The sequence below is a fragment of the Alligator mississippiensis genome, chromosome 6 (genome assembly GCF_030867095.1).
Source record: "Alligator mississippiensis isolate rAllMis1 chromosome 6, rAllMis1, whole genome shotgun sequence".
Lineage (NCBI taxonomy): Eukaryota > Metazoa > Chordata > Crocodylia > Alligatoridae > Alligator > Alligator mississippiensis.
Window position 1 is genome coordinate 24,634,312 of NC_081829.1, and position 144,179 is coordinate 24,778,490.

Sequence of the window (144,179 nt, forward strand, 5' to 3'; positions counted from 1 at the left end):
ACAAAAGCCTTCAAAACACCTTTGAAACAAAACAAGGGCACTTGAAACATTTCAAAAGTTTACCGGCTGCCCAGCATCAGCACCAGTCCTAGCCGGCAGCAGCAGCCTCCTGTCATACGTTAGGCAGATCGGGGCCCACGCACACCCCTGGGGAGGGTCCCCACATGAGCTGATTTGCCCTAGGCCCTGGCACCCTCCTCGAGCCACCTCTGGTATGGGGCCTGGGGCATATCAGCTCGTGCGGGGACCCTCCCCGCGCTGGAGGGGCAGTGGGTCCCCCCCCACAAACTGATATGTCCTGGGACCCACACCCTCCTCGGGCCAGCTCTGGTATGGGGCCTGGGGCATATCAGCTCATGCAGGGACCCTCCCCCAACCTGGGATCGGGGCAGCGGGTCTCCATACGAGCTACGCCTCGGGCCCCATACAGGAGCCGGTCCAAGGAGGGTGCAGGGCCCAGGGCAAACCAATGAATGTGGGGACCCTCCCCTGCCCTGTTATTGGGGCTGTGGGTCCCTGAATGATCTGATTTGCCCCAGTCCCACCTGCCGCTAGCCCCAGCTGGCAGCACCAGCCTCCTGTCATCCGGCAGGCCGCCTGTGCTGGACCCAGCAGTATAAAAATCTGCCAGCAGCTCAAGGCTATTTGCCCTGAGGAGCTTCTGGGGTGGGCCCTGTACTTGACCAGGAAGGAGGCTTTGGCTAAGGTGCCCGAAGACTGCAGGGCCACTTTTCTCTCACTTGTCCGTGCACATTTTTGGGCAGAGCACCAGTGAGCAGCATCCACTGGCTCCTTGGATGCCTTTGAGGACCAGCGGGTGTGGCCCAGGGGGCTCTGCTTGGTGTCCCCCCCAGGCGCACTTATTTTCATGTTTTGACCCTTTGACCCACATGACACTCATTAGTTGTCCCAAGTATTTTGTTGTAGCCTTCAACCATTAGCCCCCATGCAGTAGGGGCTACTAGTTAACTGGGTGGGCCATAGGGCCCATAGTATTTGAATGTTACAAATATACAGGAGCTTCTGGGGGAGGAGCTTCTGGGAGGAACTTGGCCACACCCCTTCCTGTCCCAAGCTGCTGCTGCTGGTTCCTACTAGCTTGGTCTCAGGAGTTTCTGGGGAGAAGATGGCCAGGCCCCTTCCTGCCTCTGGCTGCTACTTCTGTTGTTGTTGCTAGCTGCTGCTGACCTACTCTCAGGAGCTTTTGGCGGGGAAGTTGGCCATGCCCCTTCCTGCCTTGGGCTGCTGCTGCTGGTCCTCTGCTTCATACTGCTGCCCCCTTCAGGGAGGAGCTCACTGCACTGCACCACATCCTAGCACCACACCCCAGTTTCTGCACTCCTGTTCCAGACTGCTGCCCAGCCCACCACCAAGCCATGGTGGGGGACAGCCTGGGGAGGGGGCCTGTGCTGCCTGTGGGCCCCTCCTCTACCATCACTGTTGGAGCCTAAGGGTGCCTTGCCTTCCCCAGCTGCTTTGGCAGGCCACCCCCTATCTTCACCTTCATTTTTACCTGAAGCATGCCCTGAGTGGCTGATCTGGACAGCTGCTACCACTGCTGCTGCTGCCACCTGTACTGCTGCTGCCCCCTCTCAAGAGAGAGGGAGATTCCCTGCTGTATCATCTTGCACCACCCAACATCGCACCTGCACTGGATTGCTCCCTAATTGACTGCTTGCGTCTGCATTCCCCCACAGCTGCCGCACCGTGTCTGATCCCGCTTTGTTTTCCTGACTGCTGCCGAGTGCCTGGCTGGAGGTCTGAGGGGCTCCTGGACTGGGCTTCAACAAACAAAGCCCCTCCACCAGTCCAGTCATCTTTTACACCTGCCTCAGCAGCCTCTCCTGTGTATTTTGCCCTTGTGTAGTAAGTCCTGTGGTCCACTCCCCCTGCCCTGGTGTTTGTTGTGTGGCTGAGTAAGCCAGCTCAAGTCTCCCCAGCCCTTGTATCTGTGTGTCCCCTCCCCCAGGCATAGCCCGCCCGGTTTCCTGTGACGCTGTAGCTCAGTGAACTTCAGCCCCTTTCTTCTCTCCCTTCTCCCACAGCCCAACCTGCTCCTATTAGATTCACTAGCCCTGCTGTATTTTTTGTTTTTCCTTATTGGTTTCCCTTTTTATGTAAAATCATGGCAGAGCAGGAGACTTATGTGGGGGGTAGATGCCCCCACAGAACTTCCTGCAGCCCCCACTCTGGAGGCAGACCCCAGCCAAGCCCCTGAGGGGACGCATGCCCCTACAGCCCCCACCCAGGAGGTAGAGTCCAACTGGCCCCCACCAGGGATAGAGATGCCTGCAACTCCCGCTGTCCCCCATCCTGAGAGGTTCCCAAGCATCAGTGACCAAGGGCAAGGGCAATGGGAAGGGCTCTTCAGCATTCTTTCCTGCCCATGGCAGGGGGTCAGGCTTGATGATCTGCTCAGGTCCCTTCTGACCCTACCAACTATGAAACTATGAAGCATCCTCCACAGTGGGGGGTGGGAAGAGCAAGGGCCCTGCTCTCAAGCCTAGACCACCAATGCCTGAGGGGACCAGGTGCTCCACACCAGCCAGCACACCCACTCCCTGTCCCTGGCCTTAGCTCTGGCCCCACCAACGCAGCTGGAGGCTGCAGGGCAACACACAGCCTTGGAGCCTGGACCCCACACGGCTGGTCCTTCCAGCTCGGGTGGCAGAGCCCCCTTTCCAGCACTTATCCACAGGCATGGGGTGAAGTGTTACCTACACAAGTGAGAGAACCTGCACTTTGAGACCTGGGTGCAGCCCCTGGCTCAGGTGGGAGGGCCCCCCCCAAGATTGTGGTGGACTCCCGCTTTCATGGCAAGGGTTTTTTCTTCTTGCCTTGGAGGCTGCCATACAAAAGTCAGTGGAGAGGGGGCTCATGGTAGAGGGCAACTACACCCCCCCTCAAGCCCCTAAAAGAGATAGGGCCCCAGGTGGTCCTGAGCTCTGTCCCACCCCATATCCCTAATTGGGCCCTGCTCTCCCAGCTCCAAACCCTGGGGAGGGTTATCTTCCTGGTGATGGCCCTCTTGCTGGGGTGCCAGGAACCTGGCCTCCGCCCCAGGCACTCATTCCATCGCTAGGCCATGATCCAGCTGGAGGCTGAGGGATGCCTCAGGATTCCTTTTCAGGGGGCCCTGGTGAGGGTGTCTATATGCTGGGGGACATGTGGTGCTTCTGGGGACGTGCCCTGGGGCACTTGCACCACAAGTGCCCCATGGGCCAGGCAGGATGGGCATCCACAGATCCCACTGGTGAGAGGGGTGCCCCTGCCACTGGTGCCCCTCCCTCCTTATGTCCCCCCCCCCAGCACCCCAACCACAACATCCAGCCCCCCCCCGTAAACTCAGGGGACCCCGTCCCTCAACTGAGTTTGGCAGTCTCAGGGAGGGGAGCAGCAGCCAAGGGGAGAGGGAGTTGAACCCCCCCAGCCACACCCCTGCTATGAAGGTCCCACTCCCACAACCCTCACCTCCAAATGTCCGGCAGCAAAACTCTCCCTCTCTGATGATCTGTGGGAGATAGTGAATCATGAAGAGGGAAGTCCCCTCTCCCAGAATCCCAAGGCAGATGACCGACGCCACCCTGGTGCCTGACAGACCTCCTCCCCTACCTCCCAGGAAAACCTCACCTCACTACCAGTCTGCCCTATGGTCCCCCACCAGAGGGGGTTGAGGTGGGGTCCCCCGACCGACAGGCCGGTCTTGCTGGGGACCCTGTGCAGAGCATGGCTCCAGCAGTGTCCCGGCACTCAAACAATCAAACAAACAAACAAAACCCTGCATTCACCAGCTGTAGCAGTGGCCATCAGGGCCGCTGGGGTCTCATGGCAGAGCCCCCTTGCATGGTGCGGGGCAGTGGGGATCGGCCCCAGCTGCCTGGCACCTGCGCTGCATCTGTTGCATTATACGGGTGCAGTGTGGCTCGGCAGGGCACTGCGCACTGTCTGGGAGCTCAGGGCCACTGGGATTGAGCGGGGCCAGGCTCCAGGTCACAGCTGGAGCTGCCCCAAGTTCCCAGACAGTGCATGGCACTGGTGTGATCCAACAGCAGCAATGCGAGTGCCAGGCGGCTGGGGCTGCTCCCCGTTGTCCCCTGCTGCCCCATGCCATGCAGAGGGGCTCTCCCATGAGGCCCACTGCTACAGCTGGTGAGTGTGGGGTTTTGGGGGGGTTTTGTTTTGGGTTTGGGGGGATGGGTTGAGTGCCAGGACCCTGGAGCTGCATGGAGCAGTGTTATGGGGGCTGGGGGAGCAAGTGGGAGATGGGGCAGGTGGGGCAGTGATGGGAGGGTTGGGGGAGTGAGCGGGGGCTGGAACCGGGTGGGGATTCCCCCATGATCCCCTCTGCCCCTCCAGTGCCCCCACCACCTACTTACCCCACATGGAGCCCAGGTCCAGGTCCCTGCAGCTAGCATGCTCCTTGTCTTGCATGGGCAGGCAGCGTGCTTCAGCACCAGGGCAAAGGCCAGCCATAGAGATGCTCTGGCTGGTTACCAGAGCGTCTCTGTGGACCCAAGTGTCCAGTTGCCTCAGGGCACAGTCTAGGATTGTGCCTTTCCCCACTGTTTTGCAGTGCTTTTTTTTTGACCCCTGGATACCCAGGGGTCTAATTTTGCCCCTGTGCTGCAAGTTTACAGTGTGAGGAAGTTTTTTTTGGTTCCCACACATGCCTCTTGCAGAGTCTCAAAGGGGTTTGAGACACTGCAGGAGGCATGTGCACATTCATGTGGACATGCCCAGAGAGTCTCAGGGTCTAATACTGAAGACAACCAATGAGGGGCAGCAATACAAAAGCATACATCTATAACAACAACAACTTGGAATAAACTTTATTTAATAATTTGTACAAGGAACACAGTAGTAATTTAATACTTCCATTTATTAATTGTCAAACCATAATCCACTGCAATAAGAAACAAAAATAAACACAAACAGAACTTGCGGTGTGTGTGTGTGTGTGTGTGTGTGTGTGTGTGTGTGTGTGTGTGTGTGTGTGTGTGTGTGTGTGTTTAACTAAAAATGGCAAGAATAGCAGCAACAACAACAACAAAGAAACCTTTAAATGAGTTGGTTATATACAGTCAGCATCATCATGTTATTTTGCTGGATAGATTCATTTGGTGTTATCCAATTCTAGCGACAGGTTTAAATATTGCTGCAGATAACATGAATGCAAATCAGAAGCAGAAAACCAAAAACTATAAATAAGGTAAGGACTAAAGATACCCCCCCCACACAAAAGTAATGGTGCTGTGTGTCATATTTGTAACCATTTTATAGCAGATACTTTGTGCTCAAACTCTTCAGGTGAACTCTTACATGGAACTCCTTCATTTAAATAAAAATGGAGAAAGAAAAAACAACTTCAACCTTTCATTAACTGCCTTTTTTTCTCTTTTCATTCAAAGTGTTTAAATTATTTTTTTCTATACAAGGTAAGTACATTGTCTGTACAAAGTTAAATATACATATTTACAGTCAAACTTCTGAAGCACTTCAAGTCTTTTCTTCCGCTGATTTTGGCGAAAGATAAAGTCCATTTGTTTTTCAACCCAGGAGCATGGCTATTTATCAAAACATATTGCAAGTCATGCTAACAGTTAGTTGCAGTTACTATTAATAAATCTGTATAAAAGCAACAGCATAAAAATAGGCATTTTATATTATTAAATACGACTTATGACAAAATAGCAATCTAAACCTTTGCTATTTGTACTATAGCTGTTGGAAGCAGAGTCTGATGCAACAGGTTCTGTTTATGCTTTTTTTTTTAACAAAATTTCTATCAAAAAAAGCATTCATTTTTGACTTACAGACAAGTATATGGGCAATCCATGTTTTTCAAAGTAGTAAAAATATACGCAGCTGGTAAAAGCTGTCTAAGTGCAGCTTACAAATTGGCTTGACTTTCGTGTTTCATTAGGAGGCAGCCAAAATGTCTTCATTTACTCAAGACTCACCATCAAAACCATAACCAAAAAAAGAAAAAAGGTACACACTAATATTTTGCTAGCATCTATCTGGATTTTTAAGGTAGAACACCAGGAAGAAATGAAGTCTTCATCGCAAAGGGTACACTTCAAAAGGTGTCATCAGGGCCAACAATTTAAAAAAAAAAAAATTATGGCCATGGTTGTTGCAAATAAGATTTGTACCTGAAATTTCAATTACTTGTGCAGACAACTGTAGAAAATACAACCCTATTGGGTTTTGTGCAGTGTTTTTTTCTTTTTCTGTTTTTGGCCTATTCCTCTGGATTAAACTACCAATTCAAAGCTCTCTGCATGATACAGTGCCCTGTAGACTAACCACAAAAAGCTGTTGTCTGACAGCTCTGCCCGCTGAAGTGCACATCAGGAGGAAAGAGTGTAGAATTAAAGTAGGAGGCAGAGGGAAATAACCTGTTGGATAGAGGTGCCCTTATTACAGGAGGAGGGTACCTTGATATTGGAGAAGATCCCCTTATCAAATTGTAAAAATGAAGCAGTTGAAGGGTGGTGAGTTACCTGCTCCATCCTGCTGCTGTCCTCAGTTCTGTCTTAGAGCTAAATACTCACTCAATAAAAAAGCCTATGAAAACTAAGATTATCATCAGAACTCTTGGAGGGGAAGGGGGAATATACAAAGGCAGCACTGTAAACTAGAAACATCGTCTCTTCTTCAGCAAATATGTCTTTTAAGCCCTGCCTCAGTAGAACCAGGGCTGCACATTCAACGCAATACTGTATGTACCACATAACCACATCCCACTTACACTTCTCATCTCCTGTCTATTACATTCAAAATTATCTGATTTCATAGGTTGTTGATATTTACATGTTGTCCGTAAACAAAACACCTAACAACCATTTACTGCAGTTTTTGGATTGCTTTACAAATACAGAAGTTTCACATAGTTGCCTGGGAAAGTGCCGAACTGTCTTGTCCTCCTGGATGTACCTGTTGGGAAAGAAAAAAGGAGTTGGGCATTAAATAAGATACATTAGGATGTCCCCCCCTTCTCCTAGCAATCCCTCCTCCATTCTTATGGATAATCAATTTCCTCTTCAGCTATCCTGCTGAAACTTAACTTGTTCAGACTCAGCTCTCTGAGGTTAATTGTGTATAACGTACAATGCAATGCTGAGGCTATATAAATGCCTCATAATAATTTGAGATGGGTGAAATGTTTTCTTTCAGACTTATCTTGGACTCAAAGGGCACTTACAAGCTTTTTTTCAAATTACTTCAGGATTTATTTTTTTTTTAACATTTTGTATTTTTTGTTGAAAACAGAAATTAGTATTCTGGAAATTTTGACTATCCAGAATGTTGGGTTTTCCTCCATTTTTCCCCTTTTTTGCTATCACACTCAAGGGGATGAGAGAACTCAGGGATCTTTTCCTCCTTTTCTCTCATTTTTCCCCTATTTTCTTTTCATTTGCCACTTTTTCAAACACATCAAAGCTTCCCTGATTTTGGAAAAGTTATCCAAAGGATAATTGGAATTCTGCTGCCTTTCTGAAACTGGGGAGGTTTGGATAAGTTCCAGAGCAGCAAAAGGAAAATGAACAACAGTCAGTGGGAAAATCCCAGCCCCCAGACATAATTTTTATATATTGCTCTGAGTGGGTGCATCTACACACGTGCTTTACTATGGAGTTGACTAATTAGTTCCACAGTAAAGCATCACTGTCTATACATACACCAGTACTAGGGGACAGTAAATTAATTAACTCCACTGTCAGGGACAGTACTATCTTATGGCAGAGTAATTAAGTATGACAAAACACGTATGTAGATGGTGACAGGGACTGGCTGGGGCAAAAGGGTGCTAAAGTGCAGGGGATGCCTGCTGCACAGCTCCTCATTTTAGCACTCCTGTGCCCCAACCAGCCCTTCCACCACCTGATGCCACCACCCGGAGCCCAGGGCTGACCCCCCTGAGCCTGCTGCTATACCAGGGCTGCTCCATCCCAGCTCAAAGTACTACTGCCCTGGGTGGGTACACATGTAGACACTGTGCCCCAGAGCAGTTAACTCCAGTGCAAACTGCCAGAATTGATTCCATTGCCTTAATTTCATATGTAGATGCACCAAGTAAGAACAGAAGGGGAAAAGGGGAAAGAAAAACTTTTATGGACATTATTCTCCATTTTGAACCCTGCAAAATGGAAACAAATTCTTTTTTTTTTTTTTTGCAAAGCCGATTTTCTGATATTCAGGCAACTCCCATGATGTTATTAATAGCCCTTACCCACAAACCAGCCATCGTCACACTTCTCCATGACATCCACAATATCTCCATCCCTTAGCTCTAGCTCATCATCATTCTGTGGCGTATAGCTGTAGACAGCTTGGTAGCTAACTCTAAAACAAGAAAGAGGAAGAGGTGCTGTAAATTATGTGCTGCTGTTCCCTGACATCCATGCAACATCCTGTCATTAAAATATGAATGGTATCATACAGGAGCACCAGATTTGTCCAGTACACATATCATTTAAAAAACAACAATATATACCTCTTCTGTTTTCCATTATGGTTCCAAAATCAACTGCAAACTACCTGTGTTGCTAAAGGAGGGTGAGATATGGTCATATGGATGCAGTCCATAGTAAAGTGTGTAGTGCATCTGCACTGTAGCAAGAACATCCTAGGGAAATAACCACAAATTGCCAATCCCAGAAAGGGAGGTAGTAAGTGAACTGTCCAACCCACACCCATGTGCCTGCCTCCATAGTCAGAGGTACCCTTACTTCTGTGCCGAATGGTTATTCAATTCCTTTGCCCAAGCATGTAGTTCAAAGGAAGTTCTAGATCACACTAACCATATTAGCTGCTTATAGATGTGGAACACCCCCCCCTCCCAAAACCCTTCAAAATGGCACTTTACTTTATACTCGGTGCATTCCCATGCCGAGCCCAACACCTGTCAGAAGAGGCAGCGTGTTAGTTCCACCCAGCTTTCCTAATGTCTATAGAGGTCGGACACTTTAGTGGGGCTTTTTTGGCACTTTTATCTAATAGTTGACTGAATTGGCTCTAGCTAAAAATGCCAAGCCCTGCTAAAGTGCCCAATTTTTACAGACACTGCAGCCTAAGATACTTAGTGTTGGGATCTCTGGAGAGGTAATCTGACTCAGATCCTGGGCATGTATTAATTTGTAGCAACACCCACTTACCAGCAACATTTTCCTTGGGAACATTTTTTAAACCATGTATTCAGATGCCACTCCCTATAACAGCACCAACCGCTTAGGAGCAACATAGTACTAATGTGTTACTAACAGCTACTGACTGTATATATGAGTATTTACGCTACACTAATGAATCTCCAGATACTCTACTGTACTCTGCTTCCCTAAAAGAGAACCTTCCTTTCTCCATGAAATGACAACAGGCCTGACTCTCTGCTGCTTTGCTATTGTGTTGCCATTTACACTTGTAGAAAATTGTACCCAATCCTGCCCAGTTTAAATGGCATCACAATGGGCAAGGCAGTGAAGAATTAGAGCCTGGGACTACAAATTCAATGACAGATCTTTCCCTTTCATCCACACACATAAAGCAAGAGTTCAAGCTTCAGAAAGTCATGATACAGCACTACCAAGCCAAGTCTTCCAAAAGCACAAATCAAGCCCTCAGAGAAGCCCCAGTCGCAATTCAGAGTCTGTTGTGCTTAGTCCTGCATAAATACAAGGCTCTGGTTTTCAGCCCTTTCACTACAACAGCAAAAGCTGGAAATATTATTTCCCTGAAAGCTGGTGCTCTCATATCCACAGATGACATGTGAAGAAAAACACCAAGGCAACCCTGATAAACCAGGTCCCTGATAGAGCTGACAGCCTGAGAAACTTACATGTCTTGTGGTGTTTGACTCCTGTCAGGGCTGGCTCCTTGCTGCTGTGCTTGAGGTTGCTGAGAAATGATTAGAGATGGTTTATTGTCATTAGAGGTGACCTTGTGGCGAGAGTCAAGAGGCTGAGAAATAGTACTGCAGTAATGAACAGACTTTTCTGCAATGTTTATGATCTCATTGCAAACTGCTTCCTGCGTGGTAGGCAGCATTGACATCCAAGAAACACCCACAGAACAGTCAACAAGGGGGGGAGGGAAAGGGAAAAAAGACAGGAAGAGATGGGACAATCCAGATGCAGCACATAAGTCCAGTAAAACAACAGAGTTGTAGATCCAGGTATATATCCAGGTAGTGGAGTGCAGAAGGGATCCAGGTTGTAAGCATGGAAAAACAGGCAAGATACAGAAGAATTTGGTATTTAGTTTGAAGATTTGTCAAAAAGCAGCAGCATCAGAGGTTGCAATTAGTTAGCAGTGGCACCATCACAGATTCTAGTCTACCAATCCAAGACTGCCAATTGGCACTCTCCAGTCATGCACTACGCATTTAACTCTAAGTCAACTACACCAACTCCTTGTTGGTTCTGGTAGCTGTTCTAAGTGCTAAATTCTAGTTCTCCATTACAAATATGTTGATTTATATATATCTATATATAATACACACACACACACATACACACACACACACATATATATATTATGACTAAAAAAGCAGCTGGCACTTTTAAACTGTACTGAGATGTTACTGTCTATGATCAGAGAGGCTATATGACTATGCATCTTATTTAAACAACAGCCTTACCACATAGCTCTTTTCAGACTCTGTGAGATCTGGTCCTGCTCTCAATGAATGATGAGAAGGCTGTGTGATCACCAAGCAAATTATAAGGAAGACATTTTAGCAGATGTTATATTGGTCAGAATTAAAAGAAAAAAAAACATGGTGCACAGACGACAGAGTAAAACAAAAAACACCCGCCACCGCTAGATTCACACGAGATTTTCCAACGGGGGATGCCAAGACTACAGCAATGCAATTGCAATGCAGCACAGAGTGCTGCAAAGGGAAAGGCAATGGCAAAACACAAGGAAAAGGGTTGGAGCAGCAGATACAGTGGGTGAGATGAAAGGTTAGAGACACAGCTAGAGTTGCGGAAGGTGAACGGTGTTGCATTGCATTCCTGTAGGGAAAAAAAGAACATGGACAGAAAGCACAAGTTTCAGACCATCAGACTCAAAGGCCAATGACCACAGTGAAAGGAAACATTGTCATTATTTCTTGAAAGGCCCCTGATGACATCTGGGACAAGACAAAAAAAAAGCCAGCTGACCTCCCACCAAGGATTAAACCAATTCCTTAGATGGTGCAATGCAAAGTAGTTCAGGTGAAGTTACTCCAGTTACACCAGGCAAGGATCTGATATGCTACACTAATTCTATGAACAAATCAACCTTTTGGTGGGACTTGTTCTTCAGAACAGAGGCAACCCTGAACTAAAACTGTAGTAGAGCTTCAGGGCCTTTCTGAAATCCTCCACAAGAACTAATTTGAACCCTCTTCCTCCCACCCATGTCCTAGTTGAGAGCCATCCCTCCCATATGCCCCAGGTCATTGTCAAGCTCATCCAGAGAACTCCCAGGCTCACTTGGAGGGTCTCAAAAGCACAACCAGTGGGCAGACAATTACCAACAAAAAGCAAATCCACAAATATATTTTGTGACCTGATACTGCACTGTGCGTGCCCCCTGGGAGTGATGTATGTATAGGAAGTGCCCTCTGAAGTTTATTACTATAATCTGCACTATAGATGGACAATGTGGGTTGGGCATAAGACACATTGCCCTGCTGTGAATATTCAGTAGAACCAACATCTTTTCTGGCGAGTCCAAAAAAGCCCATTTCGTGTTCTTCCACCTGGGGAGTTTTTGTCGTCACTAATTTCTGTACCCCTTCTACTCTGCCAGGCTTTGTAAGGACCAGGATGTACTACAATCTCAGATGAGACACAGGAAGCCAAGAACCTCAGACAGGTTCACAAGATTTCCTGCCCACATCTGTGCATTCAGGAGGCTCAGAGTTCAGAGAACACAGGGAGTTGAACTCCTCCGCAGTGCACTCTCACCGGTATATGATAGACATGTTTGGCCCTTGAAGCTTGTATGAACCTGAGCTCCAGTCCTTGGGAGGTTCATTCAGCATGTTGTTAGAGACAATGGGCATGTCTATGCCAGGCTGGGTAGTGCGGGGGAGTGTTGCTATGAAAACAAGCCCCGCCCACTCAGTGTTCCATGTACAAAAAGCATCAGGAAGTGGCTGGCTCGATGGATGAGACCCCTGCTTGTTTTTATGGAAGAGCTCCCTAGTACTGTTCAGGACGGCAAGGCACAACCCAAACATTTTTCAGTAACCCTGACCAGCAGTGGCCACCCAACCCCTAACAACAGCAGACACATTCCCTGGTCCAGGGGCTGTCAAATGGGGATATGCGTACTCCTGGGGGTACTTCAAAAGGTCCCAGGGGTATGCAGGGGCAGGCCAGAATGGAGTGCCACCACCCTGTGCCACCACCTCACAGGAGCAGGCCTGGGACAGGGCGAGAGCAGGGTTGCACAGATGCTGCACTGCTGCCACTCACCATGCCCCCATCTCTACATCCAGCTGCTCACCACCCCCACACCCTCCACGTCTGGCCACTTACCACTCCGCCCCAGGGGTACACTTATTAAAAAGGGGGCTGCTGGGGGTACACTTATTTAAAAAGGCTGACAGCCCCTGCCCTGGTCAATCCAGACCTCTGGAGTCTAGCCCTTACTTTCTCCATTTTTTTTCACTAAGATACTGTAACTGTACATTTCCATTGAGAGAAAATAAAAAGTAATTTGGATGGGTTTACCACAATGGGATTAGAGTTCAGGCATTTACTAAGGAGTCTGAAATCATTGTAGGACTTTTGGAAGTCCTTCCTGCATGGCCTTCAGTTCTGAAAGGCTAGTGGGATGATTACAAATTCAAAATTAATATTGTGCAAAGGAATTAGATACAGTACATCAAACTCAAAAAACTAGTGCTCTCTCAGGAGGGAGAAGATGGCTAATAGGGACAATGCCCAGGGACCAGTGATGCAGGATATTCTCCATCTCTTTCTGTTTGCCATGGTAAAAATAAATGCACAATGACACAGGTGTCAAATGGACAAATCTGCTCAGCAAGGGTTGGGAGTTTTACAGGGAATATTTTTGAAAAAGAGTAAGATTTTGTGGAACTAAACTATTTTTTAAATAAAACAAGAAAGCCATAGGGGAGAAACCAGCATGTCAAAAGAACATCATGTGCATCAGTACTGATCATACTTTGAGTGACTGTACAGGTAAGTCAAAAGGGAGATTGGGGCATCTGCTCAGATTGGGTGCAACATTAAATCTGTAAAACAGATTTCATGAAAAAAGTAATCCACCTCCACTTGGGTTTAATATAAACATAGCACTCTATTAGGAACAGTCCATGTAAAAGAAGCCATTCATGATGCTAAGTAGGGGTGTGCGAAACAGGCCGTATTTGATTCAGATTCGGATTCAGCCCAAATCGGGGGACAGTGATTCCATTTGTTGATTCAGATCACTGTCCCGATTCAATTCAGCCGAATCCAAATCTGAAGATTCAATGCCGATTTGGGGAATCAGCGATTTGGCCACAAACATAGCTTTAAATGTTTTTTCTACATACCTTGAAGTACCAGAGGCAGCGCGTGAATGCTGAGATGCTGGGGCGGATGGAGCATCCCACAGAAGCGCAACCCCCCCACGGCCCTCCAGCTCAGTGATCAGCCACAGCAGGACCCTGGGTGGCCCCCTCACCCAACCCAGAAGACACCAGTCGCCGAGCTGGAGGGGTGAGGGGAGGTCCCCTGTGCCCTCCCTGGCAGACCCGGAAGTGGACCAGAAGTGCTTCTGGTCCACTTCCGGGTCCGCTGCCGAGTGTGCTGGGGACCCTTCCACGTTCCCATGGGGTGCTCCATCCGCTGCACCATCTCAGCATTCACAAGCCACTTGGTACCTTGAGGTATGTAGAAAAAACATTTAAAGCTGCGTCTGTCTGAATCAGCAAATCTCTCCAAATCGATTTGAGGGTTCCAATTCTATTTGGAGAGATTAAAGCGTCTCCCGATTTGGATTCGGCCACCAAAATTGGGCCGAATCTCCACCGAATCAAATCAGCGACTGAAGCTTCGCACAGCCCTGATGCTAAGTGATCAATCCCCAGGTCAACAAAGCACCTAAGTAACCACTAACTTAACAGCATTTCATGCCATTGTGGACAGGGATAAATTTAAGTACATGCTTAAAGTTAAGGGTGGACCTCAGTGCTTTGCTGAATCACGACTTTGCTTAGCAACTTCCTCACATCTTCAAAGCACAATCCAAACATTGCCTAATTAATTTAATGGATGCTGCCTGCCTTTGTTCCCCACACTGTGTACAGTTGGAGGCCCAGATACAAGTAATTTTACAGCTCTGTCATCATGCCAGAGGGTGAGAGTGGGGGAGAGGAAGGTTTGCAATATTAGTCTGGGTATGCACTGAGTTAAATTTTTCTTGTTAGAAAAAAAGACTATGGGTGGGGTTTGCAATAACCTATCTCTGCTCCCCCTAAAGTTAGTTAACCTCAGAATTCTTAATTAACAAAAAATTTGCTTCCTAAACAAAAGATTTTTTTCCAGCTTCCTCCTCTTTCCTTACAGGTGGGAGTTAATGAACTGCACAAGCAAAGGACAGTGTTTTAGCAAAACAGACAGACAGATATCTGGTATCATTCCAAACAAAACAGCACATCAGCAATGATACAGCTAAATGCAAATGGACAGTCATGAATGTAGAGGTGATTCCTCTAAGTCAGCAATGAAGTGGAGGGGAAAAAAACCCAACAAACTGGACAAATACCACCCCTCCTGGAAAGCAGACTACACAACTCATCTCACAAAGGATGCTGAAAAGACTGCAAAGCAGTGAAGGACAAGGCCCACTCAAAGGCCTTTTAAAGTCAATGGAACGGCTTCCACAGGGTTTGGACCAGGCCCTACAACTTCATCTATGGTAGAACTTTTCCCTCTACCTTTACATGTGACCTTGGAACGGCAGCTGCTGGCAATGTCATTACAATGTTGTGTAGTCCTGCTCTGAGCAGGGATTACATCAATGGAGCTCAGCCTATGGCGTATGGGCCAAAACCAGTCTCTGAAGTGACTGAACACAGCCCACAGCACAAGGTGATCAGTGACAAGGAGCTTGGGCCAGAGTTCTCCCTTTCCTGTGGCCTTTCCTGCACTCTCTCCTCTAAGACAGGGACATACACTGCTTATTCCCTCCCTCCTTTCTCCCTTCTCTGCTCCCCTATGACAGGTGCTTTCTCCCCCCTCCTCCCCATCCCTCTCACATTGGCAGCCACCTCCCATCCTTCCTCCCTCCCTTACAAGAGGGAAGTGGTGGCCTGCAGTGAGGGTGCAACTGGGTCACAAGCATCCAGCTGGCACTCTAAAAGACTGATGCACTGAATTAGATCATGCACTGTCTAGGGGTCATGAGGAGACTTGCCTGCACTAATTTCCCCTGCTGCCATTGCCAGTGGTTATCAGGAAGAGAGGGAAATCTAGGGGAAACAAATCCTAGAGCAGATGTGTTAGTAGGTTACAAATAAAACCTAAGGGCATTGTTCTGAAGCCTGTCGGGGCTCAGCTCTCAATCAGTGTGCAGCTTGTTCTATGGCTCTGTCTTCGTTCTGCTGAAGTGAACAACTCCCTTGCACTAGATTCCATTCACACACAAAGGTGACTCCCCACTCCCAGAGTAGGACTTATTGGACTGATTTGAATTTACCTTAAGGAGAAACTGGCTCATCTCATGAGGCAGATTAGAGGTAAATACTGAAATCTGACTTGTTGAAGAGGAGGAAAGGTCCCAGATCACACGGAAAGTCAGTAGCAGAGCCAGGACTGGAAGCCACTCTCGAGTCCTACCCCAGGGCCTTTGCTGCTCATCCAAATCCATTAGCAGCTCCTGATGTTTTTTGTAAAACAGCTTCCGATTCCTGCCTACTCTTCCCCCTTATCTACACCGAGCGTTCACTTTGTTTCTCCCATAGTGCTGTATGTCAGATAGGCTCCATGTTGCAGCATGGTAGACTGGATCTTGTTGCTTTAATCACATTTCACACAGCCATTGCTGTGACCTCCTAGCAGGGTTAGTTCACATGGTGTGGAGAACTCCTGTAGCTTGGCTACAGGCAGAAATAAAAGAAAAACTCATAGGAGATACTATCTTAAAATGATCATTCTTGTCATCCATTACTCTATGGAGCCCCACTTGTCCAAGCAGAAGAAACAACAGGGAACTGCTACTTAACAAAAAAGTCCAGATTCTTTGTAATTACTTATTTTTCTATTTTTATTTACATTTACTTTATTAGGATATGAGGACTAGAAATATGAGTGACTCTGAATCTCAGTCTGAACCACTCCAGAGTGAAGAAGTCTGACATTTGGAGTGAAACTGAAGTCAGAACTCTGTCACTGGGGCCTGTTTTTAGAATGAGCCCAACTAAAACTCCAAATGGGAAAATACTGAGTATGAATGAGCAGGGTCAAAAATCAAGACAGAAGCCAGAATCTGAATTCTGTGGCTCAGCTTCACGTCTGAAAAGTGCATTTAGCAAAAAATGAAAACAAAAAAACTCCAAAAAACAAAAAAACAAAACAGGAGGCCAAATTTTCCAAAAGTATGCTATGTTGGTGCTCATAATTCTACTTATGCAAATACGGTCTCCAAAAGCCACTCAAGTAAGAGAATATCTGTTTGTGCATATAAATACAGTAACTGCACCCTAAATAAATTGTGTGCACAAGCTCACAGGACAGATTGAACCTGTGATAAAATACAATTGTCTGATGTTGATAAGGCATAATTTTAACTTGATCCTGAATACAATATCATAGCTGTCAGAGCACAGGGAATAAATACTTGGGCTAGGTTTTTAACTCTGTGAAAGGGCAGTGAAGTCATCATGATGCAAAACTAATTAAAATAGAACAAGATTCAGAACTTAGTCTGAAAATATATCCTAAGGGTCAGCATTTTATTTTTGTCCTTTTCAGCATTCACCCAAGACAAGTGTCCTCCAGGACTATGTGAATTAAGCATCAGGAAAAAACACAAACCTACAGGGATTTTCCTACAGTAAGTAGAGACAAATGAACCAGTGTGTCCCAGCACTCTGAGCCTATTTCTGAAGAGATGGAGGATGGAGTTGGGAAGCTGTGGCCTAATCTCTGAAGTACTCTCTCTGCCCTGCCTTCTGCTTGACTTCAGGCTAACACAGCTAACTACTTATCTCTAGTTAAGGAAAGTTTGTGAATGTTCCTGGGTCATGGAGAACACAAAACTAAGGGAAGGAAAGTGTTCACGCACAACTCCAAGATCACCCTAAAAGAGCAGCCGATTGTTTAAACAATTAAAATTACATTCATTTAAGCAATTAAAATACATTAAACAATTTAAAATGGCAACAGTATTCCAGATTCACCCTCTATCTGTGAATTCTTGATCTAATTTTGCTGGGTCAAAACCAATATCGTTTTCCAATAGGCAGCACTACAAATTCAGCCTAACCCCTGCAAGTTATTTCTCCTTCTTATACTGCCACTTAGTGGATCTTGGCTGAAAGTACTCAAGGTGTATAAATTAGGGCTGTGTGAAGCTTTGGTCCCCGATTCAATTCGGTGGAGATTTGGCCTGATTCAGTGGCCAAATCTTCGAATCCGAGTTGAATCAAAGGACCCTTTAATATCTCCGAATAAAATCAGAACCCTCTGAATCGATTCGGAAAAACTCAGCAATTTGGACATAGAGACAGCTTTACATGTTTTTTCTACGTACCACTAGGTAGCAGGGGCTCATGAGTGCTGCAATGGTGGGGCACGTGGAGTGTACCACAGGAGCATGGGGGGGGGGGGGTCCCAACACGCTCAGCAGCAGACCCAGAAGTGGACCAGAAGCACCACTGGGTCTGCTGGGTGCATGATGGGGCCCCCCCATGAACCCTCTCCCCCTGGCTCAGAAACTGGTGCCTCCTGGGTCTGGGGGGGCATCTGGGATCCCCCTGCAGCTGATCACTGAGCTTGGGGGGGGGTCACAGACCCCCCCCCAACACACTCCCCAGTGGACCCAAAAGTTCACCAGGGAGTGCGCTGGTGGGGCCCCCCACACTCCTGTGGTACACTCCATCTGCCTCAGCATTGCAGCATTCATGAGCCCTGCCTGGTACCTCAAGGAATGTAGAAAAAACATTTAAAGCTGTATCTATGTCCGAATTGCTGATTGTCTGAATTGGCACCGAGTCTTCAGATTTGGATGAGTCCGAATCAAATTGGGGACAGCAATCCAAATAAACTAATCAAGTCACTGTCCCCGATTTGGGCCAAATCTGAATCGCGTAGGGCCTGCTTCGCACACCCCTAGTATAAATAGCCTAGATGACTGACTTCACTCCGAGGCCAGTGTCAGCAGTGAGGTGCTGTCAGCTGTTACATCATACATCAATGCTTATTCTTTTTGTAATGCTCAAAGCTTCGTGGGAGAGGGTGTGCTCTAAATTCCAAAGAAACTGATGAAAAGCTGTGGATGCACATTAGCATCTATGCCAGAAAAAAATTCCCCCTCACTACACAATCTCCAAATTCCTTGTGTGTCACCCTACAGATTTGAGTCAGATTCTAAACTCTTCATCCAAACACGCACAAAGGCCATTCCCCAAATTTGAGGCTACCTCCACTCTGAATTATGATCCAATATTTGCAGCTTTCTAATAAGCTGAACCAAAACTCCAGATCCTAAAAAGCCCCAAACTTTGGGGCATCCAAGTCTGAGCTCTCAACTCTGAAGCTCTTAGTAATGAAAATGCTGATCTTGCTGGGGTCTGAACACGTGCAGCTCCCAGCAAAGTTAATGGAACCTTCAGGCATTCAGGATCATGTCCTCTTAGCATCTTACATATGTCCTCTGTACTTTGCATGCATATAGTGCTACATCTCCAACTGGCATCAACTGGTATAACTCCAGTTTTTTTAAACACAGCTATGCTGATTTACTCCTGTTGAGGATCTCCCCCCCATTCCCATCTGCCCTGTAAACCCTTGCCCTTCTCTGTTGCCCGGGACTTAAAATAAATAATACTCATGCTCTATGAAACCCAGGGGATGCACATCACCTGTGGAATCAACATATGGAGACAAAGATAAATAACAAACCAATGACAATAGCATGGAAACATCCAAAAGCAGGAGAAAAATTATCAGCAACAGTGATTACCTGTGGCTTATTGACCCTGCGTGCAAGTCTGGGAGGTGGTTGTGTTGGGACAGCAGAGGAAGAGAGGGCAGAGGAAGAGAGAGAAGCAGACGAAGAGAATGCGTTTGTGTCAGCAGTCTTTTAAAGGAAAGAAAAGTTGGTCAGCTACACACGAGATCTCCTTTCAGAACCATTGCTACCATCTCTTGTAACAGCATCCATTATATAGGGCTAAATAGGGTGCAGACACTGCAAACTTAATGAACTCCATGCAAGGACAGATGCATCTTCCTAGCTTAGCATTCTGTGTTCACTGCTCGAGTGCATCTTAAACATGCAGAATGTTAAGTCTACATACCAGTCACTGAAAATATGGACAGATAATAGTATAATTTTGTGATGCTTTGGGTACAATTTGGTTTAGTTTCATATCAGTCAATTTCATATTAATCATCATACAATTTTGTAGCATGACAGTCCCCCAACCCTGCCCTGATTCTAAAGCCACTTTGACCCCTGATCTGGGACCGAGTGAGAGGGAGTGAGCATATGCTGCTAACTTACTCTAGTTGGCTATCAGCTCCATGAAACCACTGACACAGCTGAGGGATGGCAAAGCAGAGCGCATTGCCTCTGTCAAAATGAGCAACTGGGGTAAAAGCCAGCTACACCATCTCATACCATCCGAGAGCTCCACTGAGGCTCTTATCTCAATGTAGAGGGCAGAGCGCTCTCCAGCCAGAAATACTATTTTAAAGAAATAACTGAATCACTCTTGGGAGTGAACAGAGCTTGGTGGGAGTCTGATTTGCACAGAGGTCATCTCACAGCAGTCTGGCACTAAAGCTGTTTGACAGTAGGTGAAACTGTTTACATAGTAAAAATAAGAACCAGGCCCACTGATTTTGCATTGGTTGTGCAAACTCAAATTAAAATCAGTTTAAGGTTTTCATAAACCTCAAGCTCCATTAGGTTCACTCATCCTTTATTTTTCACGGATGAGAGCAGCATCTGCTATTACAAATGCTAGGACCCTGAATCCCCATTCTTCAGGGCCTGATCACCAACTGGGGACAGGAAGGAACTGCCATATTCCATAGGATTTTACAGTGAGGTTAACTGCATGCAGATAGAAGCATGTCCATGGACACGTGCTGAAGAAGTCCTATGTCAGCTCCTTACTAGGCAAGGCTGGGTCATGTGGGCAGAGAAGTCCCATGCTTTTTATTGTGCTAAAATATATCTTCTTAGATCATCCTTAAACCTACTTCTAGGACTTTTCTACCCAATGTTTACTGGAGATACTACTCCTACCTGCCACTGTCAAGCTATGGGAGATGCTCTCAGGGTCCAGAAAGGAGCAATGATAGCTACTGGCTCTGACTAGCTGAACAGTAGGAATTTGAATGCACACACACAAAGGTAGGGTTTCAAAGTAGCACACACATGCAACACAAGTACCTTTTTTACCCTGCTTTTCATCTCTTTCATTTCACCACCTTTCCTCACACTTCTTTTCTCAGTGTTATTTCCCTGCACAATAGCCATTAGATCCTGACATGACTGGCTCTCCTCAAAGGAACCAGGGGGCCTCTTCTCAGGGCTCATGAACATATCTAACTTTGAGGGTTTCAGACACCCCTGAAGAGAGATTTTGTGAGGGGCACTGGAGCATCTGTCTGGCTCCTTCTGTTCCTCCCTTTCACTGCTGCTGAAGCCTTCTCTATTCTTTTGCAGCTTGGCTTGGTTGCCAATGACACCACTGAGCTCTGACAGGAAACTATTGGGGCTCCCAACAGTGGCACTAGGGGAGTTACAGTTATTCATGTTTGGAGAAGGGGAGCCAACAAATTTTTCTTCACTTTGCGGAGTGGCATGATTGAAGCTGCGAGCAGAAGACTGCGGTCTGGACGGGTAAGATGGCAATGGAGATATGATGGACCTGGGAGTTGAGGAGCCGGAGAGATTAGAATGGTGAAGACTGACTGAGGGGGAAGGGCTGGACAAGGCAGAAGGAGTGCGACAGCCAATGTGACTGAGGCAGGCTTCAGGCAGAGGAGGCAATGGAGGGGTTATGGCAGGAGTGCTGCTAGGAGACACTCCTACAGTCAGGGAAATCCACTCGGATGTGACTGCCTGCACCTCTGGAGACAAGGCGTGGCGTGGGAAAGGCAAAGGCGGAGGAGTTGGTGTGTGCAGCAGCTCAGAGCTGTGAAACTTGAAGGAAACAAAAGAAGAGAAGGAAGAAATAAGCAAAAATAAAAACAAACACAAGAAACATACAAAACGATCAACTGAAACTGAAATGGGGAGAGAGCAGAGAAAAGCAGTCTCATGACAGTGCACAGAGAGTAAGCTGTCAGCAGGGGCTCCATCCTGTGGGTGAAGCCCTCACTGGCACTTCTTTCTCAGCATTCGGCATCACAGAGAACAGGATCCGTGACTACAACAGCTAGGATGATGTTTACAACCCCCTTTCTTCAGGGCATAAGCTGATCACAAAGGGTCAGAAGGAAATGCCCATGTTCCAGGGGATTGTACTATACAGTTCCTGAGGGCTTTGGCTGGCATCACTAAGGCTGCTGGAGAAGAAAGGAACTGCTCAGAGGGAGCAAGTGTCGTGGGACTTGGCCTTCCGATTTTAAAGCTCTGTGTTTACAAAGGTGCCATGCTGAATTCTGCTCTTGGCTGCTTCTGCAGGACTCCCCTCATGTTCAGCAGCAGTCAGGGGCACATCACAGCCTGCGCCCCAGTTACACATGCAGATCTGCTGTGCTGTGCAGAAAACACAGACAGCTATGGAAGGAACAGTGGCTTTCACCCACAAAATTAAAAGGAGAAAAAAGGCAATTACAGGCCTACCAAACCAAGGGAAGAGTTTGCAGGAAGCTGGGGGAAACATGCTTCCTGGCACAAAGGGAGCAACAAACCTGAATACTGTAAAGCTTTGCTGAGCTTTGCTTTATTATAGAGAACCCCAGGCAAGCAAATGGGGCCTGCTCTTCCCTTAATGCCAGGAACAAAATGATGCCCCAATGAGAGCCAAAGGAACACAGGGAGAGGGATACCAACCAGTTCTGACATTTCCACTCCTACCCCTCCCATTCTGTGCCACATGCCCCATCTCCCTGCTCTTCTTCCAATTTCCTTCACAATCTAATCTCCTCATACAATCTTCCTCCCCCTTTTGCCCATAGGATCCAGACCTTGATCCTGGTAAATAACTGGTCATGTGCTAAATTTCTCAGTGCTAATAAATTAAGGACTGAGAGCCTTGGAGCCTCTGCTGCATTGCTGATTCCCAGAAAAAAAGGGGCAAAGCACATTCCCAAACTACCGCCTGCTCCCATTTTTGTCATTTTGATTTTCTTCTTTTTGGATGGAGTTTAGACATAGTTTAAAATGGCCAGTCTCAGGGACTTGAGTCCTCCATTTAACTGCTAAACACACACAGCATGGGCAGCAGGAGTGCCACTGTCCTGAATGCTGCCCTGGCCAGCTGCCTCAACCCTTGGCTGGCACTGCTACCTGCAAGAATAATGCAGAGCAGTGGTTCTCAACCACGGTGCCACAAGAACCTGCCAGAGGTGCTGCAATACTGGCACCACCCCTGTCACAGGGTGATGCTGCCTTGCACATCTCTGCTTTCAGGAGGTACATTGGACCTGCACTGAGAAGCATCTGCAGCAGAGGCTTGCCTGTTTGCACTAGATTAAGGCGGCAGCATGCTGCTTCTGCTGTGGCTCTTCCTAGTTCAGCTCCAACGTGTCTCATGACAATGAAGGTGTCCTGCCTGGTGGCTGTGGCCTGTTATACCTGGTGGCAGCGGCCTCTGTCTGCAGGGCCGCTGCTCATGTAGATTGAAACTGCCTTGCATGCCCCCTTTTTCTGAGAGACACCATGCAGGGTTTGACCAGGAAGGGCTGTGCAAGAAGTATGTGCTTCTGCCACAGCTGCTTCCCAATTTGGCTCTGCAGGAGGTGTGATGCAGTTCCATCTGGCCATGGTGGCAGTGGTGGGGACCGTATTGAGGCACCCCCATGGCCTTTCCCTCCTGCCTCCTGGTCCTCATATGTCCTTTTGCCCATCCCTTACTGGAGTTCAGATGGGGGTGCCCTGGGAAGCTAAAAGAACTTGGCTCCGTGGTTTCCAATTCACACCAGTGGCCTGGAACCATCCATGTCTGGGGAGTACTCTGCTGAACTGTTAAGCCGAGCCTGGCAGAGCTAGGGGAGCACTCCCCCCCAGCAACTTGAAAGAGTGGATTTAATTATAATTACCTAGTCAGTTAACAACACGTTAAATAATAATCAAATTATAACATTTTTGTGATCATATTCATAACATTTATCATTGCTCTTTAAATGGGGTGCCACTAAATTCTGAAATGTTTTAGAGGGGTGCCTGGAGACTAAAAAGGTTGAGAACCACTGGTGAAGAGTTTAATCCAAAGCTGACTACAGTCACTGGAAAGGCTTCCCCTGAAATTCCCTCTGCTCACAAAGAATGCCCATCACTGTGGCATTTTGTACACAGCAAACCCTCATCTACTGGAACTGGAATTTAGTTACCAACTCATCCTCCTCTGTGGCACTGAAATTTATGCAGATGGTCCCAGCTTTAAGTACCTTCCCACTGGGCCTGGATTCAAGCTAGTGATCAGAAGCAAAAAGTTGCTACTAATTCCACCAGCTAAACAGTTATGTTCTTTTCTGATTAGTGAAGTATAAACTCTTCATCTCCGCTCTCTCTAGGCAGGTATAACAGGACAGAAACATATTGCATGGAACTACTTCACAATACACTCTTGCTTTAGCTAGGGGCTAATACAGATATTCTTTCCCACACAGAAATGGGAACATCCTACTGTTCTGTAGGCTGCATCTAAGTCCACATACCTGAGGGGATGCTGACATACTCCGATTAGGGGAGTGGGACATCAGTGGGTCAGCATAATCAATGGCATTCTTCACCACTGGACGTTTGAGCACTTCCACATATGTGACAGGAAAGATGCCTTGGCGACCAGTGCCAGAAATTTTTCCTTCATACCAGTTCTCATCAACTCGTCGAATCAATGTGATCCTTTCTCCCTGCAGGGATGAATGGTTACTCAGTACTGATGTTAACCTATGCTATAATTCCAGAGGGGCTTTTTTGTTTTGTTTTTAAAGAAAATTGTTGTGTTCCAAGCCAAATCAGCCAAATCAAGTCCAAATTCATGAGTCAGTCGAGAACCATAAGTGGCCTTACAACCAGCAAACATCCTCTACCCCAACCAGGGGCTTCAGATATTTCCAATATTTGAATATTTGAGTTGGGAACTGCTGTAATTCCACAGTAAGAGAGGCCACTTCCTTTACTGCAGGTGAAGCAGAGCTGTCCACAGCCTATGGCCCTGCAACCCTTGTTATGGCTCTGTCTCTTCTAGCTATGATAAAGTGTTTGCATTTCAATGATAGCAGATCATACCTTCTGAAACTAGTTCAGGCCGTCTACAAACTCAGGGAGGTCCCAGTTATACACTTCTTATGTTTTCAAGGTTCTCTGCATCCATGAAACTAGAACCATTTCTTTTAAATGAAAGCCATGGTTCTAATCTCACTGTGGGACTCAAGGACCTTGGGAGCTACACACAGGTCTGCATGGCTTGCATCTTAAGCCAGGCCTCTCTATTATTCCATTTTCCCTTCTGTTATGCAGTCAAATGAATGAGACTGACTTTTGAAGGCAGAGTACAAACAGCAAACTCCAACTCTGATGCACAATGAAGAATAAAATAGGAGATACAGAATTTTAATATCTATAAACTCTGCAAGCATCCACCCCATTTAAGATGAAGTTCTGCTCTTCAAGGTACTTAAATGGATTTAAGTGACTATGGAAATGCAGTTAGAGTCCTTGTGTAATCACTTCAGCATCATGGGCTATTAGTTCACTCCTGTTGGCCAATTTGGCTCTGCTGTTCTCTGGGTGAAGGGCTGGCTTTAATTCTTTCCAGATGTCACAACAAAAGGAGATTAGCATTGCCCAGGGCACACCACCTTTACACCAATGAAGAGAAATGGGCTAGAGAGGCATCAGTAAAGACATTGATTGTCCTGGAGAACCAGGCCTCCCCATCACTGCATCCACTCTAGCTCATGAACCAACTTCTGAGTAAAGATGGCCTATTCACAAAATACTTATTATGCTGTAACATGATGGGCACTAAGTAAAAGCCCAGAAAACTAAATTCAGATTTTATTTATGGTATTTTTTGATAATCTAATGTGTATACATGTTAATTTTAACTAATCAGCTAATTTTAATGAGACACCTCCTTGACAATTATACACCTTCTTGCTGGTTTAGATGCATGTATACATCTGTCATCATAAAGCAGTTCCTACCTTTCTGAATGACATTTCTACTTGAGTATCTCCATTGAAGTTAAATTTAGCAACAGCATCTCCATATTCTAATACTTGTAATGGTGACATCTTTTTTGGCTGGGCTTTTTCAGCTGGTGGGAGTAACTGAATAAACAAACAGACAAAAGCAAAAGTAGCACTAATGAGCTTAAAAAGGTATCACTTTAAGGAGACATTTTGGAAAGACAGCTTTAAAGAGAAGGTATGTACCTCTATGTATGACCGTGGGAAGATGCCAACTCTGCCATGGTGTTCTCCTTCATACCAGTTCTGGTCAATCTGCTTGTATATGTAAACTATATCTCCTTTCTGCAGTGGAAGTTCCCTGTTAAGAATGCACTGGTTACAGCTGAATTATGTATCACATTAGCAAAGGAAGAACAATGCATTTTATTGGAGAAGAGAGGGGCTAAGTATGTTTATAACGCAGAGGTAAAGTGCTAACTCATATGCAGGGTGAGCATCTTACAGTTGCCATTCATCCTTTGGAGAGAGGTATAGTTGGTAACCATCCACTCCATACATTCTTCACAGAGAGAAAGCTATACAATGGTAGATGCTATTTGATAGTGCTCCCCATGAGGTATAAGGGCTTACTTGCTGTTTCACTGCACCACTGCAAAACTGCAGGGTGGGGGCTCTTAAAAAAACAAGCAGGTTCAAGGCTACCTTGAGCATGTTCCTCTTTACAAGTCACAGAAAGGAAAGGGAGCAAATTGAAGGAGTCCAAGCCACAGGTTGCTGCTCACCCTGCATACAAGGGGTGCAGCACTCACCCCCCTGACTTGGAACTGGGCCTTTTTCCCTATGCAGTTGTTCATTACAAAAGGAAATAACTAGCCCCAAGGTGTTAAAAGGAAGCTAATTTGCTATTGATGGAAATGACCATCTGCAAATTGGGACTGCACTGGATTTCATGATGTTCATGGCTGGTCAACTCTTAGAAATAAGGGAACAAAAGTGCAATTTGGACCTGCACCTTCCGAGCTAAAAGCATGAACCATTCCAGCATGAGCAAAAGGATTAATTTGCATTATTAGGAAGTGTAGCAGGCTCATCAACCTACTAAAGGGGCCAGTCACTGGAAGAGGCAAAGGCCCAAACTTTCCCAGTACAGATTCTACAAGCTCCTTTTCATTTTGATCTGTGTGGTCCTCTAAGAACTTCTCCCAGGACATCAAGAGGATCAACTTAAAGCTGGTCTGCAGTCCTCACTAGTCCTGGGGTGATTTTATGTATACTGTCAGAAGCCGTCAAACAGGGGTCATCCAGTTTCCCTCGGAGGTGTCTGAGAAAAGCAACAGGAACTCCTTCTCAGGGGGCCTGCTTTTCCTTCCTCTTTCAAGGCTTTCATCAGCAATGATCAGAAAGAAGATCTAAGCACACAGCCCAGCAATGAAAATAACTGCAGTCCCATGCGGAGGAAAAAGGTCTTATGGACAATTAATACATTGTTGTGTTTGAAAATGACCAAAGACTTTAGAAAGCCCTCAGAACCATCCTTTAGTGACAGTGGAGTCATCACAGGAAAAGAAACTTATAATGCCAAAGATCTCCCAGACATAAAAAGATGTGGGACATAGTAGCAGAGGTGAAAAAGCATTTTCTGCACACTAGGTAGCTGTGATGGTCAGGCCAGTAGCAGGTTGGAAGTGGTGGCAGCTGCCATTCTTACGCTCTCTCAAAATTAGCACTCAGGGCTGGTGCCCCAGTTGCTCACCCTTAGTTATGCTACTGTGTAGTAGAAGAATCCCACCACCATCTCTGCATACTCCACATGGGGATTAAGTTTCCAACTGAGTTCTTTCTGCCTCTTAAACTTCAAAAGTAATTTTAAAAAGGCATAGCACTGAGGATGCAGCTGGCAGTCCTGTTAACAGTGCACAAGGTGAAAAAGACAACTCTTCCTGAGTTGTATCAGACCCTGGTAGCAGCCAGCAAGAGTGCATACTTATTTCCTTCAGTGTCCCAAGTGAATTACCCTCAGATGTATGGGAACAGATGCTCAGAATAAGAAGATAGCATTTGCATGAAGGTACCTTGCTGACTATAAAGTAAAGATTCTCTATTGACTGATCAAGCTTTTCACTGACTGTGCGAGGTTTGCTTTGAACTCTTGCGTGGAAAGATATTCCAAACTATGAATCACACTACTAAATTTTTAAAAATATTGCACTATATTTAGAAAAAGCTGTGAAGGAAAGAAAGAAGCTATTATCTCCATGTATACTCACTTTAATGTCTGTGCTTTAAAGTCAAACTTGGCTCTAGCAGGTCTCATCTACAGATCAAAAACAACAAAATAAAGATGATAGTTACATCTTTCAACACCCTTCTGAAAGTTGTATGGGAATGCACCCCCAGCTGCAGCAAGGACTAACACCCACTGGGGGCTGAACTAGCAGTTCTAAATTCAGATATTCTGCTACATATATGCTTGGATCTCACCCCAATGTTCAGTTCTGATGTATGGCTCTGAAGAAACTTCTCCCTTGAAACTTAAATAAGTGCCACTCTCTTGTATAAATGTCACCAATGCCATGTACAGGAAGGCAGGGGGCAGTATAAGAACAGTAAACATTTAAACACGAGACATGGGCACAGACAGACGACATGTTTACAGCAGTGCAATTGGCCTGTAAACCATGTAAAATGAGTGAACATACAGCAGTGCAACCCTGCACCCAAGTAACTTACTCTACTACAGTGAAACCCAGAGAAAACCAAAGGTAACATTCCACAAGTGTAAGTTATACCAGTGCATGTCACCCATGTACAATGGCCACCTCCCATGTGCCACTACTCTGGAATAGCTACAGAATGTCCACTCTGGATCCTGCTGTAACTTATTTCACTCTGCACCACTAATGTAAGTTACCCTGGTATAAATGTGTCATGTGGCCATGCCCCATGTCAAAACTGGTGACTGCCTTGGTAACTGCTAAGAGCCTATGGATTTAGGTCCAAATTTCCCTCAGATCCACATGCAGCTAAAGGCAGGATTTCATGGCCAGAGAAAGGCAATGCAATTTTACTCATGTGGCACTTTTACATTTTTAATCCTCCCCCCACTAGGGCAAATCTTTGAACACTTAAGCTATGATCCAAGTACTATGGTTGCCACTGGATTGATTGGTGGGAAAGAGACAAAGGCAAGGAGGTATTAAAAAAATGAGTACATATCTGAAATATCTCAAGTAGTGATGAAGGCAGATCGGACATTTAAAAGCTTATGTATGAATAGCATCCAGAGTATGATTTAGCTGGTCATAAATTATTCTGATGATTTACAACTTGGGTAATAAAATAATAAAAAACCATAAGCAATTTTCAGTAGAAATAATAAGAGTAATATTTACACTCACCCGGCACCTTTTTTGCCAAATTATCCCAAAGCATATTACAAATAAAAGGGCTGATTTCAGATCTCAGTTACACCCATACCACAGAGGGCAAAAGTTAATTCTGCTTGCATAGAGGAATCATCTCTGCTATGCCTGCAGTGCAGCCATCTCTGGGGTGCAACATGGCAACTGCTGGACACCACACAGCAACAATACACTGCAGGCTCAAGGAAAGAAGTGGAATTTGGCTAGAAAACCTCACCTAACACCAAATTCTTGTGAAAAGTGCCATGGGATCCTCAAAAAGTGTCTCCTCCTTTGTCTCTTTTAGAAGAACCAAATCATATAGTGTTTAAAGAGACTTGCTGGGATTTCTTCCAACTCTTTCTAAAGGCATTAAGAGTCATTCAAAGACAAAATGACATACCGTAGCACTAAGTCTATAAGGCAGTCAGGATCAATGATATGGAATTTCTACACATAAGGCACAGACAGGAAAAGCCAATGTAGCAATATGTAGCAAAGGATGTAGAAATGCCTTTGATTCACTAAAAGTTGCTGATATATAAATGCATGCATCACAGATGTGCACCAGCAATTCTCAGCAGACATGCTTTAACATAGACAGCTTGGTATAGAGATACCAATTAATTCACCAGGCACAAGAGTCAAAGCAATTCTAAATGAAGCCAGAATGGAAGGGAAAAAAAATAATGCATTCTCTGGAGAGCTAATGTCGGCCTCAAGCGCAACACTGTGAGAGGCAAATATTGCTTTGGGTCAAGCAGCAGACTGAGGTAACTAAAACAGACCTCTGACCCAGATTTCCTCTTTGCTGTATCGTCTACATTTAGGAGGTCCCCAAATCGCTCATTAGTGATAAACTGATGGTGCGTTGGAATAACCCCCGTGTGCCTTCTAGCTGCAATATCAGCTTCTTCTTGCTCACGTTTAAGTCGTCTCTGGTCCTCTAAAAGTTTCTGCCATAAAATTGCATAAAATGGGCAGTAAATCATGTAGTTTAGGGCATTTGGAAACTCCTAGCAAAAATAACTGCAATAAAGAGCTTACACAGGTACCAGCATAAAGATATAGCTTTAGGTTGGAAACAGACATCACCTTTCGTTGCCTTTGTGTCAACGTAATAAATTTAATGGCAGCAGAAAGGCCAAGCAAACCAATGCCCATAACCCCCATCAAGCCACAAACAGTGGCTTGACAAAGGCGATATCAATTTGTGTCACTATTTAGTGAGAGATGTCTATTTACTTCATGGTGTGAGAGTGCAGGCAGCCCAGAGCATCTCTCTAAGCAGGGAAAGCTGGACAGGTGCTTCAAGGACCTGGGGGTCCAATCCTGCACACTCCAGGAATTCCTGTCCAGGACTGGCTCCCTCCAGCCCTGGGAGCACCTGCCCAGCTTTCTCTATTTAGAGAGATGCACCCATGGGATCCTTGGGGCATGCCTCGGTAAACAGAAAAGTTGGGGTTACCCAACCTACATGTCCCAGAGATCCTAGAGGTGCATCTTAGAAGGTAGAGGAAGCCAGGCAGGTGCTCCCAGGGCTTGAGGGGTCCAATCCTGCATGGGAATTCTAAAGGTGTGCAGGACCAGGCCCCCAAGGACAACACACTGCCCATTGTCCCACGTCATCAACAGGTACAACAATAGGCAACATGTGTTTTGCCCAGTGAAGCAGGACATACTCTAGCACACCTGATCTGCTTCATTTGGTGACATCTATTTCTAGCCTTAGAGATACCCAGAAGATCAAATCGACTAACAGCACAATAATTTCCCTTTGATTTAGCTGGTGTACAGAATACATTTCTATGATCATATACTTGGAGGCAGTTCATTGGTAGAGCTTGATGGAGTTGTTTAAAATTGAACAAGCCATTCCACATACCAAGGATAGGATCTCAAGTTCACAGAAGTCAATGGGTTTTCCCATTTTCTTCCATGGACTTCAGGTCACACCTCAAAAACTGGGGGGATTTTAATTTGCTGGCTTCTCAGACAATAGATCATTAATGACAGACAATAACCATTCAGAGAACTAGTAGTTTGCATCTTTCTTCAATAACGAAATCACCATGTAGCTCATCTTTGAAAAGACTGTTAGTTTAGCCATATATTAGCCAATGATTTTAAAAGGATCTGATAAATTTGGGGACCATCAGTTTAAGACATTACAAAGGGACATGGCTTGCAGAATAGCAAGATTCAGCACTTGCAGATAATCAGGCATCTTTAAAGTATCTCAAGATGAGTACTCCAAATAAGAACACCCCCCACCCCCACAATCACTAGTTGCTTCTGAAAACTTCAGTAAACATTGTCTTAACTGATTAATGCTCAGCTGAGACTGCTGAAATCATACCTAGTTTACTGATGGACCACTTTCCACTACTGCCAAGCGCACATTCTGAATTATGCCATCCACCTGATAACAGATCTCCAAGTGCTTTGCATACAGGAAAGATCCCTCAGCCCATCCTTGTGTGGCTGGCAAGTATTCTCTCCATTTTATGTAACTGGCAAACTCAGGCACAGAGAGATACTGTATGGCCTTGGGCATTTCTGTAAGTCAGTGACAGAAGCAGTAATGGAGCTCAGGAGTCCTAGCACCCAAATCTCTTGTTCTAGCCACTATATAAAACTTCCTTCATATGTGACCATGTGGACACACAGGCAACAGAAGGATAAATGCTGTACTCTCCTCATCTGTAGCTACTGGAAGCACTGCGAAGGGCTTTACCTCTTTGTCATCATGACGTCGGCGGAGAATTTCTTCTGGAGCTTCCATGTAATCAACTGGTACAAAATGTCTTGGTGATTCTGAATCTACTTCAAAACAACATAAGGTTGTTAAAATACAAATGGACTTCTCTGGCGTAACCAGAAAGGAAAAAATGTTCTCAGATAATTTGTTTCCATTATGGCAATTAGTAATTAGCATTGACCAAATGGTTAATCAAATGAGGATACATTTTTGGATTTTTTTTTTTCCTTTTTGGCTGAACAAAGATTGAAAACAAAGGAGAGTACAAAGGTGGGGAACAGAGTAAAAAACATACAAGGACTTCATGAAGAAAAGATTTGCTGCCATTGAAATATTATTTTGCACATTACTGTTGATAAAAATTGTAAACACACATGAATGCACACACACCAATACACGCGCACACACACAAACTTGAGAAACGGTTCCTTAAAAAAAAATTAAGTGGTTTTGTTGTATTTATATATGGGACTCCGAATATCTCACTGCAGGATCCTCACATCCTAAGAGTTGCCTGAGACACAAGTGGAGCCACATGGTGATCAGAAAGGCAGCGGAAATCATTTCTCAGAAGTGCAGCCCGTTAACGAGTCCTGAACAAAAACACTAAGCAAGACACGCAAAGGACATCAGACACACTAGAAGGATGAGCATTGGAGGATGCAGAGGTTGAAGGAACAAAAATACAGAGAAAATAAGTAAAGTAGGAAGACAGATGAAGGGACACTGGTAAAGTACACAAAAAGCCACCTCCGGGGTATGTCCCAAGTTCACTTTGCAGGTTGTTGTTTGTATCCAAGCTCTGACAGAAAGCAAATGGAACAATGTTCCCATTATTTATGAAGTCTGGTGTAACAGCTCGGACAATGGAGCTATGTCGGCTAAATTCCAGGCCGGGGAAATGGCTAAGCCTTTCCACAACATCAAAGGAAGACAGGCGCTTTGGAGCTAGAGGCCTGTTTTCAGAGCACAATCCATAGAGAGGGTGGTGGTTCTTGTCTGCTATGCTCCCTTGCAGCTGCATGGGGTCATTTTGGTTCTCGGGGCTGTACAGCGATGGGGTCCCTGGGCAATCTAAGGGTGGAGTCTTTCTGGGACTGTGTTGAAAGGACTTTTTCAATCTGAAGGGAAGTGGGCTCATCAGGTAGACATTTCTGGGTAGCATGTGCCTGTCGCCCTGGACACTGCCTCTGGAATCAGGGATCTTGAAGGCCTGCTGCTGCTCATGCCTTCGAATGGTGGTGAACCTGGTGTAAGAAGCTGGGCATGCTCCTTTGCATTTGTTTATTTTATATTTCTGCGGCCCACTGGTATTGTTGATGCTGCTGTTGCTGTCATTAGATAAATTGGACAGGAGATCCATCTCATCTGTGCAAGCTGAGAGTGTATCCATAGGGACAACGTCACTAAGATCAGATGGCATGTCCTCCACATTGCTACAGGAGCGAGAGGAGCTGTCAGCCAAGTTGGCAACATCTTTCTCTTTTTGGTTTGGCTTTGGTAACTCCAGGAGGGACTCTGCTGAATACGCAGCACCCAAGCAGCTCTTAGATTGGGGAGGAGTGGGGGATTTGCTTTGTCCACTGGAGAAGTCAAGAGAGGGCATTGACCGGGATTTCTGGATTAGCTGCTCGAAGGCAGTGATGCGGGATGCCACAGTGTGTTTAGGGATCTGCTCCGAATTCTGCCGACTAGGGCTGTGCTCCATCCTGTCCTTTGATTCATTCTCAAACTGGGAAGCTATGTCCCTCACGCTGCAGGATGAGGCAGTGCCCAGATTGATCCTGGACCGGTTGATTTGATGCATGTTTTTATACAGCATGGTAAACTCTGGGCCACTCTTCCTGGAACTGGGTAAGAGGTAGCCTTTCCTAGACTGGGTGCCATACTCTTGCAGGCTCATGGTGCTGCCAGATTTGGTGACATATTCTTGCTTCGATTTCATTAACAGGTTCTCTATGCTTTCCCCTACATCTACCATGAAAGCTTTTTTGATATCAAACAGGGCAAAGGAGCTACGAAGGTTCTCGCAGCTTTGAGCTTTCTCATGAGGTAGCAGGATGTTCTTGTCCTGCCCTAGAGCTGCTGGAGCTGCTAGTTTGGGTTTGAATTTGGAAGGGAGAATTTCTGTAATGCAGACTTTTGCAGCTGATAAGGGCTTCTTATGTTTACATGTGTGACCTAACATACCAGTATTACTAGTGTTAAAGGTTCGGCTATTAGTTGAAGAGGGTGCGATCATATGAGCATTCCCACCTTTACGATCCACTGGTAAGCATGCAGAATAAAATAAATAAAACCTGTTAGCTTAAATGCCAGAAAGCTCTCGAGAAAGGAGAGAAAACATGCTTGGATTTCACAAAACACTCTTTAAAAAACCGCTGTCGAAAATAAAGAGAAGCAGAGAGACAAAGCACAACAAGCTGAACTACTGAAGCAGGTGCAAAGGTACAGATCATGTCAGAAATGCTGCTAAGAGCCACATGCCTGATCCAGGACTACAGCACTTTAGGGTTGAATCCTACAAAGTGCTGAGCACCCTCAGCTTCCATGGATGTTGCCACCCCATGCACAAGGCAACTCAACTCCTGGCAGGATCAGTGCCTTAGCATAGAGGCAGAGGTACTAATGTTGCAAAAAGCATATTAATGCAAGCCTGGAATGAGACTAACCATGATCCCCACATAACACCTGCCAAGTACATTATTCTCATCTGGGACAGGCAAGTCAGAGATTGTCTGCATTAAAACAAGCAGGCTATATCCACTGGCCCCACCCGAGCACTATCCCACAGTGTCCTTCTCAGGGGCTCTCCTTACTGAGGACCAGCTGAGTGTGCTCTGCTTGGACAGTCTTGTTTGCCTAAAGTGCCTCTTATTGTACTCAAAAGCAGCTGGAAGATGAAGAGAGACAGACATCTGGGTGTGACGCACTATTTTGCAGGAGGACTAGTGTTTGGAAAGTGAAAGAACCAGCTCCCTCCCGCATATACACACTTCCCAAGCCATTTTTAGCTCAGGGTGAATCCCATTCTCCTCCCCCCGACCCACAGGCAGGCTTCTGGCCTTTCCCAGTGCTCTGCATGCTCCAAGATGGTGGGAGCCAGTGAGGGGAGGCTCAAAAGGTCCAGCGGTCTCTGCTGGGCTGGCATCTGTCTTGATACTACATGGACTTCAGGGTGGTTGCTGATTTCAGCAGTGTCCATCATATTGTGTGGCCCCTTTGAGCCAGGTAAGCCCTGGAGTGCATGGTGCAGAAATTAAGGAGCTGAAGTGAGACCAGCAGACACCACTAGGCCTGCTGAGACTCCATATAAGAAACAGCAGCAGAGGCTGGGAGACAGAGGTAGAGCATGGGAAGGCAGGGCAGGAGGGTCCACAACACAAGGACCAAAGGCAAGTGGGGGTGGGAGACTCCAAGGTGAGTGTTGAAAAGGGGGAGGTAAGAATATGGGAAAATGACCAGAGGAGTCAGGGTCCTGTTGAAAAAAGGGACCTGGGCATCAGAACAAGTGATCAAAGGAAAAGATGACAAGGCTAGGTTGGGAAGAGACAGAAAGAAGTGGGGACAGCAGAGGAGGAGACAAAGGAATGACAGATGAGATCTCCTTGGGTTTGGACAAGGGCCCAAACCCTCTTGGTGCTCCCTTCTTACCCTCACTATCACTCAGGTTCTGATTCATTATGTGGAATGGAAGACAAGGGATGAGGCTCTGCTGACCTACCTTTAGTGGAAGCAGAGCTAGATGGGCGCTTGAGACCGCTTAACCCCTGTAGCGGGATATCTCCACCTTCCAGCACGCTCTTATAAATCTGCCTTTCATTGTCCAAGCCAGCAGGGTCCCCCGGTGCTGATTCGAGATCTCGCCTTACTGCATAGTAGTTGGGAGAATAGGCTGAGCTAGAAAATGATTTTTTTAAAAGAGAGACAGAGAAAAGTGATGGGTCTTTTCCTGTTTGCTTCAACAGCACCATGAGACAGGAAGAGGAAATTCTACTTCTGTGCAAGGGGGCGGACTAGACGACCCCAGAGGACCTTTTTAATCCTATAACTCTAGGAAACCAGGCTTGTGAATCAAAACAGAGCTGTGCACACAAATCATATACCTCTGGCTGGCAAAACAGTAGATGCAAAATTTCTTTCTAGAGATCATAAATTTCCAGAAATAACATGCTAAATACACAGCATTGCTACAGTGCCATACATTCCAGTCTCTCAAGGATCTTTACCAGCTAAGCTTCTCAGTAAATGAGAGGTGGGTAAGTACTCTATTTCATAGAGGGGGAAACCAAGGCACAGAGAAGGCCACAAATTTGTCTTGGGCTACAGAAATTCAGTGGCTGTGTTAAAGAAAGACAGACACCTTACACGTACCTAGTTCTCTGCTCTAACAGGTAAATCTTTCTGTCTCCCATTTACAAAGCATTTCTTCCCATGAACAGCCTATAGAATATACTGCTTCAAATACATTCCTGAGTTTAAATTCTGCCCAGAGCATAATCTCAGTTTTTACATTCCACTCTGCCCAAATGCACAAAACTCCCTCTCTAGGGAGAACAAATTTCAGCAGTCCAAGCAGATCTAAGAACAAAATTTTGTCCCTGGCATTGGATATACATTTTAAAAATAGACCTGACTTCAGATTTTTAGGCTGTAAGGAACTAAAATGATTTACTACAATCCCCCAACAGCCAAAGTGAAAGCATCTTCCCAAAGGTGCAAATTAGTGAAATATTTTGCCTAGCATATGATCCATGCAGTCCTTTGTTCTCTTCCAGATACAAAAGGCCAGCACTATCATGGTATAAATGGCTTTTCCAGAAGCAAAAGACATGCCAAACAGTCAAGTAGACTGCTTCTCATAAGAGCTGATTTCATCCAATGCCAGTGCTTGTACAGCTTCAACCAGACTCTTTTTAATAAGATGCAATGTTAACATAACAAAGCTGTTCCTGGGGGCAAAGTACAACTTTGTAAGCTTAAAAAAAATATCAACTCATTCACTGATCCAAGCAAAGAGTTTGGAATCAGGTTTGGATCTCAATACCCAGTGGCAATTTCACCTCCCATGTCAATAATAACATACAGCACCTATGATCATCTGTGTGTGCTTGTCTGTGCCTGGTATATCAGGATAGATATGGTGCTTATTGGGTAATAGAAGGTTTTGGAACATGAGAGAACTGTTTCTGGGGCTGGAATTACAAAATGTCTAGTACCCCACTCAGTCCCTGGATGACACAGAAGATTGCAAGTGGATCGCACACATTCAGTCCCACAGGTGGCTCCCTGGGATAATAAAATTGCTGGCAAAATACAAAATTACAGGCAGCAACAATTCCTTGCTCTTTCAAGCCCAGGAAAAAATTCCACCGACTTCAGTGGGATTCATAGGAACTCTGTTCTGTACTCTCTAGTCTCACCAAGTTTTGCCCAGTGCCTTTCTTTGCCCACACAGGCCACCCCAGCTGTTACCAGGGATATGATAATTAGACCTCTGAGGCTCTCCACCCGGAAGGTGGAAGTATTTTAGCCCAGGGCTCAGATGAGTCTTTCTTAAGGAAAGTACCTGTGGGAGAGGAAGCATCTGGGAGAATCCTCTTATTGACTTCTCCCTATCTGTTCCCACCCTGTGAAACAGACTGCAGTGCCTGCAGCCAGTGCTATCCGCAAGAAGGCTCGAAGGCTCCACTCCAGCTCTGGCAGCCAGAAGCACCCCTACCTCAGCAGCCTGGTGGTTGTTTAGCTCTCCTGGAAAAGGCCTGTGAATGGGCTCAGGCTGCCCGTTCCCGGCCCCAGCATCTCCAGGCTTTCTCCCCTTCCCCAACATAAACCCTGAAATTGTGACATACGCCATGGAGACACTGCTGCCAAATGGGGCAACCCGATTCCCTTCTGTGGGGGAGATCAAAGTACGGAGATGCAGAACGATTTCACCTCACAAATTGAGAATCAGAAGATACGGCTTATTAAATGGAATACACTAAAAAATTTAGAATTAATAAATTTACTCCATGATAATTGTAATTATGAGATTGTAATTATCTCCTGGAGTTCTAGAGACATCAGAACCAAGCATTTTGGTTTCAGACCCTCTCCAGTATTTATGGTATTATCTATTTATTTAAGCCACTTCAACTCCTGTGGAAGTCAGTCAGTGGTAGGGTCCCCATGAGCTTTGGTGAGACCTATGTAGAGCTCAGACAGAAGGTAGAGACAGTGATTTCAGAAAATGGAAATGATCCAAGGAAGCAGCAGTCTGGCCTGTCCACTACAAACAAAAGGTTCACAAGGTTTGGCACTCTCTGAGGACAGTCAGGAATACAGGTTCTTCTCAGCCACTGGCGAGGAAAACCTATACATGTATATTTAGCACTGGTTTCCTTTAGCACAGGTTTCCTTTTTTCTTTATTACACTCTCCTTATTAGAATAGATGATGGAAATGACTGACTTGACAAGGCCAAGACACCTGCCCAATTACAGTAATAGAAATCCCTTTACAACAAGTGCATGTAAAACTGACTGCAGGAGAGCTCAAAAATTATATATCTTAAAAGGTTCAAGTAGGTGAACATACATAAAATTAATAGACAGCAGAGAGGATGACATGTCTTTCCCCACCACGCATTCATCTGAATACGATAAATGTGCCACAGTGGAATGTTAAACATCGGTTTCAATTAAAGAGAATAACAGGTTAGCAGTGAGTGCTAACATCACAGCCAGCATTAATCAGCAGTGCTCCGGATCCGGCCCTGGAATTATTCTCCATCCTTTAAAGTAAAGCTGGATTCATCTGCAATCCACTTTCTGAATATTCGTCTAAAATAGCAACATGCCATTTCAGTCTCCAAGCACTACTAAATTGTTTTTCCTCCCAGAGTTAAATGCATGACAGTGGTTTCTTCTGGTAACAGCATCATTTTCATTTGACAATGAAGATGAATAGACATTATGCACAGTTGTGAACATCTGACAGAAGTTTCTTACTCATTTTATGCGAGTGTTAGAAACAATCTTAGCACTTTGAGACTGTAGCTTTCTTTACACACAGCACAACCAATTATTTGTAAATTTCATCCATGGATAAATTAAGAGTTTTGTTTGCATTTTAAGCAGTAACTCTGTGGAACAAGGATCTTCACTGGATTAAAGAGCAATTATGTGACAATGTTAAACTTCATTCAAAGCTATTCTTCAACATTCTACATTCAATGAGTCTAACCAATGCACAAATATAAGGTGCTTGGTAAGTGTAGGCATGTGTCACCACTTCCAAAATCTTCAGAAAAACCCAAACTGTAAAAAAATGCAAAAAGTCATTCTGAAACTTACTAGGATGAATGGTCTGTGGAAGTTTCCAGAGGAGTGGTGCTTGCTGTACTCTGCAAAAGTCCAAACAAAGAAGTCACTGATACAGACTTGCATTCAAAGAGAAAGAAAAAGCCTTGCTTAAGTAATTTTCCATCTCTAGCTAAAACGTTGGCCTTTGGGAGATATTGAGATTTAAGTTTAAATACAAGCTAAAGCATCAATGTCTCCACAGAAGAGCGACAATTTTCTTGGGTTCCTTCAGGACAGTGACAGGTTTTAGCACAGCCAATGCGTTTTCACAGTGCCTATTCTTTTGTCTGCGAATGAGTCATTGTGAATAAAGCCAAAAGCAAGAAGAGATAACCAGCTGGGCCAGGACCAGGAGACACATGCTCATAATTATTTCTCCAAGCTTTCCTCCCCAACCATCCCCAGCCCCCCCTTTTCTTTAAAGGTATATCACATTTCTGTAGCACATACATTCCTCATAAATATTCCTCATAACGCTAACAAGAAAGGAAATGTTTCAATCCAGTTTCCATACTTAAAAGGAAGCAATGCCAGCTGCACAGGTTCAATAGCAAAAGCCAGTTCTCATCCGCTTGTTTAAATCCATCTAAAATTTTCTAGGCATGCTGTTTAGTAATCTGAAGAAGTTTGGAAGATACATTTTGATTTAGGATTTCTACCCCCCTGCACACAAATATAGATTCAGGGACAGTTTGAAATCCAGCTGCACAAAAGTAAACGGGGCCTTTGCAGTAGCAGCTTTTGTGAGTCCTGATCAAGTCATTGCAGATTTTCGTTTTCAGTAAATAATAATTTGAGCATTACCCAATGGGCATTTCTAGGCTATCACTGTTTGAGTCACGTAGATCATCAGAAGGGCAGCAGCTGGTATTCTGCCCAAGAAGGCTACAGCAAGTAGAGCTTAAGGAGAGTTGTATAAAAATCTTTCATAAAAATCCAGATCTTGGATGGGCACAGGGTCCCCAGCAGGCAGCAGAGAGTGGGGTATGTATGAAAAGAGAAAAGGCAATTTGGCTCAAAGGCACAAGATGATGATGTGACGTAAACCAAGAATTTTAAGCTGCTTGCTGCTGCCTATTCATGTGAAAAATAGCAAGGGGGGTTTTGCTGAGACACCAAACTCAAAACAAACCTTAAAAAGGAGTTTGGGGAGGGAGGGAGAAGGAAACCACTATATCTGAAATGGATTTCAAGCAGGATTCTCAGCTTCATGTTCTATCATTTCTGACAGCTACACAGCAAGCCATGCAGTCAAAACGGTCAGAACCATTATTTATCTCAATCTCATTTAAAAATCATCCAGCAGTGAATAGATTAGAGCAGAGAGTTTGGAAACAAGGATTGACAGCATGAAAAGAATAGGAAATACCTTCTGTGGCTTTTTATCTGGCGTTTTATAAAGCTTCTCCATTTTTTCTAAATCTGCCTCTAACTCAGTCTGGTAGAGGTAGAGGTCTTTTTCTAGATCAGTCTGGTTAAAGGAGAAGAAGAAGAAGAATGGGAAAATAATGCTTAGGGTTAGGGGAAACCAAAGGAATGTTAATTTTGGAAAAAAAAAAAAGAGCCTTTTTATTGAAAAAACAGACTGAGATGGTACAGACATTCACCAGTAATTAATCACTTATCAGTAATTAGAGACAATTGTTTTAAGCATTTCACATTTAAATTCAGAGATGCACAAGGCCTGATAGAATCTAATTTTACAAACCATAAATGCCACAAAAACACACCTGTTTTAAAAAAATAATCAATCATACTGTAATATCAATGCAATCTGCTGTTAGTGCAATCATTGCTGCAGGTCAAAAATCAAAGCCACCATTTAGATCTATGGCAGATTATGCTTTAAGGATTGTTTATTAAATAGATTTATTAGCCACTTAATAGTTAGGGTAATAAGATCAAGCCAAATTAGCAAAGGAAAAAAAATCATCACCCACAAGCACACAAAATCCACACAGTGCTACAGGAAAAGAAAAACTCCCCCACACCATACACCACAGTATAATGTATGTGAGACAATTACCTTTCTATCCTCTCTAGTAAGGATAGAGCAATCTCCAGGAGTATAATCCCATATCTTTTTTGGAGGCTGATGGAAAGCAGAGGAAGGAAATGAGGAAATGAAGATAAGGAAAGACATCACAGAGAATATGGAAACTGGATTAGAACAGAGGGGGATACATTAGGGGCCTGCATCAACACCAAAAAATAAAATTAAAAAGAGAGAGAGAGCGAGAGAAAGAGAGAGAGGAGAAGCATAAACTGGCTGTAGCACAAATTCCAAAAGACTATGGGAGGCCAAGGGCACATGCATGGTTTGAGAGGGTTTGGTTTTACATATTGGTTGGAAGCCATTTTTAGTTTTGCAAGGTGCTTTTTATGGGTTTTATGCTCCCCAGAGGGAGTGTGCGGGCAGTGGTTAAAGCAGCGGTTCCCAACCTTGGGTCATAACCCAAATGAGGGTTGCGAGGGCAATGCCAGTGGCGCCACACACATAGGATGAACCGCACCGCGTTCCAGGAGCTCCCTTGCCCCCACCCCCCAGCCACCGCCACCACCACCACACTCCACTCCCAGCAGCAGGTCACGGCAAAAAAAGGTTGGGAACCACTGGATTAAAGCATTCATAACATAAAAGAGAAAGAAAAAGGGAAGGGATTAACAGTAAAAAAAAAAGCATTTGCTTGCTCACTTTTCTTTCTAAAAAGGGAACAGCAGAACGAAGGCCTTTCATAAATAAAAAGAAGAGATGTTTTCTCCCTGCCCAACTCTACCCCCATTGCAGACTGTATATACATACCATGTTAACAAATGGCTGAATTTCCATGTTTGCATTGTAGGGCAATGAGAATGCAGAACTGTTATTTTCCATTCCACTCTTTGGAGTGGCAGGTGTGAGGTACAATGAAATCTGGGAATCAGTGATTTAAAATTCAACCTATGTAGGATGGCTCTTGATTTTAAAGGAATTTTTGGTCTTTGTTTAAGTTATACTTCTGGTGGAACGAGTAACATTGCAGAGCATTGTTCAGGGCTTATGTCCTAATGTCTCCTTCTATGCAGATAACACCATGCTAGGCAGTCCCACTAGCACACAGTTCATGCATGGGGCTGAAGACACAGCCAGGAATGGCTATTCTTTCCAAGTGGATTCTTTTCCACAGCCCCAAACCAAAAAAATATGATCTCCTGGTTCACAAATTAAGCAGTCCTAGGTGTTTATACTTTTCTATCTGAGGCATGTCACAGAGAGAATAAATAGAGAGCTTGCCAATGTCTGTTTTACTGGAGGTGGAACTGAACTGAAAATTTTGGATCTTGATTCAACTCTCTCCAAAATTCATTTTTTTCTATTTCTGCAGCCACTTTTTAGACTGCAGATACTTCAAATAACTATTACTTATCCCAAGAAATCTGTGGCTGCCATTCATCATTTGTTCAGAGTTATGGCAGATGGACCTACAGTAGAGTCAATAGAGGTCTTTTGGGTCGAACAAGTCTCTTCTTCCCCAAACTTTTTCTTTCCAGTGTTATAGCAAAAAACATAATCACAACTGCCCTGGAAAGATCAAAGTGAAGTTGCCAACACATGAGGTTTTAAGCACTAGGAGAGCACCAGGGAAATTGCCCATGATACCAGGCCACAAACAGACCTCACTAGGAAAAGTTACTACAAGCCACCTAATGTGTGGATACAAGAAGTAGGGATGGTCTTACACCTCTTCAGCCATTGTCCAGGCCCCCACTGAGTCTAGTACTGGATAGACATGCTACAGTCTAGTGCTGGTTAGACAGGCCAGTGTTATTTGATCCCCAGAGTGAAAGACAATGGAACTGAAATGACAAGTTCTATAGACAGGCCCTTTAGAGCCTGGTAGCTACAAACCATAATTAGGGAGCAAGAGAAAAGGAAAGTCTCACTGAGGGCATCCCTGTATGCAGAGCAAAAATACCAGTAGCACATTGTCTTGGGTGGATTCCTAGGGGTCTCCCGGGGCAGCAGTGATGGCGATCCAGCTGCTTGAAGCCTGGCTGGCAGCTGGAGTGTGGCTCTGGCTGGCCAGGCTCCCTTTCTGACGCATGCTGCTACTATATGCACGACACCACTTTTTTCAGCAGCGTTTTTTTTTCTGATACTAGGATCTCCCAGTGTCAAAAAAATCCACCATGCTGCAAATTAGCAGCACAGTAAACACGTGCATGTGTGCTGCATGAAGTTTGCAGTGCCTCAAAGCACACATGCACGCTTGTAGGGACTGTCCACTCTCCACTGAGCCTTAGCAAAAAAGGAACCCATGCCAAAGGGACTGAATCCCACCGAGACAACAGGGCCTTTGTTCATAGGGCACACATGCTTCCAAAGCACCACTGAGACTTCCATGGCACTGGCTAGGAGCAGATATGGAACACCAAATGAGAAAAGTGCTGCTTCACTCTTCCCAAGACAGCTGCTGTAACCTGTCTAATCCAAGTCATGTCAACAAGGGACCTTGCAGGGCTTGGCTTTCCATGGCTTTGTGCCTAGCAGTCACTCTGCCTATAGCATAACCCAACCAGAATTGTACCAATGGCAGCATTTCATGCCTACTTTATGAGTAAGGAAAAATGCCACAAGACAGTGGGAAATTAGGCCTAGAATTTCAGTGGAAAACAAGCTGAGTCAAACAGCATTTTGAAAAACCCAGCCCTAGCCAACTCAAGCTACATTGCCTTGATTGGACATGCGGCTGTTGATGGTCTGGTTCTCTACAGGCTTGGAAAAAAGTTCTACAACTGGGAGCTGCTCTTTAAGACCAGAACTCATTTTTCAGAGCTGTGATTCAATGAAGTATTGTCAAATGTTTAGCATTTTCCAACAAGTTAAAAAATTAGGAGATGTGGTGTTGATGCCTACACAGTCAGATGGGTCACCAATTGGCTGGAGGGATGTGGGCAGTGGGGTCCCCCAGGGCTTGGTCCTCAGGCCCACACTGTTCAAGATCTTCATCAGCAACTTGGATGAGGGGGTGAAAAGCACCTTGGTTCAAATTTGCGGATGACACTAAGATGTGGGGAGAAGTGGGCATGCTAGAAGGGAGGGACAGGCTGCAATTGGATCTGGACAGGTTACAGGGGTTGTGGATGAGAATAAGATGGGATTTAATACTAACAAGTGCAGGGTACTGCACCTAAGGAGAAAGAACCAGCAGCATACCTACAGGCTGGGGAACTCCCCTCTCATCAGCACAGAGGCAGAAAAGGATCTTGGACTCCAAGATGAACATGGGCCACCAATGTGGGGACGCAGTCAGGAAGGCTAATCGCACCTTGTCATGCATCCACAGATGCATCACGAGCAGGTCCAAGAAGGTGATCCTCCCCCTCTATGTGACACTGGTCAGACCACAGTTGGAGTACTGCATCCAGTTCTGGGCGCTGCACTTCAGGAGGGATGTGGACAACATTGAGAGGGTCCAGAGAAGGGCCACTCTCATGATCAGGGGGCAGCAGGGCAGGCCCTACGAGGACAGGCTATAAGACCTGAACCGGCTCAGCCTCCACAAGAGAAGGCTGAGAGGGGATCTGGTGGCTGTCTATAAACTGGCCAAGGGAGACCAGCAGGCAATGGGAAAGTCCCTGCTCCCCCGAGCACTATTGGAAGTAATAAGGAATAACAGCCACAAGTTGACAGAGAGTAGGTTCAGGCTAGACATCAGGAAGCACTACTTCACAGTTAGGGTGGCTACAATCTGGAACCAACTTCCTAGGGAAGTGGTGCTCTCTCCTACCCTGGGGGTCTTCAAAAGGAGGCTAGATGGACACCTTGCCGGGGTCGTTTGACCCCAGCATTTTTTCCTGCCATGGCAGGGGGTTGGACTTGATGATCTGCTCAGGTCCCTTCCGACCCTACCAATTATGAAACTATGAAGGGGAGACTGCCACATGTGGCTGTCACATATTTCTTCTTGGAACACTATTCTCCTCCAATCATCCTACCTCTGAGACTGAGCAGTGTGCACAGAGCAGAAATGCATGACTTGAACACTCAAATATGGAAGTCAGAGACAGATGCCAGGTCTTCTGACATCTATAAATTTTCTGTTTCCTTTTCTAGGTTAGCCACTGATTTAAGCCAGTTGTAATGAAGTTGATCACACTGATGACAAATCTTCAATCCACAGTAAAGACTATATTGTCTTACATGTCATGTGCCTGTCATTCCACTGTCTGGAAGTAAACAGAGAGAGATCCCTCCGATCCTAGTGGAAAGTGAGAGTGTGTGTTCTGAAGATTTAATTTCTGTCATTAATATCTTTTTAAAAATCAAAATGACATTACAGCAAGAAGGTAGCAGTTAGAACACATCTATGAGGTAAATTCTATCTTCCGATGCACTTGTGATACATCCCCAAAGTTAATGGGGACTGTGGGTGAATGCCTAAGAACAGAATAGGACACTGAACAAATACCTTTTAGGTGTGTGCATTTTTTAATAATAGCACATTTTCAAATTCACTCAATATTAACTTCATCCTGTTCCCACTGAGGTCAATGGGTGTTTGACCATTGGCTTCCATGGGAGCAGAGGTACACCAATACTGAACACTTTTGAAAATCCCATCCCTAAGGTGGAAGGCACAAGGGCATGATCTGCAAAGGTTTTGGCTGGGGAGAAGCACGAGGTGCACAAGAGGAACTATTAAAACATGCCCTCTACCAGAACAACAAAGTATACCAGAATACAAAGATCCTGAACTACATTAGAACAAGTTCACTGCTCTTCTCTGGTTCTTTGGGTAAATTGGATATCTTTTATTAGACCAACTGAGATATCAGATTTAGCCAAAGAACCTTGTCTGTCTATGTCCTTAGACCAACGTGGCTACAACCTATACCCCTGCAGTTCTCTAGCACTTTCTATCCTATGGTTTCAGCATGCATTGGTGACATTAATTAAGCCTCATGTGTATCTTTTAAGGTGTACATGAGTAATATTTAATTGGCAGAGAGGTCAGTTAACTTGGTCAAGGGCAGAGAGGGAGGGAGTATGTCCCAAGTCTTGCTCTTGCCTTAAGAACATGACCTCCCATGTCTTCAGTAATCCAGGTTCCTGTGACCCAGTGAATGAGGCTACATGAACAGGCATGGCTGGATGAATCCATCTATTGGAATTGCTGAAAGAGGTTTAGAAGATGTGAATTATTGATGCTTCTAGGGTACCTGGGAAGAGCTAAGGGCTTGATTCTGCTCTTAAGTTACACCAGAGAATCAGGAATAACTCCATTGAAGCCTGTGGAGTTGAACCAATGTAAAAACACATCAAGTGATATTAGAGCCATGCTGTAAGACTCTAGAGCAGTGGTCCCCAACCTTTTTATGGTCAAGATCACTTTTTGGCACCCCATGATCTACCATGCCCCTCCTTCCCCCACTTCCCAGACAAGCTACCCAGGTCTCTGATCCCACTCACCCAGCCCAGTCTGGGTGGCAGGGGGCATGGTTCAGCCCAGCCACGTGTATCCTGCTGCTCCCGATTGTGGAGCCTCTGACAGACTGAAATCGACTGTCAGAGGCTCCACGATTGACCAGTCAATCTCAGTGGTTGGTGTCCACTGCTCTAGAGGTCTTAAGAACAATGTGGGGCTAATCTTTTTTAAATAGTCTCCAACAAAATTACATCTGTCCTTGTTGGATAATTAGGCTTTGTTTTATCATTCTTAGAGCTGTGAAATCAAGGGATTCTTTCAAGACAGCTGTGCAACTTGACCTTTAATAAAAGCACATGATTTTCTTGATTCCACCATTTGTAGGGGATTGTTTCAAGGAACAGTTCTGGAACACTCAATGCAAACTTGGGACACTATGTTTGGGACGCTGCAGGTGACATGCAGAAGGGAAGGAGCAGGACATGGTGAAGATCAGTTTGTGGACTTTTCAGACAAAAAACCTAAGGAACAAGGGCTGACATAAGGGAATGGTTTAAGTTGTGTCATTGGGTAAGTAACAGCTATCCTGGACCCGGGAGAAGGAACAAGTGAATGGAAAAGGGGACTTAAATTACTGAGAATGATGGGTGTCGGTACATAAGTGCAGAGGCTGTTCTGATGTGCTGTAATTACAATGCATTGGAGCAGACTTCATTAATCAAGTTTGCTGGAATGGGGCAATTAGCACATTCCAGCAGCTTCCCGCGTCTCGCATATCAGCATCCCCACACTTCAACTTCAAAATGGCGGTGGGGGCATTTGAACTAAAGTTCATCAAACAAGCTTTAGTTCAAGCTCCCCTGCTGCCATTTTGAAGCGCAGGGACACTGATACACGAGATGCAGGAAGCTGCTGGAGTGCGGCAATTGCCACATTCCAGCAGACTCAATTAATTGAGTCTGCTCCACCATGCTGCAATTACAGCATGTCAAAGCAGCCTCCATGCTCATATACAGGCACCCATCATTCTCAATAATTGCCTCTTGGAGCTGCTCTAATTAAAGTGCCACCCCCATCCCCAGAGCACATGTAAAAGTGCCCAATGGCATTTACTTCTCCCATTAAAAAACAAAAATTAAATCAGAACTCCAACATGTGAAAGGAACATAGGCACCAACTTTTATTTTTGCCAGGGGAGGGGGGCCGAAGATGATGGACATGTGCGAAGTTTTACACATTTCAGATGACAGCCCTCTTCCCAAGGGGGCCAGGGCCCTCAGGTTCCCATGTACTTGGCACCTCTGGGAAGGAAGGTTGCCCTTCAGCATGTTCTCTTTTGAAACTGAAGTGCAAATGTTAAGTCTTAAGAATGTTGAAAGGGGTCACAGAGCAGCTAAGTGCTGATGCCCAGTTATGAATAGCCATTTTTCAAATGGGAAGGCTGTTGTTTAGTGCCTGGGACCTACAGTAGAGTTGCAACAGCATCATTACACATGTAGGTTGACTTCATCATTCATTGTAGCTATCAAACTTACCGGTTTCCCAAACTCCAATTCCGAAAAGAATTTATACCAAGGTTCATTCTTTAAATCTATCTCTTCTGGGCTTATATCCCGAGTCTAAAGGAGTTGGTGATAGGGGAATGAAAGAAAGAGAAGGATAACATTATGCAAAGAATACACAGGAAAGGGACTGGTAAAGATGCAGTGTCCATGCTTCCAATGTTATCATATAGATAGTTAACCTAATAATTTTTCACTTTCCTAATTCTTCTCATCTGAGGAGCCCTGAGAGCTTTACAAGCAGTAATTAAGTTTGACAGCTCTCTTATAAACACTCTTTACATTTTACAGGTGGGGAAAATGAGGCACAAAGAGCTGAAATGACCTTCCCCAGGTCACAGAACAAGTCAGTGAAAAGGCTGTAAACAGGCACACCTCAGGACTATTTGTTCCTACTGTTGGACTTTCCCTCCGATTCAAAACTAAGCTTTGTTTCATTATTATTAATTTTCATGTGAAAAAAAAGAAACTTAAAAAAAAAAAAAATGTTCTGAGCCCCAGATCATTGTTTAAAAAACCACTGGAGGACACTGCATCTTTAACAGCACATGGATATGTGAGAAACCCTCTTCTGTACACAGTAAACAGAGTGAGTAGTGGTATTCTATATCAAAGAGGACATGACCAAGGGACACATTTCTGAAAGATTGCTAAGGGAATGATTGCAGAGACAATACACTTTGCTTATTCACAAGCAAATGTTAGAGAATCAGACAAAACAAAAAAGAAAAAAGACCAGACAGGACAAGTAACAGCGCAACTGAGAAGAAAGGTCCCTTTCCATCCCCAGACTTATTTTAATGGAACAAGCTGCAGCTGCTTAGTGATGGTATTGGCTATGTGAGAAAATAAATCCATTGCTCTGGGTTATGAAGAGCCACTATACAAGACAGTTGGTTCAACTACCCCCGAGTTTAATGGATACAAGCACACTACTCACTTATATGCATCATGTGACTGCAGCAGAACACAGAAGGGTCCATGATGGGCCCAACTTAACCCTCTTTATGTTGCTATGATGGTGTGTACAAGAGCTATGCACAGAAGCCAGCATATGTGGCTCCATTCTGTTCCCTGCCATGGATCTTAAACTGAGCTGGGGGATTAAAGTGGGGTGGCAAGAGGGAGTGGAGGTGTTGAGCACTAACGTGGACTCTGGACTGCTTCAATGTGGGGGAGGGCTCCTACACATTATAGCAGCTGTGCTACTGTCCCACACCTCTCTTATACACAGCAAGTGAATAAATATCATCTCTACCCTTGCCCACCCTTAGTTTACAGGCAGAAAAAATGAGCCAGAGACCTGAAGTGACTTGCCAAAGACAACTACAGAACTGTGTGCTCAGATTGGATTTATAGTTCAGAAGCTCATTGCTCCCAAGTCCTGAGCTCTGCTAGGGATCCATTGCACAGAAGTAGGAGCCTGCCTGGTGCATTTAACTAATGTTTCTGGGTCCTAGCTGAGGAAAGGCACTTAAAAGGACCAAGGCCAAAAACAGGCATGCTGGGGCTCAGACTGTAACTAGGAAGTCCCAGTTCTATGCTCCAAACATGATAGCAAGACTCTCATGCCGACTTTAATGCCAACTCAGCCTTTGATCTTCTGATTTTTTCATGTTGCTATGTCTACGAGTGGTTATCTTTTTTCTACCATAGTAAAACCATTACAAAAAGGAGTTAATGCCTGCACGTGTCAAGTGAACCTATTGAAACCACAAGAATTGGAGAAAAAATTATTACCTGCAGCCAAAACAGAAACCCCATGTTCTTTGGTGTCTATACATTATGTATTAACTCCTAAAACATTTTTCATTTATCACATATGGAAGTTTTCAGTATACAGTGAAACTGGTCCAAACCCCACTGAAAACAATGAGATGTCTTTGTGCTGATGTCTATGGGCTTGAGATCAGGCCCCTGATAACCACTGCTTTGCATATGGAATTGTAATGCATTGACAGCTTGCAAATTCTCTTTAGATGAGTTGTTTGTTTTATGTTGCAGGGAACTTAGCAATCTCTATGCATCACTATGATACCAGTCAATGAAAGCCACAGACTGAAATCACATTTTGGTCTCATCATATTTCTAAACCTTGTCCCCTACTCCTCTCTGATCTTTGCTTTGAAATGAGAACTCCAAACATGTCAAGAACATCATCATCATGCACCTTCCCTTTTTTTATTTAACTCCCAGCTTCTTTATCGACTGTCCCTCTTCTGGCTTTCAAATTTGACTTAGAAATCTATTTAAGGATATGTTTCACTTGGAGCTCAACAAAAGTTCTGTGGATTACACTGGGATGCAAGCAGATGCTTAGGGGCTCTGATAAATCAGCTATAAATGATAGGGTCTGATCCTGGAAAGCTTACTGAGGCAAAGTTCCCACTGAAATCAACCGCAGTTTTGCTCCAGGAATAACCTAAAGTGGCACAACTGTCCCTTTACTTTCACCTGTGGAAGGGGCTAAGCCAGTGCTCACTGAAGCCAAGGAGAAGACTCCTGCTGATTTCAACAGGCCCTAAACCAGGTATAACTTTGCTGAAGTGAATGAAGCGACACTGACGTGGAAATAGAATCAGTCCCACAATCTTTCAAAAATATTGGTTTTTGCCAGAACTGAACAGAAATACCTACTACCACATCAGGCTTATTTTTAATAGCTTAAACTCAGGGTAGGCAACCTTTTCTGGCTACATCTTGGGTGGGAACCAGGCAGGTGGCCAGGAGCTAGAACCCAGCCACCACTGCTGTCAAATGCCACCAAACCCACATATCCACAGGTCAGATCCAGTGGTTCTGCTGACCAAATCCAGCCAGTGGGCCATAGGTTGCCAACCCCTAGTTTAAACACATATTTCTATTGGTTTAAATCCTTTCCAGACATTTTTAAGTAAAAGCAACTGTATGCTCTGCAAAACTCTTCAACCCTTCTCCAAGGATTAATGAAAACATGACCTTAGAATCTACTTTGAATATCACAACTAATTAGCACTTTAACCCAAGCCTTCCAAATCACAATTTTAAAGGATGAAAATTTTCACTTAAAACCAACTAAATAAATGTTTTCTAGCACTTGCATCATTTCACTTTCAATGCATAAAAGCTGAAGGTTAATTTAATTAAAACTGATGACATAGAAGCACACAAAACTGAACCCTTGCCAGCCTGGTGCACTGCATCGCTCTCTCAGACTCTCCTGAATAAATTAAGACTTTGCACTAGAAATAAGCACAGTTGACAAAGCAGCCATCAAACAGGTCATGGTGTCAAACAGATTAAAAACTGGGGATAGTGATCCATACTTCACACAGAAAACAATACATCCAGAAGAAAAGGGAGCCTCACAGCTCTCCAGCTCTGGTTTTGTATGACTGACAATGGTTAAGAGGTTACTCAAACATTTGCAAAACAAAATATACAGAAATACACCACATAGGTAATATAAGGCAAGGGTATTTATCAAAATGGAAACACACAAGCGTCTATAACATGTATTACAATTGCAGGACCAAGCTATGGAGTAGGATAAGATGAGCATTACCATCTTTTCGTTGTTCAAGACTGAGGACTTTCCTGGTTGATAGTCGTAAATGCTCTTGGGCTCTGCCCGGTACTTTCTAGTATCCACCTTCTTGTCAGGGGGCTCCCAATCATTCCTGGGGAAAGAAAGTCCAATTAGTTCTAAACTCTGTTGTTACCATGGAAACGATTTTTTTCTTTGGACATGATCCTTCCACAGCTAATCCTCATTTAATCAAGGAACTTTCTGAATATGTGCAGGATGTCTCTGCAAGGGGAACAGTTCAGACAGCTTTGGTGTTTTTTTAATGGTAGCCTGGGTTAGATTTATGTATGCCTGTCAGCTCCTAAAAAAAACCTGAAGGGATGGGAAGGGCTTTCAAATCTTTTCCATTCATTGTCAAACTTTCACTAGAGATGGGTGTGAACTATCCTGGAGAATTCCCAACACACCCAAACTGTGAAATGAATCTATTTTAGAACTGTTTAGCAGGCCCCGGCACCTTAACCTCAAACAAACTAACACAGTCTCCATGAACACTGGGAAAGCCAACATTTGTGGTGTGCACCCACCTTTCTGATGCTGTGAGGTTTGTCTCCACTAGAGAACTGAACTGACTGTACTGAGACTGGTGTAAATGGCTCAGAGCATCCACATGCGCCATCCTGAACTGGTTAAGATTTGCCCTGTGTCCACACTATTTGCTTAGACAATTTCTGATGCAATGTATTTTAGGTAATTATCCCACAATTCCGCCTTTTGTGTGCATTATGAGGGTAACATTCGGGCACCACATTCTGACAGATTTTGCAAGGTCACCAGTGCATTGTGGGAGAGTAAGGAGAAAATTATCCCATTTTAGCTTCTTTGAAGCTATGCTGAATATACTTCTGTTTAGATCAGATTAGCGGAGTATTAATTGGCATTAAACTTCTTGCCGATAGTTTGCCTGTTCTAGCCAGTTCAGACCATTTGCAAATTGGCTTGCTTGTGGGTGGGCGCGAGTTCTACAAACGTTCTATGGGCTTCAATCAGTTTGGTTTCAATAGCAGATCTGATTGTATAGCAGATATGATTGTTTTAGCATTTCCAACCCTAGGAAACATTCTCTCCAGCCAAGTCCTGCTTTTGTTACCTGCTAGTGTAAAGCATTAATTAGTCTAATCTTTTGATTTGCTGGAGGCTTCCCATTTAATTGCTGTATTGGAAAGCATATCTATCAAAGACAGAACTGTCTTCTGATCACATGCCTTAGGTCAGGGGTGAGCAAAATATGGCCCACAGGCCAGATTCAGCCTGGCAGGCCACTTTAGCCACCCTATGGGGCCCCTAAACAATTTTAAAAATACATATTAATCTGCCCCTGGCTGCCTGTCAAAGATGACAGGAGCCAGGGGCAGCAGGACCCAGGGGAGGCTGCTGGCAGGACCAAGTGGCTGCAGAGGCAAGGTCCAGTCGGCCTTGCTGCCACCCACTCCAGCCAGAAGCCCCATCCCAAGCAGAGTTCTGGCCATGGACCCTGGTGCTGTTCCTGCCTGCCTGTGGTGGAGGGAAATACAGAAAAGGGAGGGTGGGGGGGGAAGCAGGGGAGGACCGACCGCAGGCGATTGCCCCTGTCCTCAAGGTCAGGCTGAGCTGGCTGCTGCAGTCAGTCTGCAGCCAGGAACCAAGTGGTGGCAAAGCGGCCAGTGTGGGGTGAAGAGGAGTGGTGGCAGCCGCAGGCAGGGAAGCTGTGAAAGCAGCAGCAGGCTGGGGGGAAGGGGCAGTGAGTGGGTGTGCAGAGCTCAGTCACATCTGGGCAGGAGTGCAAGATCTGTGCCAGTGTACTGGGGCCAGGGCCGGCGGGGCCTAGAGTGAGGTGGCAGGAGTGCAGGGCCCAGGTTGATAGGGGCTCTGGAACCAGGCTGGCTCCCCCTCTCCCTACTGGTGCAGGCTAGCCTGGCTTCATAGAGCCCTGCTGGCCCACTCCTTGCACTCCTGCAGCCCCACTGTGGGCCCCACTGGTGCTGGCCCTGGCACACTGTGCAGGCCCCATGCTCCCACCCAGCTGTTGTTGTACTCCGCATACTCATTTGCTGCCATTCCCCCCCACCTGCTGCAGCCATTTGCCCACCACTGCCACCGTTCCTCTTCAGCCCCCTACACCTCCCGCCAGTTGCTCCAGCACCACATGGTTCCTGGCTGCAGAGCTGGGCTGCAGGACATAGTAGGAGCCAGCCTGGCCCCTGTGATTCTTGGCTGGCTTTCTGTGGTGCCCACCAGGCCGCTCCAGCTCCTGCTGCATCCTGCTGTCTAGGCCATACAGCTGAGACATGGCCTAGACAACCCTTCCCAGCCACCCTCCCCAACACACTCACAGCCCCCCACAAATCCGTTACCCACCCACACCATACACATCCACATGCTCCCTCACCCCACATACCCGCCATGCCTATCCACCGCCACACACCCTCCCCAACACCCCACATACTGCAAACATATACCTACCCCCCACACCTACCCACAATATACAAGCTTCGTTTTAAGCTAGTATACAATCACCTTTGCGTACAGTACACAAACACATGTAAATCAGGACAAAAATATTTTTTGAAGTCAAATTAATGAATAGATATTTGATTTTGAGACTATAATTTGGTATTTTTCTGGTTTCAAGATTGCAAACCCTTGCTGAAAGCAGTACTTCGGGGGGGGAGGGGGGGGGCAAGTGGAGGGATTTCTGGAGGCAAAAGTCAGGGGTTAGGCAGTGGGACTGCTGATCTCAAGATGGTGACCAGGGAGTGAGGCACCTGTCAAGGGGCAGGGCTATTCTTGCAGCCCTTGATGGCTTGCCAAAACTCGGTAAACGGCTCTCTGCCCAAAATAATTGCCCACCCCTGCCTTAGGTGCTTGCTATGTTGGCACTCTTGGAAAATATAATTGCTCATTTAGAGGAGAATGTGCAAGCCAGTAAAAGAAGATGGAAACAGAAGGTTTTAAGAACTGGTTGAATTAATTGTGGCAAAAAATATTTAATGTCTACTCTTCTTTCCCCTCACCCTCTGCTTTCTAGAAACATTAATTATTATTGCAATTAGCTTTAAAGGATAGAGTTTAAAAATCAGGAGAGAAAAATTAAGAACTAAGTGATCTTAGTTAAGAATGATACTGTATCTGATGCTAACTAGGACCTGCCACAATTTCCATTAAAGTCAACAGACAATTCCCAGTAACTTCACAACGAGTTGGTCTCCAAGCGATGAGATAGCAAGACCTATCTTCCAAAAACCATTCCTATGACCTAAAGTGGATTAAATTCCTCCTTCCCCATAAATATTTTATGTTATTGATGTTGTCATTAGTATTTATGTGTAGTATGGGAGATTCTTCAATACCTCAAACTGAAACTGGGGGCTCCTTGTGTTCAGGGCTGCACTAAACAAATAGGAAGCAGCCCTTGACCCAGAGAGAGCTTAAAAACTGGACAAGACAGACAAGGATAGGACAAGACATAAGGGTTGTTTCCAGACTTAAAAAAAAACGAAACAAAACAAACAAACAAAAACAATTCCCCCCTACCACACCCAAAAAAACCTCAAACAAATCTGCACTTTACAGGAAAAAGCAGCGTGTTACTTCAACCTGGCTCTGCATTATCTGTATAGATCAGGCGCTTCAGTGGGGCTTTCTGGTACTTTTATCTCAAGTTAATTCAATCATCTATTAGATACAAGTGCCAAAAAGGCTCCAGTAAAGCACCCAATCTATACAAACATCGGGCAAGGTTGGTCCAACTAAGGGACTGCCTCTTCTGTGTATACACTGGGCTTGGTGCAGGAGCACATGGAGTAAAGTAAAGCACCATTTTTGGTTTTTTTTGTTTTTTGTGTCTTTTTTTTTTTAACCTCTGCAAGCAGCCCTAAGATGTTAAGTGACTTGCCTGAGGTCACATAACAGGTGAATGGTACAGAAGAAAATGCAATGCAGGTCTGTTTTGCTCCCATCTAGTGTCCCAGGTATTAGACAGTATAGCCCTATCCTTTTCATTTTTATATGTCTCTGCACTTCTAAGGACTGGCTGGCTCTAGAAGTACATTTTTCAAGGAATATCCAGCTCTACTCTGCATGACCTGAAACCTTAAGAGAAACTCTGGATAATCATTAATATTACAGTATAGCAGCTAGGAACTGCAAATCAAGGATCAGGGTCCTGCTGTGCTAAGCACTATACAGACATGTACCCAAAAGAGTCCTTTGTCTCACAGAAGGTGCAACATGTATGATAACAAGGTATGACTGGTGGATCCAACAGAGACAGATAGGTTGGCAAGATGAAGGAACAAATTACAGTTTCAAAGCCTACTGGAGAAATTTAGATCAGTGGCAAGCAAAATACAGCCTGTGGGGTCAGATGCAGCCTGCCAGGCCATTCTATCCAGCCTGCAGGGCCCCTAAAAAATGTAGAAAGTTTTTATTTATTTGCTCCTGGCTCCCTGTCAAAACCCCTTGCTGAAAGGAGTATTTCTGAGGGCAAGGAAAGGGACTTCTGGTGACAAAGGTCAGGGGTTAGGGGGCAGGATGTCTGGTAACAAGATGGCAACCAGGGGACAAGGCATTTGTCAAGGGGCAGAGCTACCCATGTGGCCCTCAATGGCTTGCCAAAAATTGGTAAGCAGCCCTCCACCTAAAATAATTACCCACCCCTGAATTAGAGCAATTCCTGGGATAACCTGAATTCCAAACCACCCTGAACCCTGGGGAAGTTCAGCTCCAGATCTAGCACCAAACTTTATATCTCCATTCCCCGCTATATCAGACCCTTCCATGGTTCCTCCAGACCAACCTAAGGACTTTTCATTTGGATTACCTTTCGAGGCTGGATTTCAACGATGATGTGCGAGTTGGCAATGGCAGAGTAGCAGATCTCCTAATGACCTTCTCAGTGTCAATGCTGTCCATCGCACTTTTAGACCGAGGCACTGAGGGTTGGGTTCTTGCTGCAAAAAAGGTATATATAAAAATCTTAGTAACTTTGGTAGTGGGGCAACAACAAGAGCAGTTGATACTTGTGACCGTGCAGGCAGACTGAACCCAAAACATGAAATGTAAGTTACTTACTATCTTCAGAATATGAAAAATGAGGATAGGATGAATCAGAATCTTCATCTGGAAAACAAAATAATTTTCAAGTGAGCTGGAAGAGCTACCACTCTGTCTCTCTTAAATAGTAAGCCACATTAAAAATATTAATGTGAACATACTAGTCCTTGAGCAGTACAACAGAAATATTTCTTGCTACAATTACATGTAACCTGAAAAAGTGCATGCTCTAATGAGCTTATAATTCTAAATAAACAAGAGGTATTAAAAGGTGGAAGAAAGGTATTGTTACTATCCACATTTCAAAGAGGGATATACAGTCTGATTCAAAGCTCATGGAAGCCCTTCCATTATCTTCAACAGGCTTTGGAACAAGCCCAAAATGAATGGCCCTTGGTAGACAGGAAGTCAGTATCAGAACTGGGAACTGAACCTACATCCCCAAAGCTTAGTTCAGCACATTTACCCCCACCATCCTTTCCCTTTCATAATGACAATTTATGCTTAAGGTCCCGCAGTTGTTTTGGAGATATACACAAGCCTCACAGAGGTAGTGTAGGATACTGTACTGCAACAAACTCTGTTCATGGAACTCTGTGTTGAGGCTTGACAGTGTCCATGTGAAGAAGTAACTAAGAGGGTCTGCAAAGAAAGGTAACATGACAGCAACTAGAAATACAGCTTGGACAAGACAACTGGAAAAAAGATGCTTCAAAAAATGTCACATGGATATGATGGTGCCGATTGACTCCATGGGGTATTCTCTGTCTGCCCTCTTTGGGAAGAATATCCAGTAAGCTGCTAGATGCATTCACCCCTGATGGACCAAACCATTTGGGCTCCCAACAGAACTGACCTGAACCTCTTATTCCTGACTTGAGCCAAGCCTTTATAAAAGGCTCAGAGAAAACTCCACATTTCAGCTCATTTGTTGAATTCTTTCTGTGAGCAACATGCTTAAGGCATCAGTGGCAGGTTTCGTTTGAAACAGATGGTTAGTGACCGCAATGTAATTATAATACTCTCGAGTCTGCATAACGGTTATGATAAAACTTCAGACTAATTTCCATATTTCAAACCCAAATGACAGAAACCAGAAATGTAGGTCATACTTATTCCTAAATGAAATTCTTGAGAAAAGTGACTTTTATGCCCACATAAAAAGATGCACTTTTCTCTAGCTAGTATGATATTTGGCAACTCATAAAATTAGCTGTTCCTAAAAATGTAAGTGAACAAATAACTAAAAATATCCCATTAGCTAATTGCTTCTTGAGGATTCATTTAAGACTGATGGAATAATAAAAAAAATTCACAATTTATGTGAAGGAAAATGCTAAAATTCATTATAGATAACAATTCACATAATAAAAAATATACAAAAATGCATTTAGTTGTCTTTGCTTGTTTCTAGTAAACATGTTCTAATGGAATTGTTTCTTTCATGCTTGTCATTTCCAAGTGTTTTGCAAAGATTAGTAAGTACTGAAGCATACAGAGGTTGGGTGACTTGCTGAAGGTCATACAAGGATACCTCTATATCAGGGCTGTTCAGCTGGTAGCCCTGTGGCCCCTGGGCTTTGTCCTGGCCACTGCTGCCGTTATGTCTCTGGTAGCAGCAGCAGGAGTTTCATGGTTTTCCCTCTCTCCTCTGGCTTCTGCTGCGTGCCCCCAACCCAGGGTGCAGGGCAGGGCATGAGGAGGCTGCATAGCCAACCCACAGTGCTAGGGGAGCTGGCTGCCTGGAGCACCCATGTGGCATGATGAAGTGTGGAAACCTGAAACTAGGTAGTTGAAGGTGAGGTGGGCTGCTGTGCCTTGTGCAGCAGGAGGATGCTGTCCTGCCCATGCTTATAATGCCAGGGCAGGGAGACAATGGGAGCTCCCATGGATGCACATGGAATGTAGCCTGGGAAGCCCATGGTCCCTGTAGTACATGGCTTCTGTTGGTGCAGGCCATAGGGCACAGCTTCAAACCACTTATAGCTGGGCAGCCCTGGTCCACATCATAGCATAAAAAGCCATCAATAAGGCATTCCAGGGTCATCTCCAACTGCTACTTGTAAGCATATTAGAGGCAGAGGCCTCAAAAGCAACCACAATGGGACACCCAAGAATGTGTCTACCAGTTATTCCCAGGTTTTCAGCATGCATGTAGCCATGTGGGGAAAGACACAATCAGGAATGGCCAAGATGCCCCATTCCTGCAGAGCAGATGTGTCCATAAGATGTCCATAGAAAATCTGGAAACAGAATTCAGGTCTCTGTACCCCGGCTTCAGGGCCTAGTTACAAGAGGTGGGAATCCTTGGTTCACAGTTTCTGTATGCGACTCCTTTCAGATTTTTCCTTGTAGTTCTTATATAGCCTATGGAAGTTAAAATTCTTCTGGGATGGGTGGCCCAAAACTTTGGATCCAAACATCCTCACACTTTGCAGGTATACAAGATCTGAGTCCAGACCTGAATTTTGGAAATGGCTCCTATCTTTGCATTAGTCTAGATCAATTATTCTTAACCAGGGTGCCATAAGAACTTTTTAAAGGAGCCACAAGGTGCTCCACAATCTTAGCACTGTTAGGTGTGCAAACACCCTCACAAGATTCACATGACAAACCCAGAGATTTCAAACAGGAATCCATTGTTTCAAAAGCACTTTCAACTATGGTCTTTCTGAGTTCTTTGCCAGAAAAAAAAGTTCTATTATTTTTCCATAATCAAAAAATGAGTGAAAGCTCAGAAAAGCTGACTTTTTCCAAGGGGTGCCATGAGTCTAATATAGGTGCCTTGAGTTTAAAAAAGGTTGAAAACTACTGGTCTAAATCAAATCCTTCGCTTTAGATTGTTTGAAATCTGGATTTTAGTTCAGAAGTTTCACCCCAACTCCATACAAATCCTTCATGGCTGAATACATTATTTGCAAGGTTTTCTAAGCATGAAAGCAAAGCTCTGAAGCTATGTCCATATTGCCTCCCATGCTCTCTCAAGGGTCACAGCCTAGGAATATGCCATGCTTACCTGCTCCTGATTTATAGATTTTGGGAGTCAGAAGGGACTTCAGTAGATCATCGCTCTGGGCAGGCAAGAGTGCTGGGGCCAGATGACCCCAGCCAGGCATATGTCCAGGCTTCTCTTAAAGACCCCCAAGGTAGGGGAGAGCACCACCTCCTTTGGAAGCCCATTCCAGATTCTGGTAACCCTTACCATGAAGAAGTTCTTCTGATGTCTAGTCTAAATCTGCTCTTTGTCAGTTTTTGGCCGTTGTTTTTAGTTACTCCAAGGGGCACCCTGGTAAACAGAGCATCTCCTATCCCTTGCTGCTCCCTCCCGGTTGAATTCGTAGATGGCCACTAGATCACCTCTCAGCCTTCTCTTATACAGGCTGAAGAGATCCAGGTCCCTCAATCTCTCCTTGTAGGACCTTACCTGCTCAGTTCATGCCAAACCTCAGAAATTAGGCAGCACAGCCAGCTGAGAGCAGCCCTAGGCTTTGCTACAGACTGAGTCGGAAGGAGTGGACAGACTATTTTTTGGTGGCAGTCTGGAGTTGATTCAGAGGTAGCACGGACAAGCCCTGCATAGTCTAGACCTAACAAAATGAACCCAGTTCCTGTCACCATTTTGTATTCTCACGAAGAAAGAAGCTAATCTGATCATAGAAAGCCAAACCCAATTTGTATGGTATTAAGAAAATGACAAGTGTTTCACCCAATAATATTGCAACTAGCTAAAAAATGAGAGAACATATTAGATTAAATCAGTGCATCTGTAAGTGAAGAGGAGCCATTTATGGGACTACAACCTCCTAATTTATTATCATCAGTGTCTACTACAAACTACATCAGCTCTGCCAAGAGTAAAATGGGTCTACAAACTTCATTACAAAAAAAATAAAAATAAAACCATCTTTGTAAAAGCCCTTTGTCTACAAGTCAGTAAAGGTAGTGGTATGGGTCAATTAAAGGGAGTGGTACATGACCCGGGGGAGTGATCATCTTTGACAATGAAGGATCGCTGCTGCCACCACTTCCTGTTTGTGTGCATGTGCGTGTGCATGTGTATGCATGTCCACACATGTACATGCACACACCTGTAAACAGACATGTATGTATATACATATAGGCATATACACACATCTATAGGAGAATTTCTCACACTGGCTACTGCAACACTTTTGAAGCATGAGTGCAAAGGATTCTGGTTTGGGCTTGAATATCAAAGATATCCATTGAGCATTCACACACGAGAGGCTAAAATGATAGACAGAGGGATACTTTGGTTTGTTTAAGAATGTGTGCTGATAACAAACCAAATTCTTTCCGTGCCTAGAAACGCCATTGCACCGAATGCTAGCCCAGACCATAGTAACAAAACAAGACTTGTACATAAATTTAAAGAAAAAGACATTAAAAGCCAGATTCAAAGCCCTAGTGAAGTCAGTGGGTGTCCTTCCAACAAATTTCAAAAGTCTTTGGGGTCAGGCCCTTATCTTGTGTTAATATTAAAAATGTGAGTGAAGATTAAAGGTATTTGTTGATCCTAAGGGAAATAAAAATGCAGTTAAATTCCAACTTTCAAAATACATTTTTTTGTATTTTTACATACAAGTCAGCATTATAGGCAAGTTTTTACATGTAAGTCAGCATTATAGGCAAGTTAAGTAACCACTGCACACGCATGGCTAGGTACAGTTCACTAAGCACATGAACCAAGCAAATCCCAAGAAACCAAGTATTGTAGCATTAGTCAGAGGCTAGTAAGAAAGCTGGAAGAACACTGCAAAGCCAAAAAAGGCATCACACGATCAAGGCAATGCTTAGAGGGCAGCAAATTATTAGGAGGCAGCATAACACTCAGCGACTAGAAAAACTTGAGGGAGAAAATCAATGTACAAGGCAGAGGATATGCAGAAAAAAGGTATATTATCCTTTACCATTACCTTCAGATTTAGGGCTAGGAGTAGACGCAGGAAACTGGTATGTAGGAGAATAAGGATTGTCTTCTGCAGCAGAGAAAAGCAGTGGGTTTTGAGACTATCCACCATGAAGTGGAGGTACAATGCTGTTCTCGAATTTCCTATCACTGTAAGCTTTTATTGTCTACTTTAATGATATCAGAGCACAATGGCATCATACTTTCAACATATTAATAACGGGTTAGGAAGGATTAGGTCATTTTATATATCACATAATAAGGCACACTAGGTGCAAATGAATTTCTGCCAAAAGTAATAAATGGATCATGGTAATTTAGTATCTGGATCTAATTACTATTAAGGAGCTATAGTACAGTTAATTCAAACACAAAACAACAGATACTCTGGCTAAACTTGTGGTACCTTCGGGTTTTTGCTGGAATTCAGGAAGTTCAGGAAATTTGTAGGTAGGGCAATAAGGGTTTTCTTCAGGAGTGTCTAAGCAGAAGGAACACGTTTTGGAAAAAGAACAGAGAGGAAAGATTTAAAGGGTAAAAAGGGTAAGATCAGAATGCATGCAAGCTGCTGAAGATCCTTCTCATGTCTGTGTTAGACCATGACAAATCTGTGGGCATATCAATGGTTATCACGATGCTATGCACCCCAGCTACTTGGAAGGTGATGGAGTCAGTGGGAACTCCTTCTGCTGCTCTGTAAGCATGCACCTCTACCATTTGCAGTGGAAAATATGTTAGCAGTACAGAGGCTGACACACCGAGTAATTCTCAATCAACCGAGCAGAAGACAGTGGTTACATATGCACTAGTCAACTCATCATAGTAGCATCTGAATCAGCAAATGCAAATCACCGTATGTTATTTTGTAGGCATCATGTTTCATTTAGTAAGTACAGCTTGGAACGCATTTGAATGTCAAGCCTTCTGCAAGCCTGGATTGTTAATACATCTGAAGTAATTTCTCACAATAAAGACAGAATTGGAAAGTATCATGTTGTGGGGCACGCAAAAGTAATGGATTCATTGGTGATGCACTGTTAACCAGTCTACCAGTGCTCACCATAAATGTTGCTTTTGAAAGGTTTCAAGAATACTGAAAAAAAATCAACATTCTGATCCAGAAACCACTGAAGTCTAGGGAAATCTTGCCCTCGACTTCAGCCAGCCTCAGAGAAGGCTCCAAATTATTCTACACATAAATAGTTCTATTTTTACAAATACCTTTCTTTTGTCAATACAGTTTCAAAAACTAGGAGGACAGGGATCTGTTTCCTAGCATTATCTGATAGCAGTTAAATTAGCAACAGGAATCTCTGCGTGCTCAAGTGGTTCTCAGCCTTTCCAGAGTCACAGCACCCTCCACAACTTTTCTGAATGTGGCATCACCCCTGGCTGAGAACCACCGTTGTACTGAACTTACCTCAGTAGTTCTCAACTGGGTGCTGCTGCCACTGCAGCCAGGTAAACCCAGCCCGGGAAGGGCTATGGCATGTATGCGTTCTCCTGCCTCAGGCAGGAGAGCCAGCTCATACTGCCATGCTTTCCAGTCCAACCCTGCATGGTGTCTCCCAGAAACAAGGATATAGCAGGTGAAAATGTCCAGAGCACTTCTGTTTCCAGGAGGAGCATGGAGGAGGTAGGCCTGGGGGGTGGGGTGCAGATCAGGAAAAGCTACAGCATAAGCCAGTTCTTCTGCTACTTTAAAGTCATCAAAGAACCTAATGCAGAATGATTGTGCGCCTGTGCTGCAGGTCTGTGCTCAGGCCAGTTTTACTTGGCCGCCACTGCTGTGGCACTTGCATCACATCACTCTTGATGAGGTCTTGTGGCACCCTAGTTGAGAACCACTGCTTTAGACACTAATGATGGCTTTAAACAGTAACAAGAGAACCAAAGCAACCTGAATTCTGCTCTTAGTAGGAACATTTTTAAATCTCCAATTATTTTGTTTTCAAATATGTTTATTTGGAAATTCTGGACAATTTAATCCCCAAGAATATTTCGTATGGAAGGAATAAAAATAATGAAATGAGTTTTGCTTCCTAGGACCAAACTCTGAGAAGAGTCAAATGCAAATCTCCATTCTTCAGGCCCACACCTGCACTCCATCTCACTGCTATGAATGACTGATCCGCATTTGTTACAGCATAACCATGAAAATGTTTTTGAAATACATTCATGTAGACACCAGCCACAGCCAATACAACCAACCAGCTAATGGTTCGGGATCTCAAACAGTACTCTTCTTTGTTAGTGCTTTCAACAAAGTATTTCAATTCACCTTTTAGTGTGAGTCAGACCTCTCCCTGGGTTTATTAGTTTCTCTCCTTTGATTCTATCATTTTAAAGTGTCCTAGCTGGTTTCTACACTTCAGAACAAACACTGGTTAAAAATGAAAAGCTTCTATTCAATATCTAAGTACAATGCTCCACATAGGTAAAACACATGTTCTCAAGGTGGTTTGTTTAAAATATGCATGTTACAGTACCTTTTGTTAGCTTGTGAATCTGTTTGAACATTGTCTTGTACCAATCCTTTGATCTGTCTGTGTTCTAAAGTAAAAGAAACAAAAAACACAGGTTTCAGTAAAACACAGGTATGAGCTAAACCAGGTTCTCAGTGGTTTAGGATTCTTTTAACAATACAAACCATTTAGCACCCTTCACTGTATTTTATTTATTTTTTATTGACTAGAACCATTTGCAAGATTGCACTAAAATCAGATGGCACAATACTGAAAATGCTTCAGCAGATGAGTAACTTCTCTCAGACTTGTAGTCCTCTTATACTGAATAAAGCTACATGCATTGCTTCTATTTCTTCTTTCTGTTTCTTCACAGTAGATGAGTGTCCTTGAAAGGTGGATTTTGTACAGTAGCTCATCAGGACAGATGAGTCCCAAATTCTGACGCCTGGTCCTGCTATCTGCTATGTGCCCCAAATTTTGGGCGAAGAATTTTGGGTGCCTATCCCTTCCTGAGCGAATATCCCCAAGAGGAATATAAACATTTCCAGATTTCTTTTATTCCGATTACAATCATTTTGGGGCCTAGGAAAATTTGGCTCTACCAATAAATCTAGCATTCGCATGGTCCTTTACAGTGTCTGGGGTCCAAGCTTTGCAAACATGGAACTATCCCATTGTAAGAGAGTGAAAATGACCAGCCTAATCTTACAGATGGCACAACCTGAAATGAGGTTTTGAAAATTATTTTACACACAGCACCTGAAGAGTTCATCAGAAACACAGGGAAGACAATAAGTGTAAAATACACTGGGGACAATATTCTCTCCTCAATATTCTCTTTTCAATCAGATCCATTCTCCTTGGTTTAAACAAAAGTTGCATATGTCTAAAGGAAGACAGAATCTGCACCCCCAATTTTCATTTTGACCATGTGCCTATAAGTCAGTGTGTTGTTCTCTTACCCTTAGAGGAATGCCTATATCATCCACAGAGGCATCGGCCACATACCGAGGGCCGCTAACAACTCGTCTTTTCTCCTCCATTGCTGGTTTCTCACTTCGAGTGATGTCCTGCACTGGCTTTTCCTGTATTGGCACAGAGTCTACTTTATCAGCAACTGATCTGACTGGTACAGGATCTGGAAATGAAGGTTAGGTGGACAGCAGTTCGCTTAATTCCCAAACAATTCATCATACCACTCTATTTTACTAAGGCAAAACCCTTGGCAAAACATTGACGGGACAGACTGTCACTGGTAACATGTGTCTATGGTTTGGATTGATGCAAAAGTTTGATGCAGCCAAGAATGGTCTGGAATTACATGGACACCCTGTGTTTTTGTTGTGTTCAAAGCTGGCTTCGGCATCAGACCTGTAAGGGAGCAAAAATGCTGCTGCTGCTTCCTTCACATCTAAAATAATTAGCTTCCTTCCTAATATAATCTAACTCTTCAGTGCTTTGTAAACCTCTCTTTCCTTATCATTTCTGTCTACTGCACCAGCTCGCACAGCAGCAGTTACCCACTTTTTGGGCAACCTATGCCAGTTTACCAGACTCAGATGCCCGCTATTTTAACCAGTGCCTGACACTGTAATTTCCAACTTAAATGGGGTTGGGAGTAAAATAAACTTTACTGTTCATTGGACTGGGCATGGCTAAACCAGCATAATGAATCATCCTTAAGCAAAAATCAGCCAACACCATATCAGTGGATAGGGACCACTTGTTCTTCAAGAAGGCACAATACCACCACAACTCTATGCTCACACATACTGCATCTGAGAACGGAGTTCTTAGCGTTCTTCTCTATAGCATGAATGAGACGCTAACATAGTGCTGTTATGGGAAACATGTTTTTTAGAAAAAGGCAGAGGTGTCTGGAAACACTAACATATGTAACCAGGAATCAACATGCAGAATCCTGACCAGGCAACAATTAGATATTTGAAAACAGCATGAAATAATTACAACAAGGCTGGTCAAAAGGCTTTGGATATCTAATTCCCATCAAAAACCTGGGAGAAGGCAACCAGGTCCCCTAGACAGCTTTGACATTTACATCCTACAGACTGACAGAGGGTGGGTTTTTGTAGCAGATACAATTTAGTTCCTATTGAAGCATCTTACCCAGCATCATTCTTGCAGAAACAGAAAATATATATACTGTCATATGGCTTGATTACATGCATCTTACAGATATTTATTTTGTGTGGTTCTGATCAGTGTGTGTTAAGCTCAGTCTACAAATGGTGTGGGTCTGTTTATAATCTCAGCTACATAGCCTGGCTTTTCAACTCAAGGTAGTGAACAGCTTCTGGTTTTTAAATGTATGGCAATTCAGAATTTAATCTAAACCAGGATAAATAAAAAGTGCCCTCTAAGTTTTGAATCAGCCTGTAGTGCATGACTATAACCAATCTCCTCTGAGTACACAGCTGTTATGTCATTGAGAGGCTGGGCTACTTGCAAGCATTCTGGGTAACTCTAGCCTAATGCACCTGCCTTACTGCTGAAACAGACCAGACACATCTGTTCACTCCATCCACTAAGGCATTAAGTGTCACAACCAACACAGGTGGAGAGAAGAATGGCCTCCTCACACAACACGTTTAAATACATTAGAGCAGGCTTTTCATCCCCCACCTTCTTATCTGGTCTCCAAATATCCATTTGTTTCAATCTAAGTTCCACACAGGTGGCTACAGACAACAAACTCTTTCTCTCCCTTCTAGTGAATTCAGCAGAAATAAATTCTGCAAGAGCCATGAGATTTAAAAGAATATTAAATCAACTAGTGCCTCTGGGTGTGAGTAGCTGTAGTTCAGAGTGCTGTCTTGGCTTTAATGGCTCTGCCTAAGGTTGGCATGTGCTGGCAAGTAAAATTTAGGCTTAAGCAGTCCCTTATAGTGTGACTATTTCTCACAGCAGCTTCTACAGTCTGGTTTCCCCTGACTTTAAAAGAGGATTGGTGGCTGTAACCAGTTATTGGAAACCAAAAGTAACAAAAATCTGTTTCCCAAAAGCACTTCCTTCCATCCTTGGTCTCCTCCCCACCTTCCTCCATGTGCTCAGATAAGACAAAGGACCATCCAAACATCACCTAATTCTTCCTAATGCCCAGGGATGAGCAGTGTCCATGCCAGATGCAGATGAGGACAGAAAGGCAGAATGTCTAATTTTGGGTGCCCAGTATAAGATAAGGGCCTATTTTTCAGAGTTGCCAGGCACCAACTCCTTCCAAGTGTTCCCATGTGGGTACCTAACAGCTGGGACACTCATAATTAGAGACTAACTTTCCACACCTAAGTTTAATTAATTTGCTCAAGGCTATTGGACAGGTCAATGAAGTGGCCAGGATTAGAACGGAGGTGTTCCTAGCTCACATCAGCCCTTCACATTTTATACCTTTGAAGTATGTCTAGTTCCTTCAATATTCTCACATATGTTAGCTCCTGCTACCGGGCACAACACCAATTTGGCAAGGAGCGCATGGATTGTTGGCTGCTTTGAAGCTATGGTGTGTGCCACGTGGATCTGCAGCACAGAACCCATATAACCCAACACTTCAAGGTCTCCAGGACATGATTTCACCACAAGGATTGTGTGTAGCAGAAATGTCCATGCTTTTAGAGTCTATCCCATCAAAGCTTTGCCAAGTCCTGTCCTTGGTATTACAACACTGCATGCATTTTAGAGAGAAAGGAGACTCTTTATTTACATGCACATCACCACAGTGCCCAAAGCCATTACATTTGCATAAATCCGAAAAGGGTGGTTAGCAAAGGAAAGGATCGTGCGTAAAGCCAGCAGTGGCCGGACAGTACCCACAGCAAACACAATTCTGCATGGCAAAATTCCCTCTATTGGGTTTTTTTAGCTTGGTTTTCAATGACCATCAACATTCCTCCTTGGTTTTTTCTTTTGAAAAAACAGTAAGTTATTTATTAAGTGGCAAGAACAGGGCAAGGCTAAAATAAATCCCATATTCAGCATTTGTGCCCTAAGTCCTATCTCTGGGATTACATGTGCTTTCTCTTTTAGCCCTATTGTGCTCCTAATACAGAGGACACTCTGTTCTATATTCAGCATTTACATTTTTGTATGTAGTGCTTGGCCTGTTCCCTTGATCCAACTACTTGCTTCCTCTGAAAAAAACAGTATGGGAAGACATGGTGAAAGTAGGTTATTCTTCTACGAGTCTGAAGACTAGAAGGAAGTGATGAGGGTATGTAAAGATATGAACTCTGGAACAGATCTTAGATTTTCCTCGTCTCTCTCACAACTTCTCGGAAAAAAAGCCTGTAAAATGATGGCAGTGAGACGCTGCTCTGGATCATCTCTTTCACTGTGAATGTTGGGGATGAAAGTCACGTGCCTGTGCTACAAAGGGAAAAATAGTTTCTCAATGCCTGTGTAATTCACTGGCAGCAAAGGTCACTGGGACAGGGATTGTGACTGGACTCTTATTAAAAGGCTTGAATGATCTTGTAACTGTTATAGTGTTACTGTTATGAAAGTTGAGATTATCAAGAATTAAAATAATATTTTTAATTAATTCTAAAATTAAGTAATTCTTGTCATTAACAGTTAAATGGCATGGTTCATGGTTTAAACACACAATCTCCAGGACTCAGGAAAGGCCAACTCTCCAAGCTGTCTTAACCTGTACTGACTAATTTAGTGCGCACAGCCCACCTAAAGATGTAGGAATGACAGGGGGGGGGTCTTCAGAATACCTTAAAGAAACAGACAAATTGACCTAACCAGACTGATGGTCTCCTATTGCCATTCTTCTAATGAGATAAAGTATTAACTCTGAGGGCTGAGACATGATTTTGAGCTGGTTTGCACAAGACCAAACCCACCTAAAGCTATTACATGTTATTGGTGCAGTCAAAGGTTTGTGAATTCATCATGCTAGGACAATAAATGGGAACCTATGTGTGTCATATTGAATGTAATATCTGAATGTTTGTAATAGTTGCCCATTAGCCAGTTTAGGAAGAAGACAAGATTTATCTTCTTATCTAGACCATTGTTTTGGTCTACGTGCAGAAGGTCCTGACTTTCCTCAAAGTCTTAACTCTTGAATTTTATCTTTAGAGGCCTTTAACAAAGTTAACCTAAAAATGACCCTTAAGCAAATATCCCACATTCCGAGAAATCAAACTCTAGGAGCCTTTTAAAAGATTGGAAAGAAAGGAAATTCCTCAAAGTAATTAAATGATCAACAAAAGAAACTAATTACCAAGCAAAAGAATCTGTTAAGTAAGATCCGAGTCCAAATTTGGGAGTAGTGACAGGTTTGGGTAGGAGGGGCCCAAGACGGCAACTCACTCCATAAAAACTGCAACCTACTGTCCCAATTTGGAGGTAACCTCACTTGCAGAACAAAGAAGGAAGAATCGCAAGTGCAGGCCGGATCAGACTGATCACCTGAACCACCCTCTCCGTGAACACGAATCTCTTAGTTCACGCTGAAGCTGCAGAGCACCCGAAAGGGACTGAAGGAAGGGGACTTAGTCCTATCAGTATTGAGGCCAGCCCACTGAACTGTATTGCTGAGGCGAGCCCATTGAACCGTACTACTGAGGCCAACCCATTAAATTGTACTACTGAGGAATGAAACCATATTTAGGTGTTTGGCTTCTCGGAATTCTAGGATTGTAAGTATATTATGAAAAATAATAGTACTGATTCAAATTTAACTTTGAATTGTAATTGTAATTGTTTTAAGGAAGTGCATTTGAAGCATTGTTTCTGATATATGTAGTTATTGTGTTCTTAATGTTTGTGGTATTTCTTAAAGCTAAGCAGTGTTATATGTGTAGCAAAGAATTTAAAAATAAAATTGTGTTGTATGAATTAAGTGTGTAATCATTGTGAAATCGTGCAATCAACTAACTACTCCCCCAGCCAGTGCATCAAACGAATCAGTAAGTTGTGTGGGATTTTCTCTATTCCATAACCCACTAGAGACAATATGGAACATATCAACCAACTAACCAAACAAACCAGGTGTTTTGGTTTGTTTTTCTTGCAGTGTATTTAGCATTTGTGAAAGGTTCTGGAATGATAACCTTAGAGAGAAAAGGCTTTTGTCCCACAGACTAGGGATGGCCTGGGAACACTAAAGCAAGGTCTAACTCTGTGCCAACGTGCAACTGTCTCCCCAGGCAAAGTCTGAGGGTAGTTCAGTTTCCATGGCTCATTCAGCTATGGCCATTTTGCTACAACTGCCAACAAGAAAATCCATCTGGTGCCAAATACAATGTGCTTTTGTGGACAGGGCATTTTACCTAGGAGGCAAACTAAAGCAATCATCTCCTTTCACTACTTGCCTCCTGCAGCCATCTAAAATCAAAACAACCCAGAAGATCAATCAGCCTGAAACAAATTCCACCTTGATTTATCTACCATACAACAACACTTCTGTAGGGTTGCAGAAAGTGCATGACAAGGGAGAATATGGCTCCCAGATATTTGGAGCACACCAACTGCAGGGTATCTGGGCACCAGACAAAATGCTCCATATATCTTTTGAGCCATTCACTTTTGATAGAAACAGCATGTGGTCATCCAGCCACAGAGTTCTACTCATGTGATCAAGAGGATGTACAAAAACAAGAGGCAGAGGAGACAGCCAGCCAGCTCCACATTATTGTTGTGCCAGGCTGCTCTCCATTATTCCAGATTAGGGATCATTTGGGCTGGAATAAAAGGTAAACAGAAATTGTCCACAAAGCTGGGAGGATTTCCAAATGTTTCCAGTTGAGAAATTAAAAATGTTCCTCACCATGAAGGGTAACACCCGGAGAAAGTGAACTGAGAGGAAATCTGTGTCTGAACTTGCAAGAAATAAAATAAGAGCCTGCAAGGTGTCTATACAGATACCAACTCTACTGGGGAAAAAAGAGACATGCATGTGAACTATTACACTGCTTGATGTCACCTAAGCAGCCAGCGTAACCTTGCCACAGACATTAGAGCAGCAAGTCTGTCCCTGCAAGTTGGCAAGTGCCTCCCAACTACAGCAGGGTTTTAAGGGCTTTCTGTTTGATCAGGCCCCTTAAGAAGAAGACCAAGAGCAAGAAAGACCCACAATCCCAAATTTATATACTGGGGTGCTGCATGCTGACTGGTAACTCGCTTGCACTCTCTCTTTTCCTCTTTTCTCCCTTGTTTCAGTGATTAACACTTGGAGTTGAATAGGTAATCTACTACTCTCTGTTCCCATAGCCTACTACCGAACAGTCTATGCCAGAACCAGCAGGAGAAATAGAACAGGAATTTGCAGCCCTGCTGAGAGACCACACAGGGGAAATGGCACGTGCATCCAGCTTTATTGTGAGTTGTATTATACTCAGCTTTCTTACCAAAGCCTCAGCTCCCAGAGTCCTGCGATTACATGTGATTGTAGTTTTCTTCATTTTTTAAGGGGAAAACATGTCTCAAGTATTTTTAAAGGCTCAAAAAGCAGAAGGCAAGTAAGGAACTGAAAAGCTTTTTAAAAAATATAATACTTTTGACATTTCTTTTTAAAAATCAATCAACTTTGTAATTTGATTAGTGGTTTTGGAATACTTGGGGGTGACTAAATTAGTGAGGGGGCCTGCTTGTGACTGCATTTCCATTGTTCTGAGAGGACCAAAGGCTCAGCAGAAGTTGTTGAGCTGGGGGATACATTTGTTTTAAGAAATTCAGCTCAATGCCTTGCAGTTATCAAGAAGTGTGTTTGCTAAAGGTACTTTGCAAGCTAACAAAGTAGCTGCTTTGCTCCAGCAGAGGCAGCAGCTGGGGAGTGGCAGACCTTGTGCTTCATACCTGCCAGGCTACTAAGCCTTTTTTGCTGTTCTGTGGTAGAGAGGGAAAACAAGAATACAAAACAAGTGGGTGAGACAGCGAGAGCAACTGCCTTGTTGCTGTGCTTCTGACAGGCAAGAAATATGCTGTACATCAAATAGGTGAAGCTACTGAAGTGGATCCATTTTGAAATACCCTGCCAAAGTGACAAACCCACAGCATCCACTCCAAACAGCAGATTGCAGAATTATGTTGCAGTTTTACGATGCACAGTGACTAAATACATTTGCAAAGAGCAAGTATCTTTATGTCCGAAAGGAAAAAGCTAAACAGAAGATAATTTGACACTAAGTTATCTTTATGGTTATTTTTAAAAAATCCAACACATAATACTCAGTTGGTATCAACACGAAATTGATATTATCATTCAATAATAATACTGTATGTAAATTAATACACATACAGAGTCTCTGAGGCAAGGATTGCAAAGTGCTGTATATGCACAATAGCTCACTGCGTTATGGAACCCATGATTATTCTGATTCTACACATAAACAGACATAGATCTGACCAACATTTTCAGAAAGGTCTACTCATTTTACGTGCCTCCATTTCTGAGTTCCCAGCATGAGACCCTTGAGATGTCTTATATTGACCACATACAAATGGCGGGACTCAAAAAAAAAAAAAAAAAAAAAAAAAAAAATCGGTAGACACTTGCCACAAACATTTATTTAAGTAACTCACTAAAAGTCACATAGTGAGCTAGTAACAGAACCCAAGAGTCCTAGCTCACAGTCCCCTGTTCTAACCACTAGACAACACTTTTTTCTTTTTTAAACAGCTAGTGCATTCACTTGAAGTACGTGGGCGTTTCAAAACACACGTTTTATGCATGCAAGATATCATTTTGCTTGGAAGTACATGTGGTGAATTCATGGAATTTTAAAGTTTTAAAGAATTGAACACTGTTGTTTTTGATTATAAAACACTTAGAACATGAGGAAAGCAGAACTTTCTAGGGGAAGGTCAATACCTTAGTCATGGTAGTATTGTACTAAAAATGCATGGTCTGACTGTTCCATAGCAGCAATAACCCAATACCTCACTGGAAAATTACTGCACTTTGGGGAGCTTCATTACCCATGGTTTTCACCCTCACCCTCCATGCAATTCTGCAGTATGCAACAGTCCATTAGACGTATACTAAATAGTTAGAGTTCTCTATGTATTGTGTGCAAAGTGGAGCTACTCACCATGGATGAAACGTCTCTTCCCTGAGTGCAGCCCTCTCTGCATGGATGGATGCTGTCCACAGGTGCTCCATGAGCCTTGTCTCCTAACCCACGTTACTTCCTGCCCCCACCCTCCACCAATGGAAAGCTGCCCAGGGGCATCACTTTGAATTCCACTAGCTTACAGAAATAACCAGTAAGCACCAAGAGAAAGAGAAAGGGCTTCAGACAGAGAGATGACTGCACTTGATAAGGGAAATGGGAATCAAGCTACTACAAAGTTTCCTCTTCTGAATTGGGCTTCAAGTAAGGAAGGGTAGATTCATACATGTGTTATAACAGGAGACAAGTGCTGGACTTAGCCATCAAACAGAGGGTTTCTGCTGCAGAAATGAATGCTTTTGTTTAGTAATTATGCAGGTCTTCTGAGACAGGTGGTTCAAAAAGGTAGAGCTTAAGAAATGTTTGCTCATTTCTCCTGTGAGAAAAAGAATATACACTGGGTAAATTACCTGTAGTGAAACAAAGGGTTCTTCTATGCAGAAAGGAGGTTTCCTTTATAGTAGCTCTTCTGACAGTAGCTGAAGTAAAGAAGTTGGAGGAAAAGGAGGTACAGGTTGTTCCATTCTTCTGTATTACAGGAGTCACAGAGTAGACAGAATCACATGAGATGATTAGGTGTTTCCATGCTTATTCAAATGTTTGAAGACTGTCAGCAAAACCAAAAGGGCCTGCCAGTTGTCCAGAGCATGCATGAAAAGATTAAAGTATGCCAGCAAGAATGAAGAACTCATTAGTTATAGATGCTTTCAGAGCTCCCAGAAGGGTACTGAAAGAGGAATACTCAATTCAATTTTCTTGAAAATCCTTACTGTCCTGTGAACAAAGGAAGAAAGAAGACAAGATATTCTGGAAGAGGTATAAGGTACAGAGTTTCAGTTTTGTGGAACTGCACCACCTTCACTGAAAAGAGTGGGGCTGAACAGTTTGGCAGGCCTGTATTTCAGTAGAGAGAAAGCTGGTCTCATATAAAACAAGTTGGCTAAGCTAAGCAGAAAGATGTAAAACTAGCCACAGAATGGGAGGATAAAGAGAGGGAGTTGTTTCAGAGTCACTGACAAAGAAGCAGCAAGTGATGCTTATGGATTAATGTTCTTATTGCTTAAGCACAAGATTTGATATGGGAGCAGACTCTTCTACAGATGACTCAATCACACAAGCAAACTGTATGACTGACCCCTAAATCAATCATGTGTAGGGGGAAAAAAGCTGCAATATCACAAAGCTTTCCACCTGAGTGACATGCCGCCAATGCCAAACTACCCCTGAAATTTCCTAACTGAAAGAGTACTGAAGCCAGCCTGAGGGAATTCTGTATTAAACCTCATCTTGAAAGATAAAGAGGAATTGCTCTTGGGAGTAAACAGTGTTTGTTTAGATGCAGGTGACTATGACTTAATTACATTTCTTATGTACAAACAGAAGAAACTCAAAGTCCAAACCAGTAATATATGTAGCGCTTTTAAAGGGCCAATTTCACCAAGTTGCAAACAAAGTTTCACCAAGTAAGTACTTTCACCAACTTTCACAAAGTAAGAAACATTGGCCAGAAGAAACGATTTAAGCAGAAAGCGTGAACGATAATTAAGAACCATTTGAGAACATTCCACTCAGTGACCAAAAAGCCACAATCCCATATTTGAGAAAGAAGATTGTGCTGGTTAAAATACCACCAACCTGACTAGTGATAAGGGAAAGCACTTATTAAAAATAACCTCAATATACTGTATAACAAGTGGAAAAAAAGAAATCTATGGATGACGGAGTTAAATAATCTAAAAAGCAGGTTTTTTAAAGATATCAAGAACAACACTGGTCTGGCTCCATCACTACATGAACATGGCAACATTTTGAAAAGTAATGAAGAGACTCATAGTCAATCATGTTAGTCTGAAGTCAAGTAGAAGGCAGGGTAAATTTACACCTGATAGACTAACTAAAGTGTGTGTGCACACACATGCATGCATGTATGTGTACACACACGTACACAGAGCACAGGCTTTCATAGGCTGCTCACTTTTGTAACAGCATTTAAAGACTTCAGCATTTGATGAAGCAAGCTTGTGATATAGAGGTAGAGCTCACTTCATCAAATGCTGAAGTCATTAAATGGTGTTACCAGATATATCAGCTAGATATATCTATATCAACTTTAGTTTGTCTGTAAGCTGCAAATCTACCCTGCCTTCTCCTCAACAGCAATGAAGAAATCAAAGAAGGGGTCAAAGGATATTTTTACTCTGCATTTGAGAAAAAGACAACTGATGTAGTCATATCATATGATGATTAATACCTTCCACTCTTGACAGTAACTAAGGATGATGTTATATGGCACCTGTTAATGTTAGGTATTTTTAAATTAGCATGTCCAAATAAAATGCATCAGTTTTAAAGCGGTTGTGGATCTCTTGCCCATTAATGTTGATTTTCAATACATCTTGAAATGCTGGTGAAGTTCCGGAGGACTGGAAGAAAGCTAATATTGTTCCAACATTTAAAACGTTTAACCAGGATGACCCAGCTAGCTCTGGCCTTCCAAGCTAACAACAGTCCTAGCAAAATAATGAAATGGCTGGTATGGTCTTGGTGAATAAATAATTGAAGAAGGAGAATATAATCAATGACAATCAATGTAGGCAATGAAAAATAGGTCTTGTCAAATTGACATCATTTTTATGAGATTACAAGTTTGGTTGACAAAGGTAATAGCATTGATGTAATGAATGGACTTTGTAAAGCATCCACACTTCAAAAACAATGCTGGTAAACTGGAAATGGCTCAGAGAAGACCCACAAGCATTACTGAAGGACAAGAATATGCATCTTTATCGTGTGAAATTTTAGTGTTCTATAATTTAGCTTGTCAAAGAAGGTTAAGGGAAGACTTGATCACAGTCTACAAGTACCTAGATGGGAACTAGAAATGTGATAATAGACAGTTTTTCAATCTAGTGTGGAAAAATCTAATAAGAACAAACGTCTGAAGGCTGAAGCTGAATAAATTTAAGGAAAGCACCAGTTTTTAACCCACTGAGACAAATTATAACCAGGGTTGTGGTGAATTCTCTATCACTGGAAGTTTATGTCAATATTTGATGCTTTTCTGAAATTCTGCTCTAGTTCAAGCACAATCAACCTAGATTTATAGGTAGAATTAATACAGGAAAGTCCTGTGACCCATGTTAGGCAGATTACACAATTACAATGATCCTTTCTGGCTTTAAAAATTATGGAAGAAAATTTCTCTGTGCAGAAAAGACACTTAAATAGTCCACATGAACTACAAATAACAAACAAGGTTTATAAAAATCAAAGGCCAATCTCACTAAAGGGAAAGGGTGTACAGCTCAAAAGACTGTAATACCTGAAACCTACCTTGAATCATACCTGCTCATCTAAAAGCAGCTGAAAGATTCTGAAATCTGGCTGCTCATTTGAGGCACCTACAGCAATCTAAAACTGGCATTCGGAAGCATGTAGCAAGGATGCTTCAAGCTCCAGAAGGGGGAAAGGTACTTATGGCCCCCTTTTGCCCAGGAGGGAAACAAGAGCCGAGTGCTGTTTCACAGCTTTCTCATCTGTCCAGCCAAGACAGTCAAGTTACATCCCATTGAGGACAAGTTAAAAGCAATGCTTTCCATAAAGGGAGAAGGTTCTAAATAGCTACTGAAACAGATTTCAGCTAGAACAGGAAGTATCATCCCAATTGTCAGCAATAGGTTTATTTAATTGTGCTCAAGAAGTGAACTGCAGTCACTCCCTGTGGAGCCAAAGACAGAAATCAACTTTAGAAGAACTGATTGAAACATTTCAAGAGTGTGAAGGAAACTGAACTGGGAGCAGCTGCTATCAGGGAAAGAATGGCCTCAGTCCCTAATGAGTGATCTTTGATTTTCTGGATAAAAGGCAGGTACTAACATCCTCAGAAGAGCTCTTCCATGGAGTCTGTGAGACTCAGAAGTCCATATCGCATTGGAATTCAATGGGCATTGGGAACTACCCTTCCTTAAGCTCTCTGAAACATACCAGTACTAAATAATACAAATCCCAAAGGAGGCCAGGTTAACATCATGTAGAAGGAATGAGGAGGGGGAGCAAAGTGTCTCTAACTCCAAGGATGTGGGTATGGTACCTATCCATTCAGAGGGAGCTGCTCTGAGGAGGCAAAGGCTTTGATCTGCAATTAGTGATGAGCTCAAACAAGGAAATTCAGACCCTGATCAAAGTTCCCCAAGAGCTTAAGGGATGCTGTATTCTGGGGTTTCAATGCATCTAGAAGAGATAGGGTCAAGTTGGGAAGTTAAATCCCAAACCCCTCCCCCCCTCCCCCAAACCTCTAGGGTATTTTGTAATCCAAGGTTTCCATTTGGGCCCTGTTATTTATGAATATGATGTATTATAAACAAGTCTGTGGGCATGCAGGAGGACACTTCTATCAGGGTGCTGCTGGCCACAGCCACTCATACCAGCACAAAGGCAGCAACAGGGAGAAAACCCAGACACTTCTGTTTCCAAAGTCCATGCTCTATTGTCTTAGAGCAGTACAGAGACTATGACAATAGCTATGATTTTTTCATGGAGTCACAGAGGGCACATAAACCAAGAATTTTAAAAAAATCTGTGACTCTCATGCTGCACTCTGCAACTCAGTCAGGGATCACAGGAGATGTAGTTCAGTCACAGATGCTGATTTATGGGAAAGAATGGGGACATAAACCCTCCAGACCACCACTGCTTCCAATGTACACAGAAGTGAAATGCACTGACATTTTTGGCTATTTCCAAGACTACTGCTATTGTTCTGCATTTCTCCAGTTCAGTACATTATACTTCAACAGCTGTCTAAATTCAAATTACCTAGAGCTATGGGAAAAGATATACCTGCAGGCTCCTTACCTCTGTTGTGCTGCAAGAGGACGATGGTAGGATTGACAATGGTAGTGGAAGGATACACAGAGGAAGGCTTGCTGATTGATGTTAAAGAGCTTTGGTGTTCACTGCCAAAACTAGGTTGGGAAACTTCATTTAGCACAGGACCTGGGTCCTGAAAATGAGAGGATAAGTTATTATTGTTGTGTCCATGTGCCACTACATACGGGTGTTTCTGGAAAGAGTAATTGTACAATGAATAAGAAATACATCATAGCAAATTTCAGCAGAAGGCATAAGCACAAAATGTTACCTAGACCTTTAACATGCTCCTTACCCTGTTAATTCCAATTAGTATATTAAGGAACAGCTATTATTCTTCTGCGCTGGGTTTCTCCACCCAAGAAGAGTTGTCACTGAATTCAGTCATCATGATATAAAAAGCATACACTTGGGGGCAGGAATGAGCTGGTACTCTGACTGTGTGGGGGAAACGCACACAAATGCACGTGTGTGCATGCATGCACACACTTTTTAAAGCAGTATTCCTCTCACAGCAAGTAGTAAGACATACAAACTCATGCAATTCTGAGTGAAACCCGATTACAGCAGCTGGCTTTGTAAAGAAGATCAGAAAAATAAGTTTAGTGCCATTGCTTAAGAGACATTAGACAGTGTGACGCCAGCCCAACCAGAACTATGCAAAAAACAGGTGGAGAGTAACCAATAGGACACTAGCAAGAAAGGTACACAACACAACTTTATGGCTCAAGCCTCATTTGAACTATGCTCTCCTCCACAAGGCAGCCAGCTCCCTTTTAATCTTTCTTTTAAATCAACCCTGGTATCACAGCAGAGACATTTGTGCCACTGAAGTAAAGGCTGTGTAGACATGGGGATTTTAGACAGAAGCTAAACCTGGAAATACTCATGCAATGTGCATCAGGAGCACCAAGGTTTGTTAGCAGGAGAGGGGGGATGGGGAGACATGACCGAAATCCCAGTTTGGATATTTAGCATGACATTTTCCAAAGCGGCTTAAGTGATTGAGATAGGTATGCCCCATTTAAATTAATGGAAAATGAGCTCCCAAAAAGAGAATAGCATTTATTTCTACACTCCTGCAATACCACTGTCAAGCTGAAATACTCCAGGCCACCAGCTGTCATTCCTTAATGACAGAGGACCAATGACCAAAGTTCCAAGCCACAGCAGCCTGCTGCTGTTGGCTTTGTCTTGGCTCAATTATAGGGCACTGGCATTCTTGCCAAGGGCACCCCATTGAGTTTCCTGGCTCTATAAGTAAAAAGTGCCTGCAGGATGTGGCACTAACCTACCCCAAGATAGGGCCTCGTCCCATATAATTGAGAGATTGTTTATGATCCGGCTACACCATTAGCAAAACAAACTACAATAAGATTCACTTAACCAGAGAAGTAGCATGGGAGGCAGCTATTCAGCTCCACCGGTCAAGGGGCTACTGCACCTAACCATTCCATGAAGATAAAAAGGGACATTACTGTTCAACAGCCTAAAAAAATGAGAGCTTCTAACACTCTCCAAGGGGTAGAGCCATCCTCCTTTCACGGCTATGAAGATATCTCAGGCAGGAGAACCAAAGCAGTTTTGTGGGGGAAGGGCCATGATTCAACAGCCCGACACAGCACGCACCTGCCATGGACCAGGTGAGCTTGTCATCATATATGCAATCCACAGAGGTCGAGTGAGGTGTGCAGCAAGAACAGGCTGAGTCTGAAAAGGTGAATGACCATAGCAGAAGTACAGTGGGCTCAATAAAACACTGTGATAGTTTCACAGCCAAACACACAGACCCAACCAAGAATCTGGGAAACTCTGAGGAGTCCTGTTAACCTAACTTTGTTCCTACTAAAGTCAGGTGGAATAAAACTTGGACTGGCACAAGCAAAATGTCTTAGAAGCCTATGCGCTACTGAATCTTGCTGGGACTTAGGATCCAATGTCATGTAGGTGCTTAAGATTTCACAAGGATAAAAATCTTACCAGCCACAGTGGGAGCATAATTAAGCTAATACTGAGGACTCCTGAAAGTGCCACTTTCTTATTTCTTTCAATTTCCCCATGTCTCTGCTATTGCTTCCAGGACCAGCCAAGAGCAGGGAAATCATCCTCATGAGAAAAGTTATTTTGCTGGCATTCTAAGCCAGGAGGTACAAGAAATGCAATAGGAGGATAGTGCTTGGGAACAGAAGTGAATCCAGGATTTTATAATGGTGCAGAAGCAGCAACCGCCACTGCAAGGGTAACTGCACCCCTGCTCCCAGCCTCCTCCTTTCCATCCTCTCCACTGGGGCAGGCAGACCAAGCCCCAGGGCAACAGCTAGGGATTTCAAGTCCCAAAAAAGCTAAGCATTACCCCTACCTTCCCCTCCATGCTCAGAGGCACATCCCATCCCATCTCGTCTCTGTGCCCTCCCCAACCTGCCAATGCTAGTATCCCCACTCACCATGCTATTCTGGAGGTGAGGGGAGCTCCTGTTCCATGCCAGCCATGCTGTGCAGGGCCTGGGCTCAGTCCAGGACAGCAGCAGTGGTGAGTAGGCAGGTTCCCTTCTCCATGCTTGCTCCTAGGCTGGAAGGAACATCCAGCAGGGAGCAGGCCAGGAAAAGTAACCCACCTCCACCCACCCATCATCACCACTGCTGCCTTGGGATGACCCCAGGCCCCACATAGCCCAGCTGGAGTGAGAAAGGCCTACTTGTTGCTTTAGAGGGATTCTGAGCCATTGTCCACTAAGAAATACTATAAGCCTCCCTTAAAACGCAATAACTAATTGCTTGGGACAACTGAAACATAACAGGTTGGGAGTGCAGGTAAAATGTTTATAACAAGTGCACCAAGGGGGAGACATTGAGCAGAGAACACTGGACAGTGCCCAGTGGTCCTTGAGCTCCTCTCTCCCCCAGCACATTGAGGACACTGGCAGTGGCAGACAAGGGTGGAGAATTGGAAGGGAGGGGAGGGGAGGGGAATGAACAGGTCTCTAAATATGGAAGGGAAGTTAGGGGGAATGCTTACCTTCTTGGGGACTTAAAGTCCTAGGCTGCTGCTCTCGCCATGTGACCAGAAAGCACTGCACGGTTAAACCCCTGCACCCCTGCCTGTGAGATTTCCACTACAAAGAGGCACATTCAGGAGAGTATCCAGCCCATTGACATTTTTTTTTTAAGCTTAAATTTCTCCCTTCTGAAAAGGTAGATGGATTTAAAGACAAAATAAATCAACACAAAAAGCATGGCAAGTCACTTTAAAACTGCGAGAATATTGAGAAATTTAAAGAATGCAACAGGTGCATAATCCAAAATTTGGGAACATTCTCTCCCTAATCCCTCAGTACCTACACGCATGCAAGAATTTCAGATGAGTAAGTGATATTCTGATCTGCCGGTCAATCTGCATTAACACCAATCTTTAGGTAACATCAAGACCCTTCATTTCCATGTGGGACAGATTGCCCGCTTAACTTTTAATTGCCTCACTTTTCTCTGCCTTGCATGTTACTTACACATGATTGGAGGGTGCTGCCAAGAGGCCACTTAGATCAGCTAGTCGGAATATGAGCAGCAGGTGCTATTTCTTTGCAACAAGAAGTATAAATAACATACGTAGTACATGGCTCTGAGCAAATACTGGTTAAAACCAAAGGCCTGTATTTCTGCACTTCTGTGGAGTGCAGGGCAGGGGTGAAGAGAGAGACTGTAGAATGATGGGGGAGTGAAAAAACCCCAAAAGAATTGTAAAGTCCCAAGCGCGGTAAGGCAGGCAACATGCATGCAACTATGAGAAGGACATACAAAATTTTCAGTCGTCATGCTGCTGACAAGAAGCTAGCTGGTGCCCCTCTTTCAAATTTTAGTATGCCAAGGAGAAAATCATTTTAATCTGAGAATGTAAGTTTAAGAAAGGTGCGAAGAGGGTACACGGTGAGCTTACTGTATGTGAAGTGACTCCAGTGATTTCAGGCTCCAAGCCTCTGTGCAAAGCCTCTGTGACTGGAGGGACCAATGGAGGTGGTGGTGAGAATGATGGCAGTTTCGGGCAAACTGGGGGCAAGATGCCAGATGAAGTGGGTGGTTGGTGATGGTGGGGGCCCCTCTGCAGGTGAGGGGGAATGAAATCATCTAGTGTCGGAAAAGTCAGAGGTGAGCCAGGAGGAACGGTCTCAGGGAAGATGGTGCCTTGCCCAAAAGGTACCAGAGGTGGTGGTGGAGTGCTGGAGCTGCCTTCTTGCTCTCTGTCTGTATTAACCTGGAGGAGTGGGACTACTATAACCCCAGGCTGAGCTGTGGTAATGCCAAATGCATCCTGTAGGAAACAAGGTGTTGTTATGCAATGGGGAAAATCCATAATCCATAGTACTGCAGCCACATAGTAACATGCAAGGATTCACCCAAAACAAAAGTAGTTTTAGCCGACAGTCTTTCCTCAGAGAGCACATTCTTCAGCAGTAGAGTGGCTTAGGGGCTAGTCTCTGTAAACATATGGGATAATTCACACAACTTCTGTTCCCTGTCCTTTTATTTGCAATCTAGATTTTATCAAACCACATATCTACCCTCTCCTGTCACTTAAGGACAGCTAACTAGGTTATTGCAGCATTTGCTACTTTCATGCCTACCTAAAATAGAAATATTTCACATAACCCAAGCCCACCAACTTTAGCCTATGAACAGCACACAAACACAAAGATACCAATATTTTGAGAGAAGTTAGAAGTTATTGGAGAAGATACCACAAGATTCAAGTTGCACAAGATCCAACCATGTGCAGAAATTAGGAAGGAGATACAGCATTAGGGGATACTCTAATGAACTGGAGAACTAAAAGAAAACAAGATTATGGAGAAGACATGTACCATTTTGCGTCCCTTTGCCTTGTATTGTTGCTGCTGCTGCTGTTGTTGTTGTGGTGTAAGGTACAGCTCTTTTCTCATCCTGTTTTCACTGCCAGCCGTATTCTGGGACTCTATCACTCCTTCCCTCACAGTTTGAGGAGGTGGTAATTGAGTTCTGGAGGGATGGCTTGCACCATAGCTAACTGCGTCTTTACTGAGGACAATGTTAAAGTACGGCCTGGGAGGGATAGGAGGAGGAGGAGGAGGAGGAAGAGATTTTCCAGTATCTGTTACAGAGGAAACAATGTTGGTGGCTAGTGCTCGAGTGACCTCAGCTCCCAAACCAGTGCTGTCTGTTTGGTCATGTGCAATGCTGGTGGGATTTTCAGATGCGGCCGAGCAAGTGCTGTTAGATAAACAAGCTACATATAGACTGCTGACCTTTTTATTTGCTTTCGTCTCATGACTGGAATTCATTCCAGCTGTACTACTGGGATCTGCCCTGGCAGTGCTTTGTTGTTTGGATGATGTGCCTGATAACAAGCAGCTACTTCCCAAAAGTGACTGACCAGCATGCATTGCATCCTTGGGGGTCAAACCAATTGACTGGGGGAGATGCCCAGCTGGAAAGCCTTGCTTCCCACTGGGGATTGTCCCAAAAGGTGTAGGTGATGAGGTGTAATACTTCCTACTGGTACTCGGTGATGCACACTGTGTGTAAGGCTTGGGTGCATTCAGGTACACACAATCCATGACGGGCACTGGCAACAGGTTGGTTACTTTAGTGTCAGTGCAAGGACGCCATGCAAAGCTTTCCTCTTTTGGAAGAGGAGGACGGGGAGGAGAAAGGGGCTGTCCAGGCAAATTCAAGTGGGAAGGGGAAAAGAAATCAGCCAAATAAAAGGAAAAAGGGGAGAGGGGGGAAGAAACATTGAAAGAATGAAGTTGGTCATTAGATTTGGGTTAACAGGATTTAATGCAGTGAGAACAAAAAGCTAACACAGTATCTTCAACTCCAGCACACAACTTACTCACTCCCACTGCTGCTCCCTGAGATAAGTGACAGGGTATCCAGTTTTCAAGCCCCAACCTATACAACGTGTCTCACTTCTTTCAGAACTCAAGAGGGAAGCTGGGACAATCAAGATCCTAAAATTCCCTGGGACCTTTGGGGAAGCTCGGACATGGATCTGAACATAAGCAATGATCCCTCTGTTCCCGACCCAAATACTTGAGGGTGTTTGACTCTAGAAGAGAATCCAAAATTATCTGCCCAGGCCCATCTTTACTGTGCACTATGCAAAGTGCTGAGAAATGGTTTAGAATGTCATACAGAAATTCATATGCAGATGCAAAACCCTACCACGGTGACATGTTGCATTTTGCACATTCCATTATACAGAGAAAAAATTAAATAAAAAGTCATCTTTTATTTTCACTGGAGGCTGACACTCCAGTTCCCTTCCAAAAAAGATCCCTGGTCCTCAAAATGCCTTCAGAAAACCTGCATAGTATTAATCTACTGAGGAATTGGGTTCGTAAGAAATTTCTTTAGAGTGAAACTTGCTGCGACCAAATCCTTGTCTCTAGTTAAGCAAAACAAAAGTCCTTAATGGTTTCCCTTCCACTGCAGTGTATTAGATTGTAATTTCAGTGTAACATGCAGACTGCAACTCCAATTACAGTCAATCTTTGCTCATAGCCAAATTGTTCGGTAGCAAAATGAGTAACTTTACTGCATGGAAGTTTTATTATATTTATTGCTTCATTGCAAATGACTGAAAAACGCTAATCTCTGAGAAGGCAAATGACTAAAATGTCAGCCTTCAGAACAGTCATTTCCTACATGCTTACAAGTTAACCCACAGGAGATGGGGAAGGATAGATTTTATGTACATAGCCCCATGACTGTAGGCTTACATTTGCCAGGGCAGTGGTAAAATGGCAGGGATAAAAGGAAAAGAATGTTTTAACAGCCCTAAATTTCCAAACCATGATAAATGTTCTCCTTTTAAGTTCATCTCCCCCAGGCAGCTTTGGGCCACAAACTACTCTGGCTTACACTGCCACAGATCTAGGGTTACTCCATTGATTTTGGGGAAGCTGTGGCTTTCATCCTTCATCCTAACACTGATATGATTGGCAGAGGCACTCAAGCTCAACCTTGCCCCTTCCTCCCCAACCTTGTCTGCCTGCCTGCCCGCCTGCCCAGCACCACCCCCCTTGCCTGCCTGGCCAGCAACCCCCACCACCTCCAACTTAAAAGAGCTGGAAAGTTGATGATAGAGTGTTTTCTGTGACAAGCCCTTTGATCTGGCAGAAACTTCTACACGAGTTAGAAATTATGTGACTCTATGGATCTTATTCTTAGCCTCAGCCTAGGAAAATACCACTGTGTTCTCAATACTGGAGCATAGCAAGTTGCTGGTAAATGCTAACTTGTTAATAGCAATAGCTGTACTCCTGATTTACATCCACATACATTATAGCTGCGTTTGCCCCTCTTTGTTTTTTGGAGTAGTGTAACTGTTATCAAGACTCATCTGTAAGAAGTACTCTGTGAAGCTAGAACTGAGCTACCCTTGTTCATTTACACGCCCAGTTAACTGACTGCAAAACAGCTGCCCATCTTATGCAGTAAGTGGCTCTCTCCTATAACACACGCTTGCTTCTGGTGCTGTTGGCTGAGTGGTGCTTTTTATCTTCCACTTAAAATTTCAGGCACGGTGTCTGTCTGCATCTTCACCAAGAGCCAGTAGTGATTAAAGCAGTCACCCTGAACTGTGGAAAAGGTTTTAATAGGGGTCCATTTCACACTTAGCAGAGCAGTAACAGATGTCAAGCAAGCAGTATATTAAAAAAAAAAAAGGGTTGTTGAGTTTTCCTACTAACCCAAAAACAGCATCCATGCAGTCCAGTAAGATATCCATAGCAATGGAAAGGACTCAGCAGTTCTCTCCCATTAACAAACCAATCCCAAAACTTTATGTTAGACTATGGAGAAAAATTACCTTTTCCATTACAGATTTTTAAAAGTTTATGCCATTTCCTGCATTAAAGAAACTGGGCTTTTCCAGTAACATTTTAAGTCATTCTGTGGATTTTTGTTGTTTAACTCTCCTCTCAGCTTGCTGCAGGTCACACAAAGCCCATACAATAACAGGTCACTACCCTTTTTCTGACCCTTCCCAAATTAATTACATTGAACAATACTTTGCCTTCTATTGCACCTCTCAGCCAAGGATCTCAATGTGCTTTATTGCGCATTAATAAATTTCTATGAAATAAGCATTATCACCAGCTTACAGAAAGCAAAAACTAAGGCAGAGACTTACCCAAATGAATGGCAAAGCTGGGAATCGCACACAGGACTCTTGACTGCTACTGCTGTGCTTGAACCCAGAAGATCCCACTCTCAAAACCTCTGAAGAGATGCTTACCTGTGATTTGCCCTCTGAGGAGAGGTTCGGACGCACACTTCTATAACCCTTGGCAGCCAGAGAAGATGGTAGGGAATCTCCATTGGAATCCACATTAGATGATAACCTCCATTCATCTAAAAGTGGAAGGACAACTTCATGTCACAGAGAATTCCCTCTAGTTACATGGGGAGCAAAGAGAAAGGACTGTTTGGTTTTTTTGCTGGACAATAAAACAGACATCCAGGGAACACAAAAGCAATCAAAATAAAGCAGCTAGCATTTGTACCTGTTTCTGGTTTTTCTGGCTCCAGATCTAAGTGTTTTGCAGAGAGGAGGGAAGGAAGAATGGGGGTAAGGGGGGGGATAGAAAAAAATAAACTGTTCCATTTACAGAAAACATGTACCAATTGAAATTAAGAGTCAGGATACTTCATTTCACACACAAAATACTTTCTGACAGGGAGGCCTAATTACCATAGAAACTGGCCCTAAACATGATGCCCTCACAGTTTCTGACCTTTGTAAACACAAGGCAATTCATTCAGAGCAATGAAGAAACAATTGTTCATTGACATTCTCACTTCAGAGGCAAAAAGGCAGCAGAATTATCTGCTCTCAAGCCACTGCCTGGCATCCAAATGCCTCATATAATTGCAAAGGCAGGGTCTCCATATGTAACCATGAGCCCAGCTGGGACAAAACATATCTGTCCTTATAAACATTACTATGTATGAATAGCTGGTGCAAAGAAACATCTATAAATTGATACTCATTTGAGGGGGAGGCCAGGGTATGAAACAGGGTGTCATTTTACAACCCAGCCTCTGTGGGTAGGTGCATGGATACAGGTTATTGACTGTATACCCATCTCCCACTGAGTTCCTCCTCCCTCCTTCTCACACTAGTCTTTTTGATGTTCACGTTATGTGTGAAGAGCTCTTCCAATTCCAAAATGTGTTTCATAAAGTAATTGAGACTAAGGAAAAGAAGTATTAATGAACTCATTTCCATAGTAATGGGCTCATTGCCATTCAAGCTGCTGAAAATTTATGAAGCCATCAGCAAAAAGGAGAAGCAATGGAAGCAGGAGTGAGGAAGTAAGAGAATGGAGCAAATGAAAAGAGGAGGTCATGGGTGGAACAGAAAAGGAGGGGGAAGAGGAGGTAGAAAAAAGAACATTAGGGCTGGAAGAAATATAATCACCCTTCCCTTGACAACTGGTCCTGTAATTGTGTGCGCTTCACTTCCAGTGGCGATTCTGAACACCCCCTAACTTTTAATGGCATCTTTACTTCAGGAGTTCATTCTCTATGCAAGACCCAAGGCAGAGGCAGGGTTTGTTATGCTTTGCTTGTCCCCACATTAAGTAATTACACATCTGCTATTTAAAGATGACAAAGTTTTGTGGCAACACTGTCAGCTTGGGATACCATCCTAGTGCCCTTGACAACCACGGCAAAATGCCATCTCAGCAGCAAGCATGGCAGGACATTTCCTGCTCCCACTCTAGGCCCAGAATGAAAGAATACACCACGATCTGTTTGGGAAGAGGATACGATCATTTTTGGCACTCTTGACAGCAACATGAAGCAGTAAACAAACAAACAAACATATCTTTTCCCTAAAGGCAAGCATGAAACCCACACCAGGAAACTGTAGGTCTTTGTCTCCACCTACTGGCCTGGTCTTTTGTAAGAGGTTTTTTGCAACACTGCTAAAGAGGTCAGCAGCCCAAAAAAGAAGAGCTCATGCTCAATACCTGGCTTTGAATGCCACAAGTCCGTTACAGTCATATCTTATGGTTAACCTTCCAGACATTAGACTTACTTTCAGATTGCTGGACATCTTGAGAACATGGGGAACAGATAGTCTGACTTTCCTCATAGGCTGGAGATGCCCGTAAAGTCACAGCTCCTTTTCCGCTACAGACTTTAGCAGGGTCCGTGTCTATAGAAAACACACACGCAAGGGAGATGCATTGGATCAGAGAACACTGAGCTCAGAGGAGTCATCAGAACTGTATGCAGTAATTTTAGCATGGATGCGCCTGTAGTGAAATTTTCCAGTAGGTTTATACAGATGAAGATTAGCTTTGGATTTAAAGCATAAGGAAATCAGAGTAGTATTATATACACACTTTTTTTTTTTTTTTTTTTTTTTTAAAGGAAAGTAACATGGATATAGTTGTAAAATTCCAAATTATTGAAAATGAGCTAGGAAAGCAGTAAGAGCTGCTAGGTATGTGAACCACATTTCACAGGTTTGCTTGCTTTCTTAGGCCTGTTCTACACACCAATTTTATGCCACTCTAACTTTTGTACCATTATAATTGCCTCCGTACAAGCAGGGAATGTACTGCTTATGATACTGGTTTGAAGCAGTACAGCCTGTGAGTACTGACAAGAAACAGTAAGTCTCGGGCAGGATTGATGGAGAAAGATTTAAAACTACCCCACATAAATGGTGTAGCTCATGCATCGTTATAGGAGCCTCCCATACACCTCACCTCAAGGCTGCACTACAATCCTGATGCAGAGACATCAATTGCAAGGAGCAGAAGGGAGTTCAAAACACAACCGCTAAGATCATGCCTCTGTTCTTCCTGTCAATTGGATCATGCCAACCTTGTCTTTGCTGCCCCAAATCAACAGAGCAAGTAAGAAGTGTTTAACTTTGTACATCCGAGTAGTCCCATTGACCTTAAACACTTCAAGCTAAACCTAGAATCACAGAAATGTGGGAATCTCAAGAGGCCATGTAGTCGAACCTCTTGCTCAGAGGCAGGATCAAATGTACTTACATCATTCCTGACAGGTGGTCATCTAACCTGTTCCTTAAAACTCCTAGTGAGGGAGATTCCATAACCTCCCCTCACAAGTCCAATATTTAACTATCTTTAAAGTTAGAAAGTCCTTCTAGAATACTTAACCTAAATTTCTCTGGCTGATTTTAAGCCAATTCCCCTTGTCCTATCTTGGTGGACTAGAAACACAGCTGAGCACCTCCAATTTTATAACAGCCTCTAACATATTAGAAGCCATCTGTCCTCATAGGGAAACAGGTCAGTACACCATCATTGACTTCAATACAATAATGCCCATTTACTGGATCTGGCCCAATGTCTGTGCAATGCCTCTGTTCTGTGACAGTGCCAGAGCTAAGGCTGGAGGCACTACTGCAATAGAAATAAACAGAGCATTACAGTTGGCCTCAAGGAACTGCCCCTCAACAGCGGCTTAAGGGGGTTGCAGATGTACGTCCTGGATTAGGAGATTGAAAAGAGGGTCAGAGAGGGACTCGATGCTGCAGTTATGGGCCCCAATTTAGTCTGTGCCTAGCTCATTGCACTGGAGCAGATTCAGTGAAATCAGTGGGAAAATTCACTTGCTAAAAAGTAAGTGCATGGTTAATAACCTGCTGAATCATGGCTGTGGGGACTACAAACTCAAACAATGCCTTTTTCACCATGCATTTGTTCCTGAACCAGGAGTGATCTAAGAGGTGCAATGAAAAAAAGCCCCCAGAGGCTTTGTTTTAAACTAAATGTTTTATCAAATGATAAAACTTGTATGATTAGAGGCCTGAAGAGCAAGCCATATGAGGAAAAGCTGGGAGATATGGGATTGCTCAGCTGAGAAAAGAGAAGATTTTGGGAGATTTGGTGGCAGTTTACAAATATATCAGGGGAGAGCATCAGGGGCTAGGCAAACAACTATTCACCAAAGCGCTCCACAGGAAAACCAGGAGCAATGGTCATAAACTCCTAGAAGGAGGTTTCAAACTGGATATAAAGAAAAACCTTTTTACGGTTTGTGTGACCAAACTCTGGAATAGACTCCCAGCAGGGGTGGTGCAGGCACCTACCCTAGAGATCTTCAAAAGGAGACTGGAAATGCATCTTGCTGGGGTTATTTGACCCCAGCAGTCTTTGCTACTCAGAGCAGGGGGGCTGGACCTGATGATCTAATGAGGTCCCTTCCAGCCCTAAACTTCTGTGCATCTGTGAAATGCTCACTTCAATTCAGATTTTCTCTTTGAAATTACATTTTATTTCATGATCTTTTCATCCCCTTATTTTCAGGAGCTTCACAAAGTTGGGACAAGTGGGTGTACCACAGTGGCTTAGCTGTGATCCTGGATACAGCATGGGGGCAGTGCCAACATGTATATAATACAAATAATTAATAACACCACCTCCACCATGTTAAAAACTATGTTATTAGCCTGAGCATGATATCAATATGAAATGGAACAGAAGAGTAGGAAACTAGCAGTATACTGAAAGGCACTTCCACTGATTTTTTTCTTCCTGTAAGGATCCCAGAAGATAGTGTAGGACTGTTTATCACCCTCTGCTAAACAAATGTGTCATAACTGTCCTCTTAAGCTTTGTGGGAACAGCAGTCATGGACCTACCTATCTGTGTTAGCAGCTGTAGTAACAGTATTGGTTATTATTGGTTCAAAGATGAAGTCAATGAAATTTAGGGGAAAATTTAACCGTTAGAAGTGTCCATCAGATACTTAACATGCATTCCATTTGATCCTTTGAAAATTTTCTTAGTCCCCGGCATTCGGTTCTATAAAGTGTTTCCGAGGTCTGTCTTGGAATTGGAGCAAAAATAATTCCATGCATTACCCCTGATAGCATGTCATGAAAATGTAAAGACAGGTTAGAACCAGAAACCCTAAATCTGAATGCCCCTGAACTTTGGGCTCTAATAATTCTACATCCTGATCCAGAGATGCACATTCTTGTAGGCTCAAAGGGTCTTAAGTTTGGTTTTGTTTTTTTTTCCCCGTTTTTGGTTTAAATTGTAAAGAACCACCCTTTCCATTGCTAGATATTAGAGCTGATTGAAAGGTTTCTGTTAGATCAGTTTCTCATTGAAAACGTCAGTTCAATGAAATGGAAATATTTTGCAAGAACATGCTGATTTTTTAAATACATTTTACAGGCAATTCTTGAAAATGTTATATTGATTTTATTGTTTCAACTTTCATCTTACAATATTTTGCAAAAAAAATCTGAGATTTGTATTTTTCATCCTAATTTGAGATAAAGCCAATTTTCAAAATCTCAGAATTTCTTCCAAAATACAAATACAGTTTTTCCATCAGTTTTGCTAGCAACTGCACTGCATTAATGCTTTAGAACTGGCATCATTTCCCTGAAACATTTAGGAGCATAAATGTTCTGTAAAATTCTGACAAACACACAAACAAACAAACAAACAAACAAGGAAAACAAAGATGCTGAACTAGGGTTGAACCTGTAAAATACAATTGCTGATGTCTGTTTACTTGCATATGGACCAAAGATTTTGAACTCATCAGGAGCTTGGTTGAAAATGAGGTTGCAATAACAATAATTTTATACCAAGTGTTAGTACAAGAGCTTACACAGAGCCCAGCTTCAAGGCTACTCAATTATGCCTGCAGAGAAACAAGAATTATTGAAGACAGTACACTGTGCCATCGTGAGCTAACTCTATTAGCTATTGATGAAATCTACAGCTCTGGAAAGCAGCAAAAGAAGGATGAAGCTAAAGAATATCTTAGCAGGATGGTGAAGCAGAGGGAGGAAGTCATGGCCAATTAATACAATCAGGGAGGGGAGGGAAATACCTGTAGGCAGCACTAGGTCAGGAGAACTTTTCAGTTTCTTCACAGGTATTATTTTAACAGCAGAAATAGAGCGTGCAGATAAAGGAACATCAACAGCTGCAAACACAAAAGTGTAGATGGTGCATCCAGAAGGGAGGAACACAATTTGGGAATTGTGCCACAAAGTTTTCTAACGTACTTGGGAAATCAGAATTGACAATAGCAGGAAATTTCATACACAAAAGCATTCCAATGTGCAGTGATGCAATCATTAAAAATAGCCCCTTGTTCACTCAAATTCAGGATGTCTCTCTTTTATGCAGGGTAATGCTTACTGAACCAATCAAGTCCTGGCTATCACTATCCTCCAGGGGAAAGAAGCTAAAGCATTAGTTTTCAGAAGATATAGACCAGGGGCAGGCAATTATTTTGGGTGGATGGATGCTTACCAAGTTCTGGCAAGCTGTCAAGGGCTACATGAGTAGCCCTGCCCCCTGGTCACCATCTTGTGACCGGAAGTCCCACCCCCTAAGCCGTGACCTTTGCCACCAGAAGTCCCTCCCCTTGTCCTCAGAAATACTCCTTTCAGCAAGGGGGTTTGCCATCTTGGAACTAGAAAAATACCAAATTATATTCTAAGAAAATCAATCATCTAAAAACATTCATTAATTTATTCTAAAAAAATATGTTTGTCCTGATTTATATGCGTTTGTGTAATGTACATAGAGTTGATTACACAATAGCTTAAAATGAAGTCTTACTCTTGTATATTGTGGAGGGGAGGGAGTATAGGGGGGTGGATACATGTTCGTGGGGGGGCTGTGCATGTGTGGGTATGTGAGGTGTGGGGGAGGGAGCAAGTGGGTGTGTGTGGATATGTGGGGTGTGGTTGGGTATGGGGTTTGTGGGGCATCTGTGTGGGGGGAGGGTGTCTGGTGTGTGTGAGTGCAGGGTCTATGTGTATGGCAGTGCGAGGGGGGGGATGTGGGTGCATGTGTATGCCGGGGTGTGCGTGTGGGACTCACCCTACACACACACACTCTGTCCCTCCTTCACTGTGCGCATGCACACACACACACACACACACACACACACACACACACACACACACACACACACTGTTCCTCCTGCACTGCTCTTTCTCTATCCCCCTCCCTCACAATGGGCACACACACACACACACACACACACACACACACCCCCTCCTGCTCCTGGCCCCAGGTACTGGTGCAGGCCCCGTGCTCCAGCCCTGTGCTCCAGCGGTTCAGCCATGCAGCTGGGAGCCATGTGGTGCAGGCACGGCTGGAAGGTGGGCAGGGAAGCACTGAAAGCAGCGGCAGGCAGTGGGGAGTGGAAGTGAGCAGGTACGTGGGAGTGCAGCAATAGCTGAGCAGGAGCATGGGGCCCACACCAGTGTCCTGAGGCCAGCCCCAGTGGCAGAAGCATGGCAGGAGTGAGGGGTCCTGGCTGGCAGGAGCTCTATGGAGCCATGCTGGCTCCCCTCTCTCCCTGATGGTGTAGCCCAGCATGGCACCGTAGACACCTGCCAGCCTGCACCCCACACTCCTTCCACCCCACTCTGAGCCCTGCTGGCGCTGGCTCTGGGACACCAGTATGGCCCTGCGCTCCCGGCCAGCTGTTGCTGCGCTCCCACGCGCCTGCTTACTCCCACCCAGCTGTCATCGCACTCCCACATGCCTGCTCTCTCCTATTCCCACCCCACCCTCCCACAGCTGCTTTCCCCACTTTCCTACCTGCCACTACAGCACTCCAGCACCACATGGTTCCTGGCTGTATGACCATGACTGCAGGACTTAGCAAGAGCCAGCCTAGCCCCGAAGATTGGGGGAGGATTACCCACGGTCCTCCCCTGCCTCCCTCCTCCCCTCTCCCCCGTGTTATCTGAATACCCCTCTCCGGCACATGAAGTCAGGAACAACCCTATGGTCCTTGGCTAGAAGCCTCTTCTAGGCAGGGGCTTCCAATTGGCAGGGCAGTGGGGGAGTCTGGGAGGGACAGGGCTGGGCGGGCCTTGTTGCTGGGTCGTGCTGCTGGCTTCCCATGGGTCCTACAGGCCCTGGCTCCTCTCGTCTTTGACAGGAAGCCAGGAGCAGATAAATATTAATTTTCTAAATTTTTTAGAGGCCCAGTGGGCCAGATAGAATGGCCTGGTGGGCCAGATGTGGCCTGAGAGCCATATTTTGCCTGCCCCTGACATAGACAAAGCTTAGTTTAAACCTTTAGCCAAGATGCTACACATTACATGCAAAAAAAAAATGTTAAAAAGCAAAGCAAGAAAACAAAGATTAAAGGTGGTGCTGGACTGTAATATTAACCAGCCACACTGTATGAATCCTGTTTTTATGACATATTTTTATAACATCAATACCAGAGGGTAGACAACTATGACCCCATAGCCCTGAAAATGATCTCCAAGCGTAAGGTAGCAGCAAGGTAACCAGTCTGGACAAACCCATTCAATCTGGCAAGAAATCACAGATTTCTGTTTAAAATCTTGTTTTTCCAATATACTAGTGTTATTAGAAACATAAGATTTTATGAACAAGCACTAAACAGGGGTGCACCAATAAAGAATTTTTGGGCCGATAGTGATGGTCGATTTTTAACAAGCCATATCAGCTGATACTGATCTGATTCCGTTATGCAGCTGGGCAGCATGGAGAGTGGCATCCGGCTGGTAAGTCTGTTGTGGGAGAAGGGGCGAGTAGGGAGGGAAGAGGGCATGAAGAGGGGGCAGATTGAGGCCCCCACAGTGAGGGAGGGAGTGGGGCTAGGGCAGGGGCAGTTGCTACACAGCAGGGGCTGAGCAGGGGATGGAGCTGCAAGCAGCTTGTCTGGGGGGCATGGGGAGGAGGTTGTAGCTCCCACCGCTGCATGCACTCCAGGAGAGTGGGAGGGGTGCCCTCAGATCAGCACGCAGGGTGAGGGTAGGCTGCTGCTGTGGTCTGCCACTGTGTGCTGGGGTTGAGGCGGCACCAAGCTCTTCCTGGCAAGGGCTGGACTGGGCAGTGCTTGGTGCAGGTGGGCAACAGTGCTGGGAGGGGGGACATGGGGGGGCTGCATCCACCTCAAAATTTGCCATAGCCCTCCCAACCCCCCCTCCTGGCACCACCACTGCCTGCCTTGGGCGCAGCCCAGCCCAGCCCCCCCCGCCACGAAGACCCTGGTGCCATCCTGGCCCCAGCCTGCAGTGGCAGCCTGGCCTCACCCTGCGCACATGGGGCACACACTCCCCATGACCTCCCAGGTTGCACGCAGCAACAGGAGCTGCCTCCCCCCGCACCTCCCAGACAAGCAACTCATGGCTCCATCCTGTGCTCCACCCCAGCTGTGCAGCGCCTGCCCCAGCCCCACTCCCTCCCTCACCGTGGGGGCTTCAATCTGCCCCCCGCCACACCCCTTTCCTCACAACAGACTTACCAGCTGGACCCAGCTGCTCTCCACACTGTCAGACTGCACTCCTGGCTGCCTGTGTGTTGTACTGTGGTTGTGCACGTGCATAGGGCATTTATTGGTGGCATTAATCAGCCAAAAGAAGCCGCTAATGTCAATTTTCCTTATATCGGTGCCAATCCGATATGGGACTGATGTATCGGTGCACCTCTAGTGCTAAACATTTTCTAAAGAGTTTTTGCTTTCTAAATGGTTTTACCACATTATGCAAATTGAGCCTTTTTGAGCCAAACTGAGCTTAAACCAGACCTGAACATTACCTCCTCTCTGAGCTACTGCAGCGGGACTAGATCCAGTGTAATTCAGACCTAAACCATCTTTGATTTGTGACAATTTTGCTAGCAAGGTTTTTATAAAACAGATTCCTGTGGCTGAGCTGCAATTCCATTTCACTCTGTAACCAACTCATTCACACCTGTATTAAAATTCTACCTAAAATGAAAAGGAACTACAGGAAGAATAAGGCCTTAAAGCAGAAACTTAAGAGCAAAATCTCCCCCACCACACTTCCCAAAATATCTCTGTGAAAGGATAAAGCTAATGCTGTAAGATCAACTCAAACCCACTAACACTAGTGGAAAAAATTCATTCACCTCAAAAGGCTTGGGATTCCCATCTCCCTGTCAAAGAAAGATTTCCTCAAACAGTAAGTTACTTCTTGCTCTTTAACACTGAGCCCTAGCTTGCTGCTTCCACATGCAACTCCCACTGAAGTCAACTGAAGTCACACACACAGCAGCAAGCCAGCAGCTACTGATCCCTTGAGATGACAAGGGGAATCCAGTGTGGGTAAATTAGCTGCACCACTCCAATTGCAGTATAAGAGAAGCTGCATAGATGGTTTTGAATCCCACCTTCACTCACCTTTCTCTTGTCCATTGCTGCTTGTGATGAGCCCATTAATGACTGTTTTCACAACACCGACTTCTTCGTGTTCTGAAAGGCAAATGGGTAGAAAGATCACGCTGAGGAGAGAGGAGTTGGCCTGACTGCCCACAGCCCCGAACACCTAATGGTGTTTGGGATTTCAGACAAAGAATTTATTAAACTTACATAGTAACTGCAATAAATGGAACTATGTAACCTATGATCAAAGATGTGGGGCAGAAAATTTTCTTGTACTTGGGCAGAACAGAACAGAATGCAGCTCAACAAGGACAAGTGCAATGTGCTGCACCTAGGAAGAAGGAATCACCAACACACTTACAGGCTGGGGAGGACCTTCTCAGCAGCACAGCAGTGGAAAGGGATCTTGGAGTCATTGCTGACACCAAGATGAACATGAGTTGCCAATGTGACAAAGCAATCAGTAAAGCTAACCGCACTTTATCATGCATTAGCAGGTGCATGACCAACAGGTCCAGGGAGGTGATACTGGTCAGGCTGCAGTTGGAGTACTGCATCCAGTTTTGGACACCACACTTCAAGAGGGATGTGAACAACCTTGAGAGGGTTCAGAGGAGGGCCACTCATATGGTTAGGGCCTGCAGGCAAAGCCCTAAGAGGAGAGATTGAGGGCCATGGATCCCTTCACTCTCTGCAAGAAAAGGCTGAGAAGCGATCTTGTGGCTGCCTACAAATTTATCAGGGGAGGAGGGGCGGGGGACAGCAAAGAATAGGAGATGCTCTGTTTACCAGGGCACTCCTTGGAGTAACAAGGAACAATGGCGACAAACTGATGGAGATCAGATTTAGGTTAGCCATGAGGAAGAGCAGATTTAGGTTAGACACGAGCTGATCACCTTCACCATCTGCCGTAAAGCTGGCAAGTCAGTCAGCAACACTGAAGTCTTTGACGTCAGGAAAGCCGACTTTGACAAGCTAAGGAGGCTTGTCAGTGAGGCCCTAAGGGACCATGACCCCAGGGGGAGGGGAGTCCAGGAAGAGTGGTTGCTTCTCAAGGGAGCGATCCTCAATGGACAACCTAATTCTATTCCATCTCAAAAGAAAGGCAGCAAGAGGGCGCAGCTGCCACCTTGGCTCTCCAGGGATCTTGCAGACCTCCTGAGGCTAAAAAGAAAGGCCTACAAAGGATGGGATTCACATGCAAGGAGGAATATCCTGTACTGGTCCAGTCCTGCAGGGAGCAAACCAGGCAAGCCAACGCTACAACTGAACTCCAACTCGCTTTGAGCATCAAGGACTTTAAAAAGTCCTTTTTCAGATATGTGGGAAGCCAGAAGAAAAGCAAGGGCAACACTGGACCCCTGCTGAACCAGATGGGACAACTGACAACTGACACCCAGGAAAAAGCCAACCTATTAAATGGGTACTTTGTGTCGGTCTTTCCTCAGTCCCATGGGATGCCCATGCCCACTACGGAACAGGGAGGTCCAAGTGAGGGAGATCCCTTACCCTCCATCGATGCGGACCTTGTAAAGGAACACCTTGAGAGGCTGGATACCTTCAAGACAGCTGGCCCTGACAATCTACACCCCAGGGTACTCAAGGAGCTGGCAAGCATCGTAGCCCAGCCCCTGGCATGGATCTTTGAGAACTCCTGGTGCTCTGGTGTAGTGCCCAAAGACTGGAAAAAGGCCAATGTGGTGCCTATCTTCAAGAAAGGGAGGGAAGTGGATCTGGCAAACTATAGGCCCATCAGCCAGACTTCTATCCCAGGGAAGATCTTAGAAAAGTTTATTAAAGAAGCCATCCTTAATGGACTGGCTGACGCCAACATCCTGAGGGATAGCCAGCATGGGTTTGTTGCGGGTAGGTCTTGCTTGACCAATTTCATTTCCTTCTATGACCAGGTGACCTATCACCTGGACAAGGGAGAAGAGATTGATGTCATATATCTTGACTTCAAAAAAGCCTTTGATCTGGTATCCCATGATCACCTCTTGGCAAAACTGGCCAATTGTGGCCTTAGGTCCACCACAATCCGCTGTCTGGGAAATTGGCTCCATGGTCGGACCCAGAGGGTGGTAATTGATGGAAGTCAATCGTCATGGTGCCCTGTGACCAGTGGGGTCACCCAAGGCTCTGTCCTTGGACCCATATAGTTCAACATCTTCGTTAATGATGTGGACACTGGAATCAGAAGTGGACTGACCAAGTCCACCGATGACACCAAACTTTGGGGCAAAGCATCCACACCTGAAGACAGGAGGGCGATCCAGGCTGACCTGGACAGGCTCAGCAAATGGGCGGACGAGAACCTGATGGTGTTTAACACTGAAAAATGCAAGGTTCTCCACCTTGGGAGAAAAAACCTACAGCATCCTTATAGGCTCAGCAGTGCTACGCTGGCTAGCACTATGGAAAAAAGTGACTTGGGGGTCATCACTGACCACAAGATGAACATGAGCCTGCAATGTGATGCTGCAGCTAGTAAAGCAAGCAAAATGCTGGCTTGCATCCACAGATGCTTCTCAAGCAAATCCCAGGACGTCATTCTCCCCTTGTACTTGGCCTTGGTGAGGCCGCAGCTGGAGTACTGCATCCAGTTTTGGGCCCCACAATTCAAAAAGGATGTGGAGAAGCTTGAGAGAGTCCAGAGAAGAGCCACGAGCATAATCAGAGATCAGGAAAACAGACCTTACAACGACAGGCTGAGATCTGTGAGGCTCTTTAGCCCAGAAAAGTGCAGGCTCAGGGGTGATCTGATGGCCACCTATAAGTTTATCAGAGGTGACCACCAGTATCTGGGGGAACGTTTGTTCACCAGAGCGCTCCAAGGGATGACAAGGTCGAACAGTTATAAACTACTGCAACACCGTTTCAGAGTGGACACAAGGAAGAATTTCTTTACTGTCCGAGCACCCAAGGTCTGGAATAGCCTTCTATCGGAGGTGGTTCAAGCACCTACGTTGAACACCTTCAAGAGTAAATTGGATGCTTATCTTGCTGAGATCCTATGACCCCAGCTGACTTCCTGCCCTTCAGGAGCAGGGCTGGACTCAATCTTCCGAGGTCCCTTCCAGCCCTAATGTCTATGAAATCTATGTCTATGAAGAACTTCTTTATGGTAAAGGTTGCCAGAATCTGGAATGGGCTTCCAAGGGAGGTAGTGCTCTCCCCTACCTTGGGGGTCTTTAAGAGGAGGCTAGAGATGCACCTAGCCGGGGTCATCTAACCCTAGGGCTCTTTCCTGCCCAGGTCAGGGAGTCAGACTCGATGATTTACTGAGGTTCCTTCTGACCCAAACAACTATGAATCTATAGTAAAACAAATGTTTACTAAGAGATCTGAGTTTTTGCTTTCAGCCAGTTCATCTGGCAGCAAACTTTTTGGATCCTCAATACAGAGGACAACATTTATCAGAAGATGAATTATCTACTGCTCGTGATACAATTATGGAAGTAGCCAAGAATGTCCCCAACGTCAACAAAATAGCCACAATGACAGACATTGCTGAACGCTGCACAAAAGAAAAAAACTTTGGAGCAAAGACATCATTTGGAGGACAGCAGAGGATATGTCTACTCTCGCATGGTGGAAGGGATATTGTAACACCAGAGTGTTGTCCAGGATTGCTCTAAGCATTAGGGCTGTGCAAAGCTTCAGGTGCTGATTCGATTTGGAGGACATTTGGCCCAAATCGGTGGCCAAATCACCAAAACCGAATCAAATCAGGGGATCATTAAAAAGGTCCAAATCGATTCGAAGCTCTCTGAATCTTTGGAAAAGATTTGGAGAGCTTCGATTATATGGACAGTCCCCGCCCGCTGCAGCACGGAGCTGCAGCCGGATTCGGAGCTGGTAAGTAGGGGCTGCAAGAGAGGGTAGAGAGAGGGCTGGAAGGGGGGACCATGGGGTACCCCTGCCAGGCCCCATCCCCGCCCGCTTCCCCAGCATCTCCTATGGCTGCCCTGCCCTGCCCGCCCCAGCTCCCGATGCTTTAAAAAAAGCCCCACTTACCAGGTGCTGCCCAGCAGGGGGGCGATTCCCGCTGTCCCGCACTGCCCCACACTGCATGTTCCCACAACCCTTCTGGCCTCCCCTCCTCCCCTGGCTGCCCTGCCCGGCCCAGCTCCGGCACTTTAAGAAAAAAAAAAACAAAAACCCCAAGAACAACCCCTGGACTCACCACTCCTGCAGCAGCCTTGGGGCTTCAGGGGACTCGTGCAAAGCCCCCCACGTGGCATGGGGCAGTGGAGAGCAGCAGAGCTCACCCCCCGCTGGGCTGGCGCGAGGTTTGAGGGGGGGTTTCTTAAAGGGCCGGAGCTGGGATGGGCAGAGCAGCCATGGGAGGGACTGGGGGAGCAGAGGGGCACTGGGGGCTTGTACAGAGCCCCCTATGAAGCGTGGGGCAGTAGAAGGCAGCGGGAATCTCCCCCACCACCCAGCAGCACCCGGCGAGTTGCAGCTTTTTTTTTTTCTTTCAAAGTGCTGGGACCTGGGGCAGGCAGGGGATGGACCTGGGCAATTCGGAGATTTGGCAGCAGCTGAATCTCCTAATCAGATTCAGCCCAATCGATTCGGGAGAGTGATTTGAATCACCAAATTGAATCACTGCCCCCCTGTCGCTGCTAGGTTATAAGACTTTGGCCCCTTTCTGCCTCTTGTTCCCTAGCGATGTCAGGGTGAGACCGGGCTCTGGTGCCACCTAGATGGTTTGGACACTGCTCCTACTCACCTGCCACATCTTTGATGCTGGTTAATGGAGAGGCAGTTCCCTGTCAGTAGCCCCAAATGGTTCTTGACCCTGGTCTCTTCTTCATGGGGCTCCAAACCTCCCCTTTACCCCACCCTTACCACATCCACAGCCTGGGAAAACACTGCTCCCTGTAGCCTTCCCCAGGATGATCTCACCTCATCCACGTTACCTGCCTCAACCTGCGTCAGATCTTTCTGGTTGTCAATCCCTCTCGAGTCGATCCCTTGTCTTCGGACCAGCTTTCAGGCAACTAAACCTGCCCCAGCCTGGGCTGACTGTAACTTAACACATCTTTAACTGAAAAGGTGTTCAACGTCTGCCAATGGGCACCTGGGATTCCATCTCCCAGGACCCCCTTGGCCTCCTGGGGTGGGGAAGGGAATTCATCTGTCTCTTCCCTCCTAGCAGGCATGGGGGCTCCCTGGTCAGCTGACTGCCTCTCCAGCTGCCCGTGGTTTTCAGAAGCCCCGCTTGCTGATTTGAACGCTCAGGCAGCTCCAGAACTGCTGAGTCTGCGTTGGTGTTTCTCCACAGCTGCCGCTTGTCTTAGTCCCTGTGGTGAGTACCGCAGTTCATCGGACGAGGTCTTGGGATGTGTTTGGCGGGGGAGGGCTCTTGCCTCCCCTCTCACACCCCCGAATCAGCCAAATCCAGACCTGAAGCAAATACTAGCTGCTTTGCACAGGCCTACTATGCATCCTAAGCATTCCACCAAGAGCAGCTTCTTGCTGACAGAACTGGAAGGCTTTCAGCTCAATCAAGACAAAAAAGAGGAATAGACTAACAAATGAATGCACCGCTAAGCCTGTTTCTATTTCTCAAAATCTCTTGCTTCTGGAGAATCAGTCAGAAGCACAATTAGTAAAGATAAAGCATGATGATAAGCTGACCTTGCCCACAGACTCATTGGTAAAACCATCCTTTAGCAAAACAGAATGTGGTTCAAGTAGTTCCGAATCAGATTTGCCTCAACCTGATTCTGAAATGGAACTAATTAGTAGTGTTTAGTATTTAATTTTTTTTCCCTAATCAAATATTTCAGTTCAAATACTTGTGGCTATTGAGACATTAAATTAACACGGGAGTACTTTTTTAGTTTTGTTTACTAAATATAAGTCAAGTAAACCTGCTAAATCAGATCGCACTCTATTTAGGGCATTGGAAAATTTTCCGGAAAACCCACATCTCTGCCTATGATATGCCATCCTCAATAACAAAAGGACGGCATGGATCAAAATTAGTCCCAGACTCTGATGCTAGAGGGTGGGTATCTGCTATCATGCAGCAAAGGAAGTGATTTGATTTATGCTTGCCATACTTCTAAGATGATCTGATCACTGGATCTGGGAACAGGAACTCCTTATGCTCTGTTTCCCCTCTCATCCTTTGTTTGCCTTGCCTATTTACCTTGTACACCCTTTGAGGCAGGGACTATCTCCATCTGTTTGTGGAGCACCTACCATGACAGAATTCCAACTCTGATTAGGGATTCTTCCATAACAATTTACATACCCTAAATTACTATCTATCAGGCAGTCACACTTGAATGAACCCCCTAGAGCAGAGGTTCTCAAACTGGTCCACAGACCACCACTGGTCCACAAGCCCCATTCAGGTGGTCCACAGAAGGGTTGCAGAACAATCAAAAATATCTGTACTTGTAAGGAAAGACTATTGATATTCAAATATGAGTTGTGCGCTTTGATTTATAGAACAAAAAAAAAAAAGTTTAAGTGGTCCTCCAAAACCCTCAGCAATTTTCAAGTAGTCTGTGAAAAAAAAAGTTTGAGAACCACTGCTCTAGAGATCACAGGGGTGTCCAGGTGCCCATTACTACTCCACCAGAGTGCCATGACGTGCCAGTCAATGGTGTCAAGTATTACCCCTACACCTAAAGCTGTTCCAGGGTAGGGGAACCCAATAGGTCCGAAACAGGTTGGTTCAATATAACTGAACAAAATTCAATGGTTTTGGTTCACAGGGTTTTGAGAGTAATTTTACTTGTTCACACCAGCTGAGTTTTAGACCTGAATGAAACTCATTGTGAATCTGGGTTTCAGCTCAATGGAGCAAAAAGTCCCAAGCCCACAGGAGGTGGAGAGTTTTAAACCTACTGAGATCCTTGGCTTGTGCAAACCAGCCCAACTCCCATTAAGTCAAAGAATCTACGCTGATTTACACCACCTAGGGATCTGGACCTTTTTAATGAGATTTTCCAGCAGACTGGCTGAGGGGAAGAGGGAGAAATGACAGAACTTTCAATCAGGTCATGAAAACTCCTTGGGGCTCTCCCAAGAGTTAGATTTCCTCACTGGAACAGCAGATTCAGAGACACTGCCTGAGCATTCAGAGGACTTCTAATCCCATGCGAAGTGTAAAGAGCAGGCAAAGAATCAAAAAGCATCAGACCAAAAGACTCCTGGTGGTAAAAGTAAGATTTGTGGGAGAAAAAGGAGAGGGGCCTTGACTTACCAGAGCTCATTGTAGGGGAGGGACTGGCTTTTTCCACTTCCAGATTCTGGTTTTCCCTGTTTAAATGAAAGGTAGAAGGATTACATAATGTTTCACATGCTGCTTGAACAGAGTGATGGAAGCTTGCAGCCCTTGCTGTAGGTGGTTCGACTGTTCTCCAACCTCTTCTTCACTTGTGCCCTGCGCAGGGTCTGGAGCCCAGCGGGGCATGGCTCCAGCCAGCTCTGCACAGGGGGCAGGGGAGGAGTGCAGCCTGCCCGGCAGCCTCTATCGCAGGGGCATGCCTGCAACTCCTGCACTCGCACTGGGGAAGCCCAGCACTAGACTCTGTGGGGAAGCAGGGAGTGGGGCTACTGAGCCAGCCTATAGGCTGAAATAGGTAGGGGGCATGAACACTGTAACCACTGATCCAAGAAGTCACAGACTCAGAGCCCAAGCCACTGTCCCATTCTCCAGGTTGTTTTTGGTGTTGTAGCAGGTTATAATGTTTCCCAACATGGCCACTCTGCAATTGCCCAGCTTCATGAAGAACAACTATAGTGCTACTGATACACCAGAATCAAAGCCATGGCCCTTAGTTTGATGGCTGAATTTCATCCCAAAAACTGGTTGGAGAGAAAGCACAATTATAAAAATAAAACAAAACCCCACCAAATACTGGGAACTAGAGAGACTCTGAGGAAGCCACCAATTATGACTGTATGCTCAGTAAACCTATAATACTTGGTACCTTGGGCATGCCCCTCTAACAAGAGCTGCCAATACTTACTGATTTATTTAAATATTTTATTTACTGAACTTGCCATTGATACACATCTTTGTTGGCAAGGTCCTATGGGGAGTTTGCAGCAGTTTTACAGTACTACTTCAAGCTGACTTCTGTGCCAACCAAACAATGCAAAGTGAGACGCACTTTCTGAGACAGTCAACTGACACTGCCAACCACACACTGCAAACAGACTGCCTATCTGTTGGGAAAAACACATCTGCTTTTTGTGCCTACTTTTGCATAGGAGACCTGGTGGGCCCAATCCTGAGCTGGTGTTAACTGGCACAGCTCCACCACCCAAGAACATAGCCCAATGGATTTGCCAGTAATGCACCTTTGAAACCTGTGAAGTTCCCACTTGGCAGAAAATGTAAATATTTTGCTATTGTCTTACAGAGAGAAAATAGTACTTTAAACTACAAGTTCTTCAGCTCCCCCCAGCCAAGCTCTGTGCCAAAGCATTTGAAAAAGAACGTAATATCGCTAGACAAATAAAGGTATTATGAGGTAATCTCATCTGGGTCAGTACATCAGGCACCAAGTTATTTCCTTGGTTGGTCAGAAGCCCCCAGAACGGATTGGCACTCAGTGAGTTTCAGCTCAGTGCTTCCTGCTGTAGAGGCCTGGCTTTCAGTGCAAGGCCCCCATAAAAAGCTGATCTGGGAGGAGAAGGACCCTGAAGAATTACCAGGAGTTGGAGGCACCATCATCTGCAAACTCCAAAGAAACTCAGGATCAAATCCTTTGCTGGATCAGGGCCTGTACCCACCCCTCTGAATTCCTCCCATCATTCCAGCCAGCTACAGGATTCTTCTTTGCTTCCTGTCCCAAACTAGAAACAGATGCTCCACTCTAGATGTACATCTATTTCTGTATTACTGATCTCTGTACATAAAGCATCCACACTCTTAGGTAAAGATGCTACCTACATTGAAGAAACTTTAGGTAAACAACATTGCAGAAAAACATTGGATGGTAGGAAAATGAGCACGCCAGACCTCCCCTTAACAAGTGCACCTTTCCACATTATACATTTCTTCTGTGCTAATTCAGTCCACTCCTTAACCCTGAGCACCCTCACCAAATGTTGCTGAGCTGGAAAATTAACTGTATTGAGATGGAAACACAGCAAAATGGGAGTCAAGGGTTTCACACAACTGACCCAGTTTTTCTGTTTTAATTTCCTGTGTAAGTGCCTTTCGTGAGACCCTATAAAGAGGAAAGTGAGAGTCATCTACACATTTCATAAATGCCTGCTCAAAATGACAGCAATGAAAAGGCTCATACTGAATTCAAGGGGCTTTGGCACAGCTTTCAAAATTGTATGGATTTCTTATGAGTTATAAGCCAGCATGTACAGTATCTATATTGTTAAGATTCTTGGGTCTCTTTTCAGGAAAACAGGAACCAAAACTGCAAAGGCACTCTGAATTCAATGGCCTCCTTTCAGAATCACCAGTCTTGGCATACATTGTAATATAAGCCCATAATTAGGAGGAAAACACAAAGAAATGCACAATTACCAGGCTGTAAAACAACAAATCGCTTTTCACTTTAAGAGGTTCTGGGTATAAAAATAACATGGTAATTAAAGAAATAAATTTCCAAAAAAAGAAATGGAAGAGATCAAGTTAATTAGAAACAGACTTAGAAAAATTACTTTTTCACATGTTCCCAAGCTAATTAGCAACTATAGGATTTAATTAATATAATGAGAAGTTAGCATATATTAACTGTGCTGCTAATCAGTGCTAATCAGATGTTACCTAAATATTCAGCTTAATTCACAAATAGTCCAGATCCCGCACAGCCGCCTGGATGGGCCTGTCTGGTATAGACTGGTTAGCTTCATAGACTCTGGCTTTAAAAACTGATTTATTTCAGCTGAAGGTGCAAGCAACTATCATCTTGATTCAGAGAAGCATCCAAAATTATGCTAAAAGACAAACTTGTGCTCAAGTGCTTTCCTGAACCAGGGCTGCAGTTTATTCTATCTGGCTCCACTATGCTCAGCTTTAGGCTACGAACAGACATTACACATAAACTGGTTTATGTGATCAGAAACTGGTTCATGAATAACTCATGACCCTGGCAGCTGGAGTGGGGGCACAGTGGCGGTGGAAACACAGCGGTGGTAAGCAGAGGAGCTCCCACTGCTGCCACCGGCACTGTCGGTGGTGGGGGGGGGGGGAGGGTGGTGGAAAAGGTGGCAAGTGCCAACCAAGGATCTGTGACTACCCACAACTGCTGCTGGCAGCAGTGGCAGTAGCCAGCAGGAATTGTGGACTGCCAGCAGCTTCAGCGGGCAGTGTCGGCGGTGCCTTTTTGCAGGGGGTGCACCATCACGCGCAGGGGGTACATGTGCACCCACGTGTACCCCCTATGCATTGCCCCTGAACTGGTTTAAACCTGTAACAGAACAACTGTTCAGTGCACATCAACCAATTTGAAAATGGTTGAAACCGGTCTGAAATAATATGGTTGAATGTTATTTAGAATTTAATTTAATTAGAGCAACTCACTGAATGAGCTTTAAAGTGCCCCCACCTCCATTTTTCAGTGTGGGGACACTGATACACATTATGCTGGAGTCTGCTAGAACACAGTAATTACCACACTCCAGAAGACTCAATTAATCAAGTCTACTTCAACGCACTGTAATCACAGTGCATCGGAGCAGCTTCAACACATGTGTATAGGCGCCCCATGTTTCCTTCTTTCTAATGCCCTGCTCTAACCAGCAGGTCACTGTCTCCTCACCAGGTATCCATGCTTCTGCTGAAAATGTGACCAGTATAGCACCAAGAGCTTCAGAGATGTAAACATTTAAATCTTGGTGAAAGGTAATAAATTCTTAAGAGAACAAGTCACGAGTTTCTCATCTTGAAGGTGCCTGTACATCCTTCTTGCATTCTCCAACTCTTTACCAAAATCCTTGTGCTGCTAAACCAACATTTAAAGGCTCTTTCCTCCCTTTCACTCTCAATATGCTTCTTCCAAGACTATAGCACTTTCCCTACTTGGTGTGGAAAAGAGAGCAGTGAATTTGGAATCCTAGTTAGAAGGAATGCAGATAAGTGGTGACTGTTTCTGTACAGTATGTCTCTGGATTATCTCACATGTTTCAAATATTCAAGGACTTCCTCCTACAATAGCAGCGGGTAACAAACAGCTCATTAATACTTCATCTTAAGGATGTACATTCTTATATAGTTGTGAGCTTTGCTAACAGCTGAAGGTTCTAACTCCTCCCCTCCACCCCCCACATGCACACATACATGCACACACACACACTTGTGAAAATCCTCCTTGTAAGTTATTCTTTCTGGTCGACTGGCTGGTAGTTCAGGTCTCTCAAATTGTTCTCTCAAGTTTGGCAACCTGGGCTGAGATCTGCAAGACCACCCAAGAGATCCAAACCCTCACCTCCTACTAATTTAATTTGGACATTAAAATCCCTTAGATGACCTTACAAATCCCAGCCTTAAATGGAGAGTGTCAGTTTTTAAGTAATCTTGTTGCTTCTTTCCCTTGCTATTACTGACTACTCAAGTTTATTTCAGATGAGGTTTCTTAAGGTGGAAACTGCCAACCCTGAACGTTCAAAAAGCATGGCTCAGGGCCTCCCCCTCTCCCAGTCACAAAATGTGCTTAGAAGTCATATCAGGGGTTTTAAAACAGATGCCTCCAATAAAAATAGAATTATTAAAGATCTTCAGGTTTACTTCTCAGCATCTTTGCCCAACCTAGTTTCCTCGGGCTGAGTTAAGTAAAATGCAAGAAATGATCCACAATGCAATCTCACATTCTGTTAGTCATCAGCTTCACTTATAGGTTCTTATGCTGAGGCCTTTAAATTCCAGTTGAGGAATCTCCTGTCTTCCCTAGGGACACACCTAAACTATATGGCAGATCCTTTCATCAATAAACAATCCCTCAGAACATATCTGCCTTACAGGGCCTCATGTGTGATCTGTATTTCGTCATGCCCCGTGGTAGATTTCATTTTGCACCTGGAGTTTGATCCTGCAAGGTCTGAATGTCCCAAATCCAGAAGAATGGAAAGGTGGAATGCTCTTCTGGGCAGGCCATCCTTCCACTCTTCTGTGAAATATGAAACATCATAACCAGAAGGAAATATGATTCTACATCCTGCTTACCACCAGACCACTTCAAGGTAAAAAGATTTTTCCAACTTTTGTCTGAGCCTAACCTGCACAAAATGAACTGTTTCAAACAGAAGAACCTTCACCACACCTTCAGCTCTTGTGTGAAATATGAATTTTAATTTCTACCTAGGAGACCTTTTACAATCTTTGCAATCTCCTATGCCTGATGAAGGGTGCCTGTGCCCGAAAACTTATTATAAGTAATTTTTTTTTTTGCAAAGTTGGTCTAGTTGGTCAAATAAAAGATATCACCTCTCCACGAGTTTGGATTCCTTTTGCCTCTAGACCAATACAGCTACAACCTGGATATCCAAGTCCAGAAAAGCATTTAACTACATGTTTAACCTAGAATCACTTTGAATACTAAGCATGCATGCAGTCCCACTCGCTGGAAGCTACGCATGTGCTTAAAAGCACTGCTGCATCAGAAGCATTGTGCTCATCATCTTCCTGAATCATACCTACCTATTTTCTTCTCACCTGCTGTTCAGTATTTTGAAATTCTTCTCTTTTGCTTCCTTTTATTGGAGATAGGCAGACAAGGTTCTTTGGGTAAATGTGGTATCTTTTATTAGACCAACTAAATAGTTGGAAAAATTGTTCTTTGTAAGCTTTCGGATACAAACACCCTTCTTTAGGCATAACCCTAAAACGCTGCAGAGAATTTCAACTCAACCCAGGCCATCAGCTCTCTTACAAAACTGCCAGTTCTCTTCTGCCTTGAAAAGGAAGTAGGTTGATCATTATGTTTATTCTAAGGGTTAAAGAACATCTTGCCATTCCTTCAGAGGGCATTAAACTCCTAAGAATGAATGGCCTAAAAAGGACTATGACTTATACCAGAGAACTCTGCAATTCTCAACACAACATAAGTCACCCCACACTTCTTATTAAACATTAAAACAGTAGATATACAGGAGCAAGGATTTCATAAGACATAAACTCCAAAACAGAACACATTTTGGCATATCGTGAATCTTATCATGAATAATGAAAACTACAACTGGTTAAATGAACATGGCATATTTTGCATGCAGTATTCTTGCAATTTCTTTCATGCTGCATATTTGTCCAGTTGCTAATTTGCAAAATACAGCTATGTGCAATGGCCGTGCTGATCATTTGCTCAAATTAGCAGGGCTGTCCTGTACTGTATAACAGAAGTTTAATAGGAAATGTAAACTTGAACATGCTGTTTCAAGAACTCAGAGATGTTTCTGGGTGAAGTCATCTTTCAGTGATGGTTGTTAGAGTAAACCCACGTTAAGTCAGTACAAGGTCAGGGCACAGGAATGTAGGACCAAAAGGGACATTCAGGGTCAGCAAATCCAGGCCCCGGCTAATGCAGGCAACTACAACATATAATCTTGCTCATAAATTTATCAAATTCCACCTTCAAATTGATTAGGTTTCTTGCCCCCTCTTCTCCTATTGGAAGACTATTCCAGAGCCTCACTCCTGTTACGGACAGACAGATGTCTGCTTCTAATTTCAGACCTAAATTTATTTCATGACACATCCATTTGTTCTTGTGCCAGCATTGTCCTTTAGTTTAAATATCTATTCTTCCTCCCTGGTGTTTACCCCCGATGTATTTAGAGAACAATCATGTTCCCAACTCAACACTCAAAGTGAGTGTTTCCACTCGCTTTGCTAGGCTACGCTAAACATATTCAAAGCAATAGGGCACAGTTCTACATACTACCATTCCTGCCCATTAAATCAAAGATAAAAATTACAATGAAAATAACTGAGACTCTGGACTAAGAAAGGAAATTCTGTGCAGATTAAAAAATGTCACAGATCAACCACTCTGCAGACTGAATTATTGGTCTCAGAGACCAAAAGAGCAAAGCTTTGCCTACATCATCAGCAATTCTGCCCAATTCTTGAAAAGGGAGAGCATGTAGGTGTGAGATGGGTTCAGTGTCCATGCTCCATTCCTTTTCTGTCCTGCTTACTGAGGCAACTTAACAAATCCAACAGCAGTCAAACACTAATGAAACTAAAGCAGATTGGATGGGTATGGGCCTCTCCACAAAGAAACGGACAGGAGTTATTCAGTGGCGTGTGTAAAACAAGTCATCAAATTGCACTAACAGAGGTCTAGAGGTAAAAAGATCCCTTCTCCCCTGAGCCAGCAAGTCCCCATAAACTCTAACAGAGCAGAAAGCAATGACACAATGGTTTGTTTTGTACTGAATAGTCCAAATGTGGAGCTGGCAATGATAAAAGCTTCCTTATGCGAGTCGTCTGCTCTTACTTGGTACCTCCAGGACTGAAAACATCGCTACCCATGACAACAGACTTTAGTTTAGCGTACTTAGGCATTGACTTACTCTGATCTTGTCATGACTGCTCCCTGACTTGCATCTTGCAGGTGAATAAGACAATTGTAGCAGTAGTTGTTAGTACAACCTATCACCTACAGCAGTAGATCTATTAAAAAAATATGGCTGCTCTCTTTACTAGCACGAGAGGCTTGTATTTTTTAACCATGTCTCTATATAAATACAGACCTCCACATGCACCAGCCAACCATATCCTAAAATATCAGACAGACATTAAACAAAGAAAAAAGCACTTTGGGTTGGATCTTAGTAATATCTAGTTTATATATGGACTGACTTCCAAGACACGTACACACCTACCCACACCGAAAAAACAAAAACAAAAAACGATGCTACTGAGCCATGAGGTTTTGTTTCAACCCCAATCACATAGGATCCTAGAGCACTTTGCAAATTTACACTGATTTACAGTCTATATATGGGAACATACTACATCCACCTGAAATGCTGCCAACTTTGGGGTGGTATCAGCAAATGAGCACATAGCAACAATGCGCAGGTCAGGGTACCTAATCTTAGGGAGGCTGTGAGGAGAATGTAATAACTAGAATTTCAATATGGTCAGAATTAATAAGAGGAAATGAAGTTAATGACTCCAGGTTTAGTACACCCTGTTCCTTCAAAAAGTATCATGGGATCCACAATTACCATAGGTGTTTGGTAGAGCTACGTGAAGCTTTGGTAGCCAATTCAATCTGGAGGAGATTCGGCCCTATTCAGCAGCCAAATCCCTGAATCCAGATCAAATTGGGAGACTCATTAAACACTCCGAATTGAATCGGAAGCCTCCAAATGGATTCAGAAAGATTCGGAGAGATTCGGAGATTTGGCCATAGACTGTACAGGCAGGCACTAGGCAGTGCTGGCAAAAGCAACTGGGGGAACAACCGGATGAGCCCTGGCTTGAGCCAGCAGCCCCAGGAAAAGATGCAGCTTGTCCCCTGGCTGGCCCCCCACTAGGATGAGGCAGGGCTGGCAGCCCCAGGAGAAGCTGCAGGGGCTGGGGGGAATAAATGGGGAGCTCAGAGGAATGGTCAGTAGCTGGGGGACTGAACTGGGAGCTGGGGGGAAGCCTCTGTTTGTTCCCCCAGCCCCTAATCATTTCCCCTAGCTCCCCAATCATTCCCCCCAGGCCCCACAGCTTCTCCCAGGGCTGCCGGCTCAAGCTGTGGCTCGTCCGCTGCTCCCCCACTGGAGTGAGGCAGGCAGTGCTGCCAGCCCCAGGAGAAGCCACAGGGGTTGGGAGGAATGATCAGGGGCTGGGGGAACAAATAGGGGCTTCCCCACAGCTCCCAGTTTGATCTCCCAGCTCCCCAGTCATTTCCCCCAGCCCCTGTGGCTTGTCCCAGGGCAGCCAGCACTGCCTGCCTCATCCCACTGGGGGGGGTGGGGGAAGCAGTCAGACAAACCATGCCTTTTCCCGGGGCTGCCGGCTCAAGCCAGGGCTTGTCCGACTGCTCCCCCAGCCGCTCCTACTGGCACTGCCTGCCTGTATAGTCTATGGCTGAATAGGATTCGGTGCTGAATATCTTCGGATTTGGCCAAATCAAAATCAGGACAGTGATTCGAATCACCTAATCGAATCACTGTCCCTCCGAATTGCCAAATCCAAATCTGAAATGAATACTTTCCATTTTGCACAGGCCTAGTGTTATTGGTTTTACATTTCAGCTCAGAGAAAATATGTGAGCTGTATACAATGGATTCATTTGGCCCAAGTTGGTTGGAATACATGTGCAATTTAGAGACTCTTGTACTATGCTTATGGCAATAGGCACCTTGAATTTGGGGGAATTTCTGATTTTGCAGAACATCTGTTCCAAATGAATGGACACAATCATGGCTGCAAATTCCAGAAACCCCAATTATTTGCAGTACTAAAGCCATGGAGTCATGCAGCTGGCCACAGAATTTTGATGCAACTCTCCAGAGACACAGACACATAATAAACTGCCTGTTTTCTACCCTGAATGGCACCCTATAAACACAATAGATTAGATAATCCCAAAAGTATCCATCAATCTCCTCATGATGTAACTTTGTGCAGTAAAACAATGTTGAAGGCAGCTTTCAAGTTATACAGCTACTAACAAATGAAGCAGTAAATAAATCTGAGTAAAACCATTTGTCATTGTCAAAATGTTAAGAAGAGATTGGCCTAAACTATAAAATTTATATACAGATAAAAACTCCCTTAAAACATGAGTGGGGAGGTTAAGATTTGCAGTGAGATGCATGAATAAAGCAGCTCTTTAATAATACTGCTACCTAGATTTAAACAAGCGGTGTCTCTAAGAATAGGACGTCACTGCACTGCAACATCTGATGATACCAAGCTCCCTAACTGTCTAAGATATGGGGAACACATTTCTGATCATGCACTAATCCCTGGTATCTCTGATCATACACTGTGAAAACTGTTAGCTACTAGTACTGAGTTTTTTTAATTGGGGACCAGTGTTAACAATTCACGTTTTTCTTCAAAGCACTGCACACAAATGTTCACAAATTCAGCAGCACATAAGGTAGGCATGTAAGCAATAAGGCAGCATCGTACAGCGATGGGAGATGCAGGCCCCAATTTTTAACTGCAGCTAAAATCAACTAAACTGGTACAGGATTGAGGGGAAGATAGGAACCAAATTCTAAGGGAATAATCTGGTCCTTTCCAGCATAAGCTAAAGAATAAAAGCAAACTCTTGAGATGCATGTACAGCTGTAACAACCTGTTGCAAAAGCCAAGTTTAACTAATGCACAGGGGTAACTCTAGATGTGCTCTCCTCTTCTGGGTCACATACTCTTATGCCACGGACTGCACAGAGGAGGTGTAGTGTAGTGTAGTCACTCTGCTGGGTCTGTTCCCCCGGGGGGGCTGGTTGTGCTGGCTTTATAGCCAGTACGATTGGCACAAACTCTAGCTGAACACAAATGAGTGGCCACAGTGACATGCCCAAAGGCACACAGCATGACAGAAGCACATCTGGGAACAGAATCAGAAGTCCTGACTCTTAATCCTAGGCTTCGTCCACTGGACGATGCTGGCTCTGATGTCATTTACAGACTAAAATTAAGACTGTAATTGCTATGCATGCACCCAGCGCTAGAAAGGCCCTAGGAAGAATATTTCACGTATAGATTGATCTGAAATGTTAAAAGGCAGAGGCCAAATTTGACCTCACATTCAAAGTGCCTTCAGGAATAGCAAAGCATTACCCTCAAAAACCACTCTTTAAATGCCCATTCTCTTCATTTTTCTAGTTTAATACCCACACTAGTTGAATTGCCCAAAAGAATTAATAAAAGAAAGATAGGATTCAAAACATTTGAGCATAAGATGCAAAATAAAACGGGCAAAAGCCCAGATTTGTGCCTATCACTCCAAATTCAGTGACAAGCCAGTATTAAAACCAATACACAAATTTTGCAAACTCCCCTTTTCCCTGGTACTCTGGTAGAAAGGAAGAAGAAATGGAGGTCAGGACTTGCCCATCTCCAGGAATGCAGGGCAATGTGAAACCCTTTCAAAAATACATGGATAACTCCTTTCTTCTAACTGATAGATGATCTGCAAAGTAATGAGTGTCACCCCAGCTGGTGCAAGCTAACACTGCACTCATCCAAGGCCAGTACCACACAAAGGCCTGGGAGGGCAAAGCACCAGAGGCATTTTGCTAGTCAGAAATCAGACAGTAGCATCCTTACCTTGGATCAGGCTTTTCAGTTAAAGGTGCCATTTTCTGGCACCTACCCGGTTTAACCAGAGGTGAGACGTGAAAGGGTTAACAAAGGCTTGCTCTGTGTTGCTCTGCTGCTTGGCTCACTGAAGTGTAAGGAGAAGTTTGGGGAGGCCTCACCCTCCCTGGCACCCTTAAATACTTTGCTCCTCCCACCTCTCTGCTTTAATTAGCCGGCTGGCTCTTAGTCATGTCATTCTGTCACCAGGCTTGCTCACAATCAACCGCCTCCTCCCAGCCTGCCTTGCATTCCTTTGCCTCTGACATCATGCATACATGGACTATTCCAGCAGATCTGATGCCTGGGCGGATACAGCATGGGGAGGGGGTGGGGGCAGGAGGGGGATGGAAGGTAAATGAGGGACAGACCTTTACAAAAATAGTTGGTGAAGCACATGGAGACTGCCGTGCGTGGGGAGGGGAGGGGGCAGGCAGCGTCTGCCTGTCGACGAGAACATTTTCATTACATTTTCATTAGCATGTGTCTACGGGAGCCAGAGATCCTGTTTCAATGACTAGGATCAGAGGAGCTGGCTTGTGTTCCCACTATTGGCAGACTGAGGTCTGTAGTATAAATACTTGATACACAGAGAAATCATGTGCTTGAGAGAGAAAGAAAGGCTCAGCTCCATGGGGATTCCTGTGAAATATATCAGGCAGAGGGAGCCATAGAGTCTGAGCTCACATTGGGGTGTCTAGGGAAGAGAAGGGTCTTTAGAAGAGGCTGGCTGAGCCAGGATTCCTTCTGGAGGGAGACGCACGATAGAGAAGGAGCAGTGTCAGCCTTTGGAAGAGGGCAGTGAGTACCTGTCTTGCGACAGCCTTGATCTGCCAGGTACTGAGGCCAGAGGGTAGGGCCACACCCCTCTTCTCTCTGAGCAGCAACTCTTCAAGTGTATGCACACAGGCAACAAAGAGCCCAGGAGGGCTGTCTTCCTATAAGTGACTTCTCCAAGGCCACCCAGAAGATCAGTGTCAAGCCAAACCTGGCAAATACGCTATGCCAGACTATGCATTCCAGTCCAGTGGTTTTCAGCCACTGACTCAGGCACCAGTGCTAATACTGCAGAAGAGACTGTCAAGTCCTGGTCTCCAGTAAGCCTCTGCTGTTCCTGCTCATCTCCCATTCAACTGCATAGGGTCAAACCTGCTACCCAAGCCCCGGTTTTAGGATCTGGAGAAATTTGGAGTGCGCAGGTCACCACATAATACAGCGTACACAAACTATGAAAAGGCAAGTGTCTCACAAGAGCCTGATACAGAGATTGGCCAAGAAAGGAACAGAAATGCAGCGAGTTGCAGGCTGTATGCATAGGTACATATACAACACTGGGCCTGTTTGAAATCTAGAGCCAGTTTCACAGTAACTAAAGCCTATTTCTATTTTCCAACCCATCTTTTGGAATTCCAATACCAACCTCCAGTCAAATGCAGCATTAAAGTATCGTCAGGGACACCTAAAGTCCTGGTCTAATAAATTGATTCATATATTTGAAGAGGTTAGGAAGCAGTTTTGGTCTACCCACGTACTTAGAATTGATTGCACATCTGAAGGTCAGTGTATCAATGTACTAAATGTGCGTCATCAGTTATTGCCAGTGTTAAAGGGGATTCCAATCTCAAAAATTCATATCTGGTTTCAAATGTGCAAATGGCAGAAGAAACAGCTTAGAGCTGGAATTTTGAGTGGATTTGGCTCACTGTGAAATTTGGATCTGGGCTCGTACACAACTTGAGCTCCATGCATGTTGGGATTCAGAAGTTAATTTAGGCATATTTTACAGTCAATCTAAAGGATCATGGAAAACACTTGTGTTCTGAGTAGTCAGCCCCTGCTGTGGCCCCTCTACAAAACAAACCCAACTGCACCAACAAAAGCAGGAAGACTGACCAAAACGAACACACAGTTTCCAAAATAAATGGTGCATCTGCTGGCAGTTCTGATTAGATTAACTGCACACTGTTTACATGTCCCTACAAGATAGGAGATCCACCAGAAGATATCTTGGTCCTCTTGTCCAAGTCTGTTTCTGGTGCCTAACCACGTGAGAATGCCTGTCAGCTACAAGGCCTCTCTGCCTGCTGTGTACCAAGGGTTTGTAAACAAGCCTCTGACAGTTTGTTTTCAGGTAATAAAAATGAACACCATTAAAATGTCAAGAGAGTACTCTGTGTAAAAATAACAGCAAGAGGAGTCATGAGTGACACAGAGACTAGATAGAGAGGAGCCAGGGAGGCAAGGCTTGGATCCAGAGCCAAGGTTCAGAGGAGTTCAGATAACAGGTTAGGCTGGATTTGGATTTCCTTGGTGTAGGATTTGCAGGGCCTCAAGCTAAGAGGTAATGAACCAGGTCTTCTGAATCGGGTGGGACCCCCAAAAGGGGAGAGAAACTTAAGCTGTGTACATTTTTCATCTGGAGTGCTGCTACCATATGCATTAAAGGACCAGGGATAGTGGGCTATGAGCTACTAAGGTTACTGCACTAGTCCAAGAAGCCACACGCTCTGCTGTGTTTAAAACCACCCCTGAAGATGAGGCGCAAAGCTTTGGAACAATGGCAGACATCTTGCAACAAAGCTGCAATAATAAAAACTAACCCTGTGGTAGCTTCAATTTAAAGTCCACTGGTGTAATTAAAGCGTGGGACAGCACCTCACCTTCTTTAATGTTGTTTGCCTTCCTAACATCCCATGCAGTAGGGAAGTGTATTATTAATATTATTATTACACATGAGGAACAGAAAGTCAAAGGGCATGTCAATGTTGCTTCTGTAGTAGTCTTAAAAAGTACCACCCAGAACCATGGCATTTCACACACACCAGTCTCAAAATGAGGCAGAGCCAGACAGATCTTGACAGCAGTGCTACAGGGCAGCTTCACTGCCTCATTTCCAGGTTTGACCTGTGCAAAGCAAAAGCAGAGAAGTGGCGCATGCTCTTCAGTAGCATAAACATGCCAGGAGTGACAGAGACTTGCTCAGAAGTTGCACAGAAAATCTTTGGCAGGCCCAGGATTTGTGAATGAATGGGTTTTGCTTCTAGTTCCAAACCAGGCAGAAAAGTTCACTACAGGAATAGCACCCTTCATACCACGATTGCCTTAGACAGCTACTCATGCATGACTCCCCTCAGCTGTATCACAGTTTCTTGTGCATGTGGTCCCTCAGTGTCAATGAAGGTACCAGGTCATTGTTTCAGAAGAGGAATTACAGAGTTCTGTGCCACAGTGGGGGCTTGGGAAAAACTGGTTCCTGAGATCTCAGGAGAAGATGTACTTGGGAAGGGGCAAATTGGCTTCTTCAGCAGGAAAAGAAGGGGAGCTGGTCCCTGACACTTCCAAAGTAGTGTAGAATGCTGTAAATTCAGTTCTATTCCTTTTGAATTCTTGGGGTTAAATCTCAGTGTTAAATTCAGTTACAGATATTGCTTTTGCTCAACTTCCACACAATACTATAAATAAGCAGAGACTCATTCAGTTATCTGCAAACCTCAGCAAGCCTTGTTTGTGTTTCTAGCTGGTTACCAAAAATCCACATGCATTCTGATTTCAATGTTTCCCAGAGCCCAAAGAGCAATCAGGGATGAGCCCAAATGGACCTTGCTGCTCCAAACTCCTGGATCTCTAAGGTAGCTCAGAACTGAGACTGAATTTTGGAGCCTGGTACAGCAAAACCCAGTCATGTGATGCTCAGAATTCTAAGGCTGGCACCCTGATATATCTGGTAGGCAGCTTACTGTAAAAGCGGTATGGCCCAAGAGGCAACTGCAGCATAGCACTGTTTGTGTCTTGTTCAGGTAGTCACTAGATGCCAAGCTTTTCACTCGCTGTGAAGAGATGGCCTCTGCTAGCCCTCTTTAATATGTTCCTAACCCCCCACCAACCTCCTCCCAACCCCAGACTTGTTCTTAGAAGCAAGAACTCCTGCCCCTATATCTACTCAAGGCAACTATGCAGGGTCAGCAGAGGTCAAGAGGTAGGCAAGTGGCCTCTTTACAGTAATCTGACCATTAATCCAGCAGGAAACCTGTAACCAGCTGACCGTCTGTGGGAAAGGGGAGCATAGGTCAGAGATAAGCTGGCAAAAAAGGCTCTTCCCCAAGTGACAGGGAAGGGAAACACACTTGTTTAGTCTCCTGGCTGCAATCTAAGGACTGAAAGCAGCACCCACTTTAGGAACCCAGGCAGAGAAGTACTTTAAACGGGTTATGTTTCCTGAATAGACATGGTACCTCAGGGAAGACGACAAGAATAGAGACTTAGTTAAATGATGGTAAATCCCACTGAAAAGAATGGGTGCTACACCAACCACGAAATACCTGGGCCCAGGCCTGCTGCCAGCTCCCACAAGGAGCCTGATTCACCCTCTGGCACGCTGTACTGTATAGTGGTAGTAAAACACAGTAATTGGGACAAGGTCATCTCCACCACCACCACCTTGTACAAGTGCAGGGCAGGGGAGGATCAAACACGCTGTACCCAATAACTCCTGGATGGCAAGAGAACTCCGGCTCTGTTACCCTCCTATAAAAGAATAACAAACACTGACCTTTTATAAACAGGATTAGATAATGACAAGCCAGACTGTAGCCTTCTCTTGCCAGCCTGCACCTACTTCACATAGAATCCCACTCATTTCACATAAGGTAATGATCACCAGCAGTGTGATGGACTGGAAACGGCCCTTACGGCTAGGGACAGACATTCAAAAAGCCTGAGCCTGAACTGATTCAAACTTTGTAGGTTACTTTAACTTGGCTAAGCTTAACCGGTTTCCAACCATACAGATAATCTCTCTGCACTAAGGAAACTCAGGCACATGCCTGCAGTGGCTTAGGCTGGAGCCCTGCCCTTCCACAGAGCTAAACTGAGGCCCCAGCAGGGCTCTGATTAGGGAGGGGTGTAAACCCCCACCATGCCTACAGTCCCAGCCTTTTCCCTGCTCACTGCTCAAAGGGGACAAGTGTTGCCAGCCTGCACTCTGAGGCAAGTCAGGGTGTGCAGTGTATGCATCTGCTGATGATACAGAGCTTTTCACTTTCCCTCCCTGCTTCTATATACTGTCTGCAGCAAACTGACAGGCAAGCAAGCCTGGGTGAGTGGGGAGCTGATAACAGTATTTATTACCCTTATCTCAGTGTTTATTGCCCCATTAAGAAAACAAAGAGAGGTTACCAGCTATCTGTTAATTCAGCACAGACCCAGCATGTGGTCTGCTGGCTAATACACAGACACCTCTCCCAAAGCAGAGGGGAGGGAGAAATCTGTGCTTCACAGAGAGTGGTGAGGGACAGAGAGGGGAGCAAGCAGCTCTTCTCATAAAACATTTCCAAGGAAGGACATTAAGCTACCTGTTGATCAGCTCCAAAACAACCTGTCTGCTTTTGTCTCTCCCATAGCACAGACTGTAGCCAGCATGTGGTCTGCTAACTAATGCCAAGGTGTCTGCATAAAGCAAAGGGGCAGAGGAATAATCCCTGTTTAGCAGGGAGAAACCAGGCAGACACAGAGGGGAGGGGCCAGTCCTGCTCTGGAACAGAGAGCCCTGCCCAGCCCAAGAGTGTGCCAGGATGCTGGGGGAGTCTGGTTCATCATATACCAGCAAGTGGTCTGCAACATAAACCAGTTTGAGCCAAATCAATTAAGTCTGATACTACATTCAACCAGGTTTATCTCAAAACCTTTTCAGCAATTTTCAAACTGGTTTATGTGTAATGTCTGTCCCGAGCCTAACTGGTCTTAGCAGCACCTGCTGTCATGCTGGCTACTTACCAGCACTCATAATCTTCGTGTGTTCAGGTTTAAGCAGATCATCAGCTGGAGTTACAAGTTAAACATTTGGGGAGTTGTTTCACAAATGCTTAGGTTATAGCTCTTTAAGGCAGGGACTTTGTTCTGTGTTTGTACAGCGGCTATCACAACAGGGGCCTAATCCCTACCTGGATCTCCCATGAACTTCTAGAATAAAGACAACAAGTGATAATCACTTGGCCTTCTTCAAAATCATCTGGTTTTGTATTAAAGGTCAAACTCCTCTGTACTGGACACTGAGTTCTTACACTTCCACATGAAATGAAATGCAAAAGACTGTTTCAATGTAACCTTTTTATACTGCTGTAAAACACCTGGAAATGTTACTTCTCATTGCCTTATGGTTAGCCACTAAAGGTTGAAATGTTCTTGAAATGTGCTCATTCATCAGCTCCTTTGCATCACTTACTGACAAGCGCCAATTGAACAGACCAATTTACCCACAGCCAGCCATCCTCAGGAAAGGTTGGAGCCAGTCCTTGAAGGTCATCTCTTGAAGGTCAATCTTTTATAGTGACGAGGCCTGATAGAGGAGGCAAATTCAGGGGAAAAGGACTAAGTGCTGAGAATGCTCTGACCAGCCTCTCTCAGCTAAGGACTGGCAGGTACCCAGAAGCCAGATAATGATATCCTTGCTCACACTCAATGGTACCTTCCTTCACAACTGGTTCCAATGATTTCAATGGGACTATGCGAGGCATAAAGCACAACTTAGTGCAACTGAAGGCTTCATTACCTGACCCATTTTAGTGTCCAAAGATCCTAGCACTTTGGATAAACTCTGGGTTCAGCATCTGAGCTGGAAACTCATTCAAATGTGATCAGTTGAGAAGTTGCCTAGCACTATTTCAGAGTGTTTTGAAAGGACACTGGAAATACAGACGTTACAGAACTAGGGGAAGAGTAAAGTTTTGACAGACATAACCCAGACAGGAATATTTTTCTAGGCTGTGATATTTTTTCAAGAATACCTTTTCCTGATTCATTTGCCACCTAATGATTCCCAAATACAAAAATACAGGAAAGGACAGCTTGCTGCCCATTGCCCTTCACCTAGTAACAAAAGCACCACCCTAACGAAAAAGCAATGTGCTTTACCACAGAGAAGAGTGGGTGCTCTTAAGTCTCAGCAGCTGTGACTGCTGCACTTACTGTATAAGTCATTAATAGAGATGGACCCAGACCAAAACACCAGATGGAGGAGAAGTTTGGATATGGCTCTGTCCTTGCCAGCTGGCTGGCATTAACCAATTACAGCTGCAGCTCCAAAAGCTAATGTGAAGGGTAATCAGTTTTCATGCCCTGGGGTTTCAGAGTTATTGCCTTTAGGATTTAAGAAGAATTTAATGCCAGTTTTCCACCCCTAACCCCCTACCAACCCTTAATGAATACAAGAGAGAGATTTTGAGGCAGTAGACACAACCAAACTTAAATGCACGTCCTCATAGCATGGCAGCTCCTACATGCAAGTGTGCAGAAGAGAAATATGCTGAACAAATGGTACAACCTTTGCAAAGGACTGAAGAAAAGGCTGGACCAATCTTTCTGTTGACCTCCTCCCTGGCCCTCTCTCCCAACAGCTGAGAGACCTTGGGATAATTAACAGAAATCATGAACACTGTAGAAGTCATGCACTATAGAAAATACTGAGCCCCAGTCAATTTGTTATCAGCTTGGCAATAGTAAAAAAAGGCAGATACCCAATATACAGCCCTACCCAGTGTAATTCACTTAAATCAGGAATAAAACTCCATTGGTAGAAGTGAGGTACATGTGGTTGGTCCAGAATTTATTTAGATATCTTTGCTCATAGTAGACCTGCTCCTTACCACCTAGGAACAAGGTGATGTAGTGGTTTCCCACTGCATGCAGTTTCCATGGGATGGATGCTTGTCAATCCCACTACAAATCCTAGTGTCTTGTAGTCTAACATACAAAAGTAATAAAAATTACATGGTGTTAACCTGTCGTGGTGGGCCCCAAAGCTTAAGCATGAGAGAAGCAGCACTGACTTAATGGACTGAGCAAGTATCTAGAGAACTAGAACTCTTAGGTTCACACATCTGTTCAGAAAAGGATAATGTAAATCTTTATATAGCCTCCATCATGCTCAGAGCCTCATGAGCACTACACATTTACCTCTGCAACAGCCTGGGTGAGGAAGTGTCCTCCCTGTTATATAAACAGCTAGTGAAATCACTCAGCGATTAGGGGCTTGATTTTTTCACAATTCAATCTGTGGTTCACAGGGGCTGCAAGTGCTCAGACCCAGGGCACCACACACTGGGAACCAAGTCCCAAATCTCAGACACCACTTTTGAAAATACCAGACAGAGTAAGTCTACATCACAGCAATAGGATGCTCAGTCATGCTGACGAAGAAATCAGCCCCACCCACATGCATCAACTCTGGAAGTGAGGTAGTGAGGAAGCCCCCTGACACCTCGTGCCAACACTCTCCAGCACACCAGAAACCGATCCTGAGTATAAAGACCAGAAGTGACAGTCATGGAGCAGAAGCAGCTGGGTGGGGCTTATTGCCATATTTTCTCACAACCACATGCCCAGGAATATAATACGTACCTTGTTTTTGAAAAACAGAATGAAGAAAAAAGTAGATTTTTCCAGAGTTTTGGAAGCACAAATGAGAGACAGAGCCTAATCTTCAGCTGATCCTACCTTCCTTTTCTGCTGAACTAGGGCTGAAAACCTAGGTATTGCTGAAGACTAGTCTCCACGGTGGATCTATGATTTTGAAAGAAGGTCTGTGAAACAGGAAGTGAGACAAGGAGCAGCTAACAGACAGCAAAATTGCCCTAAGAAAGGGTAACTTGATTAGTGGAACATCCAGACCAATCAAAAGGAGAAACAATTGTTCAAATCTCTGGAGTAAAGAACAATGACCCAATAAGTCAACTGACTCCCTCAGCTGACTGAACAGTAATGCAAAAGTGATGCACCATAATGCAGGGTGCTTCTAGTCCAGTCAAAAAGTCTGCTTCTCTGTTTAATACACACACCCCAATCCTGGGGGGCTAATGGGGAGAAAAGGTGTGTGCTGAACATTAAAAAAAAATATGATGGCACAGTACAGACCTAAGTGGGCATGCCCAAGATCACGCAACTAGTCTGTGGTGAAACTGAGTTCAGAACAGAATTGATTAATGGCCTTACAAATCCCATCCAAAATTTCCTGACTCCTCAAGTAACCGATAACTGGGTTAAAATCAGTCACAGAGAGTTAGGAGCTCCCCATCACTTTAAGGGGAAAGATGCAACAGAAGACTGCCTAGGTGGAAGGAAACACAGCCCGGATGAACAAACAGTCATGGGTCAGAGACTATCAGTGCCTACTGCAGTGCTCCCTGCTCTACAGTAGGGCAATAGGGCAGAGCCTTGTTATATGCAATAAGGGCACTGCCAAAGCAGCCAAAACAGCAGTTGCAAGCTGCTCAGACAGCTATCCAGCAAGCTCTGATTAGAAACCCCTGGGGTGGCTGGGGAGGCACCTGACTGGAAGGGACACAGCTTGGGGGGGCTTATAAACTCAGGGCCAGAGCCAGGAGGGTAGTCTGGCCCTGCTGCTGCCAGAGAGAGGAGCTCCCTGGAGGGGAAAAGCTACCTGAGGGACCTTTAACCAGAGCAGAGTGGCAGACAGCAGTGAGAGCTCAGGGTGTGGAGGCTGCTCCCAGAGTGAGAGCTGCTCTGATCGGGGGTCTTCTTAAAGCAGTAGCGTGCTTTTCCTTTCTGGGAAGGTGTCTGTTGTAGCCAGTGGCTTATTTGGTTGAGTTATACCAGTGGATTAACAGGGACTCTTAGGGGAGGCAGGACATTCAGTGGTGCTTGCGAGGCATGTGGCAACTTGAGCCCTGCCGGGGCAGGTGCTCAGGGCAGTCGGCCTGAGGCTGAGGGCCAAAGCAGAAGTCCAAGAGAGGAAATAGCCGGCCTGAGGCCAAGAACGCCAGACCACAATGCTGCGAAGGGTAGAGACAGCTTAGAGGGGCAAGACTCGAGTCCTGGAGGGGGGATCCCAGAGCCAGGGGCCCACAGCCCCTGAGAAGTAAGATCCGGTCCAGAAGCCCAAAACTGAGGAGGACAAGACAAGGGCCAGTTCCCAATAAATTAAGGTCTGGTGCAGTGGGCCAAGGTAGAGGGGCCAGCAACAACAAAGTGGTAGAGGCTGAGAAGACCAAAGCCCTAACAAGGGAAAGCAACAGAAATGTAACACCTGCAAGACATAGGCATAGCTGTAGGGGAGGTCCGAGGACACAGAATAGGCCCTTAAGATATTTACTGTACTGGAGCACAGATGGGCCAAGAGGGCCCACCTAGCACCTGAGGGCCAAGTCTGAGACCTGTGGAGTCTGGGAGAGACTCACTAGCTGTGAGCATGGATGAAGGCTCACTCTGGGATCTTAGGGCAGCCTCCCTTTCCATCAGTTTGACTAGTTACAATAAGGCATGGCAGGTGAGAGGGAAGGAAGGAGATCAAGGGACCTGGGATGGGTGCAGAAGCTGAATGACCACCAGAGGGTGTCACAGCCACTCCTGGGCCCAGTCCTGCTGCACAACCAAAACACAAGTTTTGCCCATCAGGCCAGTAAGTTGCTTCTTTGACAGCGTGTCATTGCCCATTGAAACCACTCAGCCTAGCCTAGTCGGCCTCAGAACATTCTCCTCTGGAGGTGTGTGGTGCTCCAGTGCCAATGTCCTGCGCTCTGTCATATTGAACCAGTGGGAGCTAGAATCTCAGGACAGATTGAGAAGACATTAAGGAAAATATTTGAAACATACTGTCCCTTCCAGCTTCTCTGCTTCATCGACTCTCCATCTGCTCCCAAATGTCAGCTGAAAGAATCTCTCTCTTGACTTGTCTATAAGGGCAGTTTTGTTCCTCTGCTACTCTGATCTTTAGTACAACTTTGCGCTATTTAATTCTGGCATTCTAAAGTGGGCGGCACTAGCAGGAAAGATGTGACACATTAGTATGAATTAAAGTGAGATATAGGGTGTCAGCTCCCTCTGGTGAAATCTTACCCTGCCACACAATAGGTGTCATAGGGATGGAGAAGATAATGCAGGGCAGGACAACCTTCTAGTGCCCACTTAAAGCCCTGAGCTGGGGCACTAAGGCAGTGGATGCAGAGCTGTTTGCCCCATAGTGTTTGGTTCATCAGTCTGGAAGTGGAATTAGCACCTCTCCCTCCACCCTCCAACATTAAACTACACTGGTCACTCACAGGCACTTAAGACTAGGAAGTAGAAGGTACCAGCAGTAGCACACAGCCCCACAGTAGATGTTCTTGGACCCACTGAGCATTTACCACTTCCTGTATCCCACTGTAGTGATTACAGGTAAGTGCAGCATTTACAGATCTCATCCTGGAGATCCCTTCCCCAGCAAAGCACAACTCTCCTGTAGCAACCAACCCAACAAGCCATTTGCGTCACTGACGTTTCCTCTCAAGCCGTCGCTCCAGATTGTCAGATTTGGAACCGTTTAATCTCAGCTGAATGCCAGATGCCTGGGCTGGGAGCTGAAGCAAACATTTGATCTGTGAAGTGTGTTGCATTGTATGTAAAAAACAATTATGTAGTAAAAAACAGATATGAGGAACAGTACAGAACAAAGGTGCTGCCCAGCGTGCCCATTTCTTTGGCAAAAAATTCATACCAGACCAAAATACATCCCAGCTCCTAAATATCTTTAGCCATATAAAGGAAAAAGAAATCAAGTTAGTTACTAAGAGCTATACAGAGGCTTAAGAGGATATGAGAGCATCCCAACTCCTTCACAGGCTCTTCTACATGTGCTTGTGTCCTCCCACCCCTGGGCAGGGATGGCTAGAAACTTGATTTCATGTAGTGCCCAACCCAGCTGAGCTGGCCTGGGGATGTTCCAGTTTGCTGCTGGTGTAAGCCGGTGTCAAATTATTACTAATTCTTTCCCCTCCCTAACAAAGAAGGAAACCAGGAGGATCTGCAATTCAGAGAGATCTCTCTAAGTCTGAAGGCCTCTTCTTACTTGGAACTATGCTTAACAGCACAGCCTCTCCTTTAGGTCAAGTAAATATTAGCTTCTAGTCCCCAAAATGATATTGTAGAGATGACACAGAGGCGAATTCAGGCCTAATTTAAAAAGTTGCTGATCCATCAAAATTAATGGAGTTGCGTCTATTTAACAGTGGGGCTGAGCACATTTGCTTGTGAGGCTGCAGAAGCAGAGTGTTATAAACCCTGGTAAGGGGTCTCTGTGATATGTTTTAGTGGACCAAAAAAATCACCAAAAATCCCTTCCTTCTCTCATATTTCCTGGACCATCACAGCTCTGAAAACACCCTACCCTATTATAATAACTGGCTCAATCGTACCAACATCCTCCCAGCAGCTTAGATAGTGATTTTTGTCACTAGAAGGAACTGCCTCAAAAGAGGCACACAAGGTTCCTTGGGTGAATTTGATATCTTTTATTAGACCAACCCAAATAGTTGAAGAAAAGTTTCATAGATTCATAGATGTTAGGGTCGGAAGGGACCTCAATAGATCATCGAGTCTGACCCCCTGCATAAGCAGGAAAGAGTGCTGGGTCTAGATGACCCCAGCTAGATACTCATCTAACCTCCTCTTGAAGACCCCCAGGGTAGGGGAGAGCACCACCTCCCTTGGGAGCCCGTTCCAGACCTTGGCCACTCGAACTGTGAAGAAGTTCTTCCTAATGTCCAATCTAAATCTGCTCTCTGCTAGCTTGTGGCCATTATTTCTTGTAACCCCCGGGGGCGCCTTGGTGAATAAATACTCACCAATTCCCTTCTGTGCCCCCGTGATGAACTTATAGGCAGCCACAAGGTCGCCTCTCAACCTTCTCTTGCGGAGGCTGAAAAGATCCAGTTTCTCTAGTCTCTCCTCGTAGGACTTGGTCTGCAGGCCCTTGACCATACGAGTTGCCCTTCTCTGGACCCTCTCCAGGTTATCCGCATCCTTCTTGAAGTGTGGCGCCCAGAATTGCACGCAGTACTCCAACTGCGGTCTGACCAGCGCCCGATAGAGGGGAAGTATCACCTCCTTGGACCTATTCGTCATGCATCTGCTGATGCACGATAAAGTGCCATTGGCTTTTCTGATAGCTTCGTCACACTGCCGGCTCATGTTCATCTTGGAGTCCACTAGGACTCCAAGATCCCTTTCCACTTCCGTGCCACCAAGCAGGTCATTCCCTAGGCTGTTGGTGTGCTGGACATTTTTCCTCCCTAGGTGCAGCACTTTGCATTTCTCCTTGTTGAACTGCATCCTGTTGTTTTCTGCCCACTTGTCCAACCTATCCAGGTCTGCCTGCAGCTGTTCCCTGCCCTCCGGCGTGTCCACTTCTCCCCATAGCTTTGTGTCATCTGCAAACTTGGACAGAGTACATTTGACTCCCTCGTCCAAGTCACTGATGAAGACATTAAAGAGTATCGGTCCAAGGACCGAGCCCTGCGGGACCCCACTGCCCACACCCTTCCAGGTTGAGACCGACCCATCCACCACGACTCTTTGGGTGCGACCCTCTAGCCAATTCGCCACCCACCGGACTGTGTAGTCATCCAAGTCACAGCCTCTTAACTTGTTCACCAGTATGGGGTGGGATACCGTATCGAAGGCCTTCCTGAAGTCTAAGTATACGACATCCACCCCTCCTCCTGTGTCCAGGCGTTTCGTAACCTGGTCATAGAAAGAGACTAGATTGGTCAGGCACGATCTGCCCGCCACAAACCCGTGCTGGTTTCCCCTCAGCATAATTTGCCCTGCCGGGCTCTCACAAATGTGAGCCTTGATAATTTTTTCAAAGACTTTACCAAGGATGGAGGTGAGACTGACCGGCCTATAGTTGCCCGGGTCCTCCTTCCTCCCCTTTTTGAAAATGGGGACCACATTGGCCCTTTTCCAGTCCTCCGGGACTTGGCCTGTGCGCCATGAGCGCTCAAATATTCCCGCCAGTGGCTCTGCAACGATGTCGGCCAGTGCCTTCAGCACCCTCGGATGGAGCCCATCCGGGCCTGCTGATTTAAAGGCATCCAGTTCATCCAAATGACTCTGCACCACCTCAGGATTTACGTATGGAAGTCTGGCGCCTTGCTGCTGCCTCTCTACAACCCCAGAGAGAGACTTGTCGTGCCCCTCGCTTAGGAACACTGAGGCAAAGAACTCGTTGAGGAGTTCAGCCTTGTCCCCCCTGTCTGTCACCAATTGTTTCTGCCCATTTAGCAATGGTCCTATTCCTCCCTGGGCCTTCCTTTTACTTCCAATATATCTAAAAAGCAATTTCTTGTTGTCTTTTACTTGGGTTGCCATCCTCAGCTCCATGGTAGCTTTGGCCCGCCTAACTGCCTCCCTACAAGCACGAGCAGAGGAGGTATATTCATCTTTAGCGATCTCACCTTGTTTCCACTTTTTATGTGCTCCCCTTTTGGCCCTTAGGCTGCCCTGGATTTCTCTGGTCAGCCAGGGAAGCCTCCTGGCCCCTTTCCCTTTTTTGCCTCGCTCGGGGATCGTCTTGCTTTGTGCCCAAAGGATCGTTTCCTTTAGGCACAGCCACCCTTCTTGGGCTCCTATCTCTTCAAAACTCCTACTCTGCAGTGCTTCTTTGACTAATCACCTGAGTGCATTGAGATCAGCTTTCCTAAAGTCTAGCACTTTCACCCTACTAGTTACCTTACCCACTCGACGTCGTATGTTGAAGCAAGTTGAAGTTATTAAGCAAGCTTTTGGGTTCAAAAACCCTTCATCAGGCTAAGGAAGCTTCAGCAGTTGGTGTGTGCTCTTCCTGGATGGCATAAGAGGCACAGCATTAACATTATGCTAACACTTTCTGTGCACTCAGCATGACAGATTTAGATACAGCCACCTCATTCGCCTCTTACCAGAAGGGATCTGTGTAGTGGAGAGGGATATGTGCAATCCTGAAATCTCAGCTCCAGCGCATGCATTTCACAGAGAAAAAGCATCAGTTCTGCAGAAGATAAGTTACCCAGACCAGAGTGCTGAACTCTGAGAGTGATAGTGTATATGGGGGGCAGAGGGTGTAGAGAGGGAAGGAGACAGGGAAGGCTGTTCCCCCAGTGTATTCCATGTATGGAGGCAGGATAGAGCGGCACCTTAGATCTGCCCTGCCTGGTTTCAAACTAACAAAGTTAACTACCTCTCCCTGCATATATGTGTCCTTTGTGAGGCTATGGTGCTTGAGAAGGAATAATCTTCTGATAGTACTCTGATCTTTAATTTCCTGATCAATTGCCCCCAACTGGACTGGACAGGGACATCATGCTGAGAGAAAGAGGGTCGTGTGTTTCAAAGAATGTGCTTCATCTTTGAACATGTCTCCAAACTTTTTTGTTTCATTGAGCAGCTCATGGGGTGCCTGTACACACAACGGAGGTTTAGTTCAGTTTAGTTCTCCCTAAACTGAAATGATGGGGTTTTAAAAACCCACCATTTCAAATTAGGGAAAACTAAACCAAACTAAACCCCCATCGCATGTATAAGGGTGAGGGGACACAATCCTTACCTGCCTTTCCCACAGGGGAGCAAGCTGCCAGTGGGCCGAGCAGTCCCTGAGCTGTGGGGGACCCTGGTGCTTCCCTCTGCAGTGGCGGTGACCCCAGGTGGCACCCGCCTGCTTGCACCCGGCCCAGATGGTCCCGGGGGGCACTGCCATCATGAAGGGAAGCACTGGGCCCCATGCATCTCAGGGGCAGCAGGGGCAATTGCAACCTGGTGGCTGCTCGCGCAGGCAGGCTCAACTGAAGAAGGAAAAAAAAAAGAGCGGCAAGGAGCCCAATCTTTTTTTTTCTCTTTCTCTCTCTCCTGAAGCCTGCCTGCCTGAGCTGTGCTGGGCCTGATGCTTCCCTCCGCAGCTGCAGCATCCCACAGGCAGCTCCCACCTAGCTAGCAACCCACCCTGGATGCTGCCCAGGGGGCACCACAGTCATGGTGGAAAGCACTGGGCCCCACATAACTCAAGCAGGCAGATAGGCTCTGGAACTTAAAAAAAAAAAAGGAAAGAAAAAGAGAGCACTATCAGGCTCCTCGGTGCTTTTTTTCCTTCAGTCGAGCCTGCCTGCATGAGCTGCCACTGGGTCAAACAGCCCCTGAGATGCGTGGGGCCTGGTGTTTCCCTCTGTGGTGGCGGCACCCCCCAGGACCACCCAGACTGATTGCCAGCAGGTAGGTGCCACCTGGGGGGCATCACCACCACGGAGGGAAGCACAGAGGTCCCCCTGCAGCTCAGGGACTGCTCAGCCCACTGGCAGCTCACCCCCCCCACCACAGGAGAGGCAGGGAAGGATTGGGCCTCCTCACCCTTCTGACTGCATGGGACCACCCGGGAACCGCCCAGCCAGAGCAGCAAGGTGGTAGGAGAGCAGCTGGGTGTGCTAGCGGCAGGAGAAGGCAGTGGGGACAGTACAAAGGGGGCTGGAAGCTCTCCGGGCCCAAACTTCCCCGAGCATGTCAACTTCCAGTGGTCCACACACTTTGTTACATAGCAAACTAAAATACCTCATATGGGTTTTACCTTGCTATGTAACAAAGTCATTTAAACCATGTAAACAGCAATGCCATTAAACCAGAATATGCCACTGAAGGTGTAAATAGCAATGTGATTAAAGCAGTGCAAAAGGGCAATTAAGGCAGACAAGGTTCCTTGGGTGAATCTGATATCTTTTATTAGACCAACCCAAATGGTTGGAGAATAGTTATTAAGCAAGCTTTCGGGTTCAAAAACCGTTCATCAGGCTAAGGAAGTTTCAGCAGTTGGTGTGTGCTCTTCCTGAACGGAATGAAAAGTCAGGGCAATTAAGTCATTTTAAAGGCCAATTTTGTTGCATTACAAAGGCCCTTCAAGCCTCTAATAAAAGAGATCATCTCTACTAGGAGTCCCGATTGCCTTTTCCTCTAGACCAATATGGCTACAACCTGGATACCCGACACATGGAAGATATTGAATTTTAGCCAATTTTTAAAATGAAATCTTCATATTTTCCCCAAGCAGGAGGCAACTGTGACTATCTGAAACCTGAGATACTGCTCCTGCCTTTGTTTCAAGTAATTTGCATCTTCACAGATCCTCAAAGGAGGTGAGAAGCTTCATACCAGCTATGAACCAACTGCCCAGAGGAGTTTTTCCATCTATTGACTTCTCTGTGAAATCCTATGAAATATGAACTTTCATTTCTACCCAGGAGAAATTTTACAAACTTTTCTCCAATGCCTGATGAAGGGTGTTTGTGCCCAAAAGCTTCCAATTAAAGAATTTTTTTTGCAAAAATCTTGTTGGTCTAATAAAATATCTCTCTACTATGAGTCCTGATTGCCTTAAAGCCTAAGGCACTTGTGCCTTGCTGGGGTAGAAAGATCAAACCTTATCTCCAAACTGCCAGCTCTCCTTCAGTCTGGAGCTTAATCCAACAAGCAGAGCGGGGCTGAATTAGAAACTAAGGACCCCACACTGTCTCCTCCTAAAAGAACAAATCAGTTTCACCAATATATTGTCAAGGATTTATCAATCCCTGTCCTTCCTGTGTCACCCAGCTAGCCCCATAGCAGCGATTCAGCCCCTATCTCTGCTCTCCCATTGCAGATCTGATCTCTTCCTTCCACCACATACTTTTTGCACTGACTTCTTTGCACTGGAATTACTACATGGAGTCAGTCACAGTGTGACACTACATTACCAGCCCTGGAGCAACCCGACAGAATAAAACAGAACAAACATGCTCAATGAGCTGCAGCACGCCCAGCCCTACACATTTACAAACAATGAGTCAGGCTCCAGAATATTATGGAATTGGCTAAAAATTTACAAGATTTAAACCAAAAAAAAAAATTCTGGAGGTTTTTGTCTGGATTTTTCTTTTGCCCTCTGCTTTGCAAGCCTTCAGGGATGACTCAAGTTCCTGATGTCCAAGTATTTCTCTACAATCATGAGGGCTAGAAACTTACTTATTTTTACAATTACATTTGAGATCCTAATCTAATTACGTCTCTTCTTGTTGGGTCAAAACATACCATATATTATGAAACTCAATAATCACAAGCTGAAACCATAGCCCTATGCAGAAAGACGTTATGGCACTCATTAGCTCAGAGTGAGGCAATAAGACAGAGCACAATCTGTTTTCTGTGAGTATAGACAGCACTTAACATTCTGGGCATTCCCATGGTGAATATAATAAATAAAAAGTACTTTCAATGGTGAAGGTACTACATTTGAAATTTGCTGGGGACAACAATTTTTGCATTTAAGGCAGGCATCAGCAATCTATGGTCTGTGGGCTGGATCCAGCCTGCCAACAGATTCCATCTGGATCACAAAGTTGGATGTTGATGGCTGATTAGAGGCAGGGGATACTGGCAGCAATGTGGTGGTAAGTCAGCAATGTGGCAGAGGAGCACTGCACGAGTGGGGGAGTGACAGATCAGGTTCAGACCTACTAGTGTTAATTTAACCTGCTGCATCTAAAAGACTGGTGACTTCTAATCCAAGGCATCAAGGGGGCATTACAATACAGTACCTCTAGATAGATCTTTGGATGCACACGCACTTTGGCCAAGTTTGTCTAATAGGAATATGTGGTATCTTGGCAAAAGACAGAGGGCAACATGATTGCTTTATCTATTAGCCAGTCCTGGTAAGACATCTTGCTAAAACAACCAGATGGTAAAGGCTTTGTGTTTTTTGCCAATACAAAAGTCAGGGTTTGATTCCCCATTAATGCCCCCTGCATTAAACATATTTCAATCAGCTGGCTTGAGTTGTTCAGGACCAGTGAAAACGGTCAGGATTTTCTGCCAGTAATTCCTGTCTCTTTTTACATGCAACCATCACATAATACCACATACTTACATGACTCAGAGGGGGAATTACAAGTGCTGGTATTAGTGCCAGTGCTTCTAGTGTCCAGTGCGACTATCCAACAGGGCTGTGCAAAGCTTTGGGTCCTGATTTGATTTGGAGGAAATTCAGCCTGATTCAGTGGCTGAATCTCCAAATCCGAATCGAATCAGGGCACCAATTAAAAGGTCTGAATCGATTTGGAAAAGATTCAGAGAGCTTCGGTGATTTGGGCAGTCCCTGCTCACTGCCGCAAGGAGCTGAACCCGGACTTCATGCTGGTAAGTAGAGGGTGGGGGAGGGAGGGCTGTAGGAGGAGGAAAGGGACCATGGGGGGACCCCTGCCAGGCCCCATCCCCTGCCTGCTCCCTCAGTACCCCTGAGTGCCCCCTGAGCCCTGCCTGCTCCCCAAGACACCCCATGGCTGCCTCACCCAGCCCCAGCTCCCGGTTGTTTAAAAAGAAAGCCCCTACTCACTGGGTGCTGGCAGGCAGGCGGCTGATCCCCACTGCCCCCCCCACTGCCCCACGCTGCATGGGGGGCTCTGCTGCAAACCCCCCAACCCCTGCCCACTCTCCCAGTCCCCTCCATGGCTGCCCCGCCCACCCCAGCTCCTGGCCCTTTAAAAAAAAAAAAAAAAAACCCAACCCGGGCTCACCTGCTGCTGCAACAGCAGCCTTGGGGCTTCTGAGGGCTCATAAAAGAGTCCCCCACGCAGCATGGGGCAGTGAGGGGCAGCGGGGATCCCCCCCACTAGGCAGGAGCCAGTGAATCCCAAGTTTTTTGTTTGTTTGTTTGTTTTTAAAGGACCATTTGCTGGGGCAGGCAGTGCGTGGGGGGCTCGTGGCAGAGCCCCCCCACGTGGTACGAGACAGTGAGGGGCAACAGGGATTGCCCCCTGCCAGGCAGGAGCCAGTGAGTGAGGGCTTTTTTTTTTTTTTTTTCCAAAGAGCCGGGAGCTGGGGCCAGGTGGGGCAGCCATTGAGAGCAGGCAAGGGATGGGGCCTGTGTGATTCAGAGACTTGGCTGATTTGCCAGCAGCTGAATCTCCACATCGGATTCAGCCAAATGGATTCAGGACAGTGATTTGAACCAATTAATCAAATCACTGTCCCCCAAGTTGGCTGGATCTGAATCTGAAGCAAATAGTAGCCACTTTGCACAGGCCTACTATCTAGGGTTCTTCACTGACTACTCCTAATCAGAAATTGCAGGACTTTTAACACATTAGTCAGCCAGTTCACCACAAGGGGATATTTTTGCTACAGGCAAAATGCTGAACGGCTCTACAAGCTGCCTGGGATGGTAACCACTGACAGAGGGAAAAGGGATTTGCATGCTATAGCCTTCCAAAAGTAGGGTACATCCATTTCCTTGCCCATTTAGAACTGGCTTCCAGAGGTGGCTAAAGAAATGACCCCAGTGCTACCCCAGACTCTAGTGAAGTCAGCTATGGCTCAGAAGAGGGATTATCTGTATTCTCAGAATGATGTTTAGGTAAAATGCCCAACAGGTACAGGGTGGGGGGTGAGATGAGGGAAAAAGATCACAGGATAAAGTTAAACTACAGCTACTCCTCGCTTAACATCATAGTTATATTCTTAAAAAATACGACTTTAAACGAAACAATGTTAAGTGAATCCAACTACGTCACAGTAGTTACCTACTAGTAGGTGGCGGCCAAACAACATTATAACTGAACATCATGAGACTTTAAACAAGTATGTTCTCTGATAGATGAGCAACATAATAACAAAACAACATTAACCGGGATGACATTAAGCGAGTACCTGTACTTATAAGCATGGGTCAAGTACCAGTTCTGACTGGTGCCCACACTTTCCCTGGCCACCAATGGATCTGTACAACTAGTTACCCAGGCACCATCAGAAACGCAGGCTAGAAGGCCTGCTGGGCAGGGAGGAAATAAAAACGAAGCCTTCTCAGCACACACAGAGTCCCTGGGAGTCTGGGAACAGGGAGACCTAAGGGGGACAGCAGTGGCTATTATTACCTTCCAGGAGATGCCAAAGGGACACTGTGAAAGAAAATAAGATGATTAAAAAGGAAGAGGAAAAAGAGAAAACACAGAGGATAAGAATAGATATGAGGAATAAGGATTAAAAAAAAATAAAAAAAAAATCAGAACATGTCTGCTCAGTCAGAGAGCAACATAGTGCTGAGCAGCTTTGTCCCAGGAGCCGATCTGAAACCTAGCAGTCACACCCCAACCCTAGCTGCTGTGGTTACCTTAGTTTGTGTAAGGGATCACTGTGTGCTACCTATTTTTGTTCAGAAAAGCTGCATAAGGAGTTCCGTGACTGGTCAGCTGCTTGGTACTGTGAAAGGAACAACTTATAAAAGTACAGAGAATTTTAAGTTTTTATATTTTAAGTGGGTTACATTTTATGGGCTTTAGGATAACTTCCCTATATCATGATGAAGATTCCAGAGGATAAGTTGCTTGACTTAAAGTTCAGTTCCAAAATAGAAAAATTACTGAAAATGTCTATTTTACCATGAATGCAATGCAAGTTTTAGTCTATTTTTAATCTTGCTAATCACGACAAAAAAGTGTTGTTCAACTAGAAGTGCTGCTACATTTTCCCCCCCAGCGAGCTATTCTAGAACATTTTTATACTAGGTTTTCTGGAAACGGGTGACAATGTCAGCTCCAGGACTTGCCAGCCAGATAAACTCCCTCAGAAGTAATCTAAGATATCCAGAGCTTTGATCCTTTGAGGAGCAAGGCAGAGAGAAACATGTCTACCTGTATGGTATGGAAAACACTGAATTTTAAGTTGATCCAACTGTAACAGTCATGCTTAACCACTCAGGGAAGAGAAAAATATCATGTGGACTTGTCTCTCCAATCAAAGCACCCTCCATATGCACAACATATGGTTAAAGAATGATCTGCAGACACGTTTTCACCCATCTGAGAAAAATCATTGTCTTTTTTAAGTTAAAATTAAAAGAGATAAAACATTTTAAACATACTTCCTACCGGTTCCCTTTTGAGCAAGGATTTCCCTTGGTGTTTCAATATATCTCTTGCAGCCCCAGCAGAGCCTGCTAAATTGCCAGCTCCCACAGGCAACACAGGCTCAACTGTAGCTACCACCTCCGTTCTCCCCAAGACAAAACACAAAGTGTCTGTCGTGGGAGACTCCATCCTGAGGGGGACCAAGGGGGCAATCTGCCACCCCGATCCCTTAGCCCAGGAAGTCTGCTGCTTTCCAGGGGCTCGTATCCGAGACATTGCAGAGAAGATCCCTAAGCTCCTCCAGCCTACAGACCACTATCCCATGCTCCTTATTCATGTGGGTACCAATGACATGGCTCGGAGCACTCCCAGCCAAGTCATGAGGCACTACAGGGATTTGGGAGCGGGACTAAAGGGTCTGGGGGCACAAGTGATGTCATCGGGAAGGCTTTGGCTTCCATGACCACAGCCTGCTCTTTGGTGAGAGAGGCAGCGAGCTGCTGGGAAGAGATGGTCTCCACCTCTCTCCACTGGGGAGGAGGCTCTTCTCAGCCAGACTGGCTGACCTGCTCCACTGGCCCTTAAAACTAAGCCCGCTGGGGAATGGGGGGGACTACTGCCACTGCTGCTCCGCTGAGCAACCCTTGCAAAGCCAACAGGCCAAGGCACTTAAGGGAGCCCACCCCTGCCCCAGCCCTGATACAATCTGTGGGCAAGGCAAGAGCCCCCCAGGGGACACTTGCCTGCCTGTACACAAATGCCAGGAGCTTGGGGAATAAGCAGGAGGAACTTGTCCTCCTGCTTAACACAAATAATTACGACATCATAGGGATAACGGAGACCTGGCGGGACTCCACCCATGACTGGACCATGGGTATAGATGGCTATAGCCGGTACAGGAGAGATCGAGTAGATGAAAGGGGTGGGGGTATAGCTCTCTATGTTAAGGAAAACTACACGTCCCTGCAAGCTGATATTGGTGACCAGGGTGGATGAGTGGAGACCCTCTGGGTTAAAATCCATAGGGAACATGGCACAGGGGACACAACGGTGGGAGTCTACTACAGACCTCCCACCCATAGTCAAGAGCTTGACCAGGAGTTCACCCAGGAACTGGCTGAGGCCACATGCTCCAGGACCATGGTTGTCATGGGTGACTTCAACTACCCAGAAATCTCATGGGAGGATCACTCAGCAAAATCCGAGTGATCGCAAAGCTTCCTATTGTGCATGGATGACCTCTACCTGACTCAAGAAGTCTACGGGCCAACGAGAGGTAAAGCACTGCTCAACCTGGCACTGGCAACTGGGGATGACCTAATCAGCGGCCTAGTGATCAGTGGGAAACTGGGTGACAGCGACCACAAGCTGATCACCTTCACCATCTGCTGTAAAACCTCCAAGTCAGTCAGCAACACTGAAGTCCTTGACTTCAGGAAAGCTTACTTTGACAAGCTCGGGAGGCTTGTCAGTGAGGCCCTAAGGGACCACGACCCCAGGGGGAAGGGAGTTCAGGAAGAGTGGTTGCTCCTCAAGGGAGCGATCCTCAATGCACAAGCTCAGGCTATTCCGTCTTGGAGGAAAGGCAGCAAGAGGGTACAGCAGCCCCCTTAGCTCTCCAGGGATCTAGCAGACCTCCTGAAGCTAAAAAGCAAGGCCTACAAAGGTTGGAGGATGGGATTCACCTGCAAGGAGGAATATTCTGCACTGGTCCGGTTCTGCAGGGAGCAAACCAGGAAAGCCAAGGCTGCAACTGAACTCCACATAGTTTGAGTATCAAAGACAATAAAAAGTCCTTTTTCAGATCTGTGGGGAGCCGGAAGAAAAGCAAGGGCAACATTGGACCCCTGCTAAACCAGATGGGACATCTGACAACTGACGCCCAGGAAAAAGCCAACCTATTAAATGGGTACTTTGCGTCGGTCTTTCATCAGTCCCATGGGACGCCCATGCCCACTACAGGACAGGGAGGTCCGGATGAAGGAGTTCCCCTGCCCTCCATCAATGCTGACCTCATGAAGGAAAACCTGGAGAGGCTGGATACCTTCAAGTCAGCTGGCCCAGACAGCTTACACCCCAGGGTACTCAAGGAGCTGGTGAGCATCATATCCCAGCCCCTGGCACAGATCTTTGAGAACTCCTGGTGCTCTGGTGTAGTGCCCAAAGACTGGAAGAAGGCCAATGTGGTACCTATCTACAAGAAAGGGAGGAAAGTGGATCTGCCAAACTACAGGCCCATCAGCCTGACCTCTATCCCAGGGAAGGTCTTAGAAAACTTTATTAAAGAGGCCATCCTTAATGGACTGGCCGACGCCAACATCCTGAGGGATAGCCAGCATGGTTTTGTTGTGGGTAGGTCTTGCTTGACCAATCTCATTTCCTTTTACGACCAGGTGACCTATCACCTGGACAAGGGAGAAGAGATTGATGTCATATATCTTGACTTCAAAAAAGCCTTTGATCTGGTATCCCATGATCACCTCTTGGTGAAACTGGCCAATTGTGGCCTTGGGTCCACCACAATCCACTGGCTGGGAAATTGGCTCCGTGGTCGGACCCAGAGGGTGGTAATTGACCGAAGTCAATCGTCATGGTGCCCTGTGACCAGCAGGGTCCCCCAAGGCTCTGTCCTTGGACCCATATTGTTCAACATCTTCATTAATGATGTGGACATTGGAGTCAGAAGCGGACTGGCCAAGTTCACCGATGACACCCAACTTTGGGGCAAAGCATCCACATCTGAAGACAGGAGGGCGATCCAGGCTGACCTGTACAGGCTCAGTAAATGGGCGGTGAACCTGATGGTGTTTAACACTGAAAAATGCAAGGTTCTCCACCTTCGGAGGAAAAACCTGCAGCATCCTTATAGGCTCAGCAGTGCTACGCTGGCTAGCACTACAAAAGAAAGACTTGGAGGTCATCACTGACCACAAGATGAACGTGATCCTTCAATGCGATGCTGCCACTAGTAAAGTGAGCAAAACACTGGCTTATATCCATAGATGCCTCTCAAGCAAATCCCAGGACGTCATTCTGCCCTTGTACTTGGCCTTGGTGAGGCCGCAGCTGGAGTACTGCATCCAGTTTTGGGCCCCACAATTCAAATAGGATGTGGAGAAGCTTGAGAGAGTCCAGAGAAGATCCATGCGCATGATCAGAGGTCAGGAAAACAGACCTTAAGATGACAGGCTGAGAGCTATAGGGCTCTTTAGCCTGGAAAAGCACAAGCTCAGGGGTGATCTGATGGCCACCTATAAGTTTATCAGAGGTGACCACCAGTATCTGGGGGAATGTTTGTTCACCAGAGCGCCCCAAGGGATGACAAGGTCAAACGGTTATAAACTACTGCAACACCGTTTCAGAGTGGACATAAGGAAGAATTTCTTTACTGTCTGAGCCCCCAAGGTCTGGAACAGCCTGCCATTGGAGGTGGTTCAAGCACCTACATTGAACACCTTCAAGAGTAAATTGGATGCTTATCTTGCTGGGATCCTATGACCCCAGCTGACTTCCTGCCCCTTGGGCAGGGGGCTGGGCTCGATGATCTTCTAAGGTCCCTTCCAGCCCTAATGTCTATGAAATCTATCTACAGCCAGGTGTGCAGCCCCATAAATCCACTCTAGCAAAGTGGAAATCTGGGTGTGAATACACTGGATGTGGCCAGCCATACATCATCCCTTCATCATCAAGGCCTCTTTACCTTGTGCCAGGGGGTGGTGAGCCCCTGTAAGCTTCCAGGCCTTGGAGACATGAAGAATCAAGCCATCAAGGCCTCTTTCACTCTCCACATCCACCAGCCACTTCTCTGGCACTGACAGAGTTCACATATGCTAGAAACACTCCACTGAGGGGAACATCAGGAGCACTGCAGAGAATGAGAAGGAAATTCCTCAAGCCACAGGGTTTCCCTGCTTTAACACATGGACATGTATGATCTAGTGAGTCCACCCATAGATCCAGCTCCTCAAGCCTAGGTAATTCTAACCAAGCCTATCAAACCACTGAATCTACATACAGTTCAGCATGTCTTTATTATCACACAGCATGATCTCCTAGAACAGTCATTACACAGACAGCACAGCTTCCAATCCCACCATGGGTGGCAGTGAAAAACCACTGGCAAGAGTCATTTCACACCCGGGCACTCTAGGAGGGCACCCGAAGTTCACATGAAGCCTCCAGCACAAGAACATGAGCTGCTAAGCTGAAAAAAACAGAAGAGTTTCACATTCTTTTCAAGGTAAAAAGAAAAAGAGGCTGACCCTGCTCAACTTAAAAATGTTATTTATACAGTGCTGACCTGCTTGCCAAAGCACTCGGAGGCGCTGCAAAATCAAAGGAAATACAATGCAATGAAAACATAATCCAACATACCACAATGTGGTGGCCAACTCTGAAATCAGAGGAAGGACTCGAAAGGAACAGAGAAGTAAAGCCAGAGATCATTCTGAAACCATTTCAGGAAAGAATACTTTAAGGCAGTAATTCTCAACCAGATTCTCATAGGCACCCTGGTGTGCCATGAAAGCCTTTTACAGAGGCCAGAGCTGACCCAAGCAGGGTGTGGTGCCCAGGGCAAATCAGCCCACATGGCACCCTGCCCCTGCTCCTATCTGGGTCCCAGACCTGAAGAAGCTGCCGCTGCCATCGGCAACAGCAGCATCAGAAGGCCCCGATTTGCTCCCCGCTAGGGATGGCCCTGGATGCCATGCAACATTAGGTCTGCAAACAGCTACACGTGATCTACAAGATGAACCCAGAGATTTCCAATTAGAATCCAGAGCATCAGAAACATTCTGCCCTGCTGTGGTCTGAGTTCTTTGCAACACAAGAATTGCTCTATTATTCTTCCATAGTCAGGAAACAAGTAAAAGCAAAGAGCTTTTTCCAACAGGTACCTCAAGTCCAACAAGGGGTTCCATGAATTTTAAAATGTTGAGACTCACTGCTTTAAAGAAACTCTTTAGATCTAGGGATATTATAATGGCTATTGCCTACAAATTGGGCACCATATAAAAGACAAGTGCCATGCTGAGGTGCTTGAGTTCACAGCCTGATCAAGGACAGGGGAGGCAGCAGGCTCTGAGAGGTGAAGTGATACCCTCAAGTCACCCTCCATAGGCAGGACTAGAATCTTTGTCTCCTGGTTCCCAACCCAGCACCATGTCATGCTGCCTCTCCAGCATGCATAGCTGGAGGAAGAAAATATTATTTAGAGGAGCGGGGCAGGGGGGGCGCTAAGCACACAAGAACTACAACTCGCATTGTACTCTGCATGGTGCAATGCATGCGCAGTTAAGCCTCTTCTTCCTCAGCGGCATAGAGCTGAGCACTTGTGGGGTGCTGGCCTGGCTGCACACTGCATGCCATGGTGCTGCTGCAGTTGCCGGCCACCGCAAAATTAGTTTGATGGGCGAGGGTTCTAAGCCCCTCCAAGCCCTGGCCTTCCGCTGCCTATGCCACATGGCTGCATTTGAGCTTTGTGAGGACTTCAGTCATAAGACTGGCTAAATCAGATAAGAAAAACTATCAGTGGATCTTCTGAGCCCTCCCAGCTTGTGACTACCAGTTAATAAGCATCTCAAGTAGCAGTTCTAAAAATCATCATGTCAGCAGCAGGCCCTCTCTCGTGTTTATGAGCTTCTGCTATAGGTGGTTTAGTGGGATCCTGATATTACCAACCATAAACTGCTCTTAGGTATTTGTTATGATGCACCAAGCAAACACAGCCACCTGAGCTGCTCAGTCTAAGTCCTACAAACCATCACATTGCCCCTGGTGGGACAGTGAAAGGAAGAACACCACTAGTACTAATCTGCTCAGAAGGCCAAGCTCTGCTCTCCACTGTGGTCTGAGTTCTTAGCAACACAAGAATTGCTCTATTATTTTTCCATAGTCAGGAAACAAGCAAAAGCGAAGAGGACACCATGAAAGGCAACAGAAGCAGAATAAAGGAAAGGATTTGGCCCCAAGAGTGCTTTACATTCTCCACAGAAGGCTGATGAACTGATGGACTTGTAACCTTAGTTGGCTGATGTCAACTGTCACTTTTCCTAACCTGCTCAGCAAACAGAGTCCATAGAGTGTGTGAATACCAAACGGCCTCCCTCAGATCTTTCCAAGTGCTTGGCTTTACTAAGAAAAGTAAACAACCTCAGTAGACTAACATACTGAGTAGCTCAAAACCTCCTTCCCAAGCTTGGCTGTTTCTAGGGTCTCTCCTTCAGGACCACTCAGCTTCCACCCTATATCCTCTCTTTCCAAAGAGCCAGTCCCACCAACTTTATATCTAGACGGAGCAATGGGTCACCTGCCCCAGAGAATCAGCAGAACCCTGCTGACAGGGTGTGCTGTCTCAGACAGACACTGATTCCCTTGAACAGGTTGGCATTCTTTGCTTGGGTATGACAGTCCTTTCCTATTTTTTGTCCAAACAAACCACTCAGATTCATGCTAGCACGTATATGGCAAGCAGCCAATGTGTGTACCAGGAAAGCATAGAACAATGCAGCCAGCCCAACAAATGCCCGTGAAACACATCAGTACACAAGATGACGGGCAGTGGAGAAGGGCCAGTGCTGACTCACTCCCATGTGGTCAGAGCCTAAAGCTGGTACTTGTAGGTTCCAAGTTGCAGATAGTATGGGAAAGTAAGTACACATTTAGCTCAAATGAGCAAGCTCACAAGTCTGTAGCCCAGCCTTAAGGACCTTTTTGCATCTCCAGCTTACACCTGAGGACTAGAGACAGACATTACACATAAACCGGTTTAAGTGATCAGAAACTGGTTTAAACCTGTAACAGAACAGACACATTCAGTGCACATAAACCAGTTTCAAAATTGCAGAAACCAGTTTGGGATAAACCTGGTTGAAAGTAGCATCAGACTTAACTGATTTGGCTCAAACCAATGTCTGTCCCAGACCCCTTCTTGGTTTAACTCAAACCAGAATCTCCCAGCATCCTGGCATGGTCTCTGGGCTGGACTCTCTGATCCAGCTGAGCAGGGTTGGCCTGGCCCCTCCGCTGCCCAGTCGGAACAGGGACAGGCAGAAACAGGCAGGGGTGGGGGTCTGGCCAGAGGGGTTTAACTCCCCACCTCCCTGTCCCATCGGCAGGGACACGAACCAGGTCTCCTGGGCGCTCCCCTCTTGCTGCTACAGCAGCGGGCCTGCATAGCCCTTGAGGCAGAGGGGGAAGGAAAGGTGATTATTCTCCCCTCTACCCCTACTGCCCCTGGGGGACAACAGCCAGGTATGACCACTGCTGAGCAGCAGAATAAGCTCCCTTCTGTCCCCTCCACTGGATGCCAGAGGGAGGGGGAAATAACTCCCCCTCCTGCCCCCTCCCACCCCCCAAGAGGCCCTGTTGGCTGGAGTCTGGCCCTGCCAGGTGAGGGCTGGCTGCAGAGCGGGCTTCCCCGGCCAGCTTGGAGGCACTGGTGGACCCTGAGCCTGGCAGCTAGCACCGCCGTGCCCCTTGCCCTGTGCAGGTGCTGCACGGGGCAGAGGGCACGGCAGTGGCGGCTGCTGGGCTTGGGACCCACTGGTGCCTCCAAGCTGGCCGGGGAAGCCCACTCCCCAGCCAGCCACCACCTAGCAGGGCCAGACACCAGCCGGCAGGGCCACATTGTGGGGGGGCAGGGACAGGTTATTCCCCCTCCCGCCAGCAGAAGGGACAGGAGGAGGCTTATTCTGCTGCTTGGTGGCAGTTGGGGTGGGCAGACGCTGCTGCGGTTCCCCAGGGGCAGTAGGGGTAGAGGGGAGAATAACCCCCCTCCCTGCCCCCTCTGCCTCAGGGGCCACACTGGCTCATTGCTGCAGCAGTGAGGGGGGAGTACCAGAAAGACCCAGCTCAGGTCCCTGCCAGTGGGACAGGGAGAGGGGAATTAAATCCCTTTCCAGCCAGTTCAGCCCGGACTGGCCATGCACCCCCAGCACAGCTCCCCTGCAGCCAAGGGTATGCTCTTGCACCCCCAGCTCCTGTCCTGAGCAACTGCAGGCATGTGCCTGCATGTCTCTGCTGTTACAAACTGGTTCAACCT

At 45.2% G+C, this 144,179-nt stretch overlaps 1 protein-coding gene across 14 annotated transcripts; it reads right to left on the reverse strand.

The window, feature by feature from the left end:
- Nucleotides 1-4,814: 4,814 nt before the first annotated feature.
- SORBS1 (sorbin and SH3 domain containing 1) lies at nt 4,815-114,575 on the reverse strand. Of its 14 annotated transcripts, XM_059729715.1 has the most exons (30): nt 114,441-114,567; nt 103,449-103,504; nt 96,239-96,310; nt 91,922-92,017; nt 88,122-88,241; nt 86,313-86,428; nt 82,894-83,724; nt 81,972-82,343; nt 78,026-78,173; nt 71,856-71,885; nt 64,994-65,169; nt 64,053-64,116; nt 56,652-56,699; nt 56,401-56,530; nt 51,576-51,690; nt 48,005-48,088; nt 41,087-41,152; nt 40,430-40,531; nt 39,052-39,101; nt 35,440-35,615; nt 31,692-31,777; nt 29,743-29,910; nt 27,821-27,867; nt 25,797-25,911; nt 25,566-25,691; nt 24,072-24,266; nt 10,640-10,699; nt 9,839-9,897; nt 8,237-8,349; nt 4,815-6,939 (listed from the first exon to the last, which is right to left on the reverse strand). In XM_059729715.1, exons 1-30 carry the CDS (start codon nt 114,470-114,472, stop codon nt 6,872-6,874), a joined length of 3,921 nt encoding a protein of 1,306 aa, XP_059585698.1. In that variant the 5' UTR covers nt 114,473-114,567; the 3' UTR covers nt 4,815-6,871. The 14 variants fall into 14 exon arrangements, with proteins under 14 accessions (XP_059585698.1, XP_059585689.1, XP_059585690.1 ...); XM_059729706.1 differs by lacking the exon at nt 48,005-48,088 and having other exon boundaries at nt 31,692-31,780; nt 114,441-114,568; XM_059729707.1 differs by lacking the exon at nt 48,005-48,088 and having other exon boundaries at nt 114,441-114,566.
- Nucleotides 114,576-144,179: the final 29,604 nt, after the last annotated feature.

Bases quoted from the DNA above. Each gene is read 5' to 3' on its own strand.
- SORBS1 (XM_059729715.1), bottom strand. From the start codon at position 114,472: ATGGCACCTTTAACTGAAAAGCCTGATCCAAG. The intron at 41,153-48,004 runs GTAAGTTTGATA...GCTTTCCATCAG, and splicing joins AATTGGAGTTTGGGAAACCG to CCTCCAAAAAAGATATGGGA. The intron at 29,911-31,691 runs GTAAAGCCCTTC...ATTTTATGGCAG, and splicing joins GACGTCATGATGACAAAGAG to AAACTTTTAGAGGACCAGAG.